This window comes from Nycticebus coucang, chromosome 12, assembly GCF_027406575.1.
Source record: "Nycticebus coucang isolate mNycCou1 chromosome 12, mNycCou1.pri, whole genome shotgun sequence".
Taxonomy (NCBI): domain Eukaryota; kingdom Metazoa; phylum Chordata; class Mammalia; order Primates; family Lorisidae; genus Nycticebus; species Nycticebus coucang.
In genome coordinates, this window is record NC_069791.1 from 34,592,934 (window position 1) to 34,737,112 (window position 144,179).

At 39.7% G+C, this 144,179-nt stretch overlaps 1 protein-coding gene and 1 non-coding gene across 3 annotated transcripts; one reads left to right on the forward strand and one right to left on the reverse strand.

Moving 5' to 3' along the window:
• Positions 1–13,861: 13,861 nt before the first annotated feature.
• On the reverse strand, positions 13,862–13,963 carry LOC128562924 (U6 spliceosomal RNA). Its single transcript, XR_008373619.1, has one exon. It is a non-coding gene; the product is annotated as a U6 spliceosomal RNA (small nuclear RNA).
• An 8,157-nt stretch (positions 13,964–22,120) lies between these two features.
• Positions 22,121–108,635, forward strand: LMNTD1 (lamin tail domain containing 1). Of its 2 annotated transcripts, XM_053554362.1 has the most exons (10): positions 22,121–22,237; positions 73,765–73,883; positions 76,898–77,130; positions 79,891–80,086; positions 84,183–84,369; positions 85,276–85,395; positions 91,014–91,228; positions 91,988–92,160; positions 97,921–97,983; positions 108,386–108,635. In XM_053554362.1, the coding sequence occupies exons 2-10, from the start codon at positions 73,795–73,797 to the stop codon at positions 108,487–108,489; spliced, it is 1,380 nt and encodes a 459-aa protein (XP_053410337.1). In that variant the 5' UTR covers positions 22,121–22,237; positions 73,765–73,794; the 3' UTR covers positions 108,490–108,635. The 2 variants fall into 2 exon arrangements, with proteins under 2 accessions (XP_053410337.1, XP_053410336.1); XM_053554361.1 differs by lacking the exons at positions 22,121–22,237; positions 73,765–73,883; positions 76,898–77,130; positions 108,386–108,635 and adding an exon at positions 102,323–103,887 and having other exon boundaries at positions 79,902–80,086.
• The last annotated feature ends 35,544 nt before the right edge of the window (positions 108,636–144,179 follow it).

The following is a 144,179-nucleotide window of genomic DNA, read 5'->3' on the forward strand; positions in this document are numbered from 1 at the left end:
TAGATTACAGCTTATCATCAAAAAAGTCATTCATCATGATCAAGTAGGCTTCATCCCAGGGATGCAAGGCTGGTTTAACATACGCAAGTCCATAAACGTTATCTACCATATTAACGGAGGCAAAAATAAAGATCACGTGATCCTCTCTTTTCTTTTTGTTTTAAGTGCTTATTAATCTTTAGACTATCAGGGTTATATACCCTTTTGCCCTTGGGCTAATCTACCCCAGTTGGAACTCAACTCTGTTGTGCCAAGCGCCCTCGAGGACCGCATCAAGCTGAGCAGTTGACAAGGCGAGACCTGTAGAGGTTCTGATGAAACATTAGGAAAAAACTATTCGCCCACGGACTTGTCCGGCCCTAGCCGCGTACTCAGATCTCTTTTCCACTCCCCAGGCTCCCCACACCTGCGTTTATTCTTTTTACACCATAGCATTTTTGGACTTTCCCAATTTAAAGAATACCAGTGATGAGTGCACCATGGTGTCAGTATGTGTCCTTGGTGGTTGAATGCCTCGTTTCAGCCATTTCTCCTGGCGGTTCGCCTGTACCAAGGCAGGCAGCAGCAGCCCTTTGGAACTTCCCATTAGTCGGTTAATTAGTGGCAGAGCTCAGAGTGTGCTCAAGGGATTTTCTGATACATCCCCTCTGAAGAGTTTTTTCTATTCACATTCCAAGTGCAGAAAATATTGAAGTCAAAATGTTAATAAGCTAATAAGCCTGTCTATGATGTTTTCAGTTTTTTTTTAAGTTGCAAAATTAACCTATTCTTCCTCTCTGTCCACATTAATTATTTTATTTTAAAACGTATAGACTATTTTTAAAAGTCTATCCAGAGGTCCTCAAACTTTTTAAACAGGGGGCCAGTTCACTGTCCCTCAGGCCATTGGAGGGCTGGACTATAGTGTAAAAAAAAAAAAACAACTATGAACAAATTCCTATGCACACTGCACATATCTTATTTTGAAGTAAAAAAACAAAACAGGAACAAATACAATCACACCACCTCATGTGCCCACAGGCCGTAGTTTGAGGACCCCTGAGGGACAGAGCCTGTGTAAGGTACAGCTCACACCATCTCGGCATTCATTACCCAGCGCTTCCCAGTGGTTTACGGTATGGACCTGCCTCCTTCAAGTCCCTTTGTCTTCCTCCATTTCCAAGCTACCCTAGACATGTGCTCATCTGCCTTTCCTTTTGATTTATTAACCTTCCACAATCCAGACCAGGGCTCAGCTATTTATTCCCTGAGCTGCTATTCAATCCTCAGAAGAGCAAAGTTCTACCTTCATTTTTGAAGTACTTCTGTGTCTCCAAAGCTTTACCCATTTGTGTTACTGTGGTCAGGTCATCTTGACATACTGCAACATTTCTTAAGTTGTTTTCTTTCATCCTTGTGTGAGATTCTCTTTGATTAGATAGAAGCGGCAAAGTCATGTTGGCCTCAGTTTGAACAAAAACCTCTATGTGTGAGTGTGCAGGGGCGGGAGGCGGGTGTTCAAAGCTGGTGTTGGCCGGAGGGGTAGAGGCAAGACCTTGCGGGTGGAAGGCTTCTTGTGCCTGTGGTATCAGCAGCTTCTCTCACTCCATGGAAGGATTCAAAATCCCCCATCAATGCCCTGGCCCTTCCTCCACTGAGGGACTCTGTAGGGGAACTGGGCCATTTCCTCTGGAGATTTTTCCCAGCAAGTAGGAAGATTCCCTGGGAAACTGCTGTATAGGCCAGCCTGGGTTTCTTTCCAAATCCAGAGGGCTATATGGCAAATAAAACCAAAGAGATTTCTAGAAATAGGCACTTGCTTTGGTAAAACCCATCCAGACTTATTTTTTAATTGTCATACTTGTAAACATGGTTAATTACAAAATAAAATCCCCAGGAGCCTATTCTGTGTGGGGAGGTGGTTTGTCATTTCTCAAGTATCATTGACTGAAGATGTATAGAGGCAAGCAAGTCAAGACCTTTCCACAGAACACTGAGGGTGAACGAGCCGCACACAGTTCTGTAATTATGTAGGGACTCAGAACATGTTTAATTAAAAGCATGCTTATCGCTTACCAAAAAATCTCTTGGTGTGGATTAAAAAACATGTATTTTGAAGCAGCCTTTGGAGCTCCATAAGCAATAAACAGAGAGATGGGCTAACCAGTGTTCAGTGAGCCCTAGGAAAGGGTAGGACTGAAGAACGCAGTCAAACACGTTCTTCAGGGGTCACGCCCTGGCCCCCGTGAACTGAGATCTGCAATGTTCCCCTCGGATTTGGTTCTGTGACCCCAGACTTTGCAGGGTCAGTATGAAAAGTGACCTCAGCCCCCAGTGCCTTGGCCACTGACCTGGCGTGACCCTTCCCACACCTGCTTAGGCCTGTCAGCACGCCCAGGCCCCAGGAACTCTGAGTGCCCCAGTCCTGGTCAGGATTTGCCTGCAGGCTGTCGTCCTTGCTGAAGCACAAAGTGGGCAGAAGCTATTTGCCTTCTGTCCACTCCCAGATTCCTTAGCCCCCTCCTTTGTACTCACAGAAGCATTTCCCTCAAGGTTCACTCCAGCGTGTGCCAATCAAGCCAGGACGACCGGAGGCTGCTGAGCTTTCTCCCCTCGTCCTACTTCCACCCCAAGCTCAGCAGATGAAGTTTGGAATTAGGCTTGCAGATCTAGACGAGAGATCCAGAAATCTGAGAACGATCTCTACACTGCCTTGTGCTGTACTGGGCCCTTCTGTATGAGTGTGTTTAGGCCTCGGATTTTTGTTGAACACATCAGTTCCCTGAAGTCGTGGCTCACCCCTAACAAAAATTCATAGTTGAGATCCTCACCCCCACTGTGACTGTATTCAGCATTAGGGCTTACAGAGGTAGTTTAAGGTTAAATGAGATCATTAAGGATGTGGCCCTAATCCTAAAAGAACTGCTGTCACCATGAGGAGAGGAGGACACACCAGGAGTGTGCAGGCACGGAGGAAGACCCTGGGATGACACAGAGAGAGGGCACCATGTGCAAGCCAGGAAGAGAAGCCTCACAAGAAACCCTGCTGGCACGTTGATCTTGGTCTTCCGCCTCTGGAACTGTGAGGAAATACATTTCTATCGTCTAAGCCCCCTGTCTGTGGTGTTGTTATGGCAGCATAGACTAATGGAATTACATCTCAGCTTTCAGTTGGCTACCCAGACCCGGCCACCTTCCCTGACTTTTTTTGCTTAGTCCTATGGCTCTTGCTCAGCCCTGTCACTTTGTCCACCGTCTTTAAATAGACGGATGCTCTGCAGCCAGGCACTGCTGTTCACCTGACCACAGGAGCCCTCCCTGCTCTGGTGTGCCCTCCAGTGTCTATGGAGACTAGATGCAAACTTGATTCAGCCACACCCACTTCTGACTGTGCAATTCATCAGCTACTTTCTTTCTGGGAGGCCAGAGCCAGAGTTCTCATTTCCTCTTCCTGCCTCCTGGCATTTGCTGCTGAGCTCCCAGCACACCTTGGGGACACACACTGCCTCTGTATGTAGGGTAAGAGGACACTTCTTTCTTTTCTGCTTGTTAGTGCTGTTACCTTGACCCAGTGCCCAGAACCTCATGCTGCCTCTTGCTTGCTGGAGTCCTTGGCAGGCAGGCCTCTCCTGCCTAGCTGGCCCCCCACTACTAGCTCTTCCAGCTGAACCTTTCCTGTGACTTGTAATGTACCATTCAGTGTCTGATACACTCCGTCATCTTCACATAACCAGGTGAATCTGGCCGAGCTGCAACAAGGATGTCGGTGTCCGATAAATATTTGTTGCCACTGGTTTAATTTGATTTGCCAAATCGTGGGGTGCCTTGTTATAAGTTGGGCTGTCAATGAAAACTCACTGAAAGTGAACTAAACTAAGGCAAATGAATGGCATGAGAGTTAATGGCTTCCCAACGGAATTACTTATGAAAAAATCTGTGTTCCTTTGTAGAAAAGCTTTCTTGTGCATTTCTTAACCACTGACAGATGGAAGGACAAGAGAAGCAGGAAAGAGAGCATTATTAATTGAAAATTATGCAGACATAAAGGCAAAGCATATTTGAACGAGCAGAGTTTGATTTCTAAAGTTTTATTCAGCCACAAATATTGAGTAAGAGCTAGATTAAAGTAAAATGGATTAGAGAGTAATTTGTGTATTGCAGATGAAAATTTCTACGTTCTCCTTAAACTTTCAGCTCCATATCCTCTCAATGCTGGAAAAAAGCAGACCACTGTCAACCTTGCCCTCCATTTCCTTTTCTATCCCTAGAGCCTCCCTGCACCAACCCTTCGGACTTTTGTCTGGGAGGCCGTAGAGAGAAACGGTATAAAACATGGACTTGGGGCCCCAAAGACTGTATCTGTCACGTAGTAACAGAGTGGCGTATTAATAGATAAATTATTTATCTAGGCATAAAATAAGTAAATTGTTTAAAGGTATCTGTAAAACGAGGAATACCATCTAAGATTTACTTATCTTAGTATAAGTACCACTAGTACTAAGTGATAAAATGTATGTAAATTTCTTTGCCAAGTGTCCAGCTCAGCAGACACCAGTTTCTTACCCTTTCCACATTCTCTCTGGAAGGCAGGGGAGCCCAATTCCAAGGCTGCTGGGACCCTGGTGCTGGCATATTGCCCTCAGCTTTTCCATGACTGGTTTCCTCACATGCTTGCCCTCTCTTGAGCATGAACAATCTCTCTCCCTCCCAGGCTCCTTCTAGCCTGCCGTTAATGGTAATTTATACATCCAATTTGGGAGAATAACTTTTCCTATTGTTTCTTAAGTTGTCATGATCTTCTTTTCAAAACCAATGTGTAAAATGAGTGATGTGTTTTCACCACTGATTTTTTGGCCACGGGTCATCTCCTTAAATCTTTTTTTTAACTTAATTTTTATTAAATCATAACTGTATACATTTATGGGGTACAATGTGATGATTAGATATACAATGTGGAATGCTTAAATCAAACTAATTAACATAACCATCAACTCACTTATTTTTGTCCATAAATCTTAATAGCTTACAAAGACTTTCAAGGCCCTCAGAAGGAAATTCTTAGAGTCTGGAATGCTGTCCTTCTGGCCTTATGGGATTAGCAGTAACTAAAGCATCCTCCATGCTCATCAGATGAGAGGAGTGCTTTCTGCATGTACAAGGAATTAAGTATGTTAGCACAATTGCACAGAAAAGCCTGTCCTACAGGAAAATAAAAGAAAGGCAGGCCAGAAAAATTTAAAATTATATAATCTTGGGTGGCGCCTGTGGCTCAAAGGAGTAGGGCGCTGGCCCCATGTGCTGGAGGTGACGGGTTCAAACCCAGCTGTGGCAAAAAAAAAAAAAAAAAAAAAAAATTATATAATCTTACATTTTCACTGACATAAAATAATTATATGTTTGAGGCAAGATATAATTCCTCAATTTCCCAAAATAACATCCTATAAGAAGGGGAACATCAGATGTAAGCAGAGATAGAGGAATGAGTATTGAACTGTGTTAGTGTCCCTTTCAGAAACATCTGTTATTATTTTGACCTGTTTTGCATAGACTGAAACCCTTCTGGGAGCCTCATACATTATACATTTGGTAAATGGCAGCACTTTTACCTAATTGCTCTTTTAGGCCCCTTTGCTGCTTTGTCTAAGACACCTGATGCAATCAGCATGGAAAGGGTGGGTTCCGTTTCATCCTTGCCTAATAAATTCACATTTAGTTCAAAATTAAGTGCAATTTCAAGGTGTTTATTTTAATTCTAATCAATCTAGTGTGCTGTAAGCATTGCTTAAACTTACACATTTGCTAAAATTCATGAAGGTGACTTTGATGAATGAATTTTTATCTTTAAATAGATTCAGCTTGCTGTATATGCAGAATGACTTGTGCAGAATCAACCATGGAAATTCACTGAATATGCCCTTTGCTCTCATAACATTGAAAATCACAGCATAACTTGAAGGACCTCATTTAGTTTAGAAATCAGCATGTGATTTATAAAGGCACCATGTAGAAATCTCATCAGGGGTCCATGACTGGCATACGTTTCTGTTATTATTATATGTAGGGGAACATTTGTGGATTGGATTTTCTTTTATTTCTGAATACATACTTGATTTTTATTTTGCCAATTACAAATATGTAACCTTCATCTGACTTAAAAAAATAACTTCCTGTAAAAAAATGCATAATGTAGTTTAAATCTACTTCTCTATCCATAGAATAGGAGAATAAAGAGCTGGAAGGCACCGAAAAACTAATATATTCCATTTCCCTTATTAGATAGGGAAGGAAAGAAAGGCCCAAGAGGGGTCAAGTGACTTGCTCAGGTTTGTTTTCCCTGCAAATTGATAACCAAACTAGGACAAGAACCCAGTTTATGAGAAAACATGGAAAAGAGGAGGCACAAATACATTTGCAAAAGTATTTTTTAAAAAATCATTTTATCAGTTCATAGCAATATAATACAGAAGAAGACAGATGTCATGTGGAAAAGCATAATTAATTGATTTTCTGTACATATAAATCCATGGAGCGTTCTTTTGTAACTGAATTTAGCATTTGTTATCATCTTTCTTTTAAATAAAATGAGTAATTCAAGACTTCTTTTCATTTGGAGATTTACAAACTACGGATCTGATTAGTTCCATTGATAGAAAAGAAATTTGTGAAGCAAGTGTGGTATATGAATTTTATAATGGAAAAGTTCACCTACTTACTCTAATCATTTACAAGTGTTCTTCATTTTTGTCTAAATATAGCCATAGCCACAGAAAAGGACATACAGCAGAGCTAAGGAGGATCTTTAGTTTTGCTAATTACAGACTACACTTACCTATTCATTATAAGAGATTTTCTACTATACTTGTTTAACTCAGCTTTTGTGGATACCTATAAATGAAAATGACAAAAGTGGTGGAATTGAATATAGACTAATCTTTCAGTCTAACTTTTCATTCATGTCAGTCCGTAGGATAATATGTGATGTTTTACAGTATAAAAACTTACAAGTAGAGAGCTTATGGTGATTTCTGCCTCTGAAAAACCGTGTTTCCTTGCTATATGTTTTCAGGCTACTTTTCCTTCCTGTTATAATCAAAGTCAGACATGATTGAAAAAACCAAGGACTCTGGGTTAATGGATACCACCCCTCCCCACCAGACCCAGTTTCTATCTAAAGGGCTTTGAGAAAATCGTAAGAGAAAAAACATCCTGAGGCTGGGTCAGGCACTGGTGGTCCTGCCATCAGGAAAGCAGAGGGCTTCTAAAAAAAGAAGATTAGATGCTATAAGCCAAAGTAAATCTGGGAAGACAGAATGATGAAGTGACAAATCAAAGGGCAGGAGAGAGGCCAGGGAGCCTGGACGGGGCAGAGAGAGATCCGAGGGAGCTGAGAGGGAGGTAAAGGCCAAGATGGTTTCAGACCCCAGGTAGGCACCCTGAACCCTGGTCATCATATGCTGTTCTTGCTGGGTAGGAGGTAGGTCTACCACTCCTCAACATCTTGAACAGTGTCATCTCTCCAAGCTTTTGGGTCATCATTTATTTAAGCACATCAATAAACACCTACTATGTATGTACAAGATATTGGGAACCCAAAGAGGAATAAGACAAAACCATGGCTCTGAAGAAGTTTAATCTGGTAGAGAGCAAAGGAAACTCACGGATACTGAAAATCTATCAGGTGCCAGGCATGGTGAAAAGGAATTTTATGCACACTATCTGTTTTTTGTTGAGTTGTGTGTCCCAAAAAAAGATATATTGAGGCCATCGCCCCCAGAACCTGAGAATGTGAACTTATTTGGAAATAAAGCTGTTACAGATATAGTTAGTTAAGATGAGGTCGTACCAAAATGGGATGGGCCTTTAATCCAAGATGACCTGGGTCCTTATAAGACACAGAGGCACAAGAAAAACAGTGTGAAGACAGAGGTAGATTGGAGGGACGCATCTGTAAGCCCCAAACACCAAGGACTGGCAGCTGCTGGTGAGAAACTGGAAGAGAGTGCATGCAGCAGGTGCTCCCCGGAGGCCTCAGAGGGAGCCAGCCCTACTGTCACCTTCTCTTTAGACTTCTTCATTCCTGACTGTGAGACTGTGAGCTGCTTGTGCCTATATTGGGGTTGATCAGTCAACAACCAGCCCTGGTGAATGAATATACCATCTAATTTAGTCCTTGTAAGAATTTATGCGGTAAGTAGTGTTAGCACTTTTTTTTTTTGTGGTTTTTGGCCAGGGCTGGGTTTGAACCCACCACCTCCAGTCTATGGAGCTGGTGCCCTACTCCTTTGAGCCACAGGCACCACCCGCGTTAGCCCATTTTAAAACTCTCTTTGTTTATACTTACTTTATTCTAAAAATTGAGAAAAAAGAAAAATATCTTTGGGATGAGGTAGAATTGAATTCAAATTGTGGTCTGCTGATAACTAGCTAGAAAAACTTGGAAAGATTGTTTAAATCTTTCTAATCTTACATTTGCCCTTTTGTAAAATGGAGACCATTCTATTGGGATTCATACTCCCCAATATATACCGGCTTCTAGGAAGCTAATAACCAAATTTTTAGCCCAAGTATACAGAATCTAAGTCATGTTTTGTTTTTTTTTGTCAATATTGAAAGTCTTTTTGACATTGTATAAGGGTTTGTAAGCTGCTGTCAATTTTTTGGAGAGCAAATCATGTTAAAATAAACATAATTTGGCTCAGCACCTGTAGCTCAGTGGCTAGGGTGCCAGCCACATACACCAAGGCTGGTGGGTTCAAACCCAGCCTGGGCCTGACAAACAACAATAACAACTACAAAAAAAAAAAAAAAAGCCAGGTGTTGTGGAGGGTGCCTGTAGTCCCAGGTACTTGGGAGGCTGAGGCAAGAGAATCACTTAAGCCCAAGAGTTTGAGGTTGCTATGAGCTGGGACGTCATGGCACTCTACTAAAGGCAACATAGTGAGACTCTGTCTCAAATAAATAAGTAAATAAATAAACATAATTTTAGACAAGGCTGATCCCAATAGAATACTATAGCTATACATGACATGATAGGATTGAAACCATTGCACTATAATCTAAATAAGTGGTCTCCAAAGTTTAATAACCATTAATAATCCATTGGGATAAGGGAAAAAGATGTTCGGATCAGTCTTTATATTTTTGTTTCTCAAAAAGAAAGAAAGAAACCTAGATTTCCTAATATTTACTGTGTGTTGACATGAAACCTTCACTTGGGCCATTTTAGGATGGGTAAGGAGGAGGCAGCTGAAAGGAAGAGGAGGAGTTCATAGCCGAGTGCCATGGGCACTCTGGATCCTTGATGAAGGCCTGTTGTTAATTATTGCTCCTGATGTATACTCATGTAATTAGACTTACACATCACATTGTCTAGCATTAACTAAACTTACCCTGTGAAAATGGACACGTGGCATAAAAACAGGCCTGCAAAGAAATGGTGGATAGAAGATAATTTGAAACACAAGAGGAACAACAAAATTGTGGAACAGACACTTCTGCTCTAAGAGAAAAGGCCTTTTTCAGTTATTTTATGGAATTTTTAAAAATGATGATTTCATTGGATATGATATGTAGTTACTACTTAAGACCCCAAATTATCAAGATTATTTGAAATGTGGTTTTATATGTAGTGTCAACTATCATTAGTGAGCTCAAAGTATACACTATGCTTTGAAATATTAGCTGAAAGTAGCACCTATTTATTATTTTTTAAATGCAAATGCCTATATTGGGGTTGATCAGTCGACAAGGTTTCCTATAGTGGCACACAGTCTTGGAAAGTTTGGGGACCTTTGGAAACGTACCTAAACAACGTGGGTATTCTAGTTATCACTTTCTTCCTAAAGCTTCTTTACATAATTTTGTGTATAATTATAAAAGCACCAAAAAGAGAGAGTCATCAAGATGTTTTCAAGGACACATCCAATTTTATAAATTCATAAATATCATTTATTAACAGGTTTGATATTCTCTTGGTGTTTCCTCCAGCACTCTCTAATGCAGTGGTTCTCAACCTGTGGGTTGCAACCCCTTTTTAACAATGAAAATACATTGCGGCATTAGGAAGGTTGAGAACCACCGCTCTAATGGAACTTCATGCTGTTACAGAAGTGTTCCCTATCTGTGTTGTCCAGTATGCTAGCCACTGGTTACATGTGGTTATCAAACAGTTGGAATGTGCCTTGTGTGATTGAGAAAGTAAAGTTTAAATTTTATTTAACTTAAATTAAGTTAGAAAATTTAGTAGTCCCATGTGGCTAATGCCTGTAGTATTGGGCCACTCCATTCTTGAGAAAGATTACTGAACCCCTTTCTAAGACTCCCCAGCACTTAGCACAGTGCCTGATAGGTATTTGTCAAATGAAATAGGAAATCAATAAATGTAGTGGATGAGGCTTGACAATTAAGTTCATGAACTGGCCACCGTGTGCACTCATGTTGGCAGCGCTGTACAAAGAATTAGGTAAGGTTTCATGATCTTGCTATATCACCGTCTCACAGCTGTGTTCATGTCAACATGTGGCAACGTTCATTATTGTTGTGTGTTTTCGTGTGCTGTGGTGAGAATGTTGGAGGTTGGATTAGAACAATGAACAAACATTAAATTTCTTGTCAAATTTGGCAAGAGTGGGAGTGAAATCAGGGACATGTTAGTCAAAGTTTATGAGGATAGTGCCATGAAGAAACCAGCAGTGTATAACGGGACAGAAAGCATCGCTGCTGAAGAGAGGTCAGTGCAGCCAGTCACGAGCAGAACCGACACAAACTTCGCAAAAATTTGTCGAATTGCATGTCAAAATTGTCGACTGACTGTGAGAAGCCTAGCAGACCAAATAAACACCAATAGAGAAACAGGAAAATCTTAACTGGAAGTCTTGGCATGAGAAAGATGTGTGCAAAAATGGTCCTGAAGGAGCTCACCGATGAACAAAAGCAAAGGAGAGTTGAAGTTTGCCAAGACCTTTTGGAGAGGCAAGACAATCTTTTGGGCTGTCAATGAAGCTTGGGTGTATCAATACAACCCTGAAACAAAGTGTCAAAGTGTACAAGGAAAGTCAGCCAATTCTCCCCAACCAAAAATGTTCCATCAGTCCAAATCAAGGGTCAAAGCAGTGTTGCTAATCTTTTTTGATATCAGAGGGATTGTTCATTCTGAATTTGTACCAACTGGACAGTTAACCACGTCGACTATAAGTGTTGAAAAGGCTGCATGACCTGAACTTTTTGCCAACAATTCAAGGCTCTTGCATCCTGACAATGGACCAGCTTATGCAGCACAGTCCGTGAGGGAATTTTTAGCCAGTAAACAAATAACTGTATTGGAACAGCCTTTCTATTCACCTTATCTGGCCCCCAGTGACCTTTTTCTTTACCCAGAGATAACGAAAATATTGAAAGAAGACATTTTGATGACATTCAGGACATCAAGGGTAATACAACCTTAGCTCTAATGGCCATTCCGGAAAAAAGAGTTCCAAAATTGCTCTGAAAGGTGGACTTGGGGCTGGTGGTCTCTGCATAGTTTCCCAAGGGGAGTCCTTCAAAGGTGATGGTAGGGGTATGTAGCAATGAGGTATGTAGCACTTTTTCCAGGATGAGTTTGCAAACTTGACTGTGTGGCCTCTGTATTATAGAAAGACAGCGAATAACCCCCAGAGCACATATTTTTAAGACTACAATGACCACTGACTTCATTAACCTAATAAGGAATGTAAAGAGTTCACTTAGGAAAATAATCACCAAAAGTCTTTTGCTTGCCAGCTAATTCATATGAAGTAAAACTGGGGGCGGGGAGGGGGAATAGATGTTTTTGTATAATTAAAACTGAATTTCCAAGCATCTGTGATTCTTCAGAACCCTTAAAAGCTTGTTAAATCCCCATCAGGCACAAGATCCATCAGCTCATGGACTGACTTCCCTTTAAGGTGACTGCCCCTCTGGGTGAGGAAGGAGCGTGTTCCCACCTCCTGCCGTGGGTTTCAAATGCTCTCCCTGAGTCAGTTTCAGGTACTTAGGGCAGCATGCCATCCTGTCACTAACATGTAGCTAAGGAAACCTGGCGGACTGCACTGTTACTATGGCTCTGCGTGCCAAATCTCTGGGTCTGCTTCTAACAGAAGCTGACTAGGAGACAATAGTCAACAGCCACCAATAGCAGGAAGCAGTGGCATTTCCAGAGTCCAAACCCTCCAGACTGAGTAAGAAATGAATGCTGCATTTTCCCCATCAGTCGGCTCCCCGGCTTACTTTGCTTCCTTTCTAGACTAGCATCTAGCACTTTGGAAAATGGTTGTATTTGTCATCACCACTGATTTAGAAGAACAGTATATTTTCATAAATGTAGAAATGTAGTCTCTATACTGTATAATGTAATGAAAGTGGCATGAAAGGAGACGCTGGTTCTGAGCAAAACATTGCACAGCCTATTGTGAAGCGAAAAAAGAATTGTTTTTTCTTCAAAGTATGTGGCTTGATCCCATGATTATAGAAGCGAACGTGCATGCATAGAATAGACGTGAAAGATACATAAAAATGTAAACACGAGTGGAATTTTCAGTGATTTTTATTGCTTCTTTTGGCTTGTGTTTTCCAAATTTCCTTCACTAGATATGCATTACCCTTATAATGAAAAAGACTTTATATTTTTTAAAACTACACTCTCTGTCTTGAATAACTAAAGAATTATCTGGAAATAATAATGGTAACATAGGAAGATAGCAGGCAAGAAGGAAGAAAAGAAAGAATATAGATTCATTTTAAAATCATAATAAATGCTTTTTTATATATAATTCTGAGAGCAGATGATAAATTAATCGATTCATTCATTCATTCAACTGGCGCCAGAAACTATCTCAAAGCAACATGCTAGAGTTAGAAGAGTGACTAAAACGGACACAATTTTCTGTCACAAATTGAACTATTCATTCTTTTACTTATATTGTAACGACTTCTGAAACTGGTTTGTACCAGACTGTAGAAATTTTGTAAGGAAAATACTTATTTTGGTAGGTAACACAGTATTATGAAATAGTTAAGTGATCTATTAGCTATAAAGGCATCAAAAACATATTTAACTATTTTAGACAATGACACTGGAAAGATTTGGTAAGTTACCAGGAGGAAATCCAAGTTATTCTCACTCCAGAATACTGGAAAAGTCATTTTAAAAATATCCCACTTCAATTCTGATTTTTCTCAGTTGATGGGTCTTAGACAAGGCACATCAAGCACCTCTCGTATTTAATAGAGCCATGTCAGAGGCAATTTTCATATTATTCGACTTACGAAAATTCAAATGCAAATACTGTAAATGCCACATTGCTGGGGAGAAGCTGGTTTGCATTTATGCTTCAGTAAATTTTCACCAACCCTTTCTGGCTTTTCTGAGGCTACTGGGACATTCTATTTGAAAACATTTGCAGCGTGCTATGTTGGAATTTTCTTTTGGCTTCCTATTCAGTTACTGGTGCCCTGTCTCTGAAATATGGTTGGCTGATGCTTCCTCTCTGCATATTTTCAGATGACTTTTTCCTCCTGTAATAATTAAAGGTAGGAAGCATTGAAAAACTTCAATGCTTGGGGTTAACCCCTTCGATGTTTGGGGTTAACACACATGGCATGGCAGACATCCCCCTGCCAACTCAACTGTCCCTCCTAGGAACCAGGAGAGATGAGAAGGAGCTGAGGAGTTAACACTAGAATGGCTTCAGATCCCACTTAGAAACACTGAACTCTAAGCTCCATTGCTCTTACTGGGCAGAGGGTAAGGTCTGCTCCACTACACCACCACAAACACTGCCATTTCTCCTTGTTTTGGGTTCACGTTTAAATTTAAAAAAAAAAAATTAATTCAGGAGTTGTGATTTTATTCTCTTATTTTAATAAAAATATGGAATGCTTCACGAATTTGCGTGTCATCCTTGCATAAGGGCCAGGCTAATCTCTAGATCGTTCCAAATTTAGCGATGTGCTACAGAAGCAAGCACTGTGATTTTATTCTTAACCTCTGAAATGTCATTTGCCTAAAACCAGACCTTTGATCCTATTGTCAAAATTATTAGATATAATGTAATAACCGACCCAAGATTTACCCTCATCCACTAGGGCTCTATAAGGAGAATACTTTTATTGCCCTCTGATTGACAAGTCCCTTCAACACCTCCACTATAAGCTTCCCAAAGTGACTACAAAATTGCCAGGCAGCACAAGGGGCATGGCTCCTTTTTTTTCACAGTGATTAATATTTACTGCAAACCTATTATTTATATACACTTTACATATATTATCTTTCTTAATGGGCATTGTCCTTAATGTGCAATGTCCTCTCTCCTGGGAAAGAGGGACCATATTCTAGTTTAAAAGCTATAATCCAGGATGCAGAGTGGTTGAGAAATAGTCCCAAATACATAGAGTTGCTACGTGTCACAGCCAGGGATTGAAGCAGGTTGCTCTGACTCCAAGCCCAAGCTCTTTTTCTTGTGCTGGGATGTTGTCTCATTATTCTGATCTAAGCTTTGTGGCCCATTTTACTGTGCCATCGTTGAATTAGCACTTTTCTAATTCTCTGATCACATGGCTGCTTCTTAGACACACATAATTGTGCTCTCTATTAGCAATTTGGGCTCAGAAGTTTCTTTGATCTCTTTGAAAAGGCTGCGGTAAACGCAGGATAATAATGTATGAGCAATCTAACCCTCCAAGGTGGAGACTTGCTCTAATTATCACAACCACCTATCCTTGAAGTTCCCTTATTCTAGCCCCGCCATGTAATTACTCCTTAATTTTATTGAAACCTCCAGTCCATTGATGCTGTCACTCTTTCCCAATTGTCACTAGTCTCCTAACTTTGCTTCTCTTTTCACCCAGCTTACAATTGATGACCCATCACTAAAATTATTTAATTGGAAACAAACTCAATTCTCTGGCCCCACTCTCCCTGTGCTTACCTGGCAGAACTCCAGTTCCTTGTGTGTCTAACTAGCCATCGTTTCTATGCCTGCATCTACTGGAGATTAGATCACAACTACTTGCCTGGTTGATCTTGAAATTTGTGATCTCAAGCCTCAAATATGCCCTCTGTACTGCCCAAGGGTCCCATCATCTTTCCCCAGTAAAGTTCCCCTTTGAATCTTTGTTTGAAATGCCTATTTCATCATCTCCTACACTCCCTTCTCCCTCTCTCATTCTTAGCTGATGGCTTAGGCTCACACATCATTGAAAAGAATCTAAATCATCAGACAGGCATGTCTTGATGTTATTACGTCTACTTTGTAGTCTCTGGGCCCATGTTCTCTCTGCCTTCCCTTTTTGAAATGAAATAAATGTGTCTGCTCCTATCAGAGGGGAATCTTTCCAATCACACTCAGATCTTACCCATTTTCACCTTTCCAAAGATTTTTGTTTTCATAGTTAAACCCCCTGTATTCTACAGAATCAGTGGCTTTCTATATAGTGGCTCATTCCAGGCAACATACGAACAAATTTTATAATGTTCCAAGTTATAAAACCCAAAATACTTCCCCTGACCATCATGACCCCCTCCACTGTATTTTTCTGTTTTCTTTCACGGCAAACCTCAAAATACTTCCTCAGCTTTCATTCACCCTTCTGGTTACTCCATTAAGTTTCTGCTTAATGATTTACTGAATCTGCTCTGTCAGGGCCACCATGGTCTCATTACTGCTCCATCCTACATGCACTCCCCTGTTGCCATGGTACTCACCTCCCTCTCAGCGACATCTGACCCAATTGTCCAATACCTTCTTGGAAATCTTTTCTCTCTTGGTTTCAAAATCTTTTCTCTCCTACACCTAGCTCTGGCCAGTCCAGGCAATGTTGGAACCCCTTTTTTTGGCCTGACAATCAGCCCCAGAACCTTCTCATAAAACCCAGCTTACTATTATCAGCCAAAAATTTTGTTATTGCTGTTTGTTTTTTGCAGCCAAACTACTGGTTCCAGTTAGGTTTTATACACCTTTTTTTTTTTTTTTTTTGTAGAGACAGAGTCTTACTGTACCGCCCTCGGTAGAGTGCCGTGGCATCACACGGCTCACAGCAACCTCCAGCTCTTGGGCTTACGCGATTCTCCTGCCTCAGCCTCCCAAGCAGCTGGAACTACAGGTGCCCGCCACAACACCTAGCTATTTTTTTGGTTGCAGTTCGGCTGGGGCTGGGTTTGAACCCGCCACCCTCAGTATATGGGGCCGGCGCCCTACTCACTGAGCCACAGGTTTTATACACTTTAAGGAGATAGGAATTGCAGGTAAAATCACAACTCCGTACATGGGAGGTGTACATTGGTTTGTCCTGAAAAGGTGAGACATCTTGAAGTGGGGAGGAATGATGCACCTTATAGATTATAGGAATCTTAATTTGTAATTGGTTAAAGAAATAAATCTTTATCTAAAGCCTTGAAACCAATAGGAAAAAAGTGGTTTAAGATAAGAAAGTCTGTTGTTACTTATAGAGCAAGCCACAATATATTAAAGCACAACAATGTGTAAGCAAATAGATGGCCTGCTCGAGTAGCTTAACTTTTGCCTCGTGTGACTTTAGATCCCATTTGCAATTCATCTAAACTCCTAAAGGAGGGCATGTCCAATCTCCCTTCCCTTCCTGGACCAAAACTCAGTTTAAAGGTTTTTCTGGGTTCTCTTGACCAAGAAGTTTATTCAGTTGGCAGCCGGTGCTTATCATTTTGTTTTATCTTAAATTGCCCCCCTTTTGCCCAAGATTTGCCAGAAGCATCATCAATGCCCAAACTTTTATTTTGTTCCATTATTGCTGGGCTGGTGTGGCTACCTGCCCCATTCCATCCTGTCCCTCAGTGAGACCCCTATGGCCAAGGAACTAAGAACCAAAAAAATTACAGCCAATTAGATGTTCTCCAAGCCATATAGAAACAGAGGTGGGCAGACACTCACTGGCCAGCAAAACCTTTTAGGGTTGAGCTACTAATCTTGGTTTCAGTGGCAGACTTGGACCAATTTATTATCCTTCACCAATTTATTATACAAAATGTAAGCATTTTGTTAAAGCCATTTAGGATAAGGAGTTTGAAGACTTTAGTTGTAACGCAATGTTTTTTGTATTTTCTTTAGTAATTTGCCCTAAAGTGGTTGAAAGATTTTTATTATCTGTGGTATCTCCATTTCATTATTCTAACTTGTTGTGAGTTTTGAAATCCAGAATTGGAGTCCCCCAACTTTGTGGCTTTTTTTTTTCTACGATTGTTTTAGCTATCTTAGATCTTTTGAGACAAACTTTTCAATTTCTACTTAAAAAAAAGCAGCTGGAATTAAGAATTGCATTGACTCTATAGCTCAATTTGGGGAGTATTGCCATCTTAACCATATTATCTTTGCTAATCCATATATGGAATGCCTTCCATTTATTTGTCTTCTTGAATTCTTTCAACAAAATTTGTAGTTTTCAGAATATGAGGTTTGCATTTCCTTTCTTAAGTTTAGTCCTAAGGGGCGGTGCCTGTGGCTCAAGAGTAGGGCTCCGGTCCCATATGCCGGAGGTGGAGGGTTCAAACCCAGCCCCGGCCAAAAACCACAAAAAAAAAAAAAAAAAGTTTAGTCCTAAGTATTTTCGGTGCCATCAAAATTGGAGTTGTTTTCCTAATTTTGATTTTGGATTGCCTATCGCTAATGGTTAGAAATACAATTGATTTTTGTACATTAATCATTCACCCTATAACCTTACTGAACTAGCTTATTAGTTCTAATAGGTAAATTCTTTAATATTTTCTATATGCAAGCTCATGTCATTTGCAAATAGGGATAGTTTTACTTCTTTCTTTTCATGATGAAAGATTTTCTTTTCTTGCCCAATTTTTCCTGACTAGAACTTCTAGTCTGATAATTAATACAAGTGGTGAGAATGGATTCTTGTCTTGTTGCTGATTTTAGGGGGAGATAATTTTATCCTTCACCATTAAATATGGTGTTCCCTATAAGTCTGTTAGTGGATGCTCTCTGTTAGGTTGAGGAAGGTCCTTCTTATTCCTAGTTTGTTGAGTCTTTTTTTTTTTTTTTAAATCAGGAAAAGGTACATTTTATCAAGTGCTTTTTCTGCATCTATTGAGAGTGAGATAATCATGTGGTTTTTGTTCTTTATTTTATTAATGTGATATGTTAAATTAATTGATTCTTGGTCGTGATGACTCACGCCTGTAACCACAGTACTTTGGGAGGCTGAGGCAAGATGATCACTTCAAGCCAAGAGCTCAAGACCAACCTGGGCGACACGGGACACCCTGTCTGTACAAAAAGTAAAATAATATTAGTCAGACATGGTGGCTTGTGCCTATTGTCCCAGCTATTTGGTGGGCTGGGGGAAAGAATGCATATTCTTGGCCATACACAGGTTAGAGCTTCGATCCCACTGAATTGGAAGGTGGAGAGCAGGTTATGGCTCAAATGCCAGAGTCACTGTCCTTAACAAAACTTAGCAGATTTTCTTAAATAAATATGTCTCCATCTTTGGTATGTTCTTAGGATAATTTCCAGAGACTTTGAAAGGTGGTGGTTTTTATGAATTTGATTATGTATAGTTGTTTCACGGAAAGAAGCTCTACACCATTTCTCATACCATCATTGGAAAGGCTTTTCCTAATACAGTGAATTAATTTCCTGTGGCTGCTATAACAAATTACCACAAATCTGATAGCTTAAAACAATCCATGTTTATTCTCCTGCAGTTCTGGATTCCAGATGTCTGGAATTTGTTTCACTAGAGCTACAGTCAAGGTATTGGCAGGACTGGTTCCTTCTGGAAACTCCAGGGAAAACCTTTCCTTTGTCCCTTTCAGCCTAGAGGCTACTGGCTTACCTTCGTTTGGGGCCAGAGAACTCGAATCTTTGCTCCCATTGTCACATGGTCTTCTTTCGGACTCCCATTTCTCTTGTGTTCCTCTTATAAGGATCGTTGTGATTGCATCAGGCCCACCTAGATAATCCAGGATAATCTCCTCATTTCAAGATGTTTTAACTTGATCACATCTGCAATTTGCCCCATGCCAGGTTTCAGGGATTAGTATGTGAACATCTTTGGGGGAGTAATCATTAGAATCTACAGTTTTAATGTTCAGAAGTCATTTTAGTTTTTGTAGATGAAGAAACTGTAATTTGTGTTGTTTACAAGCATGCTGAAGATCATACAGCTAGTGTGAGAGAAAGTTAGAATCAGGTCTCTGCACTCCTGTTTTGAAATGTAAAATTTGAATGATCAAACAAAGATAAAATCCACATTATTTATAGCTTTGAAGTCATAGATATGGCTTTAAAAAAATGGAGAATTGTAAAAGTATAAAACTGGTCTTTATTAAGGGTTTGAGCACAATAATTAAGAAAATGCCATGAAGGCTATGTTAACCAGTTCGGTGACAATATTTCAGACTGTATCTGGAACCAGCACATTGTACCTCATGATTGCATTATTGTACACAGCTATGATTTAATAAAAAAACAAAAACAAAAACAAAAACCTTGGTCTTTATGAAGACTATGGGAATCTTTATGAAGACTATGTCATCTTAAAGTAATATATGCAACTCAATCATCATATTCAGATTTCACCTTTTGTAACACCCCTTGCCTTTTAAAGAAAAGGACTGACTCCAAGCAAGATGTTTTCCTCAAAGAAAGCTAATTTAATTCATGCTCATGAATATATGCAATAACATATAGTAATTACCATATGCACTGTGGAATATGCACATTTAGATAATTTATGGATAATGTGTCTTTTGGTGACATCAAATGAGAGAAATCACCAACAATTTCAGAAGGAACTTGGAAACTTAGTTGAATGTACTGTGTATGATGTGTGAGGATATCTTTTTACTGATTCACGTTTACGGTTTGATTCTCTCCAGTGATTGTTTTTCCCTAGGGTTGTTTATTCCTCCTCTCCCCCAGCATCTGAATAACAATTAGGACATGTTAACATTTCACTTGTGACATAAAATGACCCATGAAAAGAACTGAGTGATGACTGTACACAGTACTTTGGGGGAAAAAGTCATAATGAGAGTTGGAACTATTACTTTTAACAACATGTGTCCTTTGAGTTTTTCAAAGCCATTTCTCTAAAAGAAAGAAAGAAAGAAAAGAATAACCCTCCCTCCACGGCTGCCTTTCACAGGGGGCATCACCATCACCGAATGAGAAGTTGAACAATAGGCTATTGTCAGCTATAAGCAGCAGTTATAGGGAAAGAATTGGGCCCTTGAACAGGATAGATTGTATCATCAAATAGATTTGATCTGACCTTTTGTTAGCATGTAAAATTCCCTTTAAAGTATCAGTTCAGAGAAAGGAAAACAGGCTACATGGAGATGTTTTCTGGGCACAGAACTGGGTTCTGTGGAATAGAACTTTTTTATTGTAGAATGTTCTTTGCTAGACTTATTGATTTACTACTATTTAAAAAAAAAGAAAGAAAGAAACAGTGCAAGAGCGAAGCCAGAAAAGCAGCCTGCAAGATGGAGTCTGAGAAGTGAAGCTGAAGCAGCACAGCTGACCTATAGCTTTCCCCACATTCCTCTCGCGATCTAGGTAAGGTTTTTCCAGGACTGGGAGGGAGTTGACCTCAGGAGTCTTGAGGAAGCAGTCACACATAGACAACAGATGTTGTGATATTGGTAAAGGGTACTTTGATAATGTGATCTTTTCTTTAATTTCGTTAGAAATTTGATATTAGGGCGGCGCCTGTGGCTCAAGGAGTGGGGCGCTGGTCCCATACACCGGAGGTAGCGGGTTCAAACCTAGCCCCAGCAAAAAAAAAAAAAAAAAGAAATTTGATATTAATTTAATGAATATCTAATTCTATTCGAACATTCTCTATTCTATTAAATATTCTCTTAGATGTTTTGTTAAAGTGAAAATTACCTTTCTGCTGTTTAAACATTGTCAGAATGAAGACTACTTTGATGTTACTTCCTATCCGATAAAGTTAAAATCTCCTAGGTTTGTTTCCTTGTATTCCCATTATAAAAACTATTAGAATGGTAACTGAGGCAGAAGAGAATTGAGAGACTACTCTTGTTGTTCTCCATAGTCTCTGGCCTTCTGTTAATAAAGTTTGGGGGACCTATCCCTGTCTCCGCATCTGGCTGACAGTGAAAGGCAGCTGGACCTTCTTTGTCCATGAACAAGAGTACATCAAACATTTTCTCAAATGACTAAATGTAAAGGCCCCCTTTTAAAGAATCATAAAACATATCTCTTTAATAAAAAAATTGTTTAATGTATTCTCAAATGATGTTTAAGTTCATGTTTTTGAGGTTTCTGGTTCAATGGGAGTGATTTTTTAGGCTTCTTTTCCTAAAAGCTCTATCAGCTGCATAAAATCCCACAGCTCAGAAATAAATACAGAAAAGTAGTGGAGTATAACCCATGCTAGAACAAGGCTTCTAATCTCTATTGTACTCTATCCTTTAAATATTACGGCTATTCAGAAATTCAGCCTGGAGAATCACGAGGTATATCAGTCACATTGTACTTAATACATTTCACAAAGATGTTACAACCATTCTTACTCGTATGGAAATGAAGATTTATACTTATTGTTTACATAAGGAAAAAATATCATTTGATAGACAGCATTTTCAAATCATGGTCTGTTTGCTTAACTTTTAAGAAAATCTTTACTGAAGTATAATATACATAAAAATAGAGATATGAATATTCAGGTCTATTAATTTTTAACCAACTTAAAACACCTTTGTAACCACTGCTCACCTCTAGAGACAGCATCTCAGGACCCCTTTAAGAGATCGCTTGTTTAGAAATTTGAAAGGCTAATTGAATAGCCATTCTTTCTGGCATACTTTTTTTTTCCTGCAGTTTAGAGAGACCCAAAAGTATCTGTCTTGTACTTTCAGATGGCAAAGTCATCTAAAAGAGAAAAAGAGAGCATTATAACCCTACTTTCTTTGCCATTCAGTAAAGCAGGGCGAATTGTTAGAAAATCGTAATAGACAACAACCAATTTGCGAAGAGGCTTGAATCATTCCCTTTAAATTCAAAGCCCCTAATACAAAGGTCTGCACAGCCCAGGCTTCCGGAGGGCACCACTAGAGGGAGGCAGAGGTGCTGCCCGCAGGCTCAGCGGCTGCCTCTCTGGCTGCCCCCTCAACCTGTCTTGGTGGTGATGAGGCTGAGGCTCAGCCGGTCAGGTCGCGGGCAACCCCCAGGGCAGAGGAGGCTTTTGGACGAAGAAAGTCCTCTACTTAGATAAAGACAGAAAGGTAAGGAATAGACGGGAAGCTGGAAAGAACAGGTGTTCAGCAGCAGCTGAAGGGAGTCAAGCTGGAGGCTCAGCTAGATGAGGCACGGAAGGTTCTAGAACCCCCGGAGCCGGCCCGCCGACCGTGAGGGCGGACTGGTTCCAGGGATTGTACGGAGGCTGCCAGGTCTCTGCAGGGGCAGGAGCGGCACGGGGGCGTCCCTGCTGCAGGGCTGTGCGCTTGGCGGCCGCCGGCTCCAGAGCCCCCTCTGTGCCTCATTGTCCCCCAAATCGGTCGTTTGAACGCTTGTTAGCAGCGAGCTGCGGTGGAAAGGTGTTGTAGTTCAGGGCCCTGAAAAATACAAACGGAAACTTGGGACCACTCAGTTCTGAAAGCTGTTGGTTGAGGCAGCTTGCTGGACTGTTGTGAAATCAGAGGCACGTTGTTACTCGGACTGAGCTCACGGTGCCATCTGCATGCTCAGTTGAAAGGAAAAAGTGGGAGTAAGTGTGGACGGAGAGGACGGAGTGGTGTGCCCGTTATCACTCTGCCCTGGCGCTGTGCTTGGTATTTGTGCGGATGTGTGTGTCCAACCCGCTTACATCTGTTGTGATTATTGTAATGCTCTTGTTCACTTTTGTCTATAGGACTCAGTTTTTCCACATAGCAGTTGAAAATAATAGAATTTCCATTGCAGGGGTAACTCGAGGACAACGTGATGTTTGCCACTTTGGATAAAGGATATGGTAATTTGTTTGTAGAAATGATTTTGTGGTCTGGATGTATTTTTGACACCCAGGTCATACTGTTAAATGTAATTAATTTTACAAATAATGGTATCTCAGCACCACTTTACTTTGGACAAAAATTAACTTTAGAAACTTGTAGACAGGGTGCGGTGGCTCCTGCCTCTAATTCTCACGCTCTGGGAGCCTGAGGCAAGTGATCCCAACCTGAGCTCAGGAATTCGAGACCAGCCTGAACAACAGTAAGACCGGTCTCTACTAAAAATAGAAAAACCAGCTGGGTGTTGTGCTGGCGCTTTGTAGTCCTAGCCACTGGGGAGACTGAGGCAAGAGGATTGCTTGAACCCCAGAGTTGGAGGTTGCTGAGAGCTATTGTGCCACAGCATTTTACCAGGGCAGTGGAGTGAGACTTTGTCTCAAAAAAACAAAAACAAAAACAAAACAAAAAAAACACTTCTTACCAAAGCCTATGTGCTATTTAAATATGCCTACTTTATAGTAATGATTCTGCTTACTCGGTAGTAGGAAATGATTCCTAAAAATCCTTCTTCTGAGAAGGGGTGCCATATTTTCTATCAAAGAAGGTGGGTAGGTTCAGACTTAGCTCCATACTGTCAGGTTCTACTGTTGAGCACTTTTTTCTGCTTTAAACAGCTAAGGTCATTGGTTTAATTCTTATATTAACCCTTTAACTATATCACAGCTTTGAACTGTGTACCTCTTCCTGTTTCATAAATAAGTATTTCTGAAAATAAGGGAGGCCCAGGAAAACTGGCAGAATTTGGTAGGTTTGTAGACAGTATTTAGATTGAGATTGATGGCACACTTTAAGAATACTTTAAAGACTAAAATTTGTGATTCTGAGTTGACCACATCTGAAAAGAAAAATACGTAGAAACAACTCGTATTTCATCCCTACTGATGGTGCGATGGTTCTGCGCTTTTCATAGGCGTATGGTGTTTCAGTGCATGCTGAATATCAAGTCCTGAGGAGCTCTGGTGGGTCCAACCCAAGTGCAGGCCAAGTTTGGGCCCAAGCTGAGTTGGGATCTGAGGTGTGCAAGCCCAGGGGGAAAGGGTGGGTACCTGGGATTCTCACATGCAGCACCATTCCAAGGGGCACCAAGTCAGACCCAGGGCAGCTGAATCCTGCAATCAAGGCAACAGGTGAGCTCAGGCAGCAAAGAGTGGGCCCTAGCAGTGGGGTCAGAAGCTGCTAGACCCTGGAATGCCGGTGGGAGGGAGGAAGTGGGTGAGTGATGTGAGAGGGTCTATGGCCATTTCTGCAAGCAGGAAGGTGTGTGGAGAGTGTGTTTTTAGCATCTGTTGAACACAGATGTGGCCCATAGACTAGAGGATTAGAGCAGTTACTCAGTGGTATTGGAGAATGAGGCGTTTCACTTTGATGGATTGTCCAAATACCTGCACAGACTCCTTTTTAAGTGCATACATTGGTTATTTTCAGGGAAATCTTTTGAATGAATCATATATTTTCTCTCTTTTTAAAGCAGTTTATGAGTTTGATGTAAATCTTATGAGGTAACCAGCCCTAACTATATTGTTATTTAAAATGGTGAGGTCTTTAGGTTTATTAGGGCTTCTTGCCCACATAGAAAATCATGAAGTCTCCTCAGATTGCCACATTGGAAGTAATTCTTGTGTTTATTTCAGGGTGTTGTGATTTTCCCCTGTAGCAGGGCGACTGCATGTCTTTGAACATCTAGCCCTTCACAGTGTGCCTGCCTGTAGTAGTTTTCCCCTCCCCTTTCTTTTGCCAACTTATTTTTGATTTTGTTTGGAGTTAGAAAAACAAGTGTTTAGGTTTGTTAAAATTATGTGTAAAATAAGAGAGGGGCTCCTGAAAAAGATGTCCTATGAATTCAGCACATAAACTTTAGGGCATGGACCTCAAATGTCAAACATCTCTTTTAACTTCACAGAATCAGTGTGTTTGTGTTTTGTTTTTATAATTGAGATTCAGAGGGGTCATATATGAATATGTGGGGGACTAATGGAACCTTAAAAGCCATTTGACCCTATCCATTTGCTATGATGTCTTCTTCAGAACTATGACTGGCACAGCATAAAGGCTTAATACATATTTGTCGCACAAATGATAGAATGATGGAGAAGGCAGTTTCTGGCCTACAGAATTCAGCTATAAGCCCCCTTTAGCAGAAGGCACAACTTACTTAGTGTGTAAGTATGAACTAAGGATGATGTGGATGGAAGCCAGTGATTTTGATATTATTTTGCAGGGGCCCCAAACTCAAGGTCAAGGGCAATGCTGGCCAGCACAACTTTTTGCTTTGTTTCAGTGCCTGTGGGTCATGCGTGAACTTTCCAGTTCACAACCCCACCACTGCTTTGTGGTTTTCCACTTGGCTAAGTCATAGGTTAGGTTACCTGCTGTGTGCCCTGAGGGTATTTGGATTTTCAGGCCCCTGAGTTTCTATCTTACAAGATCATTATTATTTTCACCATATAAGATAGTACTAGTTGTTGAGGAGATATTCAAAACCCAACACTTGACCCTTCTCCTTTCTCAAGCCTACTCCTCTACAGCTTTCTCCAGGAAGGACCCCTTCTAATGCCCCAAACCTTAGGGCTCTTTCTTTCTTTCACACCCCATGGTCACTCCATCAGGAAATCATTACCTTTGAAAGATAAACAGATTTTAAGTATTTCTTATCATCCCCACTACTGCTACCTTGGTCTGACCCACCATGGTTTTGGGCCCAGATAGTTGTGATAACCCCGATTGGTCTATTTCCTTCCACGTGTGCCCTCCCCACACCTGTGAGGGGGACCCTCTCACTCTGCACGGAAACTATGTCGTCCTCTGTCCAGAGCCTGTGATAGTTGCCCATCTCACTCAGCATGAAAGCTAAAGTCCTCTCCATGGCCCACTCACTTTCCCTCACTTTACTGACCATATTTTCCAGTCCCTCAATAATGTTATCCTCTTGAGGGGAGGGACTGTGTTTTGTTCATTATTATTATCTCCAAAATGTAGGATAAAGCCTGGTTTTAGGGGCTCAATAAACATTTGTTTAATGTACAAAAATGAGTAAGTGAAAGAAAAAATAGTCAAAGAGGAGTATTCATTCAACAAACATGGAAAGATGTTGGTACAAACTTTTAAATATAAGATGAATAATTTTTGGGAGTCTGAAGTACAGTGTGGGGTGGTGATGGATGTGTTCATTAATGGGTAATAGTCATCACCATTGTGTGTATATATCAAATCACTGTGCACCTTGAATATGTACAATCCTCACTTGTCAAATACTTTAAAGTAAAAAATTAAAAGAAAATTATAATGCCCCCCCAAATGTATTACTGTGTTAATACATGTAGTTATCATATGTTAGGTTTTAGGAGAGAATGGAGATGAGCCAGTGGCTGAAGCTGCAGTGCTGAGTTTAGTACTTTAAGTTCAGTATAAGGGAAGGAAGTCAATTCAGAGAGAAGTAAAACTAAATGCCTTGCTCTGGGAGAAATTAGTGTGTACCAGGAGCACAGACAAAGGGAAGAGTCAAATAATAATATAACAACAGAACTTTTGCTGTGGCAGAAAAAGCTATCAAATTTGCTCCTATCTTATAGAAGAAAGAAAAGCATTTACATTGAAAAGGTACATTTTACCACTTTTTGTATCTTTCAGAGAGAGGACAAAAAAAACAAACTTGTGTAATTTTTAAATTACAAAAATTATAAATTTAAAACAATTGTAATTTTAAAAGCATATTTTATAATTTTATAAATTGCAAAATTTATTTTGCTAACTTTAATATTAGAAGTGAGAACATAGAATTAAATGGAATTAAGCTGAGAAATATTGTTTCATTAACATGTAAAAAAAGGTGCTGCTTTGTTGCAGTGCCCATTGTATGGGGAATCCCTGTAGGAGTTGCTCCATCTGAAGACAATCACCTGTGGGAAAATACAGCCTCCTGTGAAGAGCAGCTGTGGGGTTGTAACTTAAAGAAAGCAATGGCAGTAATTAAACTTTTTTTTTCTCTCTCTAAGCTTTTCTTTTTAAAGCAGAGTTAGAAGAAAGCCTAAATCATAAAATACACATGGTCACGTATGTATATATTGCACATATCCTGAATATAAAGCTAGAGCTTTTGGAGATATAGAGTTCAATTAGAAGAGCTAGCCAGGCGTCCTCAAACTGCGGCCCACGGGCCACATGAAGCGGTGTGAATTGTATTTGTTCCCGTTTTGTTTTTTACTTCAAAATAAGATATGTGCAGTGTGCATGGGAAGTTGTTCATAGTTTTATTTTTTAAACTATAGTCCAGCCCTCCAAAAGTCTGAGGGACAGTGAATTGGCCCCCTGTTTAAAAAGTTTTAGGATGCCTGAGCTAGGCACTTCTATACTATGAGTTATTTGATTAAAGCCAGAATGTATATGTCGGACAAAAATATTACAACCAATGTCTCAAAAAAGGAGGACAAATCTATGATCAGGTTTGGTGAGAATTCTTTTGCATTAGTTATGCTCAGGGCAGCCTGATTGTCCATTTTGCCTAATCTAGTCCTCAGGGATCAGTGGGAAAGCCAGAGGCAGTGGGAGGGGCTTCAGGCTGCCCCGCCCACCACCCCCACCTGCCTTGTGCTGGGAATTGGCTTTGGGAGAATAGCAGAACCAGCACCTGCAGTCTTAGCTCATTCTTTCCTGGATCACAGCCTGCCTGCTACCAGCCAAGCTGCCCTAAGGAACCATCAGGAGATGGGAATATTCTCTTAAACAACTTCACAGGGCAAATGCAGACAAGAAAAGGGAGCCCAGGTCTCTCAGCCATCTTGTGAACTGGATACAAAAGGCAACTTAGAGTTCCTTTATTATATATTTTACATGCCCTGGAAAGAAACTACATGTATTTTAGCTTTGTTTGTTGTATCTTTTGTCCTATAGAAGAATACAGAAGAATTTTTACACATTTAAGTCAAATCAGTAATCTTTTCCTTCAGTTTGCTTTTTGTATTTTTATTTGGAGTATAAAGCTGGCAAGCTGCTTAGCCACGTGTACATATATGATGTGGTTGAAGAGCACACGTCTCTGATGCAGTGATTCTCCTTTGGTGGATATATCCTGGAGAAATTTCTGAACAAGTGCACAGGCAAATACACACAGAGGTGTCCTCTGCAGTGTTGTTTTTAAAAGCAAAGAAATTGGAAACAATCTAAATGTCACTGAAGGGGGAAATGAGTAAATAAATTGAAACAAATTATAGAATGATCTTACAGCGGTATGGCAAGGACCATACTTAACCTGTTTCCTATTCTAGGGCAAATCATTTCACCTTGATGGAGGTTGTTAATGAATTTCACTCAATGACATTCAATGAATGATTACTAGATATTAAATACTATGCTAGTTACTATGGAGACAGCAGATAGAATACCTCCCTTCTTGAACCTTATAGCCTAGCCATCTTTGTTCTTTGCTGGCCAGAATATGCTCTTGAAACTTATTAGGCTTATCATTAGGTCATGTTAGCAGTTGGATTGGTCTTAGAGTTAGTTATTAAATTCCATTGGTAAATATTCAAATTGTTGTCAAATTATTTTACAAGGTGTAGAGCAAATTCTTGGCCTTTTGTTCAATCTTAGCTGCTCTGATTCCTATTTTACCTTTGCTGTCCAGGCCTAGGTGAGCTAATCCTGGCTCCTTCCAAAGGTCTCAACACAAGGAGAAAAGAGAATTGATGAAGTCACTTCTACTAAAATCTTTGTAGAGACTTAACATGTTGCTCCAACCCAAAGCAAAATTAATATTTTAAGGGAGAAAATTCTATTTTTTATTTGTTTAAGGTTAATATGAGGGTACATATGATAGGTTACATAGTTTGCATTTGTGAGGTTAAAGTCCGAGTTGTAGCTGTGTCCTTCACCCAGGCAATGTACCATACACCCCTGAGTTGTGTCTGTTGGGTGGGAGCTTACTGAACTCTTTCCCCTTCTTCCCCCCACTGGAATTTAATTGATTTTTCTCTGAAGTGAGCCTGTAGTTGTTAATTTATTAGTGTCAATTTAGTACTGAGTATATATGATGCTTGTTTTTCCATTATTGCAATACTTTCCTTACGAGAATGTCTCTCTCCCCAGGTTGTTACAGAAGATGCAAAGTCTCCATCTGTTTATGGCTGAATAGTATTCCATGGTCTGCATATACCACAGTTTATTAATCCATGTGTAGGTGGGTACTTGGGCTATTTCCACATCTTTGCATTTGTGAATTGTGCTACTGTAAACATTCAAGTGCAAATGTCCTTGTGGTAAAATGTCTTTTTATCTTTGGGGTAGATTGCAGGATCAAATTAGATCTACTTTTAGTTCTTTGAGGAAGCTCTGTACTTCTTTCCATAGAGGCTGTGCTAGTTTGCAGTCTCACCAACAGTGTATAGTGTCCCCTTCTTTCTGTCCCCATGTCAGCATCTGTTGATTTTGGGACCTTAACATTCTTAACCCAAAGCAATGATATTGCAAGTATTGAATCATTCTTTTATCTGTCCCTGAGAACTCTTCTATTTCACCCCAGTGGTTCTCACCACAGTTGCACAGTGCATTACCTGGGGAATGATCTGAAAAACACTGAAGCCTGGCTCCAATCAAGACCAATTAAATCAGAATCCCTGAGAGTACAGGCTGGGACTTAGAATTTTGTGAAAGCTCCCCTGGTGACTCTAATGCTTGGGCTTGGTTGAGATCAATCAAAATGTTCATCTGAAGTAAAATCCTACAGTTATCTGACATATAATCAACTACAGAAAGACAAATAGGAAGTTGAAGACACTTTTAAATTGTGAAAATAGTCCAAAACAAGTGGAGATTGAGGAAGTAATTGCGAGAGCAGGCTCTGGGAACAGACAGGTAAGTTTGCGTGGGTGCTGCACACCCCCGCTGTGTGAGCTTGTACGTCAATCTCCGTCCTGGACAGTGAGGACACAGTAATACCCACCTCTCATAGGACCGGCTTGAAGATTAAATACATGGAACAGTGCCTGTCCATTACCAACGTGTCTTTCAAAGGCTGCTTCAAATGTTACCTGCTGTGTAAAACCTCCTTCACCTCACTCAGGGAGAAGAAACCTCTCCCTTGCCTGGCCTCACACACCAGCCGTGGAAAATGATACTGTCTGCCTGTTTGTCACTTGGCATTGCCTTTGACGTACTTTCTCGTCAACCTCCTCATGGTGGTTCTCTTCATTAAGCATGATGAAGTTTTATAATAAAGAAGAGTATTGTATCATGTTCAGGAAATGCCCGTCAATTCTTTATTGAAATTTTTTATCGCCTCTTCCCCATTTTCACTGTCTAGTACAGTAGAGCCCATCAGATGAGATCTCCTGCAGGCTCCCTCCGCCTGTATCTGTCATGATACCCACCTTTCCTCTGTTACCATGGATAAGCCATTGATCCTAATAAGGGCCAACCTCTCCACTTGTTCAAGAAATCGCATCCCCCTCCTGTCTGCTCAGTAGACACCTGCCTTGCAGGCTTGACTGATACCAGCGAAGTGTCTGGTTTGGGTGGCACCTCAGTGGTACTCAAGACAGTACGGGGCATGGACGCGCTGTAAAATTCACCTATTACCTATAGGTCATACCCATTAAAAATGAATAAATAAGAATTCTGGGCCCATCAGGGCCTCAATTTTAATATTGACATTAACTATTATAGTTAAATAATTCATTAAATTTAATTTAATAATTTAAATAATTAAATAAATATTAATAGCAGCTAGGGAAAAAGCCAGACTTAGAGCTGTGAGTCTTACTAGCTGTACAAGTTATCGAGGAAATTATTTAATCTCTGAAGTTCAATTTCCTCCTTTGTAAAATAAATTAGTATTTAATTTTAAAACAGCTATATTGAGGTATAATTTACATGTAGTATAATTTATCCTTTTTACTGTACAGTTCTGAGTTCTGATAATCACATATGAGGTCTGACAGTTAAGTTCAAAAACTCATCCAAGAAAAAGTACTACATACCTCGTCGCTGACTGTTGCTACAGTCACCTTTGAAGTACTCACCTTGGCATCTGGTAACTGTAGTAATATTTAGTGATGAAGTATGTAGCGCTTTTTCTGGAAGGAGTTCTCAGACATGATGGTCCAAACCTCATAGTCATGTAACTACCACGATACTCAAAATATAGAACATTTCTGTCACTCCAAAATATTTCCTTGTGCCCCTTTGTAGTCCACTACTGGTCACCCCTCCCCCCAGCTCTTGGCTGCCAGAGATCTGTTTCCTGTGTATAGTTTTTCCTTTTCCAGTATGTTATGTAAGTGAAATCATAACATTATTTTGAAATAATTGTAAGTTCACATTCAGTGGTAAGAAATAATTTAGAGACCCCTTAGGCCCTATACTCAATTTCCACCAATGGTAACATCTTAACAAGACTATCGTACAGTACTGAACCAGGAAATTGACACTGAAACCATCAAGATACAGAATGTTTTCATTAGCACCAGATCCCTCATGTTGCCTTCACATGGCCACATCCATTTCCCTCTACCCCAGCTGGCTCCTTACCTCTGGCAAACGCTAATCTTGTCTCCATTTCTATCATTTTATCGTTTCAGGAATGTTGTGTAAGTGGAATCATCCAGTATGTAACCTTTAGGGACTGGCTTTTTTCACTCCATGTAATTCTCTGGAGATTCACCCACATTGTTGCATGTATCAATAGTTCACTCCTTGTCATGCTGAGTCGTTGTTCAATAAATTATTGTAAAGATAAAGAGCTGAGTGTAATGTGTGGCTAACTAAATCTGGGCTATCATTATTGATTCATGCACGTCTTTGTTTAAATATTTCTTCTTTAGAGATCCTTCCCTGGCTGTCCTGTCTAAACTAGTATCAGTCATTTATTCTCTTACTCTTATCCTGCTTTATTTATTTACTTCATAGACTTTATGGCTATCTGCGTGTGTGTGGCTGCGTGCACGCCTATGTAGTCTGTCTCCCCTAATAGAGGTAAACTTTATGAGCACAGGACCTTTGCTGATTCACTGCTCAGTCTGAAATGGTGCCTGGTACATGGTAGGCACCAATAAATACTTGTCAAATAAACGAATGACTACGTTCTGCATGCTCATAACTTTAGGCTGAGTCACGTTAAATAGCCTGAAATAAACAATTTATCATTATTTTTAAAATCTACCTTAGAACTAAACTCCAGTTTTTAATCATGTACATTGTTAAGAAAGACCTGAAAAAATTTATGACGAATCTGAATTTCTTTTCTTTCACTATCTAATTTATGGATAGGTCATTCTCTTATTAGGCAGCATCTTGTGAGTCAGAAAGCATAGATAAATCCTCAGCCTCCACATTCCTAGGCAGAGAAATCTCAGCATCTTTACTTTCTTCTCCTTTTTTTTGCAGTTTTTGGCTGGGACTGGGTCTGAACCCGCCACCTCCGGCATATGGGGCCAGCGCCCTAGTCCTTTGAGCCACAGGCACCGCCCAGCATATTTACTTTCTAATGTTTCTGTATGGTTCTTCTCCGAACCTTGTCTAAAATCTTCACATCCTTTTTTGGCTCAGTGCTCAGAATTGGATGTGGTGCTTCCAGTTACTATAAAGAAGAACCCCTGAATTACTTCCCTTCCAGATTGTGGGTACGTATTCCACTGCAGTCACTGCTGACTTGGGGTCAGTATGACCTACGGTGACCTCCTCTGCCAACTTGCTTGTGCCCATCTCTCACCTAGTGAGCAAGGAGTTTGTTTTGCTGCCTAAATTTCTCCTTTTTAACTGACCCTTATTCTATCTTTGACTGCTATTACGGGCTCAATTATGTTCCCTCAAATTTATCTGTTGAATTCCTATCCCGCAGTACCTCAGAATGAGACAGCATTGGGAGACAGGATCTTTACAGTAGTGATTAAAATGAAGTCACTGGGGTGGACCCCAATTCAATAGGATGGGTTTTCTGACGAGGAGAGGAGATTAAGACTCAGACACAAAGAGAGGGAAGACAGCTACGTACAAGACTAGGGGAGAGGCCGCAAAGAAAACACACCTGCCACACCCGGGTCTTGGACTTGCAGCCTCCAGAACTGTGAGGAAATAGATGTCTGTTGTTTAAGCCACCCAGTCTGCGGTACTTTGTTTTGGCAGCCCTAGCAAATGAATCCAGCCACTTTTCCTTTTTACCAAGCATACTTTCAAATCTGAGCCTGTCTCCCACGGAGCTAGACTCTGCGATCTGCTCTTCTGCAGTAACCTCTGGCACCCTATTCTCTTCCTAGGTTTCTGAAAATTACCTTTAGAAGGAAGACATCCCAAAGGAAATGGGCACTAAGTTTACTGGACATGATAGTATCATAAAGGCAGATTAAACTCCAGTCTCTGAAATCAAAAGAAATTTTAAAAAACCTCTAGTCTTGGTCCCAGTTCTGGTTGATTGCTCTGCGGGATGTCTGGAAACTGTATCTTTTCCAGATGTGTTGCGCTGGAGGTCAGCATTAAAGGTGTCGCCCAGAGACCTGATAATTGAGGATTTGAAATAAAGTGAGCTTATCAAGGAAATGGGTGTATGCACAGCCCAGGTACTGTCTGTGCTCAGTGCCAAGGACAAAGTGGAGAATTCATGAGGCTGGAAGCAAGAGCAAGAGAAGTAAGAAATGGATCCAGAAAAGGCAGCTGATGGGGCGAGAAGGGTACGTTGTTCTGTCCCCTAACTATGCAGGGACAGAAAAGAGGAGCACAGTTCCCACCCTGTCAGCCCCTCGTCAGTCAACCTTCCTGACCTCACTAAACCCCACGGAGACCTTTCGTAGACACTGCGGTTTGTTCCCAGCCACTGGCAGCACTTGGCGTTGAGAATCATTCCCTCCTACCTTTGGAAACTCTCCTTTGTCCGTGATACTTCTCTCTGCTTTTCCTCCTACCCCTCTGGGTGCTCGCCCTCGGCTTGTTCAGTTGTTCCTCTGATGACGACTCCATTTAGGAATCTACTGTAGTCCCATTTCTCACCCAGTACCCCCCTCCCACATCCTCCACTGGGGTAGCTGCCACCCCCATCACAAGTGGTACACTGTAGCCTTGACTTTTCAAGTACTGTGCCTCTTCCTCAAATTTCTTTTTCCTCTGTTCCATTGCCAACAAGATTCTGTTGGTAATGAATTTATTTTCCAATAAGCTAATCTCATTCATTCATGCTTTCATTCATTTGCTTATTCCCTGAACAAATATACACAAATTTCACGGTCAGGTGCTGTAACTGAACTACAGTGTCAATTATCAGATGGGGTTCATTTACATTATATCAGATGCTTTCCGTTTTCAGGTCCACAGGAGTAAGTAGTCATCATAATACTTTACATTTTGTCACAGTTTACATAATGCTTTTGTTTGTTTTATGCCGTGTGGTTGCTCATCACAACTCCTAGAAGTAGACTGGGCAGGTTTTAACCTCGGGAAAGTCAGGCCCAGTGGTCCTGACTCAAATGTCTAATAAAAAAATGGAAGAGTCAAAACTAATAGAGGTGTTTTGCCTTCTAAGCTAATCTTGATTTTATTTTTACCTCATTCGTAATGTCAGCCAGTTGTAAGAGGACTTATTGGTCTAGAGGGAGAAGCATCGCTGGTGCACTGGCTTCCTGTGCCGCTGTAACAAGTTACCACCAACTTGATGGCTTAAAACAATACTCAGCCGTACACTTGTGGTTCTGGAGGTCAGAAGTCCAGACGAGTCTCACTGGGTTGAAGTCCAGGTGTTTTGCTCTGGAGCCTCCAGGAGAGAATCCAGTTCCCTGCCTCTCAGTTGCTTGTGAAGGCTGCTCTCCTGTCTAGCCTTGCAGCCCCTCACTGCGGGTGCCTTCTCCCCAGCTTCCATCGCCCCATTGCTTTCCTCCTCTTCTGCCAAATCTCCCTCTGCCTCTTCATAAGAACACCTGTGAATCCATCATTAGGCCCACCCAGGTAATACACCTTATCCCAAGATTATGACTTTAATCCATACCTATAAAGTTACATTTGCCATATTAGGTCCCAGAAATTGGAATCTAAATGGCTTTGGGGCCATTTTCAGTCTACCACACACAGTATCCTTTAAATTACACGTGGGAGACTACACTTTTTTTTGAGACAGAGTCTCCCTACATCGCCGTTGTAGAGTGTCTTGGCGTCAGAGCTCACAATAAACTCAAACTCTTGGGCTTAAGTGATTCTCTTGCCTCAGCCTCCCAAGTAGCTGGGACTATAGGTGCCCGCCACAATGCCCAGCTATTTTTGTTGTTGTTGCAGTTGTCATTGTTGTTTAGCTGGCCCAGGCCGGATTCAAACCGCCAACCTCGGTGAACATGACTGGCGCCGTAACCACTGTGCTACGGGCGCCAAGCCAGACTACACTTTTTAAAATATAAAAATTCATTCCTCTTATTTTTTTCTGTACCTAGATAGGTTCATCAGAGCTTCATTCACTCAGCAAAAGAAAAAAAAAAAACAGTTGGAGCAGACACTGGGCTAGGCACTGGGCGTACAAGTAGATATTGATAGTGAAGGAATATATAGGGTACAATTCGTTTATTTTACCTGAGTCACTCAGCAAAGGCTTCCTAGACAGAGAATTGCTTGAGTTAAGTCTTGAGTAGCAGTAGGACTTTTCCAGGCAGATACCAAGTAGAAAGAATGATAGGAAAAGGAACAGACTGTCCAATGCCCAGAAGTGTGAAATCCACCCTTGACTCCAAGCTATGAGTAGTTGTTCAGTTTTGTGGACAATGTGTAGTGTGTTTGTGTGTGCTAGGAACCTCACAGACTCAGATGGAGCTGGTTAATTGTAGGAAACAAAGTACTTTTCTCAGGCTATTCATTCATTGGTTTGAATGAGAAGCATTTGAGTTACTATGAAAAATTCTAATTTTACTATCTTTTTATGGAATGCCACAGTATTTTCCTTATTTCTGTGGTTGTCAGTGGAAAGCAAAGCTCTAAACCTCACTGAACCCACACTAAAACCTTTGAATAGGTATAACTATGTTAATGCCTAAGATGGTAAAACGAGCTTAAGAAGCACTCTCAATCCCTGCATTGTAATTTTGCTGTTTCAGGGAGAAAATACTCCTACAGATAGAACTATTCTCTTAAATTCCACCATACATAATACAGAGAAAGCTGCTGAAGAGGAATTGTTAGGAATTAGAAATGGTGAGCAAAGGAAATCCAAATGTAGAAACAGCTGTTTAAATCAGATTGGCATAAAATAAGGCCCATTCTAATCTAATTTTTGATTGCAAAGCATTTGCTCCCTAAGAAAGTAGGATCAGGCTCACTTTCCAAAACCACTTGCCTGGAAAAAATAGAGTCAAAGAAATATTTTAGCAGTACTTATGGCTCTGCGTGTGCACATGTGTGTGTGAACGAGAGAGCAAGTAAAAGAGGGAGGCCTTTATTTCTCAGTTATATTTTGCGAATTTTCTCATTAAGTTTTTTTCCTTTAAGATAATGTAAAATTCTAAAATGGAACACTGTTCCTCACAGTCTTTGCTCAGGTCTCCCCAACCTAAAGAAAACAAAACACAAACAAACAAACAAAAAAAGAAAACAAAACAACCCCTTCTACAACCATCAAAATATCGAACAATTTCCTTTGAGCCCTGTTAATCCTCTTCCTCGCCTTGATTAGCAAGGATGTTTTAAATTCTTCTGTCTTTGTGGTCTTCCCTTCCTCATCCCCTGTCTCTGATACTCACTAAAACTGCCTTTAGTGCTCGGTCTTAATCACCCAGTGCGATAGCTCTGCCTTGGTGTGCGTTCTCCTTCCCTGGCATTTGAGGATAAAACTTTATCCCTCTCTTGAGTTCCTGCTCTGCTTTACACTGGGTCTCTCCACTCTCCCCCTCTGCTTCTTCTGACTCCTTCAAGACCCTAAAAGCAGGTGCTACCCTGGGGTCTCTTTAGCAAGCAACTTTCCAACTTTCCTTCAGGCTTGTGCCTAGGCCGTCACTTCAAACTTGTGTCCAAACCCAACCCAGCATCTTCCTCTGAAGTCAGTTGTGCGTGGAGACTTTTGTATCTGATCAAACGAGACTACTGTTTTCCCAGTTCAAACTAACACCCCTGGAAGTTTCTATGGCTTTTCTTCCTCCTCCATATAGTGAGATGCCAAGCCCTGTTGTGTCACCTTCCCCTTCCCTCCCATTTGTACTGTTCACTTTAACTGGGCTTCTCACTGCCTTTATCCTGTACCATTACCCTGGTTTCCTAATAACTTCTTCTCCATCGTTCTTCTCTTCTTCAGTCCATCTTTACACTACCAGCAAAAAGTTTTCCTCAAAAACCTTTAATGGCCCTGCATTCCCCACTAAATTAAATCCAAATGAAAGTGGCCTTAAACTTCATCAGTTATACCATGATATTTAGAATCAATGGTTACTCCAATGTGTATTCACGTTGCCAGAATTGTGTCCAATGGGAGCATTTCACCTGAAGGGGGATCTCAGTTCAGTGGAGTCCAGTGATGAGTGTGGGGAAAGATCCACAGCTGTGACATACGTTGAGTGCTTGAAGAGAGAGCGATTGTGGCCGAAGGAATGATTTTCAAAAAAAATTAAAGCCATCTTCTTTATTTGAATAACTGTATGAAAGAGAAATTCTTTTGTTCCGCGAGGACATAAAAGGTAGAATTTAAACAAAGAGGTGAAAGCTATAGGAAAAATATTTTAGACCAGTACAAGGAAAAGAAAGAACTAAAAGTTGAGACAGGGACTCTCAAGAGGCAGCAAATTCTGTTAACTAGAAATGTTATAGGGTTGATTCAGGAACCTAATTCTTTTCAGTAATGCAGACCTTGACTTTAGCTTTGTGTAGCTGTTTCCTAGCTAGACATTAAGGACCTAAGGACCAACCTTGTTTTACAGCTTTGCCTCTCAGTTTTCATATGAGCCAGTGCTATTTCCTGTATCTGTAATTTCTTTGACAGTTTCTCTAGTCAAAATTTTATTCCATTTTTCAATGGCCAAATCATATGTCACTTTTTTTTTTTTATTGTTGGGGATTCATCAAGGGTACAATAACCCAGGTTACACTGATTGCATTTGTTAGGTAGAGTCCCTCTTGCAATCCTGTCTTGCCCCCAAAAGGTGTGGCACACACCAAGGCCCCACCCCCCTCCCTCCTTCCCTCTCTCTGCTCTTCCTTCTCCCCACCCCTCCCTCCTTCCCTCTCTCTGCTCTTCCTTTCCCCACCCCTCCCTCCTTCTTTCTTTCTCTGCTCTCCCCTTCCCCTACCCCCACTGTGACCTTAATTGTCATTAATTGTCCTCATATCAAAATTGAGTACATAGGATTCATGCTTCTCCATTCTTGTGATGCTTTACTAAGAATAATGTCTTCCACTTCCATCCAGGTTAATACGAAGGATGTAAAGTCTCCATTTTTTTTAATGGCTGAATAGTATTCCATGGTATACATATACCACAGCTTGTTAATCCATTCCTGGGTTGGTGGGCATTTAGGCTGTTTCCACATTTTGGCGATTGTAAATTGAGCTGTGATAAACAGTCTAGTACAAGTGTCCTTATGATAAAAGGATTTTTTTCCCTTCTGGGTAGATCCCCAGTAATGGGATTGCAGGATCAAATGGGAGATCTAGCTTGAGTGCTTTGAGGTTTCTCCATACTTCCTTCCAGAAAGGTTGTACTAGTTTGCAGTCCCACCAGCAGTGTAAAAGCGTTCCCTTCTCTCCACATCCATGCCAGCATCTGCAGTTTTGAGATTTTGTGATGTGGGCCATTCTCACTGGGGTTAGATGGTATCTCAGGGTGGTTTTGATTTGCATTTCTCTAATATATAGGGATGATGAACATTTTTTCATATGTTTGTTAGCCATTCGTCTGTCATCTTTAGAGAAGGTTCTATTCATGTCTCTTGCCCATTGATATATGGGATTGTTGGCTTTTTTTCATATGGAGTAATTTGAGTTCTCTGTAGATCCTAGTTATCAAGCTTTTATCTGATTCAAAATGTGCAAATATCCTTTCCCATTGTGTAGGTTGTCTCTTTGCTTTGGTTGTTGTTTCCTTAGCTGTACAGAAGCTTTTCAGTTTAATGAAGTCCCATTTGTTTATTTTTGTTGTTGCAATTGCCATGGCAGTCTTCTTCATGAAGTCTTTCCCCAGGCCAATATCTTCCAGTGTTTTTCCTATGCTTTCTTTGAGGATTTTTATTGTTTCATGCCTTAAATTTAAGTCCTTTATCCATCTTGAATCAATTTTTGTGAGTGGGGAAAGGTGTTGGTCCAGTTTCAGTCTTTTACGTGTGGATATCCAGTTCTCCCAACATCATTTATTGAATAGGGAGTCTTTCCCCCAAGGTATGTTCTTGTTTGGTTTATCGAAGATTAGGTGGTTATAAGATGTTAGTTTCATTTCTTGGTTTTCTATTTGATTCCAAGTGTCTATGTCTCTATTTTTGTGCCAGTACCATGCTGTCTTGACCACTATGGCTTTGTAGTACAGACTGAAATCTGGTATGCTGATGCCCCCAGCTTTATTTTTATTACTAAGAACTACCTTAGCTATACGGGGTTTTTTCCGATTCCATACAAAACGCAGAATCAGTTTTTCCAAATCTTAAAAGTACAATGTTGGTATTTTAATAGGAATGGTATTGAATAGGTAGATTGCTTTAGGAAGTATAGACATTTTAACAATGTTGATTTTTTTCCCCAGCCATGAGCATGGTATGTTCTTCCATTTGTTAATATCCTCTGCTATTTCCTTTCTGAGGATTTCATACTTTTCTTTGTAGAGTTCCTTCACCTCCTTTGTTAGATATATTCCTAGGTATTTCATTTTCTTTGGAACTATGGTGAAGGGAGTTGTGTCCTTAATTAGCTTCTCATCTTGACTGTTATTGGCATATACAAAGGCTACTGACTTGTGGACATTGATTTTATATTCTGAAACATTACTGTATTTTTTGATGACTTCTAGGAGTCCTGTGGTTGAGTCTTTGGGATTCTCTAAGTATAAGATCCTGTCGTCAGCAAAGAGGGACAATTTGACCTCCTCTGCTCCCATTTGGATGCCCTTTATTTCCTTGTCTTGCCTAATTGTATTGGCTAGAACTTCCAGCACTATATTGAATAGTAAAGGTGACAGAGAACAACCTTGTCTGGTTCCAGTTCTAAGAGGAAAAGCTTTCAGTTTTACTCCATTCAGTAAAATATTAGCTGTGGGTTTGTCACAGATGGCTTCAATCAGTTTTAGAAATGTGCCACCTATGCCTATACTCTTCAGTGTTCTAATTAGAAAAGGATGCTGGATTTTATTGAATGCTTTTTCTGCATCTATTGAGAGGATCATATGATCTTTATTTTTGCCTCTGTTAATATGGTGGATAATGTTTATGAACTTGCGTATGTTAAACTAGCCTTGCATCCCTGGGATGAAACCTACTTGATCATGATGTATGTCTTTTTTGATGATAAGCTGTAATGTATTGGCTAGAATTTTGTTGACAATTTTTGCATCTATATTCATGAGTGAAATTGGTCTGAAATTCTCCTTTTTGGTTGGGTCTTTTCCTGGTTTTGGTATCATTCCTGGTTCTATGATGTTGGCTTCATAGAACGTGTGGGGGAAGATTCCTTTCTCCTCAATTTTTTGGAATAATTTCTGCACTACAGTAATAAGCTCTTCCTTGAATGTTTGATAGAATTCAAAGCCATCTGGACCAGGGCATTTTTTTGGTTGGAAGCTTTTTTATTGTTTCTTTAATCTCAGTGCTTGAAATTGGTCTGTTCAGGAGCTCTATGTCTCCCTGGCTAAGTCTAGGGAGAGGGTGTGATTCCAAATATTGATCCATTTCCTTCACATAGTCAAATTTCTGGGCATAGAGTTTCTGGTAGTATTCAGAGATGATCTTTTGTATCTCTGTGGGATCAGTTGTTATTTCCCCTTTATCATTTCTGATTGAGGTTACTAGAGATTTTACTTTTCTATTTCTAGTTAGTCTGGCCAATGGTTTATCTATTTTATTTATTTTTTCAAAAAACCAACTCCTTGTTTCATTAATTTTCTGAATGATTCTTTTGTTTTCAATTTCATTGATCTCTGATTTGATTTTGGATATTTCTTTTCTTCTACTGGGTTTAGGCTTAGATTGCTCTTCTTTTTCCAATTCCATAAGATGGCTTGTGAGTTTGTTGATGTGCTCTCTTTCTGTTTTTTGAATGTAGGCATCTAAAGCGATAAATTTTCCTCTCAAAACTGCTTTTGCAGTATCCCACAGGTTTTGGTAGCTTGTGTCTTCATTGTTGTTATGCTCAAGGAAGTTAATGATTTCCTGTTTTATTTCTTCCTGCACCCATCTGTCATTCAACAGAAGGTTGTTTAATTTCCATGCCTTTGTGTGGGGTTGAACGTTTTTGTTAGAGTTGAGTTCCACCTTTAGTGCCTTATGGTCTGAGAAGATACAAGGTAAAATTTCAATTCTTTTGATTCTGTTGATACCTGTTTTGTGTCCCAGGAGAATTTTGGAGAATGTTCCATGGGGTGATGAGAAGAATGTATATTCTTTATCTTTGGGATGGAGTGTTCTATATGCATCTATCAACCACAGTTATTCTTGGATCTCATTTAAATCTCTTATATCTTTGTTTAATTTCTGTTTAGAGGATCTATCCAGCTCTGTAAGAGGAGTGTTAAAGTCCCCTGTTATTATGGTATTATCAGACATCATATTGCTCAGACTGAGTAAGGTCTGTTTCAAGAATCTGGGAGCATTTAATTGGATGCATAAATATTTAGAATTGAAACATCTTCTTGTTGTATTTTTCCTTTGACCATTCTTGTCTTTTTTGACTTTAGTTGCTTGATATCCACTTGTACCTGAAAATAAGATTGCAACTCCTCTTTTCTTCTGAATTCCATTTGCCTGAAAGATTGTCTTCTAACCCTTGACTCGGAGTTTTAATTTGTCTTTTGAAGCCAGGTGTGTTTCCTGCAGACAGCAAATGGATGGCTTGTGTTTTTTAATCCAGTCAGCCAATCTATGTCTCTTCAGTGGGGAATTCAAGCCATTAACATTTATTGATATAATTTATAAGTGTGATAGTATTCTATTTATCTTATTTTGTGAGAGTCCATTGCTTAGTTTTATCTTTAGCATCAGTGTGGAAGTTAGTTTCTGTCCTTTAATTTCTGAGTTTTTACTTTGCTGCTGATCCATTGTGATGGTCAGTGTGCAGAACAGGTTGAAGTATTTCCTGTAGAGCTGGTCTTGTTGTGGTGAATTTCCTCAATGTTTGTATATCCGTAAATGATTTGATTTCTCCGTCAATTTTAAAGCTTAGCTTAGCAGGTATAGAATTCTGGGTTGGAGATTGTTCTGTTTAAGCAGATTAAAGGTAGGTGACCATTGTCTTCTTGCTTGGAAAGTTTCATTAGAGAAGTCTGCAGTCATTCTGATGGATTTGCCCCTGTAGGTCAAGTGGCACTTACTCCTGGCAGCTTGCAGAATCTTTTCTTTTGTCTTGACTTTGGACAGGTTCATCACAATGTGTCTTGGAGAAGCTCAGTTAGAGTTGAGGCGACTTGGGGTCCGATATCCCTCTGAAAGCAGTGTGTTAGAATCTTTGGTGATATTTGGGAAATTTTCATTTATAATGTTCTCTAGTATGGCTTCCATTCCTCTGGGGCATTCTTCTTCCCCTTCTGGGATTCCTATAACTCGTATGTTGGAGCGCTTCATAAAGTCCCATAATTCTGACAGTGAACATTCTGCTTTCTCTCTCTTCTTTTCTGCCTCTTTAACTATCTGAGTTATCTCAAGAACTTGTCTTCTACCTCTGAAATTCTTTCTTCTGCATGGTCTAACCTGTTGCTGATACTTTCCATTGCATCTTTAAGTTCCCTAATTGACTGCTTCAGTTCCTTCAGCTCCGCTATATCCTTTCTATAGTCTTCATATCATTCATCTCTTATTTGATTCTGTTTTTGGATTTCCTTTTGGTTATTTTCCACTTTATTAGCTGTTTCCTTCATTGTTTCCATCATTTCCTTCATTGTTTTTATCATGTGTATTCTAAATTCCCTTTCTGTCATTCCTAACATTTCTTTATAGGTGGAATCCTCTGCAGTAGCTACCTCATGGTCCCTTGGAGGGGTTGCTTTGGACTGGTTCTTCATGTTGCCAGGATTTTTCTGCTGATTCTTCCTCATGAGTGATTTCTTTTATCTGTTTCCTTGCCCTAATTTTCCTTTCACTTCCTCTTGCTCTTGAAGTTCCCTTGCCTGTGGACTAAGGTTTCGGAGTCCTTTTGGTACAGGACCAGAAGGATGAGAAGGTTGAAGAGCAAGGAGGGATAAATGAAAGAAAAAGAAAGAAATAAATAAAAGAAAATAGAGAAAAGAGAGGGGCTGGGTAAGAGGGAATATTGACAGTAAGAAGCGAGGCCCAGAAAGAGGGAGACAGAGCAATATAGGTGTACAGTAGGGTACTTTGACACAACCTTAAAAAAAACCCAACCACTGGGAGTGCCCGGTTGGGTGGTTCACTTGAGGTCAGCAGCTCTTTGCTAACCCGATCGGACTCAGTACCCCACCTCCACCGAATAGAGAACAAAGACCAAAATGCTATATATCAAACCAAAACAAGCAAACAGAAAACTTTATGGGATAAAATTGGGTGAAAAACTAAATAATAGGGGTAGAAACACTAGCAAAATTAAGTTCTAATTATTTATTTATTTTTTTTTTTTGTAGAGACAAGAGTCTCACTGTACCGCCCTTGGGTAGAGCGCCGTGGCGTCACACGGCTCACAGCAACCTCTAACTCTTGGGCTTACGCGATTCTCTTGCCTCAGCCTCCCGAGCAGCTGGGACTACAGGCGCCCGCCACAACGCCCGGCTATTTTTTTGTTGCAGTTTGGCCGGGGCTGGGTTTGAACCCGCCACCCTCGGCATATGGGGCCGGCACCCTACTCACTGAGCCACAGGCGCTGCCCCAGTTCTAATTATTGAAAAGGCAGCAATGGGAAATTGTATTTAAACTAGAAAAATGGAGAAAGAAAAGAAAGAATGAAAAAGAAAAGAAAAAATCTGTATGGAAAAGAGTGAAATTAAAAAATGAAACAACAACAACAAAATAAAAAACAAGCAACCAAAAACAAAGCAGTATATATATCTTGTTGAATGTTGTCTGGGCAACAGATGGTCTTCTGGGGTATGAGAGTTAATCACAATGCTGATATGACTGGCAGCCTCCACTGATTTCTCAAACCCCGTAGGGTGGAGACCCTAAATCTCTCTTCAGCCCTCTTAAAAGGCACTTTAAACTTCCAAACTTGGCTAAGCAGAAGCTTTCCTAGGAAAGTGCTTATCACTGGGATCACTGGGATCACTGCTGAAGTGGCTATCCACTTACCCAGTGTGTCAAAACCGGTCTCACTCTGCCCCTGAGGGTTAAGGCTATAAGGCAGCTCAGTCCATGCCTTTAGGCTGCTCAGTCACTAGGTTACTAGCTCCCACCTGATTCTTGCTCTGGGACCCTGAGGGCGGAGCTCGCAGGGGCAGTTCTCTCATAATGGCTCCCTGAGGCCCACAGCTGAACACTATCAGCTCCATCCAGCTTAGCGGCTCAGTCTGGGGCCCTAGAGAACACCCAAAGTTCTCTGCACTCTCAAGCTCTCCCCAAGGCAGTTCAACTGAGTGCCAAGTCCAAAAACACCAAAATAGTTCATAGGTAAGGCTTTTCTGGTTTGCAGTCTCACTGCTGCTGTACTTAACAGCTGCCGGCAGGATTAGACTGATGGAACACACGCAATCACTTGCCAGTTTTCCACTGTTTTTGTCCTCCCCTTAGGGTCCAGAAGTCTCTCGCTGACTCCCTGTATCCTCAAAAGGATGATTATAGGCAGATCCCACCAGCCATACATGCCTGGAGTCTTTTTTTTTTTTGGCCAGGGCTGGGTTTGAACCCGCCACCTCCAGCATATGGGACTGGCGCCCCACTCCTTGAGCCACAGGCGCCGCCCATGCCTGGAGTCTTATCTCCCCAGATTCACGGTGCCCAGTGCAGGGAAGCTGTTACTCAGCCGCCATCTTGCTCCGACTCCCCCATATGTCACTTTTTGAGGAAAATTTCCCTCCTCCTCATCACAGACACTACCGCAAATAGATGGGTTGTTCTTACAATCCAAAACTTCAGGACCTCATTTATCTAGTTTAAGTCACTTAGCATTCTGCCTTATGATATTTATGTATATTTTTTCTTTCACCTACTGGAACATCAGCTTCAGAAAGGCAGGAAATACCTTTACATAGTTAGGTCCTCTATTGGACCTCCTGTTACCAATTCAAACTAGGGTCTGTTCACCTGATACAGCAAAGCCAAGAGTTGCACTGGGAAACAGAGACGTTTGATTGCAGGGCACCCTACGAGGAGAATGGGCAGCTCAAGATCCAAACTCCCCGACAGTTTACATGGTAGGGTTTGAAAGGCAGGGGTATGTTTCTCAGGCAGTCAAAATTGTAAAGCAATTCATGGAGATTATACACTGGCCTGGCCAAAAAGGCAAGATATCCTGAAAGGGAGTGGGGAGTGGCTGTGGGTCATAGGTGGATTCAGAGCTTCTTAGATTAGCAGAAAGGAATGTTAAGATAGGTGTTATTCTCTCCAGGCCCCGGGGAAATTCAGAATATAGAATAGCAGTCAGAGTTCAATTCCTTAATTCTCCCATATCTACATTTTGTTGTCCACAGGGTTTTTTTTAAAAAACAACTCAAGAACACATGTTAAGATACCATCTTTTAGCTTCTATAGGGAAGGGAAGCACCTTCTGACTCTGGCTTGCTGGTAGGCCATTGTTCTCATAAGGTTGCCCATTTACTTTTTAAGGCTAGCCAAGTTCTGGGATCTTCCCCTGAAGGGATTCAAGGTTATCCTTTATTGACAGGCTTGGGGGGCTGGCAGGCCCCTGCTCTGTTTCACTGGTAGAAGGGAATTCCTTTATTCATTCAACAAATATTTTTTTCTTTAGAATGAAAAGACTATACTGAGTTACCTCTAAGGAGCCTTCCAATTTAAAAAAGATTTCTTAATTTGGTCCTAGGATGTATTTAATAATTAATATGCAGTAGACCTCCTCTTCCCCATATAGGCCATGAGTACAAGGAGTAAGATACACCAATGTCAAACTGATTTTATAAGAAAGTATTTAAATTTTGATATTAAAAGTAGATAAATTCATTTTTCAAACACTTTTCCAACATTTCTATTGAAATATTCAACACACATGTTCCTGATAGAATTTTGAATATTAAAAGAATTGTACATCTAGTTATATTTTTATGAAATTAACTGACACTAAATCAGCACTCCACAAAGTTAAAGTCTGATAATTAAGAACATGAGAAAGGTTAACAAGGAAGTCTGGCAAGACTTAGAGGGGGAACATCTTACTGGAATGTATCAGAAATTTTTACCACTCACTGGCTCACCTCTACCATTTCTTTCTGCTCTTTGTGGTACTACAGAACGTTTCCATTGGTGTGGGTTTCTGTTTGGCAGATTGCTGCCAACAGCCCAGATGTTCCTCTGTGTGAATTTATAGAAACTTGTGTTGTCCAGAATTCAGAGGAAGGGCTGTTAGAATAGGTCAAACAAAATAGGAATAAAACCAGAGCAACTAACCTTGAAAAATAAGCCCGTATTCTTTGTTTCAACTGATTTTCTCTTCTCTTCTTCCCCTGTACATTTAGTTCTTGAGTGACTGTAATCAGCAGGGACTAAGAGCCATATTATGAATTAAAATACATGACCGTATCCTCCAGAAGACCCTGAGTGTACACATGTCTAACGGTAGAAGTAAGAGTCTTTTCCTCTTGGTACTTCTTAGAAAATAATCTTACGGATTTTTTGACTGTCAGCAATTGAAAACTCTTTAGAGCAGCCTAAGAGAAACCTCTTTTGTGAGCTTCTGTGGCAACTGCAGAGTTGCCAAGAAGAGCAAGTGCTGTGATTCCCTGACCATGTAGGCACCTTGGAAATGAAATGCATTCTCTCGACACATGTTGGGCTTTCTGCTCTCTTGCCCTTCTTTCCTAAAATGTCCTCTACCTTCCCTACCTAACCGGAAAAAAATCAGTAGATTGGGCCAACAACAGTCTGCACGACTGAGCAGAGCATTTTTTTCTTTTCTAGTTGGACACATGCCCTAAAGAAAGAAAAATTTAGGATTAGAAAATTACAACCAGAATCGTGCTGCCCAGTGGCAGGTCTGATTTCATGCTTTTCTGCAGATTGATGAAGAAGCTAACCGATAATAAATAATGGCTCAGTCAGTACCCCCTTTTCTGGTGTCATTTATATGTATAACTACCCTGTTTCCCTGAAAATAAGACATTGTATTGACATTGTCTTATTTTAAGGTGTGCTTCCAAAGATGCACTAGGTCTTATTTTCAGGGGACGTCTTATCTGTCCTGTAAGTAGGGCTTATTTTCGGAGGATGTCTTATTTTCGGGGAAACAGGGTATTATCTATCAATAAAAAGTAAGTACATAAAATAAAAAAAGAGATTTAACCTAGTTTTCAGCAAGCATGGAGAATAAGGACTGATGATTAAGTATTGATTTTCTTTTTTTTTTTTATAAACTCATATCTTGTGTTCCTAAGGCATTAACTTTTACAGAATTGAATCTTCGCTGGGATTTTAATCCCTTGAAATATACTGACTCTTTGTAGTAATGTGGGTGAATTTTGTGTTTATTGGTTCCTTGTCTTTGCAGTTTTATCACTTCAGTATGTATCTTTAATATGTGTGCAAATAGATGTGCATATAATTTCTGAAGACAACGTACATTTTTTTTCCAATGACTTGTCTTCCTTAACATGTTTATGATGTTAGGTGTGTGTAGTTCTGGTGAATTTATTTCAGACTGTTGTGTACATGGAAATTTTATTCTTTCTCCTGTTGATGAACGTTCAGGTTGTTCCAGAACTTTGCCATAATGAATTATGGTGCTGTGAACATCATAGCACATGTACATTGGGTAGTATTTGCTCAGTATATGGTGCACGTCTTCGGCTCTGCTAGGTATTCTTGGTTGTTTTTCTTTTTTATTTCAGAATAATATGAGGGTCTGGTTGTTTTCTAATTTGGTTTCCACCAGCATAAAAAGAGGTTTTGTTCCTCCACAGCCTAAGACTAGAAATCGTTATATTTTTTAAAGCACATTTGATGGCTTTTAAATAGTACCTTATTGTGGTTTTGATTTGTGTCTTTCTTACTGCTAATAATGTTAAGCATATTTTTTTTATTTACTCACCATTCAGTTATGATATTTTTTTTCCCATTTTCTTATTGGGGTGTTTGACTTTTACTTACTAATATGTAGACTCTTCTCCCTTTTTAATTGTGAGTAATAATATACAAACAATATATGTATTTTTAAAATGTATGTATAATGTAAATAATAATTTAAAGTAAATATGTGTGTATTTATAGCCTAAGTCAAGAAATAAATTTTTCCAGGACCCCAGAAACCCTATGTTTCTCTAATTCATCCCCAGCTTTTGCTCCAGAGGGAACCATTACTTTTACCTTCTGGCATTTTTTTGCCTTGCTTTCTTTGATAGTTTTGTCATCCATGAACACATGTCTAAGTAATATAGTTTAGTGTGGTCTATTTTGAGCTTTAGACTATATGTATACTTTTTGTTTTTACTACTTTAGGTAGACTTCCCATGATCTTATATCTCATCTTGAAGTGACCCAAATTTGTGGTCCATCTTACTTTAGCCTTACAGCTTGGCTATAACTCAAATTTACATTGGATTATCTGATATAAAAATTACGCTTATGTTTCCTAGTTAACCCCAATTTACAAATCTCTCTATGTTAATTCTAGATGACTCAGCCTTGATTATATTGCTAGTCAGTTGCTATAGTAGCAGATTTATTTTCATTTTTTTGCTGCCTTATTCCTGAGCATTTTATGTGTAGTATAGTCTTTTATATACCCACACATCACATCTGCTACCTCTGAGGCATGGCCAGTTCTTTTATTTTCTCCTTAGTACCAGTAGCCTAAATATGTACATAGAAGAACTTCTGGTCTTCTCGGTTCATGGAAATAAAGTATGAAATAGCCAGGCAAATTTTAAATATTCAAATATGCTGCCCAAGATCATAGTGCTTAATAAACACCAATGTTCAGAACTCAAAGATATTGCCAATTATATATAGATAAACTGATTTAAAAATATATATATATATTTTGAGACAGTGTCACTGGTCACCCTCTACAAAGAGCCGTGTCATCATAGCTTACAGCAGCCTCCAACTCTTGGGCTCAAGTGATTCTCTTGCCTCAGCCTCCCAAGTAGCTAGGACTACAGGTGCCCACAATGCCTGGCTATTTTTAAAGACAGGGCTCCACTCTTGCTCAGACTGGTCTTGAACCTGTGAGTTCAGGGCAATCCACCCACCTCAGCCTCCCAGAGTGCTAGGATTACAGGCGTGAGCCACTGCACCCAGAGTATAATTTAAAAAAATTTACCTACTTTTTCTTATTCTCTGACCCTCTTTGCTTAAACACTCTCTGAGTTCACTTCAGTTCAATTCAATAAACAATTACTGAGGGCCGAGGCAATATTTCTTCCCCCAACAATGAAAAAGGAAGGATGAAGAAAAAAATAAATGATTTCTTCTTCAATGGATTCACAGTCTAGGAAAGAAAACATACATAATAAACAATCAACATGGAGTGTAAGGACAATAATAAAAGCAAAAACAAAGTAAAAGTCACATGAAGACAGAGTAATTAACTCTCTTAGAGTTCAATGTGTTAAGGGAGGATACTACAAAAGGAGGCATCCAAGATCGTTTTCAAATAATGAATTGAATTGATGCAGCCATGTGAGACAGTATGGGCAAAAGCACAGTGAACTACACGGGGTTGGGTAGGGCTAGAGCTTTAAGCACAGGGCAAGCACGAGGAGAAGTGAGGCCACTGAGAAAGTTTTGATTTAGGAAGACAACCTTCAATATGTTGTGGAATTTAGGTAGTATTAGATTTGGCTACATTGATTGGAATCCAAAGTAACACTACCTTACAGAGCTGGTCCAGAGCATTGACTTCTTGGTATCACTCAGTTTCTTCCTACGTTGTTGCTCTTATGTCTGGCCCCAATCTAATGTCTAGGATGGCAGTATCCATGTTCCAGACAGCAAGGTTAAGTAGGGACAAAGTAAAAGAGAACAAAATGTACTCACCAACTGTCTCTTTAAGAAGAGTCCCAGAAACTGCCACATGACTCTTCTACCTGCTTCCCATTGGCCAGCACTTAATCACATGGACACACCCAACAGCAAGGTAAGCTGGGAAGTGAAAAGAAATGAAAATGGAGGACAACTGGCAGCTTTTGCTACTGAGAAATAAGATCCTGGAAGCAAGGGAGGTCAATAAAAAGACTTCTGCAGTATCGTAGTACATTATGGCAGTATTGGTGAGGATGGAGAGTCCAGGCAAGATGTGAGACCTCTGTGAGAAGAGGAGTAGTTAGGAGTTGGTGGTCTAGTAGCTGCGGTGATGATTTTTGGTTTGGGTGTGAGTGGCTAAGTAGATAGAGGTATCACCTTAGGGAATTTTCACCACCATAAAACAGATGGAAGGATAAAAATTACAAGAAAAAAATCAAAATAGTACTCTTACTGTATAAAATTTGCTTGCCTCTGACACTGAACTTCCCCTGGCACTCCTGCCAAATGTTTGGATTTTACCTAGAAGCAGAATGGGAGATACAAATATCCCAATGATGTGGCATGCTGGGTCTTTTTCTTCTATGCAAGATAATGAGATGGAAAAATTTAATTCTAGACCTGTTACCAACTGGACAAATGACGAAGGGCAAGTAAGTATATTCTCTGATATTTTGTTTATTCATCTGGAAAATAAGAAAGTGGAACTAGCTAATGTTTAATGTCTCTTCCAGCTATAGAATTATTTGATTTTCTAATCAGACTGATCACTCATGCTAATCAACAGCATAAAAATGAATAACCATGTGTCACCCAGCCAGACATACCTTGCCTGTGAAAAAAATAATTGATGTAACATCTTAAAATTCAAGAACACATAATATCCTAATTGTTTCATATCTCTTGGCTGTTGGAAACCCAATTTAAAGTGTTGTCTGGTGCTGTTAAACTTTGGCGAATTTATAAAGTATCGTGTTAAGTGAAGATTAACTTAACACGATAAGTGAAATTAATTAATGCCAATTGCATTTCAGAATAACTTTTAAAGGCTTTGCCTGGGAGGAAAAGGCTTATGTACATAAGACTGCATGTGGTAACTGAAAATGTCTCCCTTGCATTAAGAGGTATTTCCCCATTTGGTCGGTCAGATGCATGCCATTCCACCCACTACAAAAGATTAAAATGACCTGTTTCATCACAAGGTAATGGTAGCAGCACGTGATTCTTGGCAGAAATAACACTTTGTAATTGCTAATTTCCTATATCCAAATTCAACTGGGGTTGAAGCCCAAGTCCATAGTATTTTGCAAGTTCAAACAAGCAGGACTCAAGGATGCTGCCAGGTTTTATAAAATGCCAATAAATCTAGGGTAGCAAGGAGCTTGCCGAGGGTTAGCCTTTGGAAGGAATGTTTGAATCCAAGACCCGGAATGTCTTACAGAGATTTGAAAGAGTCCACAGGACACAATTGTGAGACTCAGGTGTTTGTTTTGGCCCAAGTTCCCTTCTTATTGCCTTTGTGCTGTGTGCCAGCTGGCAGTTGTCCTCAAGGTCAGATTCATTTTAAGAAATCAGCAACTTAAATGAGAACTAGTAGTGTTTTTAGCAGGTATAATCCATTGTACTTGGAAAGTGCTCCAACTAGTAATTCTTTTGATACAAAAAACTTTGGAACTTTAATATAAATATTTAGCACCAAATTTACATTTTTCAGCCAAAGAAAAACATTCTTACTGAATAAGTATTAGATCCCATTCTACCATGAAAATATACATTTTCCAGATGGCAAAAAAGGCCCAAAGCAAATACAAATGTACTATTATTATATTATGATGACAATCAACCTTGAAGCCACAATTTTTAATCTCCAAATAATCTTTAACACTTTCAGTTGTATGTTTTGATTAATCATTATTCACAGATGAAAAACTAGATGTTAAAATCCAAGTATCTTTACTTTTTGTTGAGAGTATTAGATTTAGTCATGTTTCCAAGATGTGGGACCTGAGTTTGAGACTAAAACTGACACCCTGAATGCTGAATACCTGATTAATATCCTCGAGTGTGGAAAATCCATGAATTAGAAGTAAATTCTCCAAAGTCAAAACATCATTTAGGACTTGTACTGACAAAAAACTCGAGATGTTTGTGGGAGCCAGTGTGCTATAGCTTAAATAGGACAGGTTCAGTGATTACACTGATCAAGTCTCAAGGCCAAGTTTGTCCCCTCCTAGCAAGGTAACCTTGGGTAACCGATTAGTCTCTCTCCATGAACACCTGATGGTTTCATTTGCACTCTAAGAGGGAAAAATAATGACTGCGTTGCATCTATTATATGTATCCATATGTATTATTCATACACATTATATATATTTAAATATATAAAATGTTCAGTAAGAAAACACACACACATATATGTAAATTGGCAGCTCAGTTCTTCCAGTTGCTCAGGCTTTAATCCCTGGAGTCATCTTGTGTCCTCTTACACCTCATATCTAACCTACCAGCAAATTCTTCACCTTTGCCTCCAGATTGAGCTTTCACTTTGAGTATTCCCCCTTTTTTGATCTAAGTATTTTGTTTGCATCTATAGATTTCTGAGCAAGATTATTATTCATTGCGGTGTATGACACACCTTTTGGGGGTGGGACACAATTATAAAAGGGACTTTACCTAACAAATGCAATCAGTGTAACCTGGTTCTTTGTACCTTCAATGAATACCCAACAATTAAAAAAAATTATTATTCAGAGGTGGACTTGTTGAAGGTGAGTTGTATTTTTGTAGCAAATTTACTAATAAACAGGTATGAAAATAAAAGCTTATTTAAGGGCGGTGCCTGTGGCTCAAGGAGTAGGGCACCAGCCCCATATACCAGAGGTGGCGGGTTCAAACCTGGCCCTGGCCAAAAAAAAACAAAAACTGCAGGAAAAAAAAGCTTATTTAATTTCATTGTTAAATCACAGAAGGATAAACACATATCATCTTAACCCTACCCTATAGACACAGATATACAGACTGAGTTTTTCAGGGATGCAGAAAATGTGAAGAAGATAGTACTTGGAAGTGAAGAGAAGAAATCACACCAAGACTTTTCTGGACTTCTCCATTTAGCCAGTCTGGCATCCTACTTAGATCCTGAAAATCTGCACGAAGTTACCATATAACCTTCCTCAGTAAAGAAACATTTTAAACTTTTCAATTGTGGGGCCCATGATGGCAGGTTTTTATCCCTTCATATGAATAAGGATGAGGTAAAAATAGAGAAATAAAAGAATTCAAGTATAAATAAAACGACAGTCAAACACCACATAATGATGTTTCCATCAACGATGGACAACATGTACTACAGTGATTGCGTAAGATTACAATATTGTATTTTCTGCTGTACCTTGTCTATGTTTAGATACACATTTAGATACATATTTACCATTGTGTTAACAACTGCCTGCAGTATTCAGTACAGTAACATGCTGTACAGATTTGTAGCCTATGAACAGTAGGCTAGGCCATATATCCTAGGTTTGTGGTAAACTGTACCATCTAGAGCTTTGTAAGCACACTCTGTCATGTTTGCCTGACAACAAAATCACCTAACAATACATTCTCAGAATATAAACCCATTGTTAAGTGACACATGACTATATCTTTTTAAACCTAGAATTTAACCCTTTATAAAATCAGTTATCCCTGTGTCCATTTTTACATTAGAATTAGAGACCTGGGATAATAGATTTTAATCAAATGAGTGATGTATTTGGAACATTTTCTATTTTCTTGGCTTCATTGGTAAGTTTAGCAATTTAAAGGTCCTCAACTTCTTCTTGTCTCAAAATCACTTTTTCTGTTTCTAATAGGTTCAGAGGGTCAGAGAAATAACATAACTATAATCATATTATCAATCTTGTCAGTTGAGCTACCAACTACATTACTTAATTGCTCCTTATATGTCATCAGCAAAAGAGATGTCTCTGTTGAAAATGGGCCCAGGCGTTTTAAAACCAGGTGACTTAGAGATAAAAGAATAGTAGGTTCTGTTTTGACAGACAAAGCACTGCATAGGGCCTTTAATTTATCCCTCTTGTGCAAAACTGGCTGTGTGACAGTTTCTCAGCGACACAGCCAGAGCTCGCTCATATTAATAGATGTGTAGTTCGTCGTGGTGGCTTAGGTACAGCTCTTACAAGATGCTGCCAGGGCACATGAGGTCTTCAAAAGGATCATGGAAAGTTTGAGGTGGGAGAAACTACACATGGATTTCAAATTTTTGGTGACAAAATAAACTCATACTAACTTGTTATAACGTGTCTGAACAGGATTTGGTTTGAGGCACTCATTTCATCAGTTTGAAATGAGCCCCTAGCAGATCAACATGAATTCTGCTAAAATTGGAGTGAGAACACATATCAAATTTATAGTGAAACTTGGGTGGAAAATGATGAAATCACTGATGCTTTATGAAAGTTTGTGGGGACAGTGTCCTCCCCAAATCAGCAGTTTACAAATGCACAACTTGTTTTAGGAAGGGATGAAATCATGTGGATGATTAAGCCCTCAGCAACAAACCACACACATAAATTTTCAAGAAAAAAAAATTTATTTATGCCCTAACGGAGGAGCACCAGTAATTAACAGCACAAACAATAGCCAACACCGCAAAAAAGGCCCAAAGCAAATACAAATGTACTATTATTATATTATGATGACAATCAACCTTGAAGCCACAATTTTTAATCTCCAAATAATCTTTAACACTTTCAGTTGTATGTTTTGATTAATCATTATTCACAGATGAAAAACTAGATGTTAAAATCCAAGTATCTTTACTTTTTGTTGAGAGTATTAGATTTAGTCATGTTTCCAAGATGTGGGACCTGAGTTTGAGACTAAAACTGACACCCTGAATGCTGAATACCTGATTAATATCCTCGAGTGTGGAAAATCCATGAATTAGAAGTAAATTCTCCAAAGTCAAAACATCATTTAGGACTTGTACTGACAAAAAACTCGAGATGTTTGTGGGAGCCAGTGTGCTATAGCTTAAATAGGACAGGTTCAGTGATTACGCTGATCAAGTCTCAAGGCCAAGTTTGTCCCCTCCTAGCAAGGTAACCTTGGGTAACCGATTAGTCTCTCTCCATGAACACCTGATGGTTTCATTTGCACTCTAAGAGGGAAAAATAATGACTCATCTCATTGAGTCAGGCATCTCAGTTGGTTCAGCTTACACGATTCTGACTGAAAATTTAAGCTGAGTAAGCTTTTCCACTTGATGAGTGCCGAAACTGCTGTCCCTCAGTAAACTGAACACAAACGCAGAGCTTTCAATGGAAATTTTAAACAAGTGGGATCAAGATCCTGAAGCATTTCTTCAAAGAACTGTCAGAAGAGATGAAACTTGCTTTACCAGTCTCCCAAGTATAAAACACGATCAAAGCGATGGCTACCAAGAGGTAGAAGTGATCAGTCAAAGCGAAACATGGACTAGTCAGGAAGAAAGGTCATGCAACAGGTTTAGGGGATGCTCAGGCATTGGCTTGTTGACCGTCTTAAGGGCCAAAGAATGATAACATCTGTTTATTATGACAGTGTTCTAAGAAAGTTAACCAAAGCCTTAGGAAAAAAACACCTGGAAAAGCTTCATCAGAAAGTTCTCCACCGAGACAATGCTTCTGCACATTCCTCTCACCAAACAAGGGCAATACTGCAAAAGCTTTGAGGGGAAATCGTTAGGCATCTACCTTACAGTCGGATTTCGTTCCTCCGGCTTCTTTTCCTTTCCTAATCTTAAAGGAACTTTAAAGGACACCGATTTTTCTTCAGTTAACAATATAAGAAAGACTGGATTGGCATGGGACCTAGGACCTTCGGTTCTATAGGAATGGACTAAATGGCTGGGGTCACTGCTTACAAAAGTGTTTTGAAGCTGTGTTGAGAAATAAAGTTTGTTTTTTTATTTTTATCTTTTAATTCCTATTGTATGTACCTCATCTGTCTTTTCCTATTCTTTTTCTGATTGGAGAGGTTGCTGTTCTGAATGGAAAACTTATCTAGTATAACTAAAATTAGTTCCAAGGCTAAATCTTACTGTTTAAGGAGCATAATAAGCTGTATCCTTAATACATGATCTCACTTCGTTTTCTTGACAGCCCTGTAAAGGAGGTAGATGTACATTTTCCCTTTTTGAAGAAGAGGAACTACTCTCAGGTTAATTACCTTACCAAAGGCACATAGTTTTAAGAGATCGCTCTCAATTCAATTTCAGGCTTGTCCCTGAAATTGTCACCCATCCCCCACAAGAAAGTCATGCTATAGGCAGGTCCCCCAGGGAGAATGTCCAAGCTTTTCTCATCCAGATTAAAAGATGGAAAACTCATGAAATAACCCAAACCACCTGCTATATCTGGCCCCTGAACTTAACAAATCCATAGTGTGGCTTTGGTCATCAAATAGGTTGATGATAATTTTGGTGTAGATAAGGAAAACTTAAGAATTATTTATGTAAAATGTTTTTGTAAGAATTACTGTAAAGGCTGATTGTCTATATTTTCTTCATTTTATTAAATATATAAGGAGCCCACCTATATGCAGTCATTATCCACCTATATGCAGTCATTATATCAGTCCCTAGAAATATGAGGATGAATAAAACACACAGCCCTTGTCCTTAATCTCACAGCATGATTGCAGAAAAAGATCTGAAATAATACCTACAATCAGGAGTGCTATTGGAAAATTTAGTAACTATCCGGAACAAGCACCCATGGATCAGAATAGATACTTGCTGTATACAGTTAGTATAGCCGAAGTGCCACCTGATTGCATATCAGTTTTGCCTTTAATGTTATCAATAACAAAATAGAGATAGATGAAAACATAGATGGGGAGGTGGGTGGGAAGAAGGTGTTAAAAAAACTGAAGACGGGGCGGCGCCTGTGGCTCAGTGAGTAGGGCGCCGGCCCCGTATGCCGAGGGTGGCGGGTTCAATCCCGGCCCCAGCCAAACTGCAACCAAAAAATAGCCAGGCGTTGTGGTGGGCGCCTGTAGTCCCAGCTGCTCGGGAGGCTGAGGCAAGAGAATCGCGTAAGCCCAAGAGTTAAGAGGTTGCTGTGAGCTGTGTGACGCCACAGCACTCTACCCGAGGTCGGTACAGTGAGACTCTGTCTCTACAAAAAAAAAAAAAACTGAAGACAGTGTATAACTGAACCTTATAAGATAAGTGGGAATTTCCATTGGAAAACTCTCCTGCATGGTAGAAGAGAGGAAGATGGCTGACTAGAGACATCATTTGCTGGAATGTCCTGGAGGGAAGAAGGAATTCCAGATAAAGGAGAGGGGGTAGTGGGCACAGCTCAGCTATAGTTCAGTGGAAGAAGTGCCAGGTCCTGCTGGGGATCTCACAGGGAAATTGGCAAGCAGAACAGGAAAAGGAAAAAGAAGAAAAGATACTGGCAAGGATTTGACCCAGAGAGGTTCAGATCACAGTGAGGGGGTAAGGGAGGAATCCTGTTTCTCTTTCCCACACACCTGTGGTAGTCAGTCAGCTACTTTTTCATCCTTATAAACCCAAGTGCTGCTGCAACCACTGAATTGTGTGGAGAGCTAGTGTGGTCCCAGAGGTTGGACCTTGTGTACAGGCTTCCTTCCTGAGAGACCAGAGGAGCTGGGATCCTAGCTATCTTCCATTCACACTCTTTTTGTCCCCCAACCCTCTCCCACCCACTAAAGACTGCGCCCTTTAGGAGTGGCTGCCTCTCATCAGCTGCAGTGTCCTCCAGTCTGAGGTTTCTAAAGAGTGGGGCCCACACCTTCCCCCTTGAGAACCTGCAGAGGCATCAGGGGTTCCTGGTCTGGGAGTACCCTGCCTGCCAGCACTCCCCAGAAATGCATGGAAGCAGGTCAGACACACTAGCAGGACCCTCTGATCCCAGGATGTGAGCAGGTTGCCAGGGGTCACAAGAGAGATTTGAGAGCTTAACTCAAGGGGTGAGGGAGCCGTCATAGGCAGAACTGACAAGAGAGTGCGCTGGGAGTTCAAGCCACAGCAATCTGGTGGAGAACCCATCCTCCACAAGAAAATCATGCTGTAGGCAGGTCCCCCAGGGAGAATTTTGCACCCTTGCTCCCTTGGGAGCCATTGCAGCTGAGTGCAATGCATTTGGGCATTTGTCTGCAAACAGTCTCTGAAGGGAGATTCTCAGAGCAGGAGTAGGGAGATAGAGGCAGACCTCCTTTCCTCTGAAAGCTAGTGAGTTACAACCCCATAAGCATCTTTCCAATTTCCAAAGTCTGCTTGGGCTTCTCTCCCTGTGGCTTTTCCCAGGGTTCTGGGGTACGAACTTTTAACCCTGCCAAGACTTCATAGAGCCTTCCAGGCTCACCCAACCTAACCCTACCCAGCCTTGCACCTCCACGTACCTCTGCTGTAGTGGAGAACAACCAATCCCCTGGGAGCTACAGGGCCCATCCCACTGTCTGTGGATTGAAGTGGTTCTACGAGTCTAGAGCCTATTACTGGTGCAAAAAATCATCTGTGCAGTTAGCTCTTTCCTGCAAGCATCAGCCATTGACAGGGAGAACAACTGCATAGCTCAAGGCAGCATCTACTAACTCAGTCAAATAGGGTGTGGCCAGTTGATACTTGAAAGCACAACCCACCAACTCAGAGATTAAGCCGTAGATCCCAGTACATGTCACACTACTGGGAAGAGGGAAAAATAGTAGGATAGAAACAATTTGGGGGAGCTTTTTAGGAGAGGAATAAAAGTTACAGATAGCTTGAGCTATGAGGGGTCTCCCTGAATGTAACAGCACCCACCCCCACAAAACGATAAATCTGACATGGATGCAGAAAGAAAGGAATGCTTATGCAATATTGGTGGGACTGCAAATTAGTACTTCTATGGAAAACAGTATGGCGATTTCTCAAAGAACTAAAAGTAGACTTAGCATTGAACCCAGCAATCACACTACTGGCTATCTACTTAAAGAAATAAAAGTCTTTCTATCAAAAAGACACGTGCACTTGAGTGTTTATTTCAGCACAATTGACAATTTCAAAGATGTGAAATCAACCCAAGTGACCATTAATTAATGAGTATATTATTAATATGTCATATATGTATACCATGGAGTATTAGCCATAAAAGAGGATGAACTAATGCCTTTTCCAACAATTTGGATGTAATCGGAGACCATTGTCTTAAGTGAAGTATATCTCAGTAATGAAAAAGCAAACACTACGTGTTTTCATTATTAAATTGGTACTAACTGAATGAGCACGCGTGTGCAGAGGGAAGTAAAACTCAGGGAAAATCAAGCGGGGAGTGAGGAGAAGGAAAGGGGAAAAACCTACCTAAAGAATACTGAACAATATTTGGATATTGGGTACACCCATAGCCATGACTATTACAAAAGTGATCCCTGTAACCAAAAACATTTGTTCCCCCTTAATATTTTGAATTTTTTTTTAAAAGAGGTCATGACATTTTAGGCAGAGAAAACAATTATATTAAAGAAAGACTTGGTGGCATTGAGAAATGTCTAGTAGCCTGCTGTGATTAGGTTATAGGGTTCATTAAGAGAAATGACTAGATAATGATGAAAGTCATCTGAGGCTATATCACGAAGGCCCTTAGCTAAGGAAAAGAGTTTTTAGTCCTCTGGTCATTAGAGAATCCATACACTTACATCTGTGGTTGATATAATTTTGGTGGTAAGGTGGAGAATGCATTGGTGGGGAGAGACCATTCAAAGGCTCTTTGGATAGTTCAGTAATACTCAAGAGAGTTCAGTATAGGATGAGAGGCTATCCTAGTTTTGTTGTAAAGAGAAGCGATAGTTGCAAGAGGCACTTTGACTATATGCAATGGCTGGTTGAATATGTTGAGGGAGGGAGAAGGAAGAATTAAGAATCAGTCCAAAGCTCTTGACTCTTGGCTTGAGCAATTTGGTTTATACTGAGATGGTATAAGCAGCCGGAGAGAAAATCTCCAGTGTGTTTGCAAAGTGATCAAAATAATGAGGTTAGTTTAGGGCATGGTGTGTCATGTACAACACCCAGATGGAGAAGTTAAACGGGAAATTGGAAATACTATAGATGACAAACAGTATCTGTTCTGTTTAACTAGATTATAGATGCCATATAGTTGTCCGTCAGTATCTATGGGAAATTGGTTCCAGGACCACTTATAAATACCAAAATGAACGGATGTTCAAGTTCTGCATATGAAATGGTATAGTTTTGCACATAACCTATGCACATCTGCTGGTTTATTTTAAATCATGTCTAGGTTACTTATAATACCTAATGCAATGTAAGTATTGTGTAAACAGTTGTATTATTGGGCGGCGCCTGTGGCTCAGTGAGCAGGGCGCCGGCCCCATATACCGAGGGTGGCGGGTTCAAACCCGGCCCCGGCCAAACTGCAACAAAAAAATATCCGGGCGTTGTGGCAGGCGCCTGTGGTCCCAGCTACTCGGGAGGCTGAGGCAAGAGAATCGCTTAAGCCCAGGAGTTGGAGGTTGCTGTGAGCTGTATGATGCCACGGCACTCTACCGAGGGCCATAAAGTGAAACTCTGTCTCTACAAAAAAAAAACAACAAAAAAAACACAGTTGTATTGTTTAGGGAAGAATAACAAGAAAAACAAGTCTGTACATATTCCGTACAGATGCAATCGCCCATTTTTTTCCTGAATATTTTTTTTTTTTTTTTGTAAAAAATGCCACAACGCCCAGCTATTTTTTGTTGCAGTTTGGCCGGGGCTGGGTTTGAACCCGCCACCCTTGGTATATGGGGCCAGTGCCCTGCTCACTGAGCCACAGGCGCCGCCCTATTTTTGGTTTTTAAAATTTTTTTTCTTTATTAAATCATAACCGTGTACATTGATGCATTTATGGGGTACAATGTACTGATTTGATATACAATATGAAATGCTTACATCAAACTGATTAACACATCCATCATCTCACTTATTTGTTGTGGTAAGACAATTACGTTCTTTTCTTAATAATTTTGAAATGTACCATTGCATTATGCACATTAGCTGAGGTCCACCCCCACCTACTTCCAGCCTTCCCCCTCCCCTCCCCTCTGCCTTCTCTTCCCTCCTATTTTCTGGACTATAGTTATGTTTTACTATTCCTATGAATATGTAGGTGATTATGTATTGATTTCATAGTAGTATTGAGTACATTGCATACTTTTTTTTCTATTCTTGAGATACTTTACTAAGAAGAATATGTTCCAGCTCCAACCAGGTAAACATAAAAGATGTGAAGTCTCCATCTTTCTTATGGCTGCATAGTATTGCATGGTGTAAAGATACCACAATTTGTTAATCCATTCGTGGGTCGATGGGCATTTGGGCTGTTTCCATGTCTTGGCAATTATGAATTGGACTGCAATATTGCAACATTCTGGTGCAAACGTCTTTGTTCTAAAATGATTTTTGATCATTTGGGTATATACCTAGTAGATGAATTACAGGATTGAACAGTAGGTCTACTTTTAGTTCCTTGAGTATTCTCCAAACTTTTTTCCAAAAAGGCTATATTAGCTTGCATTCCCACCTGCAAGGTAGAAGTGTTCCCTTCTCTCTCTGCATCCACACCAACATCTGTAGTTTTGGGATTTTGTTAGGTGGGCTAATCTCGCTGGAGTTAGATGGTAACTCAAAGTGGGTTTGATTTGCATTTTTCTGATGATTAAAGATGATGAGCATTTTTTCATGTGTTTATAGGCCATGCACCTGTCTTCTTCAGTGAAGTTTCTGTTTAAGTCTCTTGCCCTCTTAGAAATGGGATTATTTGTTCTTTCTTATTGCCTGAATGTTTTTGATCAGCTGTTAGTCAAATCTATGGGTGCAAAACTCATGAATATGGAGGCCTGTGTGTATAGTATGTGTGTGTGTGTGTGTGTGTGTATACACAGACTTCTGCTTGACAGACAACTCACAATCTAAGAAGAAAACACTCTGATACTCAGAAGTTAGGTTAAAAATAACTTAGGTTAGTGCTTTCAGCATGATGCTATCTTTTTCCACCACGTTGTCATTTGCCCAAGAACAGAATGGGGATGCCAATAGATCTTCCTGAATTAGATCAGTTTAATTTAGTCTTACTGTTTGAGTTGATTTATAGACTGCATATCATATTTTATAAATATCAAAATGTATTCAAAAATTGAATTTGGCTTATTTGTACTGATATGACCAAGGTTAGATTTTGATTGCATTACCAGTGATTTTGATTTGCAAATATCCCTGATATAGGTCTTTGAAGACTATTTTCTTTATTTTGCTTTAGTGAATTCTAAGATTATATGCTGTTATAGAGTAACAGACTACACATAAAACTCCAGCGCTGACTTGGCAAATGGCAGCTGGGGGAATTGCCAAGTGTTGGTTTATAGTCTGAATCTGTGCTAGTCTACACTGGTGATAATGAATCTTCACGTGAATGAGCAGTGTAGTATTAAACGGCTCCCTCGTTTACATGGTTTTGCATTAAACTGATCCACATACATGTGTAGTATAGTGTGTGGTCAATATTTTAACTCACATTGAAAGAATATTTGATCTTTATTTGGTTACCTACCCCCACCAGGATCCTTAGGGGAAAAGCTACAATGTTGAGTGATTGATTTTTGTACATTCCCACCTCCTAGTGCCACTGTTTTCCCAGCCTTCAGGAACCTGCAGCCCTTACACTAGCTCTGCTTATTCAAAGACCACCGCTGCAGATTTCATTCAAACCTGCCCTTTCCCTCTGCCTAGATCACATTTCTTCCTCCTCTCTGGTGTCACTTAAACTCTTTATTTACAGCAACACTATATTTTAGGGACTTGGGTTTATTCACAATAATGTAAAAATGATTGGCCAGTCTTCCCAGAGAGTGTGTGTATGCGTGCATGTGTGCATACATGCATGTGTGTGCCCCATAATGTAGACTGTCTGATTACATGAATGAGCTGCTTCCTGTTGTGCTCCATGAGATGGGAGAAAGGAGGGCCACTAAGCACATGGACAACCAGGCAGGCGAACACTGCAAGAAACCTCTCTGTGGGGTGAAGTCAAGTTGCTGGGAGGTAGAAGGAGTCAGTCCAATAGGATTAGAGAGCTTGGTTCCCGCCAGCCCTCCCAAGCCCACATCCTCTCCCTCCACGGGATTTCTTGGAGAGGGCAATGGGACCAGCACAGACCCTGAATACCCCACCCACTCACAATCTCTTTTCAGAATTCAAAAAATAAGGTTAGGGTTACTGCCTAGCAAGTTCCTGGAGGAGAGGCAGTTGGCCTAGTCAAAATGTCAAAGAGAGAGAGGTTTATTTTTATTTTATATCTTACCCATTGAGTTATTTGCAGACCTTCACTGTTTAATGGAAAGAATATATTTCATGAATTCTAAAATACTTTTCAACAATGTAATGCCTCTGAAATTGGGATGCATTGTATAATCAGTGATACGTTGTATAATCACGGCGTTGCTATCATCCTGGAGTGAATTTCGTATAAAAGCATTTCTTTCTAACAGTTAACAAGGGCCACTACCAACCCAAGACCACTTCAAATGAAATTCTCTTCCTGAAGTTTTGGAGCACACTGGTAGTATGTATTCAGACATCATGCCTATGTGAGTAATGAATGGCTTGGGGTTCAACTTCTCAGGGGAGATTTCTCTGTTCTCCCTCTTCCCAGGGCAAAGGTTGACCATTGTGTGTGTGGGGGGGAGGTCCCAGGTTTATGCCAGAGCCCCCATTAAACTCCTTATTTTCTTGGTATTTGGTAAAATAGTAATGCTGCTTATAGCCACATACACACACACACACAAAAAAAAAAAAGGAAGAAATTGAATACTAGACTTGAAAAGTTTCCCCAGGGACAAAAGTCTTCCTGATTTCTTCTGAAGCAGTTCCACTTCCTGAGGTCTTGGTCTGTCATTTAGAGCCTGCCAGCACCTCTCTAAGAGCCAAGTAATCACTCTCCAGACAAATGATTCACTGTGTAATTTGCAGGGATAATGGGATTTGTTAATTTGTAATTTCATCAAGGTACACTTTGTGAGTAAAGTTATAATAAAGCCATAATTACTGCTGTGGTGATTTTGTTCCTTCCTATTGCAAATACCTACAAGGTGTCTATTCTGGAGAAGGAAAAAAGATGCTCAAGAAATGATCCCTGACTTTGGGAAGCTTAGGCTTTAGTATAATTAGATAAGGCATTTGCAAGAGTAACTGTCATTTAGGAATGGAAAGTGTCCCCCATGGATATTTAGAGAGAAATGAATCATTTCTAGTTTGGGGAGAATCAGAAAACACCTTATGAAAAAGGTGAGTGCTAATGATATTAATGTTAATAATAAAAAGAATAACTATAATACCATTTAAGTGTCTTACATTTATTTAATCTCTATGAAATAGGTATTCCATTTTTGCAGATGAGAAAACTGGCTTTGAGAAAGGAACAGATCTTTAGAGTCAGAAGCGGTGTGGGGCAGAGTGTTGCTCCTTAGTGGGGATAGTCGAAACAAAGGCCAGGATGTGTGAAAGCAGGGGGCACATTCAGAGACACCGCCTAGATTAAGGGGGCTAGAGCGTTGCATGAGTCAAGACAGGTAACAAGAGAAATAAAACTGGCTGCTCTGTGTGAGCTGGGTAGTGGAGGAACAGAAGGGAGTTATCATGGAGATAAAATAACCCCGAAAATGGTTTATTTTAGAGTAAAGGAGAAAGATCTTTGTCAAAAACAATGAAGTGATTTAGGTATTGGGTGTCTGAGAAAAAGTGATGGTAGGAGAAGAAAAATTAAACACAAAGGAATATGGAACATCAAGTTTCATCCCACGTTCCAACCCAAAGAGCTAATTATAAATGCCCTTCTCATGTGCTAGTTGAGAAGGGCCATGCGGGGTCTCAGCTGTAATCAGTAGTCATAGGTTTATAAAAGTTCTGAACATCAAGGGTAGAGTCTCCCTAGAGAGATAAATAGTCTTACACCAGGTCTGGACCAGGCTAGGGCAGGCCCAGTCAGGCAGGTCCCATGATGTACCAACGGTGGTCCTCACAGCGTGGAACACAGAGACGTATGTGGAAGGTGAAAACTAATTGTCATCAGGGAAGACCTTCAGGACCCAATGATAGAAATCAAAAGCAAAATCAAGCCACAATGAAAAGAATTGATTTAGGCTAAGAGGCCAGTTCTGCCCCATGACGAGTGGCAAATTGCCTAGGGAACAAGATGACCTTTAACAAGGTATTTTCCATTCCACCCCAATGAACTGGCAAGAAAAAATGGGCATCACAGTCCTAGACAGGATCAGCCAAACAGCTTTCTGGGTGGGACTTTGCAATTTTTTCAGTCTTTCACTGGCATGTTTACCCTCAGCCAGTTTAGGGCTCTGTTCGTGTCAAAGGACCAAGACTTCAGGCCTGGCGACATTGAAAGATTATGTTATTTCTAGACCTTCTTTGTTCATAAGGAAAGTAGCTGATATTGCCTGACAGCCTGAATTCTCATTAATTCTAGGACTGGGCTGACCTTGATTTCCTTTAGGAATTAGAGACAGCCAAGAAGTGTTATAAACACTGGGGACATACAGTATGCAGTTGGCATTGCTAGACTAGACTTTAGGCCGAAAATGTAAGGTAGCGATTTTAGACACAAAGCGATGTAATGGTTTAAGATGTGAAAAGAGTGAAATGGCTGAAGGTAATATAGGAAAAGCAAAAACCAACACACACAAGAAAGGGGCAAGGACTTTCCTGATTTTCAGATCTTTGTTGTAAGTTTGCAGCCTCATTTCCTGCTGTCTTCCTGCTTCTGTTTCATGCCACATGGCAGTTCTGTTAGTACTCTCAACTCTTTCTCTTTTCTATTTCTTCTCCCTCATGTAACACTACAGGATTCAATGCTGCAAGTTTGGGTTGTTTGCTGATTGGGATCATCTGTAATCTGCATGTACTTCATTAGACTTAGATCACGTCTAAGCCCCTGAGCAGCATTATTATTTATATTTATACTCTGGAAAGAATATAAAAATCATTCTTGTATTCCAGCAAATCATTAAACAGTCTCATAAATAAATGCCACTCTGCCATTTGCACTAAACTGACTATAAGAGAAGGGAAAAACATTTTTAGCATTAAGGTCAATACAGTAGATGATCTGGATAATACATGCAGGTTTTTGAGTACCTGGTTATATAGTTTATATCAAATTCTTATAATAGGGCTCCTGTTATCCCCATTATACTGAAGGGGAGTTATTTTATATACGCCCCATAGCAGATCAAGGGAAGAGCCCTGATTTGTGCCCAAAAGTGTACGGCTTGTGCCACCACCACCTGTGTATTTATACACAATCCTTTGGTAAATCCACCTAAAAACTTTCTCAAATCTTTCAAATATTTTTTTTAAGAATGTCGCTTACCTTAATTTCCTAAATAACTATTTTTCATTTCCTTTTGCCCAGATAATTTGTCTCCTATCCTCAGGGGCCACTTTTAAAACTTGACCATTCACATTGTACCCCATGATTGCATTAATGTATACAGCTATGATTTAACATATATTAAAAAAACTGTCCATTCAGAACTAGGTATATAATTTGTGGAGCACCTTGTAAAAAATGATTAAGAATTTTAAGACAGCCACAGCATGGAGACCTACTGAGGTTGGGGCCCCGTGTGGCTGCACAGGTCACAGGCCCATAGAGTTGGCCCTAGGCATACTTTTAAGCACGATTTGTTAATGTTGCTCAGCATTTAATTCATTCTGTCTATTTAGGATAACAACAGTAAAATGGATTTTACTGTAACTGAACTAATAAAGAGGACCTCCCTCATAAGTGTGCAAGTTACTGCTTATAATGTTAATGAGAATCTTTTAAAGAGGTTACTTCTAGAGCCGCACACCCAAGAATGGACTAGGATAGTGTCTATAATTTGTGTAAATTATTGATCCATTAGGAATAAGTAAATGGTTACATCATGCATACACTGAGAATAAATTCAGTTCCTGGGCCTGTGTTCAGGGCTCTCCAGAGTCTGTCTGGTCTTACCTTTCACTCTGGCTCTGCTTCACACTGCCACCCACGCCATCTTGCTGCCACAGCCAACTATTTACTATTAAGCCTATGCCGTCTCTACTTGGACTTCTGCCGCCTGCATTTTGATGCATGCCAGAAAAGTACGTACCTGGATACTGCACACGCTTAATACGTGTATTTTCTGAGTGAATGCATGCATAAAAGAATAAGTTAATAGAGGCCTCCCCTCCTGTTCTCTGCCTTTTGTAATCCTATCGATCTAATCTTTGAGGTCTACCCTTGTGTTCCTCTTTCCGTGAAGTCTTTCCTAACCACACAGCTAAAGTAATTGTTTCCCTGAGTTGTTCCAGCTCTTGCTGAATTATTCCTTTGATTCTTATTACCTTCTATCATACACTATATTTATTTAGTAATTATATTCACAGATACTATCATTTCTTCTAGAAGATAAATTCTAGAAGAGCAAGGAACGTGTCTGACATCTATTTATGTGTTATAGAGCAGCTGTCCATTGCCTTGTAAATGGGGGTGCACCTTGTTTTGCAGGGGATGGTAGAATGTAATGGTTGGGAACGCAGCCTCTGACGTCAAACAGACGTGAGCTCCAGGCCTGTATCTGCCCCTTCATGGCTGTGTGACTCTGAGCAATTACCTAACTGCTATAGGCATCAAATTCCTCATTTGCAAAAGGTGAATAATAAAGCATCATTATAAGGATGAAGTGAGATAATGCGTGTGGAGTATTTAACACAAATAGGAGACAAGATAAATGATAGTCATCACAATATTTATTCACTATCAAGCACGGCTGATTTTGAATTATAAAAGCATTTATTTAGAAAAGCAAACACCGAACAATAATAACCAAACTAAGAGTAATGGGCCAGCTAAAGAAAATTTCCAGCAAATAAAAATGTCTAGCTTATTTTTCTTTTATAGCAGACTGATCTTCATGCAGCCAGAGGTCTTTCAGAGAGTAGAGTTTCCTAACACTGCATGAATTTTCTCATTTTATCTCAGATGCCTGGTTTTTCCTCTTTCTTATAGATAAGGTTTCAAACCAACAACACAGTATCATTTTACATACTTTATTATCCACCCCAGTGGTCTCTTTCCTATTCCTTTGTGAAGGTTAGAGATGTACTTCTCTTAGAAAAGGCAGAACACAAATTTCAGAGTCCTTAGTATCCTTAGAATCCTTCCCAGATTTTTCTATTCTCTCATTTGTACATGGAATGAAAAATTTGTTTTCCAACTTTAATTTGTTTATACTTCAGATTGTCAGGAGAATAAAGAGCTTTATTCAGCAGACAGTATCATGAAATTTCTCAAGAATAATCCACATTTGTCACCTGTTGCTGTCATCAATACTGAATAATACTAACAGTGACTACTACTGATCAAATTTGTATATGCGCAGTAACAAGGCGGGGAAGGGAAGGCAGGCTTGAGGCCCCTGCCCTCACCGAGGTCTGTTTGCACACTGGGCTTGGTTGGGCTTCATACTGTCTTGTTTTGGTACCTGAAGCATTGGCAGCACTCATGCTCAGGCTTCTTATAACACCTTCTCACTCCTTTAGTCCAGTTCTTCTCACACAGATTAAAATTTGTATATATTTTAACCAGTGTTTCTATGGAGCACTAGTGTTCCTTTAACTATAGAGAGCCTACATTTGGCTGTAGCATTGAATAATGCCTGCATTTTTTCCTGATTGCAGAGGTGAAAAAAAGTTAATGGATAGAATTTTCTCAATTCAAGTTGTTCTCCAATAATTTTTTTACAAGTCCTTGGCTCCAGACAGCTTTTCTGCTGGAGGTTGCCAGTGGATAACAGAGGAAAATGAAATTGCCAATTCATATCAATAGGAAAACTCAAAATCAACCACATGCTCTTAGTTCAGTTGTTTTTTAGGTACTTTATTTTATTTTAAGACATGTGGACTGGTGGTTATGAATTCATAGGGCATACAAATATAAGGTAGATTTCATTTTGCTAATTAAAATATATATAAACAGCATATAAGAGAAATAAAAATATATTGATTTGCATGTTTTTAAATATCCTACAGAGAACATGGTGTTCTGGAAAGTAAAATCTAAGGTTATGAATCTCTGTTCCCCGAACAAGTCTGAGGCACCCTGACTTAGCAAAATAAGTATTATGGGCAGCGCCTGTGGCTCAGTGGGTAGGGCGCCGGCCCCATATACCGAGGGTGGCAGGTTCAAGCCTGGCCCCTGCCAAACTGCAACAACAACAACAAAATAGCTGGGTGTTGTGGCTGCTGGGGAGGCTGAGGGAAGAGAATCGCCCAAGGCCAAGAGCTGGAGGTTGCTGTAAGCTATGATGCCACAGCACTCTACCAACAGCAACAAAGTGAGACTCTGTCTCAAAATAAGAAAGAAAGAAAGAAAGAAAGGGAAGGGAAGGGAAGGGAAGGGAAGGGAAGGGAAGGGAAGGGAAGGGAAGGGAAGGGAAGGGAAGGGAAAAATAAGTATTATATTCCTCTAAAGAGTATATGACTAGGAAAGACTCACGGATAAAGGCTAAGCTAAGTGTCATGTAACTATGCAATTAATTATGAACTATTGCTGAAATTGACATGAACATCTGAGGATTCAAACCAGTGTTTGACACTTAGCATCACAAATGCAAATCTAAGGTCTTAGTGTTGTTTTGCTACCGAAGTGTGTTATTTGGAAGGCTGTGAAGATTACTTTGGACAAACTATCTGAAACTGGCATCTCCCAATATACGGTCCTTTGGCCTCTCTTTGAACACCTGTACTAGGACCTTAATGTGATCCTAACGTAAGGGTAAATAATAGCATCTGGGTTTGAAGCTGTGTTGTTTACATGTGGATCTGTGTGAAGGAAATGAATTGCCCTGGTACATTTTTAGCCTGGGAAGATGTTTTGTAATAAGAATTTATACTATTTTTATGTGGGTACAAATCTGAAATTATAGGCTACAATTGTACCCAAACTCTATGAATCTTAAATAATAGAAATAGAACATGTCATAAGGTTTCAAATTGTAATCCTGAAGTGAATATCACTTAACTGCTTATTACCCTTGGCCTGAGAGAGGAGGAAAATTCTCTTTATACACAGCTTTTATTCACATACTTTATTTGTATTACCAATTTAATAAAATCCTTTGCTGTGCACATGTTCTCCATGTGTAGAGACAGAGGACTAGAATGTCTAAAACCAGTTCTTTGTATTCTTCAGATTTTAAAAAATTGTGTATATGTAATATTTTGCCTGTTTTTTGAATTGCAGAATATGGGACTTTGTCATTTTTACTTTTTTCTTAATCAAAATAGAAAGCTCACACCATGAAAATCAGGTTTCACCACCCCATTTTGACATATCAACTTTTATGGGGCTTCAATTCCCCATGCAAGATTCCGATGTTTTCCCCACAGGGGGTAAAACCAAAGAGAAATGACAGAGGCCAGGAAGCCAGGGAGAGATGATTTGAGACTAGAGCAGAGAGGAAGAACAGGACAAAGCTGGTTCAGAAGGGGATGAGTGTTTGGCAAGGACCACAGAAGGAGTTAGGAAGATAATGGGCAGAAATGAAAACAGGAACCCTGAGTCTACTGAGATGTCTTTACATATATAACAGACGGGGGAGACTAAATCCTGCTTTGCCATTCATTGGCCATATAACCTAGAAATAGGTGTTTTATTTCTCTGAACTTTCACTTCCTCATTTGGAAAATGGGGAAGTTCCCATCTTCCCTAGATCTGTGGTCAAAGAACCTTGTAAAGATTATGGCACCTCCCAAGCCGGGTCTGCTGCTCACTTTCAACTCCTCCCTGACGCCATCCTTCCTGAGCTGGAGATCGTCATGATGATCACGGAGTCAGTGCTCAAAGTCTGTGCAACCCAAACTGATCCTTTTTCAGTCTTTTATTATGGTAAATTTCAAACATTTACTGCCAAATGTAATTATAAAATGTATACCACCGACTCTCCGTATATTTATTATACAGCTTCGACTGTTACAAGTCATGGCCCATCTTCTTCGTCTATATCCTCATCGTCTTCCTACCTTTTGCATTAATTTGAAGCAAAGCCAGATGACATACTATTTTATCAGTAAATGTTTTGGTATTTATCTCTAAAAGATAAGGACTTTTAAAAATACATTCATAATACCATATCACACCTAACACATGTATGTTATTATTTAATATTAAATATCCAGTGTGCTTACATTTCTAGTATTTTATAAATTTTTACCATTTTCTTGAATTAGGACATAAGTAATACCCACAAATTACAAAAAGTGTCTCTTAATCTATTAGCTGATGTGCTCTTTGGTCCTCTGTATTACACGTGAGGAAGAGAATTGCTCAGATTCAGGTTGACTTGGCTGCTATAGTCAACCACATGAATACTGTTACCAAGGAGTATTGCTACTGATGATGCAATTTCTCCCCCAAACTGATAAATAATTCTTAGGGTCTGAATAAGTCAATACATAGTCTTCCCCCAATTTAAATAATTTTCTCCTGAAAAATTTGGTATTAAAACTGCAAAAATATTTTGTAGTCATATGAAACATGGAGCTAGGCTTTAGGGTCAGATAATTAGAATCTTATCTTCCACCTGCAGGAATGTCTGAAAAGTTACGTGGTATGTGGGAAAATTCTTTATCATATAGGATTATCTGCCACATTTCAGAAAGTCTAGTGTCTCTGGCTCCTGTCTGCTAAATGCCACTAGCACCCCACCCAAATCTGTGTGACTATTATCAGCATCCTCTCACACTTACAGAATGCCCCCTATGGTTCACTTTGGCCCCTGTTGAAAACCACTAAATTAGTTTGAGCAGCAGCAAAAGTGGAAATTGATTTTCATTGAATGTATGCAGTACTTTTTGGAAAGGAAATAAGAAAAATATCCTGTATGGGGAACGAATATCAAAACATTCACAAATTTAAATCTTTCAAAAAGTTTTCTCTGGCAGAATTTTATTTCTCTAACCTATGTTGGAAAATATGAATAGACTTTCTGATAAAACAAATGACGTCATAATGACTTCATGCTAATATATGCAGTTCAAGTTGAAAAATTTTTAACAGGAACCAGACTGGTACAGGTAGGGACACTAGGATAATGGCATAGAATGATAAATTCATTTTTTATTTTTTTAAACATAGTATATATTTCTAAATCTCCTAATGGTGTGTTTACATAATTGGCCCATAATGCTGATAAGGAATTGTGCTTCACTCTGAAATGGAGAAAATGTTTACTTTTCTGTAACTCACTCACCTTATTAGGTGATATACTTCTTGTCTTTTTCTTTGGGCCTATTAAAAGTTACTTTATTGTCTTTTGTATTTAAATATTGTTCATCATCCCAAGATGGAAACAATTTTCATATCTAGAAGATATTTTATTATTATTCTTTAAAGCACTAATTGTTTAGTCATAGTCCCTAGTCAGTTCCCGGTACATAGTAGATGCTCCTTAAATATTTGTTGAATGAACTCATTCAGTAATCACTAATATATCATCATCATTAATATATCTTATTACTCATCACCATTAATATATCTTATTACTATGTATAATTATGTGCTCTCATATTGGATAATTTTATTCTCATACCATCATCAATATGAAACATTAAGAGTGGGTCTTCTATGAAAGAAGAAACGTGAAACATTAAGTGTGAGTAGCAGTTGAATTAAGTGATTTTTTTATAAATCATATTGATGCCATAATTGGAGAAGAATTTAAGCTTTCTGACTTTGATTTTATTCTACCAATAGGATCCTTTTTTGCATTACAGTTTTATGCTTTGTATGCTTGCTGCCTAGTTGTTTCCATGTGTTCAAAGCATTTGTCAAAAGAAAGAGAGGAAGGGAAGGAAGGAAGGAAAGGAAAGGAAGGGAGGAAGGGAAGGGGAGGGGAGGGAAGGGAGGGAGGGAGGATTTGTGATTAATTCCCCCAATATTTACATACTGGCTTGAACTTTCAGAAATCCAGAATAAGATATCAAGTGTTTCGGTGGCACAGTCTGTCTGGTAGGAGATTTGGCTTTCCTAAAAGAAATCACATTATTTAATGCCTGAACACTGCAAAGCAGGTACAGCATCAACATGATAGTTTGTTCAGAGACCAGAACTGTGTAACTATGGAGACATTACCTCACAGTTCTAAGAGGCAGTGGTGGCCAGATGTGAAGGTTATAGTCACAGAAGTCTCTTTGCTGGTTATTGTCCTGTCTCTTGAACTGCTTACAGTAACTGCTACGCACCTCCACGGTGCTTTGTCTAATATCCTTAGTGAATATCAATATTGGCTATGCTGGTACTTACGTATTTACAAGAGAATCCTGGTTCTGGCAGCAGCTTGGTAAAGAAATCATTAGATCTGGCAGGTGCTTGAAGGTAGTTGGGTTAACAGGTTAGGTTACTTTTTAAAGAAAATCTGCCTTGAATGTCAGCTGTATTCTCTGCTTGAGATCATGATCTGTTTTCCTAGGGGAAGAAAGAGACTTCTCTTGAAGCCAAGATGAAAGAAACACAAGACGTCCGGGAAGCTTCCGAGGCCCCGGAAAGTGTAGTCCACAAGCAGAAAGATGAAGTGGAGCAGCAAGAGAGGTGAGAATGTGCAGCTGGGAGGAGATGAGGATGTGGGTCTGAGTTTCAGGGGGACACTGATGGAGTGCTTGGCCTCTTCTGTTTCAAACCATCTTATGAAGTAGTTAGAACTGGTCTAGATCCCACAAACTTAATCCAAATAATGGGCTATGGCATACAACAAGTTCCACAGGTTCTAGTCCTTGCATAATATGAAAGTTCATCTCGATTGTGGTTCTCAACCTTCCTAATGCCACGGCCCTTTAATACAGTTCCTGTGGGTCGCAACCCACAGGTTGAGAACCGCTGATCTAGACAGATCCCCACCACATAAGATCTCATTGAGAGTCCAAAATTCCTACTTACATATTAAGGCAATTTGAAGACAACTTCTTTACAACTACTTTGCTGATCTGGGAACAAAATATTACCAGAATTTTGGCAATGTCTGTGAGGATATTCTCTCTTTTTGCTACTAATATAAATAATCCTATCAACTAAAGCGTTAGTTCTCCAGGTTTGCTTTGAAAATAGATACAATATTGAGTATACATAATTTAAAGCTGTTGTGACTTTGGGTGTAGATGTCCCATGTTTACTTTTCATGCCAAATCTGTCTTTTTAGTCTTTGTTCTTAAAGGTCCTCTGAGAAATGATTGTCATGGGAGTTACCAAGCAAGATCTCCCAAAGCTACACTGAAATGCTGGAAGAGAGTTTTGGCAACTGCTCTTGGTTTAGTACTAATTAATTAGAGAGGGAGGAAAATACCAGAAAGCAGTTTGGGAAATTCCTTATGCTAACGGGAAAGCTAACTAAGCACCAAGAAGAGTCTCTCCTCTGCTAAAAGGAGTTGAATAGCCAGGCCAGTGGAGAGTGCAGATGATGGGCTGTATCACATGACTGTTTCTGAAATGTTTCAGCCCTCCTAAAGACCTGTGCAGCCACCAGAAATTCCCTACTCCACTACAAAAATAAGAACATCCTGTGGTCCTGGGCCAGATTTCTCCAACTGCAACATTTGTAAAGTCTTATCAGCAATCTTTGGTGGAATTAAATTTAGTTGGAAATGCTATTGTTTTACTGAAGGAAAAAATCGGAAGCTAATAAAATGGACATACTGAAAAAATATGGCCGGTCTATATTGAAATCCAGATGTAAGGAATGTTAAAAGAGAAAAGCACTTTCCTTGCTTGCTGCAGTCAGTGTGAGGGAGGCATTGTGTAATAATAATCCTGTCTCAAGTTGAACAGAGATGAAATGTTTATAATTTGATGATTTACCTCTCCAGTCTCCTCCCCACTAACCCCCAAGGTTATACTCAAGGGTGTATCTTCATGGCTTAGAGCTTCTCTGACAAATGTGAGTGCTTGGGGTGTCAGCAGAATGGCAAGTCCTCAAGTTCACTAAGCATTGGGCCAGTGATAATGACATCTTCAAAGCCAATGCCACTTAATTATTTAAAAAATTTGCCTGAGATGTTCGTGCCTTGTGTGAGGTACATTTAGGGCAGAGTGGTTTGGATGACAAATCTCTCTAGACATAAGATTGCTAATGAGGAAACTTTCAAACTGTAGAACAAAGTGATTGTTAATGACTTTTGGTAAACAAAGATATTGAGGGTCACATCAAGAATACGGTGGACTAGGAAACTCCAGGTTCTCATTCTCCCAAGAACAATTAAAAAAAAAAACTAGATACAGGCTAAAACAACTTTATGAGACCTCTGGAAATAGATAAAAATGGAGATAATCCATAGGAGCAAAATGTTTACCTCCTGAGTTACAGTGAGTAGATATGTAGCTCCCAGAAAGAGGATAGTTTGTCCATTTGTCCAGTTTTTCAGAGAGATAAAGGGTTTTGGCCTCCAGTACTTTGTTTACAATTTAAGATTAAACACACACACACAGAGACATGTACACAGACACGGGATTTGCTCTGAGGTCATTCAGAAGAGTCTCGATGTGACTGAGGAGATGGAGTGTCATAAGCCTTTCGTGACCCCTATCATGAGAGTATGGTTTAACTTACAAAATAATTGTTGTTTGTTATAGGAACTTGTTCAAGTTATTGTGCATAAAATGCTTTTATATTTATAAGAAAGAAAAATCTTTGCTTACTGTAAGAATCACTTACAAAAGTAGTAACTGAAAGTTGTCCTTCTTCTCTTTTCTGCTATTCCCTCCAAAACACACACACGCACGCACACACACACACTTGCAGAGTTTATTTAAAGGCAAATACTAACTATAGAGTCTTTATTAATACAGAAAAATTGCAGCAATAAGAATTAAAGGAAAAAAGTACAGGAAACATTGACTTATTAAACAGGAATTATAATTCCTTTATGGTCATATAAAGTGGAAATATGATAAGTGATAAAAATGAGGTATAAATTGTATATGAAGTCTCAATTTTCAGTGAAAAATACATTTAAAAGCCTGGAAAGAGACCTAAAGTCTCTGGTTGGTGACATTATAATGATTATTATTTTCCTTTTTCTACTTAAACACATTTCAAAATCATCTACAATGAAAATTATTAGTTTTATTTTGATGTTTATTTTTTTTTTTTTTGGAGACAGAGTCTCATTTAGTCACCCTCAGTAGAGTGCTGTAGCATCATAACTCACAGCAACCTCCAGCTCTTGGGCTTAGGCGATTCTTTTGCCTCAGCCTCCCAAGTAGCTGGGACTACAGGTGCCTGCCACAATGCCCGGCTATTTTGTTGTTGTTGTTGTTGTTGCAGTTTGGCTGGGGCCGAGTTCGAACTTGCCACCCCCGGTATATGGGGCTGGTGCCCTACTCACTGAGCCACAGGTGCAACCCATTTATTAGTTTTTAAATAGAAAAAAGAGCAAAACATGTAATAAGTTGACACTAAGGTGTTTTATTTGTATTATTAAAACTAGAAATATTATTGTGCTTGTGTTAGAGGCACAGTACCTATGAAAAGCAGAAGTCTTTTTGTAGACAGAGTAATAATGATTGCCTATGCTTTTTGTACTCATAGCTATTTTGACTATTTTTGTGCACAGAGGAGGAGACAGAGTTGGAGTTCCCCTAGTGATACAGCGGTCTTCAGTACGTTTTTTCCCATCGACAATAAATTTAGACTCTACATCACTACCTCTTTCACAGTCATTATCTTCTGAGAGGTCGCTCAATGACTATCTGCCTAGTTCTCAGATTAGTGGAGTAAAGGTTTCAACCACTGGACCAGTTACCTCAAAAGGTACCATGAGCTACTTGCAGACACAAAGCAGCGTGGGTAAGCAAAATATGTACCAAGTATTTTCAGATTATTTTTAAAGCATGTTTTTCAATAGATTCCTTATATGCCTCTTAGGGCCAGAATTATTTGTACATAATAATGCTAATTTCTTTTTTTTTTTTTATTGTTGGGGATTCATTGAGGGTACAATAAGCTAATGCTAATTTCTTAATGTCATATGCAGAGTAACTTCTTGTAGTCATCATTAATTTTGGAACTGAAATCAAATTCAGGTGACATAAATGCATATGCCCAAATATATCCCCCCCCCTCAATATTAAGATGTCTTGAGTTATCGTGATGATTGGTAGGTTGACTACTAACATGCTGTAGAATTTCTAGACAATTAAAAATTCCACTGTACAGCTTTAACTGACCCCCCTCTGCATGCTATCAGCATTAAGCAACTTCTTGTGTATTTTGTGCCTTTAGGAGACTTAGGCTCAAGTAAAGAATAGACGGATAAGAGAAAGAGGAACTATAAAACAGGTAATACAAGGATAGAGAGAAAAGGGAAAAACAATAGAGAAAATTCAAAGGAGAGGAAAATGAAAACAGTACCATGGTAGGAAAAAGTAAAGTTTTGACTTTTGTCAACAATGTACTCAGTAATACCCACGCTGTTGGCTGTTGTTTCTTACCATGATGCTTGAGGGGATGTTTTCATGGTTTGCTGAAAACATTACTGTCTTTGTAAACACAGGACCTACTGTTTTTCTGTCCTTCTACAATGTGAGGTATCGGGTAAAGTATTCATCATGTCTAGATCTCATTTTCCACTACTGCAAAGTGGGGATTAAATGATCGACTTCATAGGGCTATCCTATGGATTAAATGAGATATTTATGAAATCACCTAATGCATGCTAAGTACTCAGTGAAAATTATTTGTGAGTCTGAACATGCTGGTAATCACCTTCTTTTAGAATAGGCTAGATTTGGGGGATCTTTATGTCAATTACCAGTCTACTAACAAGTTTCTAAACTGGTAGCACAGACACTGCCTTGACTACCTGACATCTCCACTCTCCTCTGTCACTCTGTGGATATTTATAGCCTGGCTGCCCTCTCATTTCTATTTGATTTTGTTTCTGTTCCTTTCCTAAGGCTTTGACGTAGTGTTATATAGGGTTTTGTTCCTCTGCCATGATACTTGTATTTCCTATGTTTCTTGTTTGTATGGCTAAGATAAAATTTCCAAAGAAACCTCCAAAACACAAACCTTTCCAATCACCCAAATCCATATGCTTAAAAATGCAAATACAAATGTTAGATCTAGCAAGGGAAGATTTTCTATCATTTGGCATTAAATCATCATGACATATGTTTTGTATTTGGGTTAAACTGTGAAAGATCTTAGTAATGGGGGAAAACCAAATATAGTGACTTCCCTTTGCAAGATAAGATCTGAATTGGGACAAAGTCCTGCAGTTACTGTAGGTTGACGTGTAGATACATGGAAACTTGTGGCATTGCCGTCTGCTGTTCTAGATGAAACAACAATTGGGACCAAAATTAATGGGTCTTCTCTCCTTTTGGAATACAAAGGGTTTTATCCTTCAAGATGAACTGTTAAGGAGAACACTGTTTATTATTCTTTCCCAAAGGAATTTAAAAATTAAGTAAATATTCACTTGACTGGCAATGAACTAGCTGAATTCCATATGTTTCTTTTCAATAAATACTTTAAGGAATCTTCCTGAAGAACTATGATTTTATCCCTTTAAATCTTTTACTTTGTTATGGTTTTGTTGAAGATATATAAAAATGAAGCAAACTCCAAAGTGTCTAAATTCTTTGAAGATTTTGGAACCAGCGTCATATTAATCCAAACTCTTATACTGTAATAGTAGCTATCATTTATTGAATAAATGCTGAACATTATGCTAGATACCCACATTAATTTTCAATCCTCTTATCTTCTTATACAAAGTAGTAGTATTGTTCTTATTTTATGATCAGGAAAATTGAAGCTTGAAATGTTTAAATCACTTGTCTAGTAAATGGCAGAGCTGGAATACAATACAATTGCAGGTCTGTCTAAATCCAAGACACATTGCTCTTTCCACTTTTCCATATTGCCTCTTTATAGTGTAACTCTTCTGCAGCAGACACATTATTATAATCACCCAGAAGGGCTCTTTCTGTAAAAAGTCATGAAAACTATGTTGTATTGAATCTTAGTAGTGAGAATTTTAAAAGGGCAAACTTCTAAGATATTAGAATCTGATTAAGCATTATTTTATCTTTCTAATAACATATTTTAGTTGATTAGAGGAAGTTTAAGTCTTTACCTGGCAAAAGTAATAACTACTAGTAAGAAATCATTTAAGACATTAATTTATGGATCATAATTTGGGGAGTAAAGAAAATATGAAATAGAATAAGGCTATTGTTATGTATAACATTCAAATTTGACAGACTCAAATGTTTTATCTACTTAAAAACTGATGATGCTTCTAGTACAACTAAACAATCATTCAAATAGTCCTTATGCTAATGATATAACTGATAGTTTAAGATAATTGAAATAATCTCAGAAATTGAGGATGGCATTAAAAATATCCATTTAGTGGTTATTTTGTAGACCTTTGTCTAAAGTTTCTAACTTTTCTCATAGTATGTGGCAGTAAAATGTACAAAGGATATAGTTTTGTAAAAGCAGGGATTAAAGATGATAGCTTTAGGTTTTTTTAATGTCCCTTTATTTACTTCTCTCTTGGTTGCTTTCCTCATTTTATTTTATTTTTTTTGAAAGACAGCAGCTTATTAGGTATGAAAAAACAGTCTCTGTTAAGCCTTGGTTCTGAGCCACCTGTGATCGGGGAAGGAGAAGATTATTTCCTTTCTTTGTTTGGTGATTCAAAGAAACTTACTGCATACCCAGGCCCCTCCAGAACATCTTACAAACACTTTTCAATGATTCTTGAAGAAGTTGGCCAATCTACATCCAGGTACCCAGTCTATTACAACTATTTAATATCTTTTGGGGGGTCAGACCCCCCCCAAATAAAGTTCTAGTCAGTTGTTATATGTATGGTTTTATCTAAAACCCTAAGCAATTCATTGAAATAAAACTATTTCATCTTCTAAGTAATTAAAACCAATTGATATAACTTTCAAGGGAACCAAACACAGCATGTGAGTTTTTCAAAGGTGCCAGTGGCAACAGTGCTCCCTAAGCCCCACAAACAGGGTCACTGCAGATACTCAGGGACCTTTTTATTATGGGTGAATTATTCAGATGGATTTAGTATATTTTGTTCTTTTTGTAGGCTCTTTAGTTCAAGATGGAAGGAAAGAGATTAATTTTTACCTCACTGATCCATTTTTATGGCTGTCAGTATCTGTGGTAAAATGAATTGATCAGAAAGAGACTTAATATTAAGACTGAAATAAAAGAGCTAACTCATCTTTCCCCTGCTTTACTTATTACGTGAATAATACATGAATTGTGAAATGTTAGTAATAAGCACATGTAGATAGAGGGTGTTAGAAAGCTGAAAGAAGTTTTTAATGAGATTTAAGGGTCAGATATGAAGGAAACATTTTTTACCTTTATATCATGTTTCCTAAATATCAATCACTTGTTCCTATTATCATTTAACTGTGGAGAAAACCTAAGTATTTGCTCAACTATATAAAAAACACCTCATCAAATCATTAATTGAGAACCTACCATGTTAAAATGATGAGCTATTTGGGGAAAAAATTTACAAAAAGCTTCTGTTTAAATGCAGTCAGAAAAAATGGTGGCATAGAAGCAAGCTGGCTTTACTTGCCCTATTTAAAAAAAAAAAAAAAGCAGATCTACAGTGGCAAAATTATCTCCACAAATATGCCAGAAATCAAATATGAGGATGAGACAGTCCTAGGGCTACAGAAAAGTAAACTACTCATATAATAATCACATTCTCAAAAATCAAGGGCATAAAGTGTCTCCTAAAAGTACTAAGAGAAAAATAAACAAATAACGTATAAAGGAACTTCATCTGGCATCAAACTTCTTAGTGGAAACCATGTAAGCCAGAAGGGAGTGGAGCAACATTTTCAAAGTACTGAAAGAAAAAAATTATCATCCAAGAATACTATAGCCAGCAAAGCTATCTTTCAACTATGATGGTAAGATAGTCTTTCCTAGACTACCAGAAATGCTAAAAAGAAAAAAAAAAACTAATGGGCAAAAAGAAAACATCTGAAGGTACAGTACCCACTGGTAAGGTTAAAATAGTCTAATACTGTAATTGTGCAGTGCAATCCATTGATAACTCCAGCATGAAGCCCAAAAGACAACTCTGTCAAAAGCAATAATAGCTATCACAATCTGTAAAGAGGTAGGCAATATAAAATATGTATGCACATTGAGAAAACCCACCATTAAAATGTTGAAGGGATGAAGTTAACGTGTAAAGGTATTTTCATTTTCCCTTTGTTTCTATTCTCTTTGTGATCTAAGATAAGTTGTCATCTCTTTAAAATAACTTGTTATATTTATAAAATGTTTTTCATAAGCTTCTTGGTAACTACAGTGCAAAAAAAGAAAAAACAAATTAAAACATACTTCTGGAGAAAAATCACTTAATCACAAAGGAAGACAGTAAGAACAAAGAAAAAGAGATAAGTTATAAGGTAACAAATAGAATAGCAGGAGAGAGTCCTTACTTGTTAATAATAACAGTGAGTATAAATGGACTCAGTTCTCCAATTAAGAGGCATAGAATGGCTAAAAGGATAAAGAAGCAAGATCCGACTATGTTTCCTCTAAGAAGTCTACTTCTGTAAAGACACACATAGACTGAAAGCGAAGAGTGGAGAAACAGTCTATGCAACTGGAAACCAAAAAAGAGCATAAGTAATTACATTTATATCAGATAAACTAGAGTGTGAATCAAATGCTATAAAAAGAGATAAAGAAGGTCACTATATAATACTAAAGGAGTCGGTTCAGCAAGAGGATATAGCAATTATAGGTATCTATGCACTCAACATTGAAGCTCCTGAGTATATAAGGCAGACACAGTGAACATCCTAGAAGTTTAAATTTTACCATAAGAGGCAGAAGCGTTTTTTATCTTAACAAAAGCCTCTTCTTGTAGAAAATATATGCATATATATTTACTATACTATAAATACCCAAAACTAACTATTAGTATAAAAATGAAAAACAAGCCTATAGAAAAGTGAACAAATTGATATGAACAGGCAATTCATCAAAGAAGAAAACAGCAGCCAGTAAGTAGCTTGTTCAACTGCACTAGAATCAGGGACAAACAGAATTAAAATGAGATTCCATTTTGTACCCATGGTAGTGAAAAAACATTAAGAAGTCTGAAAATGTGATGCGTTAATGGGAATACTGGGAAGGAGAAGAGAGAATAAAAGGTGTGCAGGCAGTCATGAGTGGACAACAGCATGAATTATGCTCTTACAGGGAATTCTTTATGGTGGTAGTTTAGGGATAACAGAGGAAATGGGGAAAAAGAGATCAAAGAGGCTGGCAGATTGCATAGAGCCTGGTGATGCTTGTGTTTTCTCTGGAAGGGAATGGTAAGACACTGACGGCTTTCCAGCATCCGGTTTTGCTCATACAGAGATTGCTCTAGAAGCCAAGCAGAGGAGGGGATAAGACTGGAGAAACAGCGTGCCCTTACATGTCACTCAGAGATGATGAGAGATGTGGGAATTAATCTCTCTAAACTTCAGTTTCCCTATCTGCAAATGAGACTTAAAATAGTACCTATCTCCCTGGGTTATTGTGAGAATTAAGTGACATAACTCAAATATTCTTCCTCATATTTTTTTTGACCATAATCTTCAATAAGAAATACATCAAAATGTTTTAATGAAAACTATGTATGTTATTGTGAGAATTGGATGAGTTACTACAAGTTGCCTTCACCAAAATATTTGGTGATTAATATACACTGTATTTCCAAATTCAAAATTTGGTGCATTTTCGGAAAATAATAAGCCCAGAACACATACTATGTAACACCCCGTAATGACATAGAGAAGCATCAAAAATCAAACATTAATTTCTCTGTAGAAAGACATACAAATGTTCACACAGATGACTAATGTAGATTATAAATAGTTTCACCTCAGTTGGGAGCCAAGTTTTGCTTCAAATATGTTTTTAAAAAACAGTTTTTTGTTTGTTTGTTTTGGTTTTCCAGAGCTTTTTAGATTTTGGAACTGTGGATAAGAAATTGTAGAGAGATTTATAAAGATAGATATAAAGATAAAGATAAAAATATATGCTATTTCTTATATAAGTTCCTGGCACATAAGTAGTATTGGTTATTATTATTGGTAGAGATGTATTTTATTTTTTAAATGCTGGTCCTAACCCACCAAAGTGATTTCTTTTTTTTTTTTTTTTTTTTTTAATTTGGCCGGGGCTGGGTTTGAACCCGCCACCTCCGGCATATGGGACCGGCGCCCTACCCGCTGAGCCACAGGCGCCGCCCCCACCAAAGTGATTTCATGATCTACTAATAGGTTGTGACCTATGCTCTGAAAAATGCTGATATGTAAATGATTATCTTGATTCCTACAACACACTAGCCTCTCAACACAACTTAAAAAGTAAAATAATACCATCTTGTGTTTATGTAATAACGTTCCCTTTCCAAAATCCCTTTAATCCCATAGTTGTTGTTCATCTTCTCAGCCATATTCTTCAGAAATAAACCACTTGACCTACTTTTAAGAGTTTCGTGTCTCAATGATTTTATGTTGAACAGTAGGAAATTTAAATAATTATAATCACACCTTCCTGTGGCATTTATCCTATACCTTGACACCTAAAGTCCTTTTTAGGTTTTATTGAATTATTTTATGTGAAATAATTTTACTGCACCAATAAAGAAACAGAACTAAGAAATCATTCATCTTAGGTTACACAATACACTCTTTCTGTATAAAATTGTTCAATAGAGCATACAGTTTAGGAACACTTCGGAAGCATGTTCATTATTCCATTCTTAGAGTGAGCCAATGGCGTTCCTATGTGAAGACACCTTATAACCTTTGTGTTTTATTTTCTAGTTCTCTTGGAGATGTTAAAATAGCCGAAGTGAATATCAAGGGTTTGTTTGTAAAGCTCATTAACTCTTCCCTTGACAAAGAAGTTGGAATTGGAGATTACATTCTCCAGCAAAATGTGAACGGACAGAGAGTTTCTTTGTACCAATTCCTTCCAAATATTACAATGCAGGCCAATTCCACAGTAACAGTGAGTATAAGATTTAAATGCCATAAAATAGAATTATGGAGGAAAAACTCATTTACACTGTCAGCCTGTAGCTCAGCAACTGCCTTACCAACACTCAAATTGTACAGAAAATGTGATTTTTTTTTTTTTTTTGTCATTTTTGGTTGCTTGTGCTACCTTGTTCATTATCTGGATGTAAATTAATACCCATAGCTGGCCAGGCATGGTGGCTCATACTTGTAATCCTAGCACTCTGAGAAACCAAGGCAGGACGATGGCTTGAGCTCAGGAGTTCCAGACCAGTGTGAGCAAGAGACCCCTTCTCTACTAATGATAGAAAAATGAGCCTGATGTGGTGGTGCATGTCTTTAGTCCCAGCTGCTCAGGAGGCTGAGGCAAGAAGATCGCTTGAGCCCGGGAGTTGGATGTTGCTCTGAACTATGATGATGCCACTACTCTAGCCCAGAAAACAGAGTGTCCAAAAAATAAATAAATCGATAGATAGGTTTTTATCTTTATTTTCTAAAATAAATAAATAGATAAAAAATAAATAGATAGATAGGTTTTTATCTTTATTTTCTTTCGGTTAAATGTCAACAGCTTTCCCATCCACAGCTTTTTCTTTTTTGGTGTGTAGTCTCAGTGTTTTAAATTTGACTATTAAAATGAAATTTCTAAATTCCTAAAACTAAGCAAATATAATCCTTGAAAGATTGAGGCTGGCAGACTCCCACTCTTTCTCCTGCTTTCCTTTAAACCTGTACAGTAGCTGTTTGGTGTTACGTAGCTCAGAATTATATAGTATACAGTCATGAAGCTGTAAAACCTCATCTGTTCAGAAAGATTACGTTGCAATAACCCTCTGACAGTTACAAAACAGCGCTGAATTCCAATGGCATTTGTCATGAGCAAACTATTTTCTTTCAGGTGTGGGCTGCAGTATCTGAAGCAAAGCACGAGCCACCATCACATTTTCTCTGGAAGGAACAAAGCAAGTTTATAACAAGTCCAGATTGTACGACAATCCTGTGCAAACCTAATGGTCAAGTTAGTGTCTGGTTCTAAGTCGTTTTCAAGGGAATGAAGAGCCCTCATCCTCTTAGCTCACTCAATTATTTTCCATCCGTCAAAGCGTGGATGGAATCATCACTAAATGCTGTAGCACAGCAGGCACAAATCAGTAACACCCTCTTCCCAGTTTCAAAGTACCCAAGAGTTACTTACAATTTGGCAAAAATAATTTTGATATCCCATATTTCTAAGAGACTACTTCAAATTTCAGAGTCAAGGGTGAATTTTACTTGTGATATTTTGCCTGAGCTTTGGATAGGAAGATGCTATATACAGACCTTTTCTGTTTACTTATTTCTCAAATATTTATTGAGATTCTTCTCTAATCTTACAGATTAAGACATCACATCTGCTCTTAAGGGACTAATATTTTATTGGAAAAACTTACAAGTCTTAATTTGAAATGACTATACTTCATTCACTATAAAATTAAATGAATTAGTAATAGCTGTGTAGAATTCATTCATAATATTTGACAATTTTATGTTTTCATTCTACCTCTTCCTTGGTATAATAGTAGCATAAATATATATGCCCATGGACTTACCAGTTAGTTTTAAAAGGATCTCTTTTTATAATAAAAAGTTATTCCTTTTTAAAAACTATTATTTAGATCTTTATAAAAGATCTGTCTTTTTTTAACCTCAGTCTAATTTACTATGTCATGTAACTACTAACCCACAAAATAGGTCGATCAGAATCTGTATCTGAGTTTCTTTGTTACATTATACCTGACACTTAGACTGACTTTCCCTTCAGAATTCTGTGAGAACAGTTGTTGTTAGATGGAGTGAATACTCCTTACACGTAATTAGCAGCCTTCACTGGCTCAGCTTTAGATCTCTTTGTGGGCTCAAATTATCATACTACTTCTGATAATTTTCACTGATGGGGAAAATACAGCTATGCAATCTAAGTTATTTACTCATAAGAAAATCATTAGTAAAATCTAGATTCGGGTTAAGGCATTTTTATCTCAGAAATTTCATTACATATATTCATTCTGTAAATAGCTTTACATTTGTTCATTCTGTAAATAGCTTTGTGATTCTCACTTTGTACACTACTCCACGCACAGAGTGTTGAACCAGACATGACAGGTCTCTGAACTCCTGGAATATACATTTCAGCAAATTGTCATCCCCTGTATCTGAATTAGACTTTGTATTTAGACTGTTTCTTTTACCCGGTGGTTAGAACTACTTTGCATATATAGAATCAGATCATTTCTGTGGGGTGCTTTAAGCACAAACAATTGTTTGCTAATGAAAGACCAAACCTGATGGATCAATTGATTCATATGGAAAACATTTCCATATATTTAGTATCTGTCAGGCATGCTACTAGAAGGAAAGAACATAAATATTGCATAGTACCTGTCCTCAGAAAACTCAGAGTCTACTAGTAGACAATGATATGAAATAATAAATAATTGCAATCCACGGAAGCAGTGATAGAAATATATGCACAAAGATGGCCATCTAGGTCAGAAATATCAACTCTGTGAAAGAGAGCATCAGGAAAAGCTTCAAGCAGAAGAGATACTTGCTCTGAGTCTGGAGGTGAGAGGGGGTTGGCCCACCTGACCTGAACCATGGTGATCACGCCCCTTTCCTAACTCAGCGTTCCCCATCTTTCCTCCTCCCTAGCTCAGGTTCCCCATCTTTCTCTGTGCTCTCTGCTGTAACCACCCTGGCTGGCTTTTCCTACTTTGGCTTTCCTGTACCTGACTGCTACTTCAAGCTATAGGGCTTTTGCACGTGCTCTTGCCTTTCCATAGAAACTTCTTCCTCCCTTTTTACCTATTAAATTTTGTCTGCCCTTCAGACCTCAGCTGAAGTTTTCTTTTTCTAGGCGCATCCCATTGGAATGGAGATATTACACTCCAGGGTAAAGCATAAGCATTAATCAATTCAGTTAGAAAATATTTCCATTAAATAAGCTGAAATATGACTTTAAGTCAACTTGAAACTCTGATGTAGCACAAAGTTCTTTTTTTAACAAATTAATTTCCATTCTCCCTTCAATGATACTGAACTTCACTATCTGCAATTTCTAGGTGGATTTTCCTTAAAAGTACAAGGTTTTAAATTCCTACAGACATGCTGAACCACAGACAGACACAGGGTTTCATCATGCTCCTGGAATTGCTTTCTATTTGTATAGTTTATATTCAGAAAACAAATACCTTGTGGAAAAAGTCACAGAGTCTGCAACTTTCTGCCTAAAACACCAACCAGTTATACAGAGCAGAGTAGATCCTGTTTCTAGACTTGAATAATATATATATTTTTTACAACAGAACAAAGAGAAGTTATATTACAGGTCATCTTTAAAAAGAAAGCTGAGCTAAAGTATGACTTAGACTACTTTTTGAGTCATCTTGTCACTAACATGGTTAATACTTAGTACAGCTGCAAATCTTATGGTGTAATACAAAGGTGGATCTTAGTTTTGCTTTACCACAAATTAACATGTAATTGTTATTCTACTTTTTCATCTGTAAAGTAAGAGACTGTCCAGTATAATCACTGAGAATCTCTGACTCCACAAATTGCTAGAACAGGACCAAGCATATTATTGTCCTGTAGGACTTGCAGCCTCTACATTACCTGTCAAGAAACTCACAAACATCCTGTATTTATTCAGTGCCTGGCACTTTCCCAGTACATTATTTTGCATGAGAGATCCAGGCATGGGATCCAACAGTCCTATGTGGTAGGAGCTGGCTCATTGAAGGACTGTTTATATATGTGTTATCTCATTGGATTCTTGGTAATGTTTACTTATCTTACAAAGGAGGAAAATGGGGCTTGTAAAGTTAAATGACTTAGTCAAAGTCACATGATTAGTAAAAATGACAGAACTAAAATAAAACCATACCTTCCAACTCTAAATTTTTTTCTAATCTACTAAAAATAGTTTACAAAGTTCCTCTGGCCAACATTCTAGAATTGAGATTAAATTTTGTCCCATTATCAGCAGCAGCAGCAAATATTTTTAAGTTCCTATGATGCAGGGAAAAATAAAATATTGCTCTTATCTAGGAAAGACGTATTATCTCATTAAAAACAATCACACTAAGAAAAATATATCATACACATATTTATCATTCACGTATATATATCATACACGTATATATCATTCAATTTATGTTGAATTGATTGAATTGATTCAATTTATATTGTATGATATATATACGTGAATGATACATGTATGATATATTTTTATATTTTATAAAATATTTTACAAAAATATATCATACACGTATATATCATTCAATACAAATTTCTATGCCTTAACTACTGGAGAAAAAGATCCCTAACCCTAATGGTCTGCAGCAAAAGTGGGACTTTCTTGTTGTCAACCATGAAAACAAACTTTAAAAAAAATCTCGTCTTTCTCTTTCCCAGCTGTGGGGTTAGCCTAGCTGAACTCGCCTTGTGTTGTCGTTCCTGTCTATTTAATTTGTCAAGCCAAGCAAAAGGTTTTTGATGGTTACAGAATAAAGCCCCAAACTCTAATTTTTATAAACTAAGAAAAGATCACAAGAAGAAGCAGAATGTTAGGTGCTTAGTTTAGTGTTGAATAAAAATATAACTGTTAGGTTCAGCACCCATAGCTCAGTGGTTAGGGCGCCGGCCACATACACTGGGGCTGGTGGGTTTGAACTCAGCCCGCGCCTGCTAAACAACAATGACAACAACAACAAAATGCCAAGCATTGCAGGGGACACCTGTAGTCCCAGCTACTTGGGAAGTTGAGGCAAGAGAATCGCTTAAGCCCAAGAGTTTGGGGTTGCTGTGAGCTGTGATGCTATGGCACTCTACAAAGGGCAACATAGTGGGACTCCGTCTCAAAAAAAAAAAAAAAATATATATATATATATATATACCCGTTAGTCCCTATGCAGAATTTTCCTAAATCATTTTTGTACACACGTATCGTGTACTTGCCATGTTTCAGGCAAGCTTTAGTGCTCACGAGTCTCTTTACTACTCCACCTGGAATTCCAGCTGGAGAGCATGTGTCCTTCTCCATGTCTCTAGTTCTACTGCCCATGTTCCCCTCCCCAGTAAGGTACTGATGTATATGAATGGACGTATAGTGCCTTAAATGTTTAAAATTTTAACTTAATAATACACATATCTTTTGCACAGTTCTTTATAGTTATGAAATCCAGTAGGTTAATTGAATTTTACAACATCCTCGTAGAGTGATTTTTCACTACCAGCGTCCCCATTTTACGTATGAGAACACAGTCCAAGATAGTAAGTGACTAACTTGTCTGAAGTTATGCAGCTTGTAATATTTAGAACTAGAAGCCAGGGCTAGGATATCTTACTACACCCTTACCATGTGGTTCACTAATCCACAGACAGTAAATAAGTGATATTATACAGTTTTATTTTTAAATTCTTTTGTACCTTATCTTACACCAGATGCAAAAATCAACTCAAATTGGATAAAAGTGTACATACAACTCCTAGGAGAGAACATAGGAGAACAGGGAGAAAAGGGCTTTGACAATAACTATGACAATAATATTTTTGGCTGTGACACCAAAAGCAAAAATACACAAATGGGATACATCCAATTTAAAAGTTTCTGCACAGCAAAGGAAATAATCAACAAAATGAAACAGGAAACTGCAGACTGGGAAAAAAAATATTTGCAAACCACTTATCTGATAAAGGGTTAATATCTAAAATTATAAAGAACCTTACAACTCAATAACAGAAAAACAACCTGGTTTAAAAAGGGGGTTGGGGGGCGCAAAGGACTTAAACAGACATTTCTCCAAAGAGTGGATAAAAATGGCCAATAGGTATTTGAAAAGGTGTTCAACATTAGTAAGTATCAGGAAAATGCAAATTAAAATCATTGAAATGTCACCTCATACCCAGTAGAATGGCTATTTATCAAAAAGACAAGAAATTACAAATTTTGGTAAGGGGATGGAGAAGAGGGTCCCTACTACACTGTTAGTGGGAATTTTGGTCCCCTCTTTTGGGTACATTCCCAAAGCAGATAAAATCATCACTTTGAAAAGATCATGGACTCCCATGTTCTCTGCAACATTATTCACACTAGCCAAGCCATGGAAATAATCTAATTTTCCATCAAAAGATGAATGGACAAAAATGTGATATATATATATATCCAGACTTAGAAAAGGAGATGTGGCCATTTACCACATCGTGAATGGGCTGGAAGACAATTATGCTAAGTGAAATAAGTAAGATACAGAAAGAAAATATTACATGATCTCACTTCTATGTGGAGTCTAAAAGATAAAGTTCAAATTTACAGAGATAGAGGGGGTGGTGGAGGAAGTAGGGAGATACAGGTTAAAAGATACAAAATAGCAGATATGTAGGATGGAAGAATCTAGAGATATAATGTACAACATGAGGACTAATAAAATTGTATTGCATTTGGAATTTTTGTTAAGTAGATTTTAGCTGCTCTTGTCCCAAAAAAAGTAATTATGTGAGATGGTAGGTATCTTAATTTGCTGCACTTTTATCTCATAACGTTATGTTGTAAACCTCCAATATACACAATTCATATTAACGAATCATTTTCATTAGGCTGTTGCCTGGTATATTCCTATTCACTGGAAGCAAGCCTGGGAAAAATTAGAGACTGACATTGAATTTGACAGATGCTCAGTGGTCTCTCCAACATTCCGAGGGCACATGTTTCACTGGATAAGATCTACAAGTGTAGCTCCAGAAAAACAAGATCAAGCCAAGAAAGATATCTTGACATGTCACCTGAAACAAGATAACGATTTTATTAAGAGGTAACAGTTGTTTTGTTGGTTGGTTTTTCACTGAGTCCTTCTCACAATTAGTAACTCAGCATGTGGGAGTGACTAGATGACAACTAGATGTGTGATGAATAAATAAAGATTTTTAAAAACTACTTGGACTAGAACACATAAAAACATAGAGTGAGCAGGAACACACTCAGGGGACAGCGAAGGGTGCTGGTCTCTACTAGGTCATATTGAGACCTGTGTGGCCAGTTCATGTTTCTCTGGCACTGCTATTGGAGGCAAGGCTTCAGCAGAAAGGGGAAGGAGTGAATTTATCCCCAAGTCTTTAGCAGTGCTAAGGTGGAAGGAGAGGCGCATCATCTAGATCAACGGTTCTCAACCTGTGAGTCGCGACCCCTTTGTAACAATGAAAATACATCCTGCATTATCAGATATTTACATTATGATTCATAACAGTAGCAAAATTACAGTTATGAAGTGGCAACGAAAATAATTTTATGGTTGGGGGTCACCACAACGTGAGGAACTGTGTTAAAGGGTCGTGGCATTAGGAAGGTTGAGAACCACTGCTCTAGATGTTTGATCAAGAGCTGGCTGCGGACAAGGATGTGACTCATTTGTAGGCAAATGCTCCTGTTATAGTAAAAGTTCTGCCCACAAGGTCTACAAAACCAATATTCTCTTGTTCTTGAAACATCCTTTCAGTTTAATTGTATCATAGCACTAATCCCACTGCAGAAAATGTCTTTTAAGTTAAATTAGAGCCTTTTTTTTTTTTTACAGAGAAAAGGAAATTCCACCGAGCCTTTTTCCCATCCGCAGCCCTTGGTGCCAAAGTCCCTACACCCCTGCCCATCCCCACAGTCCTCAGATTGAACTGTGCAACACGGGCCCTGCTGGAAGCAAGGTGGGCAGACAGCCCACGTCTCAGTCAACCAGGCCTGATACAGCCCCAGGTAAGTCAAAAGGATATTTATTCTGGTGGAATGTATATGTGCTTGTACGCTCATATTAACAATTAGTGACAGGGGTTGGTTAACTGATAAAATTTACTAAGTATGCTTTTTTTTTTTTGGAGACAGAGTCTCTCTCTGTCTTCTTCGTTAGAGTGCTATGGCATCACAGCTCACAGAAACCTCAAACTCTCGGGCTTAAGCGATTCTCTTGCCTCAGCCTCCCAAGTAGCTGGGACTACAGGTGCCGCCCCGATGCCCAGCTATTCTTTTGTTGCAGTTGTTGTTTAGCTGGCCCAGACTGGGTTCGAACTCACCAACTTTGGTACGTGTGGCTAGCGCCCTAACCACTGTGGTGGAGGTGCTGAGCCTAAGTAGGCTCTTTAAGCAAGTATCAGAAACCATTCACTTACATTTGCTCTAGCATATCCTCCACAGTTATTGATAAATATTAGTTGAATGAATCAAAAGAACAGTGTGGCCAGCAAACGTATGTGGGGTTCTTAAAGTTCATTACATCTTATTTTTTTCACCAGACAGGAAAAGCCGATCTTACTAGTCATGCTATGCTAAAAAAAAAATCCATCTTTTCCAAACACACTCTACTATTTATCCCAAATGCTTATTTTCATTCTTTCCCTCCTCGCCTGAGGTCTTTCAGACATGCCTGCAGAATCACAGGCTTCTACATAAGATAGCAGGGGACCACTGTGTCAGTACGCTGGCTTGTCCTTGGGAATTAGTACTCTAAAAATAGTACCTTTTAGAAGTAGAATGATGGACATTTTGTAAATTACAGAATATATTACATTTTCATAAAATCACGTACCATATAAATTGCACACAAACTTTATGTCCACCGTGTATATCTATGCCTGAGTTTCCACATCTGTGGGTGTGCTAATGATAGTAAATAGTCCAGGAGGATGCACATTAAAAAGATAACTCGATAATTAATAACCAGGAACATCAATCATCAACCAGTCCAAGTGCTGGACACTGGAGACACAAAAATGACTAAGGCTCTTTTTTTCTAGGGTAAGAGACAAACAGTTAAGCAAGCAAAAGTAGTAGGAATAGCGGCTTTCAAATTTTTTTTTATTATTAAATCATAGCTGTGTACATTAATGCGATCATGGCGCAAGCTTTCAAATATTTTTGACCAAAAGCCACAGGAATAAGTATGTTTTGTACATTACTCAATATAGGTCTATGCATGTGTACAGAACTGAAGCACATGTTTCAAGAAACAGTATTATTTTTCTAAGTACAATACACTCTGATATTTCTTACTATCTTCTAGTTCATTTTTAATCAATAAATACTTTTCTTTATAGTGTGTGACACACCTCTTGGGGGCGGAACACAATTATAAGAGAGACTTTACCTAACAGATGCAAGCAGTGTAACCTGGTTCTTTGTACCCTCAATGAATCCCCAACAAAAATAAATAAATAAATACCTTTCTTGACCTTCTAAATGAGACAGGACCTGCTGTTTGGGAAGCATTGTTTTACAGTAGAAATAAAAGAATGCCAAAAACTGTATACACATTTTAAGAAAGGAAAAAACTGGATTAAAATTGTAATACTCAGTATATACCAAGAGATGTATACAAGTTGCGTTTGACTTCTGCAATTGCAAGAGGTGCCCAAAGTGGTTAGCAGACACTTCTGATGGTGGTGAACTACTGCTTGAGCACAAGTAATACGTCTCTTAAAATGCATATACATCTTTTGGCTCCTCTGGTATTTATAAGGTGACAGGAGAATAATAGAAATGCATCTCAGAGGAGCTAGCACTTGAACTAAGGTCTTAAAAGAAGAGTAGGAAGTTATTCAGGCTGAAAAGAAGATGTAGGAGTTATTCAGGTTGAAAAGAAGATAGGAAAAACATTCTAAGTAGAAGAAACAGCATGTTTTAAAAGCACAAAGAGACAAGAATAAACTTTGTATTCAGTGAACATTGAGAAATTACATCCAACTGAAGTATAAGTGATGTTGAAGTGTTAGCTGGACAGTTTTGTGGGGACTAGGTTTTAGAGTCTTTGCCCACCATCCTGTTAGAGTTTCCATTGTATCATGTAGGCAGTAAGGAGACAACAGTAGCTTTTCAACAGGTGTCTCATACAGTTTTGTCTACATTGGAAAGAGAACCTTGAAAGCAATGTCAAAAATGAAACAGTAGGAAAGATTCCAAAATCTTTATCTCCAGCCCAACCTTGTATTTTGAACCCTGGATTTATAATCCTTACTTGGATGCCCTGTGACCGTCTCATTCTCAGAATGTTCAAACCTGAACTCATCGTCATCTTTCCCTCAAAATCTGCCGTTCCACTCTTTATCTCAATGAATGCCATCCAGGAACTCCAGGCAACTGGACAGTCCTTCTCCACTCCTTCCCCTTCCTCCACTCCCACATATAATCAATTACAAAATCTTGCTTATTAATGTTTCTTCCCTTACTTTAAAATCTTCATTTTCTTCCCATTGACTTCATGATGAAGTCCAAACCCATAAAATTGTTGGAGTCTTTTTGCAGCCTGACCTGCCCCATCTCATCACACATTTACCTTCTTGCATTCTGTGTTTTAGCCATCTTGAAGTTCTTTCAGTTCCTCAGACGCATCCTGACTCCCCGCAGGCCTTCACACATCCTCTCACCCTCCTCCTTCACGTGGATAATTCTTATTCTTCCTTGAAGTTTGCGCTTACATGTCACTTCCTCCAAAGAATCCATCTCTGGTCCCCATCAAATGAGTTTTGTGCTCCTAGTATGTGTGTGTTTGTGTTTTTAGTGGTATCTTATACTTCTATCAAGCAAGGCATTTGTTCTACTGTATTGTAAACTATTTTTATCACCAGACTATACGTTCTAAAGGATAGAAATCATTTTCATTTTGCTCATGCTTTGGTCACCTGCACCGAGCTCAGTGCGTGACATGTAGTAGTTGTTTGGTATATGTTTGCTGAAGGACATACACACAAGGAGACACTGAAGGTTTTTAAACAGGCATTTCAGAGAGCCAGATCAGGATTTTAATGAGAATTTTGGAGCAATGTGGAAAATAGAGTGAAGTACAAAATCTATGAAGAAAAGCAGGAAGAAGGAAAGGATAAGGAAAAGGAGAGAAAATAAAGGAAAGTGGAAAGAAAGATTGGGAACAAGTGGGTCGAATAGTGTTGTAATTTGAGTCCCAAAAGGAGAGGATGGAGAATTGAAATGGAAGCAATATTTAAAGAAAAAACAGCAAACATTCTCAAAAGCTAGTGAAAGCCACAGAATAAAGAATAACAATAAATCTCAAGTAGCATACAAAGCAAGCCACACCAATGTAAATCATAATAAAACATCAGAAAACAAAATAACGGAAGGGAGACTATAATGGAATGGCGTCCTCAGTATGCTAAAAGCATTCTACTAACCTAGAGTTCTATATCTAGCAAAAATATACTCCAAAAAATAAAGGTACATTTAGCCACACTTTCCCGTTTTCCCTGTGAATGGTAATGGTGGGGAGCCTTTGGGACCCCCTGTAGAATACTAACAGCGTTCCACTTCTCCATCTGAGTGGTGCTTACAAGCATGTGTTACTGTTTCTATCATGCTGGGCAACCATGATTTGTGAGCTTTTATACATGCATGTTGTACTTAAACAAAAGCTTATTTTTAAAAAGCTTGTTGACAAAAAGAAAAATCAGAGCAGAAAGCATGGTTGCAGTAATGAACACTGATAGTTTATACCCTGCCAAGGAAGGAGAAAGAAATCTTAAAAAATGCAAAATGAATATTAACACCACGAAGCTTGTTTAGTAGAAAAAACAAGTCTTACCATAAATAAGCCTATCATTATATTACAATGTGTTAGGAATTAATTTTAATATAGTTTATCATAGCCCAGTCAGTCATTTTTAGCAACAACTCATGGCAGAGATGGCTAATTGCAGCCCCTAAGCCATTATTATTTTAGACACAAGCTTCCCTGGTCTGGGGAAAGCTAGACACATGGCCACCAAGAATAAAGCCTGGTTTTTGTTTTTGTATTTTTTTCAATTTTGTTTTAATTAAATCATAGCTGTGTACATTAATACGATCATGGGGCACCCTATACTAGTTTTATAGACCGTTTGACACATTTTTCATCACACTGGTTAACATAGCCTTCCTGGCATTTTCTTAGTTAAGGTGTTAAGACATTTATACTCTACATTTACTAAGTTTCACCCGTACCCTTGTAAGATGCACCGCAGGTGTAATCCATTATGCAGCCTTAAAGCCTGGTTTTTTCAGCCGCTGCTGCAGCTAGTGGAATTATGTGTCAACATTCTGTACAATGGAATGGGAACAGAAATTGTTTATTCAACATCTGGATCATGCCCTTGCAGTATGAGCTCCCTGTGTCTTCTCTGGGGCATGATAGCAGGGGCTGGAGCTGCCGTATTTCAACTCACAGACAAAGCCATGTGTTGAGGACGGAATAGCCACCCTCAGTGTTCTGTATTGGCCCATCTCTGGCCTGTTAAGTGAGAGAGAGAGAATCTTGTTTAAGCAATTGTTAAGTTGGAGCATGGCGTCTGAGCAGATGGCTCCCACAGCGTTAAGATTTAGTGTCACTTAATAGGCTACTGGTTAAAGGAAAACAAAAGTTACAGCTAGAACACACATTTTTAAGACAGGCAAACTTGAATGCAGAATGAATATTAGACCTGGAGTCGTTATTCTTTTCTCAGGTGTATTACTTATGTTGTGGTTATACTGGTTGCTCTTAGGAGATTCATTTCGAGATTTTTACGTACTTTCTAGTGCTTGGTTTGGTGACGTTAGCATATATAACACAAGGTAGATAACACAAATATGGTAAAATGATGATTGAATCTAGGTGATAGGTATGCAGGTTTGGTTGTAGTATTCATTAATATTTTCTGTTTGAAATTTTTCACGGTAAAAATTTGAAAAAAATAAACCAATAGACTTTTAGTTAGAATGTAATATGCATCAGGTGCTAACTGTTGCAGGCTTAAATAACCTAAAAACTTGCTATCACCCACTGAAACCGAAACAGATAAACACCACTAGTGCAAATTCCAAGAACTCGTAGATGGAAATTTTCGATAAATGTTTTTAGCTCTAAAATACAGTATTTTGTTTCAATTCAGCACCATTTCAGTTTTATATACTAGTTTCATATGTGGAAATTCTATTGTATTTAAACAAAGTATATGTGAGAGGGAGGAAGACCACCGTGTGTGTCACCTCACTCATCACTAACGTGGAAGGCAGTGCAGCACCCCTTCCTTCCATACACCCCCCGGGCACCCCTCCTGATCAGCCCCATTCCGATACTTCACCTCAGTTACTTCGTGTTATGGCAATCGTTAAGTATAGAAAGCATTTGAAGAATTATATGGACTGGTAGAAATTATTCTGCAGACCACTATTTCTTTAAATATATCTTCCAGATGGATTTTTCCTCCAAATTTTGATTAATTAGTATTGAAGTATGTGCTTCCTTTTAACTCATTGAAAACTTGAATTAAATGATAATTAAATAATACTTTCCAGGTGGTTTATAAACCACTTGTTTCAAATCTCCATTAAATACTGCCCTTAAACCATAGATTTATTCTTCAAACAAAAGAAAATCCTTTTGTTGCTAGATTATTCCAGAATCTCTTTTAACATGAAAAATCAGTGCTTAGAATATTGGACTAAACTCTTGCCCTTCCTTACCCACTCACCCCTCCCCCACTTTTTTTTTGTCAGGGACCAAGAAAAAGAAGACATTTATGTTACAAAAACAATATGCAATTAACTCAATCTTTAAAGGTAAGTAATCGTTATTGCAAATTCGCTTTCTCTGCAGAAAAATGAGTAACATAATTTATAGATGTGTCTTTAGGAGCCACCAGAACATGGATTATTAGTAGTCATTAATTTTTCATTAAACATTTATGTTGGTTAAGCCATCCATTTTTCTTTCTATTGAATGATGAACTTTCTTTTTTTTTTTTTTTTGTAGAGACAGAATCTCACTTTATGGCCCTCGGTAGAGTGCCGTGGCCTCACACAGCTCACAGTAACCTCCAACTCATGGGCTTAAGCGATTCTCTTGCCTCAGCCTCCCAAGTAGCTGGGACTACAGGCACCCACCACAACGCCCGGCTATTTTCTGGTTGTTTTGCATTTTGGCCGGGGCCGGGTTTGAACCCGCCACCCTCGGTATATGGGGCCGGCGCCTTACCGACTGAGCCACAGGCGCCGCCCTGAATGATGAACTTTCTAAGGGTGGGAAATTAGGAAATGTCATACCTTTACTTATGCACCATATCCTCATCCTATTCTTATTGTTGGATAGATCATGATTCACTGAACTCCAGGGTCCCTTCAAATACTCATGAGCAGCTCTGCAACTACACCAGTACATTTCTGTTTCTATGAACAACAGATTATTAATAAGAGAAGTTATTCTGGCTGAAGAGGCTACAGAGGTTCTGTAGTTGTGTATCTTTTGAATGGTGCTGAAAGGAAGATGAGGAACTCTGCTCTACTGTTCATTTGCTAAATGACCTTGTATCATTTAACCAGTTACTTCGTACGTTGCCTCATCTTTTTCTTGATGATATCAACATCTAAGTAATTGAGGGATATCTCAACAAGGGCTGTTTCCTGTTTTTTCAGTGGTTGGGTTTAAACTCTTCCCTAAAAAGCTGATGATGGGTGATTGTTCAGTCAAGGATTCCTTAATCAGGGTCCTTCTCTGGTTCACATCCTTTGCTGCCCTACTCCATGACAATCTATTTACATTTTCTTGCTCTTTTTTCTGCCTAGGCTTTCTGTTCATTCCTTAATTTAAGATTAAAATTACAGCCACCCAACTAACTTGATATTCTAGACTGTGTGGTCAGAAATGACTTAATTTGACTACTCAGTAGCTGCTGGCCCCTCAGGGTCCCTCCAGCTGCCCCCTTTCAGCTTTTCACTTGTTGCTCAGCTGTCTAATTTCTTTCAGCTCATCTCTCCATAGCTTTCCCGAATGACCATCTTCTATTTTTCTGCATGTCATCTACTCTTTGACAAGCCCACTCTTCCCCCTTCCTATAGCTTCATACCCTGTACCTCCAACTTCCTAAAAATCTGATAGCCACAATCTCCAGATTCAAAGCTTTCTTCTCGGATACTTCTTAAAAGACATTGGTACTATAAAGGGACTTGTTCCCAACTGTTTCACTGGGGAGCAAAAGAAATTGAGGTCTGAAGAGGTGAGTTACCAAAATTAACTAGTAATTAACCATAAAGCCAGAACTAAGCCCAAGATGCTTTAACTGCAAGGAGCTGGAGAGTCCAGCCTTGACCCCGCTGATAGAATCCAAGCTCCAGAAATCTTGAGGATCCATGGGGATCCATTCCCTCCAATTGCCAAAACCTCTCGTAGGTGCAGTTGAAGTGCAAAGAGTGAGATTTGTAATCTGCACAGCCACTAGCATCCGGCACGTCACTAAGTCAGCTGCCTCTCATTCTCTGTAATCAGAGGAGCACTGTACTAATCTGCATGAGTTGGAAAGGGAACATTTTATTAAATTAAAAAAAAATAAGAATTTTTTTGTCTGGTTTGGTTGGGGAAAATGTTCTGAATCATCTCATTGAATAATGAGTAACATAATTTTGGCAGAAGCTTTTAGGTTTCATTGGACGTCCTTCATTATTACTTTGCTTAACTACAATGACAAAGATCTGCTCATTGGTCCTCTCAATAGCATATTCTTTGGTAGCTTTGTTTTTTTTTTGTACTCAACCCTGTTTTGAAAAGTTCTAGGCCTCCTAAGATGCCTTGTTTCTGTCTTCCCAGAGCCTCCACCACCATCTGGTGGTATCTTTAGGATTGACCGCTGACGTGACTTCAGGATATTTCTGAACCCTTCACTGGGAGCAAAATTTTACTTATTCATTTTAACTAACTCTCAGTGAACGACTTACCTGTGGCTCCTGAGTCTGGCTTGTCAGTTCCTGGAAAATTGTTCAGAGACGAAGCCATTGTTTGTTCGTTCTTATCGGTATTCATTAGCAGTCTTCAGTGACTTGTAATGCTATACACTTGTATAGCATTTCACAGCTTTCACATTATCTCACTGGAACCTATGAGGTTGGCAGAGCTGATATTGTCTCCAGTTTATGGCTGAGAAACTTTAGCTCTGAGAGATGAAATGACTTACTCAAACTCACTTAAGTAGTAAATAGCTAAGACTAAAATCTCAGCCCAATGCCAATGCTGTCTTCCAACCACTCTGCCAAATAAGCTTTAAGATTGTCTTTGTCTTCTTATTACCCCACCTCCAACTTGTCTGAAAGGAGAAAACACCACACTTTTGGAAGTAGGACTGGAAGGAACATTTTAATTCAAGCAGGCTACCCTGAGAATCTAAAGCTGTTCCATATGGCAAAGCAAGATGCAGGTTCTATTTCCAAATAGAACCTTGCTAATTTAACAGAATGCCACTTATTAAGACAAACACAAGCAAATCAAAGTTCAATCTCAGGGGATTTTGCTAATCCATTTCTATGCAACAGTATGCAGTGTACTCAGAGTCAAGCTCTCAAATGCTCTTTTTAATACTTCCCAAAGAACGCGTGGGAGTTCCGTTGTGTGACTAACAGTGCCACAGAAGGCCGCAGAAACAGAACTTCCCGCAAGTTAGAGAACTCTGGAAAGGCCAGGTAATTTTCCTAATGTGACTGCCGCCTGCCATATAAACTCTCAGACTAGCTGGGCGACTCTAAGGATTCTAGGACAGAGAATCAAAAGGCAAGAAGGTGCAGGGAAGAATCAGCCTGTTGCATGTCACCAGTGCTGTCCTGAAGAGTGTGCAGTTACTTAGGACTTGTAGAAAGCACCAAAATTGCAGATATAGGATATAAAATTCATGACCAGTAAAAGTGTCCCCTAGGTATAGGAGACACTTCATGTGTGGAATTAGGCACTCCTAATAAAGTACAGGTGACAGAATCTTCCCATGAACTGAGCTATGTGTACATGTCTTGTACTGTTCTGAATGGTCCAAACTGGACAGTCCAAACGGGGGATGTCCTTCCAGCCCTCCGCGGATCCTTCCGTAGGACTCTGCCATGAAGTTTCCATAACAATTTCTCCTGAGGCCAGTTCTTGTAAGTGAGGAGTTAGTATTTAACAACTCAGAAAGAAGGACTACTTTTTATACATTTTAGTCTTGCTTGAAGGAGTTTTGAAAGTCTAGTGGTTACAATTTCCAATACCAGTGTTTTCCATCTGTACCTCGTGGTATAACCCCTTCCATCTCAGCCTAATAATACCTTTCTCCTCTCAGGCTTCAAATTTTTCAATCAGTTGAAATTCCAGTTGAATTCCATTTACAGTGTCATGGTTCCGTTGCATGAAGAATAAGAACACCTGCAGTCTGGGCTCCTGACCATGCTGGTCAGAGACATTCTAAAGCTAAAAAAAGAAAAAAAAATCAAACGCCTGAACTAATGTGGCCAGTTCCACTTCCATAGAGAAGACTAGAACCCAAACGTCTCAGGCTGTGAGGCCTCCTGCTAAGACTTCCACAGAAGACTCAAACCAGTTGCACAGAGGACACGAAGCTTTCCTTTTTTCTATTACATTTTAAGTATGTTGCTTTTAAGCCTAGGGTGCTTCCTAGGTATGTAAAGGAAAAGATAAATAGGTACTACTCTAGTACCACCAAGAAGGAAATAAAAGGTGTGAACATTTAGAAATGGGTCAGTAAACTAGTAGCCTGAGAACCGTTTGGATCCTCTTGTTCAAAGCCAGAATACCCATGACTAGCTAATAAATAGCTGAGTTGCTTAGGAGTCACAGAACCCCGAATATCATAAATCACCATTAGAACTGTAACCTAAACAAATAAAGTGGGCCTGTTGCAGAGTCGAGTTAGCAGGAAAGAAATGAATAATCCTTTCACTTTGGCAAAAGTTGAGGCATGACAGAAATAACTCCTCCCTGCTGTTACCGTCCTGCTTCCGTGAGTATGATTAAGACCTGATTCCAGGTTTGGTTTAAGATTAACAGGAGTGGAAAGACTCTGAACATCTCTATATGCTGTAGGAATTATAGCGTATTTCCAGTTGCAATTCTATTTCACCATGCATTGCCGTTTATCTTTTTGTTCAGGACAATAACGTCTGAGTCTAGAGAACACAGGATGCCTGGCATGGCACAGCCAGCCTTCGTCACGCAGGAGCGGAAGCCGGCAGCAAACAAGGAAATGGTTTCTTTTAGAAAAGATGATATTCTTTGGGACTTTAACCACTTCTTGAAGAAGGATTTAGTAGACAAGTTTAAAGTACTTGTTTTCTAAGCAGTTAAGAAGAAAATTATTGGTCAAAAGCAAAACCAGCATTGTCTTTATTTTGGTCACACGAGATGCCACGTGATTTCCGTTTTGTATTCTGCCCAGCTGTGAGGTCTCTAGCTTCTGCTATTTCTGCAGGTGTTTGGGGTCTGTCTTGTTCTCCAGAGTTAGAATCTGTCACTTTGAACTGTGAATTAATTTGGTTTCCTAAGGAAATGTTGGGTGAAATTTCTACAGAGTTACTAGTGGGGAATTTAAAAACCAGCCTACACTTACCTCAAATTCAGCCAAAATAGTTTCACCTTCTAACTCGTGATACTATGTACAAAATTCCATGGACAAAAATGCCAAAGGAACAAAATGTTTTCATTAAATAATTTGATAGAGCTACCTTTTTTAACCATTCTCCCTCTTTATTGCCTAGCTATTTATCCACACCCATCAACAGCATAGAAGTTGAAAAAATCGAATATTTTAATAATGTTGACTCTATTGTAGTGAGATGGTATGATTGCTTCAGATTCTGAGACGATATCCTGCCTATACCTTGTAGCTCTATTTAATTTATATATATAATATATATATTAAACATGTGTATAAATCACATACAGGAAAATGGAGTGCATGGTGTCCTGGAACATGAGGAGAAGGACAGAAAGAAGAATGTCTCCCCAATATCTGCTTTAGAAATACAAGGGGTAAAATAATCCAAAAATCTGTTCATGATAACCATGAATAGAATTCATTAAATTTTGTTGGTTTATTCTATCCAAACACCAGGAGCTAAAAATACATCATTTTAAAAATATATGCCCCAGGATTCAAACCTATGCTTGTACACCAGTGCTCACAGAGCATTAGTCACAAGAGCCAAACGGTGGCAACAGCCCAAGTGTCCATCAACATAGGAATCAATCTTTTAAATGTGGTATACAATACAATGGAACATTATTCAGCCAAAAAAAAAGAAAGAGGTTCAGATATGTGCTACAAGATAGAAAACCTGGAAAACATTTTGCTAAATGAAATAAGACAGATAAAAAAAGGACAAATATTATATGATGTCACTTATCTCAATAGGAAAAATCACAGAAATGGAAAGTATAATAGAGTTTACCGGGGGCTGGGCTTGGGAAAGGGGAATAGGAAATTGTTTTATGCATACAGGGTCTCTATGTAGGAAGATGAAAATAGTGCTGGAAATGGATGATGGTGGTGGTTGCACAACATTGTGAATGTAATTGATGCCACTTAATTGTACACTTTAAAATTATTTAAATGGTTTTAAAAATACCTCTACTAAATTGTGACTGATATTTCCAAGGTGGGAAAAGATCATATTCCAGTTTTAATTATCTCAGAAGACATCCATTGCTTGACAAAATAATTTCTCACATTTTCTACTTATGATGCAACATACGTATTTTCTAGCCACCACACAGATAACATTATTTGCTCATTCTTTGGACACTCAGGAGTAGACTTGTACATTTTCAGAAAACCGTCAATAACACTTCATGCCACTATGCACTGTTAAGTATTATCTTTGAATCGCGTATTGGCTAGATGGTGTAGGCCGCTCTCTGTCGCAGTTACTGAAGACACTGTGTAGTCATGGTGTTTTGAGAAGACTGATAGGGAATCTATGTCTGATGAAAGGTCACTTACTCCATGGTTTAACATTTCTTCCAGCTGTTGCCATTTGTGATGATTATCATATTCACATTAGGAGTATAAACATACAACCGAGGGCTCTGGTGACTATGGCCAACAAGCAATCTCACCCCAACAGACTTCCCTCCCCATCTCTTCTCCTCAAGGATTTGTAATAGAGACACATGAAACAGCGGTATGTGAGGTTCAGGTGTTTTCAATTATTTCTATCATGAAAGCAAAGATTTCCTAGCTCCAAAACATGTTTTAGCTCAAAGGGTGTTCCTTACATTTCAAGAGAGTGTAGTTTCAGGAACATTTCATCTGCATATCTAAGTCCATTGATTCTTCATCAGTTAAATATCTTCTCAGCTCTTCTATATAATTATTTCTTCCCTGGGTGGTTGAAATACGGTAAGTACACTGAAGTAGTGCTTAACTTGATGAAGCTTGCTTACTTCAACCATCTCTGCTGGTACAAGTCATTAACTGACAAATGGTAATGGTTGGGCAAGACTATTCAGGGATTATCAAGAAAGATCGTGTGTTTGCAGCATTTTATTTTCCTAAGTTTCTATGGATGGAAGTTAGAAGAATGATTTTGAGGTTTCAGCAGCCTTACATAGCAGTGGGCATTATCTTAATGGTGCCAGAAATTTACCACTTCTCTATTGCCCCCGAAATTATCAGCAGCACCATTTATAAAGACCTCACAGGAATTGTGAGGCTTGTTTCAGTCACAATTGAATGAGCATTGTTAAATAATATTCACTTTAGGGATGAAGTAAAATGAAAAAGGAATCAAAATTTTATCTACTTAATGTTCCCCAAATAGGAAACTTTTTTTTTTTCAAATAGGAAACTTTTTAACAACCCCCAACACATGCCCACACATACTTTATGATTTTGGTGGGAAATAGTAAAAGAAATTATGAAAGGATAAACATTGTTCTGATGATAATAGTTTTGATTAATTGTCTATGAGCTTTGAAGAGACATCTAAACTTTCAGGTCACTATTAGGACTTAGAATTCTTGCAGGGAGTAAGCTCCTGTTGTTCTTAGCCCTTTCTCCAAGTCTAAGTAGCCGTTAACCATCTGAGTAAATTTTAAATTTGTAGTAACAATGCAATTTTACAAGAGATGGTAAAAGTGTACAAAGTTTCAGTTAACCAGGATGAATAAGTTCTGGAGATCTATTGTACAGCATGGTAACTGTTAATAATAAACTATTGTAGAATTGAAAATTGCTAATAAATAAGATCTTATATGTTCTCACCTCAAAAAATGATAAATATGTGAGGTGATGAAAATATTAACTAGCTGAGTTCATCATTTCACAATGTATGCATATCCCAAAATATGTTGTACACTATAAATACATATAATTTTTATTTTTCAATTCTACCTTAATAAAGCTGGGGTGGGGGAGCCAAAATGACTTTGTGTTTAGATAATATAAATGGTAACTACTCAATTAAATGTGCTTTTGAAAATATTGACTTGAAATATATCTATATAGGTATGTTCATAATCAAATTCTTTGGAATACATTTAAATACAAACTAGATACAAATAGAAATTTAGTTTTATTTCTGAAGTGTTACTTTCCTAATATGTTACTTTTCTCAGGCTAAAGATAGTTTCTCTGTGTTGCATGTCATGAGATTACCAGCCTGTTGTTTAAATTTTATGACTACACAACAACCTGAAAAAAATCTAAGAATTTTGGAATTGTTTGAGAACAGTATTAACTGTTCTAGATAGGTTATGCATTGTGGTCATGAAAAAGAGGGGGGAAAGATTTTCTAAAGAAGAGGTCCATATGGTTACCATGATATGATATTTGTCTTAGTACTGACTGATCGCAAAGATCAGCCCTAAAACTCTCTGCTCTGTATCTGGATAGCACATTGTATTTTATAGCCATTGATGAATAATTTGAGTTCAGATAGAAGGAGAAATATAACTGTGGGCATAACTGTCCACAGGAGATGTTCTGCAGCCTCCTGTCCGATGCTCCCCACTATGCTGAAAACAGTCCTGGGGATAACAAGGCAGGCAGGGATAGTTTGGGGTGGGGAAGGAACCCACCTCCATGATGGCCGATCCACACAGCAGGCAAATTGGTCCTGATAGCATGTCCACATCCACGTTGTCCTCTCCACAAGGCAGCTGGGCTTCCACACATGGTGCTGAGGTTCCAAGGGTGAGTGTCCTGAGGAACAAGAAATGGAAGATGCTAATTTCTTAGGGTCTGGATGCAGAAACTGACAGGGTCCCTCTGCCGTGTTCTATTAGTCGAGCAGTTGCTGAGCCTCGATTCTAGGAGATGGAACACAGGCCTCACCCCTCAACACAAAGCTTGTCAAAAATTTTTGAACCATTTTAAAACAACCGTTATGTACAAATCACCAAGCAGATACACGCTATTTTTGACCTTGATCTTGTCTTTTTAAATTCATCTGAGAATGTCTTTTCCAATCTTGAAAAAATAAAATATATCCCCAAGTTTACTTGATGAACCCATTGAGTCCTGATGTTTCAAGAATCACAACAAAACAGGCAAGAAACCATGGCCTCTTTACCTGGGTTATATTGGGTTACATTGTAAGTTGAATTGAACAGCCCTGTGTGGCAGCTCACACCTGTAATCCTAGCACTCTGGGAGGCCAAGGCAGATGGATCACTTGAGTTCAGGAGATGGAGACTAGCATGAGCAAGGGTGAGACCCCATCACTACTAAAAATAGTTAAGCATTGTGGTGCACGCCTGTAGTCTCAGGTACTAAGGAGGCTGAGGCAAGAGGCTCACTTGAGCCCAAGAGTTTGAGGTTTCTGTGAGCTTATGACACCAGGGAACTCTATCTAGGGTGACAGAGTAAGACTGTCTAAAAACAAGTAACAACGACAACAACAACAAAAAAGGAAAATATGTTCAAAATATTTATTGGTAGCAACATTTGGCTCTTAACAAGTAGAAATCAACTCTTAATTTCTTGTGCCACCTGTCCAGGACCTCCCAACATCTCTTCTTCCTTGAATCCCAAAGTTCATCTGGATTAGTGTAGATATACTGTGAAGGGGTCGTAGTTGTCTGTTCGGTTTTTATTTTGCAAGCTTATTTTTCCAGGTTATGCATTTTAATCACTAGAGATTTTGAACATCTATTATATGCTAAGCACTGGAATGAAAAACATACTTCATACCTTTATACATGTTTTATACCAATAGGAAACATACTTGGATCCAAATATTTAAAGAATCATAGGAGTATTACAAAATCCTGTGGGCTCTTGGGAGAGTAAGAATTGCAGATAGGTGCCAAGGAGCTGATTTTAATAGAGAGGTAAGATGCCTCAGGCCAATGGAGAAGAGGAAGACTGATCCTGACCTACAGCAAATACGTGGAATGCAGTGGGCATTTTTGAGAAATCATTTATATTGGTACACTGAGAATATGGGAAAAAAGAAGAAACAAGGAGCTGAGACTAAAAAAAGGTGTATCAAGCCAAATCATGAGCTTTGTGTTCTGGAGCCAAGGGTTTGAACTTGCTCCTGTAAGTTATGGAAGAGAAGTAGCCATTCCAGACTCTCCTTAGGAATCTGACAACGTAAGACAGTGAGAGGTGAAGATAGAATTTGTCCCACTATAGCTTGGCAGGTGTTTTCCTAAGAAACATCAACTTTTCCAAATTGGCTTCTTATGATTTGCTTTAAAAAGAAACCAACCATTTTTAAGTAAGAAAATATGGAGTAGGGCATCTGCATATGTATAGTTATAAAGCCTAAAAATCGTTAATCAAATACGGTGTTTGATTCCATCTAGCCTTGGCTTCAGGTAAACGTCTGTGGTTGCTATCAGCATAAGCCTCTTAAAATTCTTATCACCTTTATCATTTACTATTAGAATGGACAAAACATAGGACCTCCTGTATCCCTGTTTCTCACGCTGTCCTTGTTCTCTTTTCTCCTTCCTCTTCCCTGCGTTTTTCCCTGTCTCTGGCTTTTCTTTCTCATCCTCTTTTTTGTTCCTTCTCACTATTCTGTCCTGTTTGTTTTCACTGTCTCTCCATCTGCCTTTTTCAGTCTCAAAATCTCTTCTTTTCTCACTCCCTGTATTTCTCCAGAACTCTTTTGTTCTCTGTCTCCCCACACCTAGTTCTTCTGTTTTTCTTTTGGGACCCTCCTCCTCTCCTCTCCTCATGCCTCCATCCCCCTCTTCCTCCAGCCATTACCAGCTCTGGCTGGGTCGCCACAACTTGTTTGAAGATGAAGACACAGCCCAGTTCATCCAAGTCAGTAAGAGCTTCCCACACCCCAAATTCAACATGAACCTTCTGAAGAACCACACCGTCACCAAAGATGATGACTACAGCAATGACATCATGCTGCTCCGCTTGAAGGACCCCGCCCAGATCACAGAGGCTGTGCAGATCCTGCCCCTCCCCCTGCCTGAGCAGAAACCTGAAGAGGGGAGCACCTGTTTGGCGTCTGGCTGGGGCAGCATCGAACCAGAAAAGTTTGTATTCCCAGATGATCTCCAATGTGTGGACCTCAAAATCCTGCCTAATGCTGACTGTGCCAAATCCCACATTGCAAAGGTGACAGATAACATGCTGTGTGCCGGGCACTTGGAATGTGGCAAAGATACCTGCCAGGGTGACTCAGGGGGCCCATTAATCTGCAATGGCGTGTTCCAAGGTATCACGTCATGGGGATTAGTCCCATGTGGCAGACCAAAAACACCCGGGATCTTCACCAAAGTGCTGAATTATCTTGACTGGATTAAGGAAATCATGGCGGACAACCCCTGAATGCCCAGCCAGTCCCCCAGCCCTAGTAAAATCGAATGTGCATCAAAAAAAAAAAAAGAAGAATGGACAAAACATAAAATAGTCAAGCCATTGTTTGTATGACAGGTTCTTTTTTCCTTTGAAATTCAGTGTTAAGTCAAGATCAGTCTGTACGATGTAACTCATGTCTCTGGAAGTAAGGAAGGTATCCTATTGAGGGAAAAGATTAGCAGTATGAACCTAAGTTGAAAAATTGGCTTGATTACTATTAAGTCTATGCTATGAAGTTTCCAGGTAAAAAAAAACTTGATGGAAGATGGGAAGATATTCTAATCTTAAAAGTTTTTGGAAAATGTGTTAATAAGATTGACTGATACGCTTTTCTAAGCTTGTCCTATTAGCTTTGCCAAAATGCAAATCTTCCCCAATTAGCTTACATTCCTGTTCAAGATCCCACAATAACTCTTCCTCCCTTATAGTTTGAAATCTAAAGTAAACTCTCAAGCATGTAAAGTCTTTTGTTTGGTTTCTGGCCACATTTCTCGTTATATTTATTTCCATAATCACTACTTCAATTAGCACCTTATTTTTATTATATAGACATTACCAATTGCTTAAATGTTTCTAAGGACTCCAGCTTGCTAGAGTTACTTTAATCTTTTGCAAATGCTAACAAACAAATGGCCTGTAACCTCCCCCAACCCAGCACCCCACTTCCTGTAGTGAGCAGCTTGTAGTCTCTGCCAGTAGCTTTCGAGATTGTTGCTTGTTCAGAGGTTAAGTTTCCCTGCCTGGTCACTAATGACCTCCTGCTGAATTCCCCACGGTCTATTCCTGTCTTGCCTTCTGGACATGCTGTTCTGTACACAGCACATCCCCGTCAGGCTGGCACCACCCTTCAACATCTCTGTTGGGAGTCGTTTGGCCATCACAATCTCTGGAAATTTCTCAAAGACTTTCTCCTCCTAGAGGCATGTTGTTCCATCAGCCTTCCTTCCTAGTCTTACTTCATTGTCCTGCCCTAGCTCCACTCTTTCCACACCACCACTGGAGACTTGCCTGTTTTCTCTTACACAAAGTTTCTCTTTCTAGCTTTTTTGGTTAAAGGAACAGAAATTTCAGATAGAATGTCTTCTGCACACTGCATTATATCCATTGCCCATTCTCTAAAATAGCATTTGATTTTATCCATGTAAAATATTTGAATGTTATTTGAACATGTTCCTTAATAGTTTCATTTTTATTGTATAGAAAGAAAAGGAAAAACAGTGATTGAGCATGTAGTGAATCCCTGAGTGGATACTGTAACCAGTTTTCATCGTATCCTCAGGCAGCCTTGGGCCCCCTCTGCAGCTGCTCCATTGACATCTGGGAAGTGGCCAGAGGTTCACCTCCGTCTCCTCTAGTTCACTTTCACAAAGGCAGGCCACTTTGCCTTTGGGTACCCTGGAATAACGTCAGGCAAAGAGCAGTCCCTACAGCAGTTGCACTACATTATCTGGGAGCTTGTTAGAAGTCCATCATCGTAGAAAACTCCCAGAAGACCTACCGAGTTAGAGCCCCCATTTTAATTCTGTCCCTGGGTTAGTGTGCACATCAGATGTAGAGAAGCACTCATCTGGAATCACGAGGCTTGCAGAACCTATGCAAATGCTTGTCAATTAAGGACTGCGGGTTCAACATTTCTTTTTCCATACCTTAAATGTGTTTCACATCTAACTTTTTTGAACTGACCCATTCCACCTAAAAGATTTGTTACTTTTGGTATTTGGCAACTAAAGAATTTGTATCTTGTTTAGATTTGTAATTGCCAAGTGTTTTAGAAGTGATGTCCTTGAAAGAGGTAGTATACACCTCACTTAATTAGGGTAGTTTTCTTAAGGGAAGTTAACCCTCTTTGTATTTGCCAAGTGGCATTTTTGCTAGTTCTTTTGCAACTAGCAAATGATAGATACCCGTCATTATCCAAGGCTTCTTTGCCAGCTGTAAGTTTGTTTGCTTACTTATTTCTTGTTAACTTTAAAAAAAGTAGAGATTACAAGTAAGGGATAGCGTTACAGAAGAATACGTTACACATTATAAGTTTACCTAAAATTGTCAAATGCAGAACAAATTGGGGGTGAGGGAGCAGGAAGCTGAAAAGGATGTTTGCTGAATGGGTTTTTATTGAAACAAACACATTCAAAAGAAACTAAACTTTCTGGTTTCCTTTTATGATTTTATCAGTTACATTTTCACAGTCTGTCTTTGGTATCAAAATAAATCTTTCTATAAATTATTTCAATGAAACCAACAAATTTATAGCCACATCATAAAGATGTTGGAAGCTGTACAAAGAAACAGAGTTGAAGTCAGTACTTAAAATCCTTATATCCTGACGACGACTCCTCCTTTTCGTTTTTCAGTAATATCATTGGGGGGGGGGGTTGTGAGTTCTTCATAAGCGTAGAATACATTGCTTCATAACTACCTTGGGTAAAATGGTCGTTGGGGAGAATCTCTAGTAATCTCTTTATTTACCCATTCATCTAATTGGGATATTTAAGTTATTTTCCAAATGTTTCTTATTGTAAACAGTGCTTTAAGAAACATACTCATGTAAATTAATTTTCTGTATGAACATTTCTATTTTAAAAGTAAAAGAGAAGAAGAACTGTGATTGTTATAGCATCTCAATAAAGCTCAATTAATGTGTTGAAAAAAATAAATAAAAATAAAATAAAATAAGTAAAAGAGAAGGCTGGGCACGGTGGCTCATGCCTGTAATCCCAGCTCTCTGGGAGGCCGAGTTGGATAGATTGCCTGAGCTCACAGGTTCGAGACCAGACTAAGTAAGAGTGAGACCCCGTCTCTAAAAATAGCCGGGCATTGTGGCAGCACCTGTAGTCCCAGCTACTCGAGAGGCTGAGGCAAGAGAATCGCTTGAGCCCAAGAGTTTGAGGTTGCTGTGAGCTGTGATGCCACAGCACTCTATCGAGGGTGGCAAAGTGAGACTCTGTCTCAAAAAATAATAAATAAATAAATAAGAATTTAGAAAATTTTAACTTTAATTGAAAACTCTGAACAAAATATGGATATTTTCTTAATATGTCTCTTCTATTCTCACCTCCAATCTTTCTTTTTATTTTCCAGAAGAGAAGCCCCAAAGTAACCATCCAGTTATTTAAGCACACTTGCTCTTTTTCTCATTTATCTGGCAAGTTTGAGGTTAACAGCTTTTGGATTGAACGTGGCATATATAGACACAACCATAGGTTTAGTCATCAAGTTTTAAAAGCTCCGGGTCCTCTCAGTCATATGTAGCCCTGCAGACTATTTATTTTAGCAAAGAAGTGCTTTAACCCAGGAGCGAAATGGTTAGAATTCTCATTCAGGATTTCTGCGGATTTACTGTCCAAGGAACTTTATTCAGCTTTAGTCATTAAGTATTCATTTGTAAAGGCCTGTGTCTGATGCTTCTCATCCCCATTATCCCATTATATTCTCTGCTGTTTGTCCTTCAGTGTTAAGTGGTCAGACAAATGAGTAAATAAACACCCTAGAATTAGGGGGAGAAGATGAGTGAATTGTGTGGCGGTAGCTTTACAGAGATCTTGTCACTGCTCTGAAAACCTTAACCTAAGATACTTTCCCAGACTAGATGGGTGATGTGGGGAACACCCTCTGAAGTGTGCTATGGCCGGCCAGCATTCTTTTCTTTGAACACAGAATTTCTGAGCCTAAGAATTCTGTTGGCAAATGATAATTAATTTCATGGTGAACAGCTATTTCCTAAGCCTGTGACTCGTGGGGAGAGGGGCAGGACACAAGCACAGCCAGCCATCTGGGCACCAGGAAGAAGAGAGCAGTTCTGGGGACGTTCCGTGCCTGCTCTGGAGACACAAGAGAGGCTGCTCGGGAAACATTCCCAATGTGATAGACACCGCTGCACTTCCTCTTTTCCCATTTTAGGGGTAGCTACTTGTTTCTAACCCTTGAATTGTATTACTTGGGAACATCAGCAAAGGATCCATCCAAACTTTAACTGATTTTTTTCAAAAGGAAAAGAGATACTTCCCAATCATTGCCAAAAATGGGTCAACAGATAGGTACGGATACTCCGTTCTTGTGGCAATTAGATTTGTGTTCAATCCCAGGCTTTAATTTTTTTTTTTTTCTCCTGAAAGTAGATTGACTACTTTACGATTAACTATTTCTGACAATTCTAAAAATACAGTTACTGGGAAACATCAAGTTAAAGCAGATGGAGACTGCAAAAGCTAAGGTGGTCCTGGGATCAACAGGCAGTGTTACATTAGTTAGTCTTAGTGTGTTCATCTTTCATTGATTCTACTCTAACTCAGCCAGTTAATCACTTTGCCTCATAACTGTCAAATGTGTACAAGGACAACAGTTTATAGCCTGAAGTTTAAACTGGAGTACGAGGAAGCACTTCTTCATTTGTTGCCTCCATTTTATTCTCATATTTATTCTGAACTGTCTTCCAAATTATGTCTCTTCTATCTAATCGTACACAATAGCTATTTTCCATTACCACAAGGGAAAATACTGAAAAGACTTAGGTTTTAAAACAACACTATTGCTTTGCTGAGAGTTTTTAAGTATTACAGAAACCCAGAAAATTTTATTTTTAATTATCCTTTTTTTTATTTATTGTCACACACGGTGACCCTTCACCCCCTCACTCCTTCCCTCTCTCCACTCTCCCATTCTTCCAATCCCCACCATGTACTAGCGTCCCAATTATCTTTTATATATACATTATATATGTGTGTGTGTATACATACATACATACATACATACATATATGAATGAAGAGACAACATATTACTATGTGTTGGATCCTAAATATGTGCCCCTGGCTTACCTAAGTAAACTGGGCAGTTCAATTTTGATTTGAAAGAAGTCTTGAAAAATGCAACCACTCAAGAATCTCCTTTTCCTGTTGCAGCTGCCACAGGAGCTGCCCCCTTTTAGGGACTTAAAGGGTTTCTATTAGAATTTGGCTTATTGCCTCTCCAGGCACAATTTAGTAGTGATCAGTTTGAGATTTTATAGAGCCTCCTCGATTTCAAATCCCTGTTCTTTTATCTTCAAATCATCAAATATTCTTCAAGTAATTGCAGCATGAGTACCCAAACTCTTAGGCCCAGACTGCACAGAAATCTGGAAGTGACTTAAAAAAGTCAGACCACATGTATCAAATTTTGGTTAAATGTGGTCATTGAACACAGGATCTAGAAAAGTAATATGTGAAGCTATTTGCAAGCAATAGATGCAATACAGAGTGACTCACCTGCTATGTCACAGGGACTGTCCTCAGTACTGGGGAGATCTTTAATCCAAGCCAGGGGCAGGAAACAAACTAAACCCCTACCTTCCCAGGGCTTATGTTTTAGCAAGGGGAGGCTGACAAAGACAAAATAAGCACTCCAGTGCGGCACGCTAAAGGGTGGTGACATGCTGGGAAGTGAAACAGCAGGGTGACCAGGGATACTGGAGGGGTTTACTGACATTTAAGTGGGATGGACAGGGAGGTGTCTCTGAGAAGGTGATGTGTCAGATGCTGAAGAAGGTGAGGGAACTCGCGCCGGAGACCTGCAGAGAAGAGGCCAGCGGTGGGAATGGCGAGCGCAGAGATTGGGTGGCGGGAGCAGGAGCAGAAGGGAGGAATGACGGAACCCTGGAGCCTGGGAGGAGAAGAGAGGAACACTTATCAGGGAGGCCAGCTGTATAGAGCAGGGTTTGTGGAGTAAATTACCTTGATGCCTGAGGATTCTTAAATACCAAAAGCGTCAGATCTCCAGGCAGCCGGGTAGATAGCCCTACCTGGGAAAGGGGTTTTTAGCCTCTGGTTGACCCCAGTAGCTCCTCTGTCGGCTCGACTCACTCTGCTGTTACCTGTGGATTTCACATCGCGTAGGGACTACAGAGACACATGCGTCGGAAAATCATGCATCGGAAAATAATGCGAGTTAGTGCCTAGCGAGATGCAGACAAGGTGCTCCCAGGCAGACTGCAGCAGAGAAAACCAAATCGGGCACTGAATTCAGGAGAGTATTTGAGGATGAAGGAGAAGAGGGCTAGGTTTTCCAAGATCCTTGGTGTTTGGAAAGGGCAGCACAAAGTGGAACAGTTCCGCATTAGCTAAGGCAGGAAAGATCAGGTCGGTTCTGCACACAGAGGACTGAACTTTTTGACAGCAGCCCAGGATCAGAAAGCCTCTCCACATCCTACCCTGGCCGCATTACATGTGCTCCTGGCACCCCTCTGCACCAGGGGCTGCTGCTAGACCATGCAACACCTTTCTTGCAAAGTCAAGGAAGGCTCCCCTCTCTTCCAGACACTTGACTTTCATCTGTTGGGAAGTTGTAGAATGCTGCCTTTGTGAGGACAGGATGCTTTACTGCCATCCACCAGAAAGCCATGATAAAATACAAGTGTGCTGTGGCTACAAGGGGAGTGAGCACGCACCCTCAGGTTGAGCACTGCACAAATCATAGAGCCAAGTACAGTCGCCATGCGCCATACGTGTAGGATGAGATGTAAGTCTAGACAGGAGCTATTTTTTTCTAATCTGAGGCTGCTCAGAATGACCAGGAAAGACCTCATAACTGTTATCACTTGTTTCATGACAAAGCTGCGTTCTTCCGTCCCAGCTGGGCATCTATGCTGGTCACATCCCCCAAGACAGCTTTCCTGAACCTCATCTCCTTTTCTCCTGGCTCTAATCTCATCCCATCTCATCAGTTAACTCTGACTTAACTCTCAACATTTCTTCCTTCTTATTCCCTGTCTTCACCACCCTCCCCTCTTCTCTCGAGAGAGTCACACGTGCTGCTTCCTACCGCCAATTTTATCCCTACTGATCTCCACTAAATAATGCCCTGCTGATTCTTTTCCTCTTATTTCTTCACTTTTTCCCTTTGTTGCCTTCCTCCTTTGAGGTCAGAGATGCCCTCAGCTCCTTCCTATGTTAAAATAAACTCTGTCCCAGCCTCACTTTCCCTTTAGAATATCTTTACCATCTCACTTTCTTTTCACTGACAAACTTCTAGAAAGAAAAATAATTTAATGTTTCTTCACATGAAAGCTGTGGGTTTCCCTTCAGAAAAACAATTCATATCACCTACCGTCAAGTTCTTCATCTGATTTCAGGGGTTCATGGAGCCCCTGAAGCCCAGGCATCGGCTCTCCCGGGGGTCTGGGGAGAGGGATGGAGAGAACTGGTATGGTGTGGGTGGCCCTGGGTGTGTCTGGCCGCAGAAGTAGCCGTGCCTCAATTGCTTCGTAGGTTAGCCTGGAAATCCTGGAAGATTAAAAAAAATCATTTCTCTGAACCAATCCAACAACTTAAATGCTGAGGACTATATTCTATTACTCATGGCTTTAACACCTATATAAATATAGAATCCAAGAAAGTCAGAACTGGGAAAAACCTTAGAAATCATTTCACCTAGAGACCCAGTTCCCCCCATTTAACCCAAGCATCTGTGCAAACTTGGGTCAGTTTCAACCTCTTTGTTCTTTGCTTTCCTTATCTGTAAAACGGAGAGAGTAACACACCTACCTCATCGAGCTATGGAAGGGATTAAATGAACTGGAACAGGAATGTAAGGAACTTGGCCTGCTGTCTGACACACCCAGCTCAGTACGACACAGCTCTCGCTTTGTTATCATCATTCCTAATTGAGTCCACTGCAAACACTGACTAGAATAGCAAGAAGAGAACTCAAGTCCTGGAGGCTTGTTCCAGAAAGGGTCCAAAAACTTGTATTTGCTGTATAAAAGTCATGCATGAGAGCTGCTTGATAAAATAAGGATTTCTTCCAAACCCCTCCAAAAAACAAGTGGATGGTTAGTATTAAGTGGGTACGATTATCGTATGCCTTTGATTTCTCTTTTCAGTAAACAAAGTTATTTTGGGTACAAACATCACAAAAGAAGAACATGTGCAATTATTTAACCATTTTACATTAACTGGTAAATCTCTTTCCTCATAACTGTGCTTTACGTTAAATATTCAGTGAAGATGTTGGGATTCCGTAGTGGGATCCATGGTTAACCACAAAGCTTAAGTGAGTAACATTATTCCCTGATTGTTCAAATTGTTGTTGGCCTACACACCCGTATTACTCCAATGATAATGCTAAACTAAAATAATTTTACCATGGTTCATTATTTTTGTTGTTTCTCTATTATTAATGCACCAAATTATTTAAGGAATGAATAGTTATAGACTCCCCTAATCATTTTAGAGAGAATATTCAGAAATTGTTTTCTGCATATATATACAGTGAGATCTGTATTTCAAATAAATTCAAATTTTGAAATTCCTTTGAAATGTTTTGAAAATGTTAGAACACTGTATAATGCTAATAAAGAATTTTTTTAATCTAGTAAGAGCTATTTAGATTTATTTTCTGCTACTAGTTTTAAAAACCCACTAGATTAAATGTAATCTAACTTATTCTCTTCTCTTCTGTTCAAGAAGGATCACAATCAACACCAATTTAGATACTTTTTTTTTTTTGAGACAGAGTCTCATTATGTTGCCCTCAATAGAGTCTTGTGGTATCACAGCTCACAGCAACCTTCAACCTCCAAATCTTGGGCTTAAGTGATTTTCTTGCCTCAGCCTCCCAAGTAGCTGGGACTGCAGACGCCTGCCCCAATGCCTGGATATTTTTGTTGTTGTTGTTGCAGTTGTTTAGCTGGCCCCGGCTGGGTTCAAACCCCCTACCTTCAGTGTATGTGGCTGGCGCCATAACCACTGAGCTACAGGCGCCGAGCCTGGATACTTTTTTGTATTAGTGAACATCTTCAGAGGAGGTTTTATTGCCTTTCTTTGCCTCACTGGCAAAACAAAATCAACTTACAAACAGAAACATGTATCCTCACGCTGTTGATAAAAGTAAGAGATTTATTCCCTTCTTTTCTTATATTTTGGAAAAGCATGCCACTGAGTACGGTGCTCCTCTGGGAGTAATCTGGAGTTCCTGCAGCCGAGTCAGGCCTGTCTAACACCTGGAAATTCTCAGAAATGATTTTATCTCTGCAGTCCTCTGTGCTTTTCTCTGCTGTCTATCCCATTGCTACATAGTGCTAGGTATGCCCTGAGCAAAATCATCTGAGATCTTAAAAACTGTTGGGCCCCTCTCAACCTCATGTTGAAATTTGATCACTGTTGTTGGGGGTGAGGCCTAATGGGAGACGTTTGAGTCATGGCTGGGAGGATCCCTCATAACCAGATTCACGCCCTCCGTAGTGGGTAGCGGTGAGTGAGTTCTGCCTCTGTCAGTTCCAGAGAGTTCTGGCTGCTTAAAAAGAGCCTGGCAACTTCCCCAGCCTTGATCTCTGCCCACAACAGCTCTCCTTCACTTTGTGCCATGAATGGAAGCCGCCTGAGGCCCTCCCCAGAGGCAGAGGCTGCTGCCCTGCCTCTTAATACAGCCTGCAGAACCACGAGCTAAGCAAGCCTCTTTTCTTTATAAATTATCCAGCCTCACTGATTCCTTTATAGCAAAACAAACAGACTGGACACTACCTCTACCCTAACATCTTTTAACCCCCTCCTCCTTAACACAGCCCCGATTTATAAGGGTGGCCATATTTCCCAATGAAATTCTGGCCAGGGAGATATAAACAGAAGCACACCTTTCTAGACAGAGGTGGCGTGCCCTTCTTCCTCCCCTCCTGCTCCCAGCTTGTGACATAGACACACTATCAGTTGGATCACGAGCAACTATATGGATCACAGAGTGAGTGTGGAAGTGAAAGCTATAAGCTTAGGATGACAGATAAAGATAAAGGCTTCTATCTGTGCTAGAATAGGTAGAATATCCCTAGAATGCATACAAGAAATAGACTTCTCTCATGTTTAAACCACTATTATTTTGTTTTATTTCATATTAGCATTTGTAATGTGGAGCTTAACTTGATCCTAACTGATACGTAGGGATAACCAGCAAGTTAGACTGTAGAGTGAGAGCAGCAGTGAGTTAACAGTCATTCATGCTAGCATGTTACAGTGTCAAGTTGCACTAACCCGTGTCAGTACAAGGGTGAGACCAGAATTAGAACACATTCTTGAGGAAACAACAGTTTTGAATAGATCTTAAGAATACAGTTACAATGTATGATGAAGTGGCTCAAAGAGTTCCTATCATGAAAAAATGACTCAGATGTAAAAAACTACATTATAAAATTGTCATCTCAACTAAAGGAGACCCATCTATACGTGTAATTTTTTGATTCTTATTCTCAATCTTCGAATCATGTTTGTGGATTTCTCCAACTATTAAAAACGTAAAAGAAGGGCGGCGCCTGTGGCTCAGTCGGTAAGGCGCTGGCCCCATATACCGAGGGTGGCGGGTTCAAACCCGGCCCCGGCTGAACTGCAACCAAAAAAAAATAGCTGGGCGTTGTGGCAGGCGCCTGTAGTCCCAGCTACTCAGGAGGCTGAGGCAAAAGAATCGCTTAAGCCCAGGAGTTGGAGGTTGCTGTGAGCTGTGTGACACCATGGCACTCTACCAAGGGCCATAAAGTGAGACTCTGTCTCTACAAAAAAAAAAAAAAAAAAAACGTAAAAGAGAAGACTATGGTGAGGACAGCTAATAATAGATGCACTAATAATATTTTATTGTTATAGAAAATATAACCATAACGTTCAGCTTGAGGCAATTATTTTACCATTTTCTTCAATAAATATAGCTGGATTCTTTTTATCGTAATATAAAAGATTAAAAGTATTATAAAAGTGTACAGACAAGTTCTTAGCAGCACTATTTGTAATAGAAAAGAAATAAAAATACCCTAACCGGTCAGACAACAGACTAGAGAATCAGTGGTGTGTTCACATGATGGAATACTACAGAGTAATAAAATGAATAGCTACACACAAATACGGATGACTAAACAAAGGCAGGAAAGCACAAAGCAAGCCATAGATTTTTAGAAAGTGCACATGGTTCAAGTCCATTTGTTGTGTAAATTTCAAAAGCAGCAAAACTAATTTCTGGTGTTAGTATTTAGAGCAACAGACACCTTCCTGGGAAGAAGCGATTGGGAGAAGGCAAGATTGGGCTTCCAGGGAACTGGTGATGCTCTGTTTCCTCATCCACGCTCACTTTGTAAAAAATCACCTAGCTGTTCACTGATGAGTCTGTGCATGTAAGATGTACTTCAACAGGAAGTTTATTTTAATAAAGTCAAATCTAAAAAATAAAAACATCATTTGATTCTGATTTCCCCATCCTCGCTTCCTGAATCCAGTGGAGAGGTTAGAACATTCCCCATCTGCTCTGGTCTAAATGTGTCCCCCAGAACTCACGTGTTGGAAACTCCATCCTCAGTGCTGGGAAGTGGGACCTAACAAGAAATGTTCAGGTCATGAGGCTCTGCTCTTAGGAATAGATTAACACCAGCGCTAAAGGGCTTTGGGAGCAGGTTTACTCTTTTGCATCTGTGCAATCTCGCACTTTCGTTGTCCACCAGGTGACGATACCGCAAGACGACCCTGGCCGGATGCCAGAACCTTGATATTGCACCTTCCTCCTCCAGAACTGTGAGACAGTAGATTTCTGTTCAATATAAATTACCCCATCTCGGGTATTCTGCAATAGCAGCACAATATGGCCTAAGACACAATCTTAGCCTGCAGCCAGTACAAGGACTTCGAGTGACAAAATGATAACCTCTTCTCTATCTTTGTTTTTCTTGAAGAGTCCCATGTTTTGAGTGACAGTCACCTGGTCCCTACAAGTTTCTTTTGTATCCCTCTTAACTTCACCTTCAGTATCAAATATAGACATTGGTTTTTGTTTGTTTGTTTGGGGTGTCCTCAAATTCTGGGTTTTGGTCCATCCTATTTCTCCATTTCCTATTTTTTCCCATTTGCTCCCATCAGCACACGTGGAGGCTTGACTATTCTTTCATTCTAGCCCAGAAGCGAGAAGACATGCCCACACACTGGGGGAGGCAGGTGCTGGGTCTAGCAGTGCATATCCTCAATGGGACGGATCAATGGCTTATGCATTATCCTAATGGGCTATTACACTTGGAGCTCTCACTTTAGATTAACTCCTCTAGAAGGATAAAAAAATTAGTCTATTATAACTGTGACTTTTAAAGGCCTTTTTATTGTAAATATTCTCTGCACCCTCGCCATTCTTTTAATAATTGAAAACAAAGCTCTAAAAGCCTCCCTAGCCAAGCTCAGGGGAACTTCTAATATAAAGGGCGTAATCAATTCCATGACGGCATCTCTCGGGAGCCTGGAGAGGCCTGCAGATGGTGCTAGAAAGAACAGACCAGCAGTATAACAGCTGCACCATTCCTCTCTTCAGGAAACAGAGAACTTTGGCCTACTTTTCTCCAGGGAACGCTGAAATCACATAAATTTCTCTGCTGATAAAATAAATGACAAGGCAAAGGGTATAGGTGATAGTGGTTGATACTATGATGTAGAGAGTGGTTCACAAACATTTTTGACCTTGGACTCCTTTATGCAATTAGGTAGAAGGGACTGGTCTGGTTAATTGAGAGGCAGGCAAGGAGCCTTACTATCTGAGCTTCTCCCCTCCCTGTCAGCAGCTTCCAAATGGGTTCTGCTGGGTCACTGGACAGCACTGCGCTGAATCTGTGTCATCATAGAATGAGATAGGTCCCAGGCCGCAGAAAGAGCAATTCCCAAATCTAACTTTGTGATGGACGTCAGACTGGATGCATAATAATCCCTTGGGGAGTTGGTTGTCATTGGGATTGCCAGGCTTGACGGAATCCAGTAGTGGATCCTAGGAATCTGGATATTTAGTAAGACTTTCAGGAAACTTAATTGTAAGGTACAAGCAACTGTGAGAACCATGGCCATGGCATGGACCAAACCTATACCCATGTTTCTCAAAGTGAGGATCAAGGACCACCTGCATGTCTGGGATGTGCACGTTTGGACTTGAAAAGCTGCCCTGAGACGTGGAGCCTGCAGGCTACTCTGGCTGGTTTGGACAAGGGTTCAGGCCTTCACTGTTGAAAGCAAGCTGCAAGCTATTGAATCTGGAAATATTTCCATGTGGATCAAAATTCATATCCACAGTTTCTCCTGCAGAGTTTCTGAACTTAGGGCAGTACCAATACCCCTCCTAGGAGACTCCCCAGTGACTAAGTTCCATTTGCTTACTTTCTGCTCTCCTCCTCCCCCGTCCAAGACTCTTTTATTGAGGCTTAGATTTAGAAAAATTGGCTCATGCTGATTCATGTTCTTCCAAATCTCTTGTCTTATTCTTGGATCTCTGTCAAAAAGTGAAGCTCTTGTTTCTTTACATCTGCTGCGACCTCCTTTTTCCAAGGCACGAAGGGGGAAAATCTTAGACCAGCGTGTTTCAACCTTTTTTATCTCACAGTACACTTGAACCTATTGTTAAACTTCTGCAGCACACTTAAATTATGTTGATCAAAAAAAAATTTTTTTTAAAGAATACACTGACTGCGCTTTGAACTTCTTTTATAAATAATTTAATTAATGATGTTTAAATTTTTTCATGGCACTTCCAAGATCCTCTCACGGCACACGCACAGGTGAAAAATTACTGTCTCAAATGCTGGCAGTGAGAAGAGGGACTGGAGGTACAAAAAGTAAATTCGGAACAGATCCACACTGGGGCTGATAATGTTTATTTCTTGAGCTGGGTGTTGCTCACACTGGTGTGTTCAGTTTATAAAAACGCACTTAGTATACTTGTGTGTGTGATTTTTCGGTCTCTATATACTATACTTCCATAAAATTTACAATAAAAATTGGTTAGTATCCCAAAATATTACTGTGGCCATAATCAATCAGTTGATAAGAGAAACAAAAACAAAGAAAAGGTTTGAATAAAAATTATTAATGGAAATTTTCTCAGTGTTGTAATTGCAAGTGACCTTTATGTTCATTTATCCATTTTAAAATCAAGACATACATCTCTTAAAGTTTCTATTCCAAATGAGCACAATAATTTACAGCAAGAGGAATTCCCCCAGCTTCTTATCTGATGGTGAACCTCCAGGGGGCTGCTGCAGTAGTGAATTTTGAGCATTATCTTTCATTCTAACTTTGTGTTTGTTGAGGCTAAATTACATAGGAACAATTTTCATCTCTGGATATATCTGTACACAGTTGATGGAGCTAAAAGAAAACTTCAAAGCACTTATAAGGACTAGAATGGTTTTCAGAGACCCTTGCAAAGTCAGAATTCTGTAAGTATCTATGGAAGTCAGTTAATGTCGGCTTGACTCATGCACACTTAAATTGCAATAAGGCAGATGCCAAGTGGAAAGTAAAGTGTTTTACCCTTGTCCGCTCTCTCCTAAGGGTCAGCGTCAGACCATGTGCATGCCAAAGGATCTTGTGAGGGCATTTCCAAGGCCTGCTGGACAGCAATTGGAAGCAGGCAGGATTGTCCCTCTCAGACCCCCCACTCACCCCCATCGCCACCTTTTCTCTCATTCACTCCACCCTACAGCCAACCACATACACCATTTGATGTCTGTTCTCTTTCCCTTTCTTGCCCTTGCTGAATGGCATTCAATTTGAACTTTTCAACAAACACACACAAAGCAGCTACTCTGTGGGGTTAGCGGGATCCCTGAAGACAGTTTAACAGGGTTTCTGTAACATGGTTTCTGTATCCTGGGATTAGCGGGATCCCTGAAGACAGTTTGACATGGTTTCTGTGTCCTTTTTTTTAACCAGGAATTTTGAAAATGGACGGGTTTCCAGACAGGTGGTAGCACAGGTACTTCTGGGCAGAAACGAGCCGCCTCTGACTCATCTCTGGTTGCACTGAGAAGCATGTTACTTCAGAAAGCTTTCTCCATCCCTCTCTCCTTTGCTGTTATCAGTTCCCCCTGATGCCAGGGAGCCAAGGTTTGGGGACATCTTCTGGAGTCTCCTTTGCTGGCATGCTCAGTAAGGTGGCCTCTGGGACAGTGGCTTCACAGTGAGGTGAGGGAGTAAGGATTGTGCCCTGCAGAATCTCCCCACCACCACATATCCAGACCCCCGTAATAACAAGTGAGTGCATTTTCAAAGGCTCTGGGTGCCCTCACCTGCCGCGTCCTGAGCTGCAGCCCAGTGCAAGCACGTGGCACCATGGTTGGACACGCTCCTACCGTAAGCCACATTCACATGGCCCTTCAGTGTAGTGAGTCCTGTCTGCTGCTGGCAGCACCTCAGTGTCCTCACCCATAAAATGGGTAGAACAACAGTTCCTATCATACAGCATTATTATTAAGATTAAATAAGTTAAAACAGGTAAAGCACTCAGCACAGGGCCTTGCAAATAGTACTCAATGCATGTTAGCTGTGTAAGTGCTCAGAACTCCCCATCTCACACTTTATTAGTATTTGTATTTGAGTGGTCAAAGGCTATTCACCAAGTGGCATGCTACCATTCATAAGTGCTCACTGATGCACTGGCATCCTCATGGCCATCAACTGAGGGAGGTGCTCCTGCTCTCCCCATTTTACAGGTGAGGAAACTGAGGCACAGGGAGGTTCTCTAAATGCCCAAGGTTACACAGTTACTAGTGACCAGACTGGGATTCCAATATAGTCTACTCCACACTCCGCGTCTAGCTACTGGGCCGTCCCGGTACTACATGCCTACTGTGTGTCTTGGGCCGGGAGACACAGCATGACTGTGTGGCCTGAGACATAGTCCAGCCGTGACAGGTGCTGAGCCAAGTGTGCCCTCCAACCAATGGCCTAGAGATGGAATGTTTAAGGTTTAGGGCGATTTTAAAATTTCAAATATTTTTAACATTTATACTCTGTAAACACTTCCTGTGAGTAGTCAGAAATAGAATAACTCAGCTTTTTAGTAGCTAACATTTCTAACGATTAATATGCACTAGGAATTGGGCTAAGTGGCTTAATCCATTCTGTCACTTCGTTCTCACAAGAACGCCAATGAGCTAGGTTCTGTAACTCTCCCCATTTTACAGATGGGGCTCAGAGAGGTTAAGTAGCTTGCCAGAAGTCACACCACCAGTGATAGCACCCACCTCGTAGGGCTTTATGGGGATCAAATAAGATAATGCATAAGGAGGTGCTCAGCATGGAGCCTGGTGGATTATGTGTTGTTCCTGAACTGTTGAATGGACTATTAGTAGAATTCTCTGCCTCACTTTCTTAGGAAAGACCATTCTACTCAATGTAACAAGATCTTTACCTGATAAAACAACTACACCTGTTGTGAACTACCAGGAAGATTTTAAATTCAGCTGCCTATGAAAAAATCCCAAATTCATCTAAAATTCACCTTTTAAAAGGTGAAATTTACTTATTTAATAAATGTGTCTCAAACTAGGAATTTTCTGATGGAATAAGCTATAGACAGAAACCACATCATATATTTATTTTTTAATTTATATTGTTATTTAAATGTCTGGTAGAAATTATATTTTACATTCCTAAATATATCAGTTCTAACAAGACAGATGCTTTCCTGATTATTCTTTCTTTTCTCTCTCACTTTTCACCCACGGACTCTGTCTCCATGGTCTCCATCCGCTACCTCTGCAAGCCGCCCTGACCGCGGCTCCCAGGTCTGCTTTGGGATGTGACAGTGGATTCCAACATTCTCGGTAGGACCCTTGATCAAAGAGGTTATTAAAGACAGGGAAACTTTCCTCCTGACCTCTGACAGCATAACATGGATGAATAATGGGGTTTGAAGACTCCTTCCCTGTGAGGGGTGAGGATGAAGGGAAGGAGAGAATGACGAGCGTGAACATCACGTCATCCTCCCCAGGATGTGGACAGCCAGAGCGGGAGGAGCTGGGCTTCGCTCTTCCCCCTCCTGGTTTCTGATGGGAACCTGCCTTTAAACTCCCAGACTTTTCAAAGGATTAGCAAGCACACTTTCAAGTGCCTTCTTTTCCCCTATCCTTTCCTCCCCTTCAACCTAAACTTTTCATGCATTGGGGTGAATCTGGGGGCAAACTGTGACACTTCCCTGCTAGAACTGAGGGAGGGAGAGGGAGTGCAAGTGGGAGACGCAGGTGGGCTCTCCCTGACCCTACACAACCTATGGGTGAGGGAGAGTCCCCACTAGGGTTAGGAAGATGGCCAAGTTTGGACAAGTGAGATCAGCAGAAGTTGATCAGTCACATAGACCCACAGCCTAGGGAGGAGGAGGACACAGCACCATCCAGGGCCACGCAGGGGTTACACTTGGGAATGGGGTGAGTGATCAGGACTATGAAAGGCAAGCTTTCTAGTGTCAGGAGGGTAGGGGTGCCCATGTTCCCACAGAAGGATGCACTGCCTTGTTGGGATAATTTCTGGGCCTGGCAGGAAACTGAAATCTGCTACTCAGGGACAAGCAGGAACTGCACCTGGTCCTTGGGGTCAGGCCACTCAGGGCCCTCCCACTTTCACCAGATGGTAAGGCAGCACTTAATATTAATTTTAGGCCTCACACCACAAAAGGAGCGTACAAAGGGGAGTGTGTGAGCATCAAGTCTTGGCAAACACAGCTAGATGAGAAGAACACGTAAAAAAAAACTTGAGAGACGAGTCTGTTCTGCAACCCCAGATGTTTCTCTTCAAAGCCAGAAATAGAGTGTGGTGTTCAAGAGCCCTCAGAGAGCAAAGCTCTGCTCTCATGTCTCCAAATACTCAAATATTAGCCTGGGGTTTTTTCTTCCAGAATAACCTATGGACTTTGGTTTGCTTTATGATATGCCTGGATAATTATTTGAGGGAAAAAGTATTGCTAGGATTAGGTAAGAAAGTACATGAATTATAAAAACCCCATATCAACCCAGGGGTCAACTGTTTCACACACTAGGAACTATAGCAAGAGCCCCCATTTTCACTGAGAATTTACTGTGTGTTTTGCCTACACCTTCTCCCATTTCATTGTCATGCCTGCCTCGAAAGGCATATATTATCCTTGGAAGGAAAAAGGTGATAGGGTCAGACATTTCCTAAGTGACAGGACAAGTATTTTGATCCAGGCCCTTAGAGGCTAAATACTATACATATATATGTATGTATTTTTTTTTTTTTGGCTTGGGCTAGGTTTGAACCAGCCACCTGCCGTATATGGGACTGGCACCCTACTCCTTTGAGCCACAGGCGCCGCCCTAAATACAATATTTTTAAGCGTTAATAAGAATAAGTGTCTGTTCTGGCAAAGGAAAAATTATACTGTATCTTTAACGTTATAGTAAAGTGACAGAGACCAGTGACTAATTTATTTAGTTATTCAGCAATGCTTGTTGACAATAGACTATCTGGTATGTGCTAGGCCAGTGGTTTTCAACCAGTGAGCCGTGGCACACTGGTGTGCCGTGAGAGGATCTTAGGTGTGCCTTGAAAATTTCTAAACATCATCAATTAAATTATTTTTGAAAAAAGTTCAAAAAACAGTAAGTATATTCTTTTTTTATCAACATAATTTTTTTTTTTGAGACAGAGTCTTACTTTGTCACCCTCAGTAGAGTGCCGTGATGTCTCAGTTCACAGCAACCTCAAACTCTTGGGCTCAAGCAATTCTCTTGCCTCAGCCTCCCAAGTAGCTGAGACTACAGGTATCCACCACACTCCTGGCTATATATTTTTTTTGGTTGTAGTTGTCATTGTTGTTTGGCAGGTCTGGGCTGGGTTCGAACCTGCCAGCCCCGGTGTATGTGGCCAGCACCCTACCTGCTGAGCTACAGGCGCCAAGCCTTTTTTATCAACATAATTTAAGTGTGCCAGTGAAGTTTGACTATAGATTCAAGTGTGCCATGAGATTAAAAAGGTTGAAAAGCACTGTGTTAGACATTGATCCCAGTGACAAGAAATCAAGGCCTTCATGATTCAGAAGTATGGACATCCGCTTGTAACCATGGTGAAGTAACAGGACTGGGTTTACTCTCCCACCTTAGACAACTAAGAAGACAGGAGCAAAATGCATAAAACAGGGGTTGACACTGGGCAACAGACAGTGGAGCACAGGAAATGAGCACTTCCTTCAGAGCAAGGAGGCAGAGGAGGTCAGCCCTGTGGGTGTCCCTGCTCCCTGCCTCATTTCCAGGTCTCTGTTTGGAAAACACAAACAAAGCCTGGCAGTCTCCCTGATTTGAGGAGATAGAGCTGAGGATTTGGGAAGTTCAACGCAGCCTGAAGTCACAGGGCAGGGCACCAGAAAGCAGAGAGCTGCGTGGAGACAAAGGGGCTGCACAGAAAGAAGTTTCTGGAGGTTTCCTGCGTTCCTTTCAAGTCTTCATACCCAAGGCCAAAGAAAGGATCACCTGAGAGAAACAGAGAGGATAAACCCTGGGACTCACATAGGACTGGGAGTGGTCTGTGTTCCCATCAGAGTGGAAAAACCTTGTAATACACAGGGCATCAGGTAGAGAATGCAGGAGAGGACTGCCTCCATACTGGGCCCAAAGGCTGCTCTGGTGGAGCCTACCAGGGCTTAAAAGCAAGTCTCAAGAGGATCAAACTACTTCCAAAAAACTTAATCAAAAATCAGGAGAAAAAGCTCAATATTTAAAGGAATAATAAAATCTCCAGTACACAAAGTAAAATTCACCATGCCTGGCACTGAATCAAAAATTACCAAGTATGCCAAAAGCAAGGAAATACAACTTCTAATGAGGAGTAAAATGAATTATTCCAGAGAAAAAGTCCCATAAATAACACGCAGAATAGAATTAGTAGACATAGGCACTAAAACAATTATAGTAAATATATTCCATATGCTCAAGAAAGGGAAAAGATTATGCTTAGATGATATTTAAAAAGATCCAAAATAAATCCCTTGATATATGATGGGGAATGTTTTTGTGTCTCATGACCACCCACTTATTCAGAACTCACTAGAAAGGCACACAGGGCTAAAATGCAGGGTAATCACAGCTATGTTTTATCAAAGCATAGGATACACAATCAGCCCAACAAGGGAAAAAGACACTTCAGGTGAAATCTGGAAGAATTTAAGCACAAGCTTGCACAGTTCTTCCTCTGGGGCTGGAGATGGGGGGTGGGGGGGCAGACACAGAGGACACCCTCCTTCCTTCAAAAAAAAAAAAGCAATGTTTCTGTCCAGAGAAGTCTGCTTAAGACTCAAAGTCCAGGGTTTTCACTGGGGGCAGGTCATTTTGCTACTCTCTGCCTGTGTGACAAGCCACAACTACCAAAATCCCAGACTCCCAAGAGCAAAGAAAGTATTCACTGTAAATTATATCATTTGCGCATATAATCTAGGTTCAAGTGTCTCTGGTGGACAAATCATCCTTCTCAATGTAGGGAACATTCCAAATCAAAGTTTACAGATGGCAGCCCAGGGCCAGCCCTCACACGCAGGTCTTTCTAAAGGTAGTAACATCAAGCCTGCTATCTTAACTCTTTCCTTACATGTAGGAAATTAAAAGCAAATTAGATACTGCCAAAGAAAAGATTAGTGAAAAGGAAGACATGGCAATAGAAGTTATCTAAAATGAAAGTAAATTTGCATAATGACCCCTAAGTTTTCACCTGAAAATGGTGCTGTTATGAATGTAATGGAGAGCATTACTTTCTGCTAAAAAAAAAAAAAAAAAAAAAAAAAAATTGACTTAAATTAAAAAAAGAATTATTCTTCTCATTTTACTAATGAGAAAAACAGGCTAAGAATGTCAAGCAGCTTTTCCACAAGAACACAGAGTTGATTTGATAGAGCCAAAGATGCAAGCACATGTGTCCATGTCTCCAAATCCTTATGTCTTACATTGTTCTCTGCCTTTAGATCCATGAGGGACAGGATGAAACAATATATTTTATTTAACAACTATGAAAATAGAGGTTCTGAAATGCATATGGAGTCATTTGCACTGACAGAGTAGCACAGTAGTTGGTAGGAAGGTGGCAGACCAAAAGTGTGTTTTCAAAGGCTGGAATAGCCTGAACTTCTGCCCTCTCATTTCCCTCCTGCAAAAAAAGAATAAATAAGTAAACCCTATTCTACCTACATTTTCCTTTCATTTTTTTCAACTGAAATCTAGGATAACTAAGACAAAGGTAGCAAATATGTAGTTTTCTCTTTCAAACAAGAAAACTATCATTCCTATATCATGGCCCTTTTCCCAGGTAGGCTCGGACATAGTCTCAGAATCCTCTGAACACATTATTCCAGGCAGACATTCCCAGTGACTGAAATTAGAACTCAAAATGAAACCTTTATGCCATCATTTTTTTTTTTTTTTAGGATATAAAAGTAAAAATTTATTTTACATTAGAGAGGTGAGAGAGTTAGGTGAAGAGATAGAGAGAGAGAGAAGTGAGCAGAAACCAGGGAGCGAGTGAAGGGAAGATGGGGGAGGAAGGGAAGACCCTGGCGGGGTGTGCAGCATGCCAAAGAAAGGAAGGAAGAATGCCGGCTTACCATCTTCATTATTGACATTCAACCACGTCTCAGCATAGTGCCTACTAACTGTGTGAATTTGAACAACTAACTTTCTGTGCCTTAATTTGAGGATATAAGGGTATTGACTTCAGAAGGTTTCCTAAGAATTAAATGAGTTAAAATGTATGGAATATTTAGACTCTAACCTGGCACATGGTAAGGACTGTTTGCCTTGGCTAGCATTACTATTATTATTGCTATTAGTAAAGCTATATTGATGAAGTTTTGATCATCATTTTTGGCAAGAAGTAGAGAGAGAAGGGGGTGAAGTGCTGGGCAGCTGAGCAAGAAGAGGAACAAAGGGAACTGGAATGAGTAAGTCCTTTGTACGCTTTTATTTGTATTGGTCCTCTGAGGGGGGAGGGATGATGAAAGGTTAGAATACAGAGGAATAAACTGGACCATCTCTCAAAAGATTATTTCATCCTCTAACTCCTACAACATTTTTGAGAGGAAAAATGGAAATTTATACAAAAACATCCCAAATGTCCAATAACATAGGATTTGGTTAAGTATAATCTCTGACTCTCCCACACAATGAAATACTGAATGTCCCCATTAAGATGCATGTTTTTGAACACTTGATAGTTTAGGAAATATCTCGTAATATGTTAAGTTAAACAATGAAAGTTTACATATATAATATGTTAAGGTTTTATAACATACAAACATTAATACTACATGTAAAAAATATTCTACATGTATATGTAGAATAATACATGTTACCAATATATATACACTAATACAAAATGTGTAAAACTATATGTGTGAAATATATTCTATCCATAGAAACATAGATAAACATATACTAAAATTTAACATAATTATATTTGAATGATAATTCATATAATTTAATTTTTATACATGCCTTTGTTTATCAAATTTCCAAAGAAGCATATATTACTTTTATTTGAATTTTTTTAAAGTACACATTTAGTCTTGGTCAAAATACCAAATATGTGTTGCATAAAGCCAGTTTTTATTTTTTTGAGACAGAGTCTCACTGTTGTCACCTCAGTAGTGTGCAGTGGCGTCACAGCTCACAGCAACCTCAAACTCTTGGGCTTAAGCAATATTCTTGCCTCAGTCTCCCAAGTGGGTGGGGCTACAGGCTCCTGCCACAACACCTGGCTATTTTTCGTTGCAGTTATTTAGCTGGCTTGGACTGGGTTCGAACCCGCCAGCCTCGGTGTATGTGGCTGGCGCTGTAACTACTGTGCTAACGGGCACCAAGCCAAAGCCAGTATTTTTTATTTTGTCATAATTGAATGTTAATTGAAAAGGTATAACCCCCTTAGTGGTAATACAATAAAATACAAGAATCGAGGTATTTAAACAAATTGTCATTCATGTAATTCTGTTTCATAAAAGTCATGCCAATTCTTTCTGATATAATTTAGAGAAAACTTGTTTTCCTAATAATTATGTCTAGCCTACATTTTCTTATAGCAAACAAAAAAACAATTTATGCTTCTCAATTTTCAGTGTAAAGGACTACTTATAACATCAGATATCCACATTTCTACTTGAGAGGACCAGGCATGAGGATTGTTTGAGCCTAAGGGTTCAAAACTGCAGTGAACTGTGATTAGGCCACTGTACTCCAGCCTGGGCAACAGGGCGAGGCCCCATCTCTCTCTCTTTTTTTTTTTTTTTTTTTTTTTTGTAGAGACAGAGTCTCACTGTACCGCCCTCGGGTAGAGTGCCGTGGCGTCACACGGCTCACAGCAACCTCCAACTCCTGGGCTTCCGCGATTCTCTTGCCTCAGCCTCCCGAGCAGCTGGGACTACAGGCGCCCGCCACAACGCCCGGCTATTTTTTGTTGCAGTTTGGCCGGGGCTGGGTTTGAACCCGCCACCCTCGGCATATGGGGCCGGCGCCCTACTCACTGAGCCACAGGCGCCTTTGCCAGCCTGCCTTGGCATTCCTTACAGTTGATAACATTACATAAGCTTTTAATGAATTAAGGGCAACCATTTGCCTTAAGTGGCCAACCAAGCCCAGGGGTGACTCCAGGTATTAACATTTCTAGAACCTGGAAAGTGCATCCTGTATTTACTCTGGTACGGTAGAAAACCAAGCCTACAGTAAAGTTTACCTGCTGCCACTCAAGCTCCCAGGACAGGAACACTGGTAGCACACCGTGAGGGGAGCAGGGCAGGAGCAAGGCAAGGGCAGGGCGGACCACTTCCCAGCAGCCACTTCCGTGAGAAGACCTCGTCTGGGGCTTGGTCACACAGACCTGAGAAGGCCCTGAGGAACCGGAGAGCCTCTGAAGAGCTGGGGAGGTGAGGGAGGGTGACGCTCTTTTCTATTTCCTGTCCAAGCGCAGCACAGAGCATTGCCTTCCTTGGACATCCAGTCTGTGCCTGTGTGACCAGCTGCTGGGGAAGCCAGTCCCCTGGCCCTCAGCATGAACTTCCTCTGAATGCAGAAATGGAGACAGCAGCCAGAGCCTTGGTGCGTTAAATGACCAGGTATGGGCGCCTGAGGACAGGCTGAGATGGCAGGTGGTGGCAGTGGTCAGGACTCCTCCTTGAGCAGGTAACCAGGGCCTGAGAGGCAAGCGGAGTGAAGTGAGTGGGGGCCAATGCATTATCAGCACAGGGCACACCCCTGGGCCTGGCCCACCAGCCTCAGGCTGCAGTTTTCGCCTTCCCGCCAGTTCTCTAGCTTAGGAAGGAACCTACCACTTCTGGTGGAGGGTCTCTGGAGACCGCTTTGAATTAAGTCGGCTTTGCCTACTTGCTCCAGGTGTGACCTGGCACGTTGCCTTCTTCTGGGATCTCTCCAATTTCAGTTTATTAATCTTCAATAAATTTTTATTATATGCCTCTTCAGATAGTCAAAGAGTGATATCTTGCCACTGAAACCAAAGAAATGATGCTAAAAATGGAAAATAATGGCTTCTGTTTTAGTCTCCGTCTGCCCATAACCAATACTTACGTCTTAGCCTACGGGTATGTTTTGTAAGCAAGGAGAGAGATGTGAAAGGAAGCGGGCCAGGCTGTATAAGCCTTCTGTAAGTTTCTTCTTATTCACACACACAACAAAATTCACACTGCACGATTACTGTACAATTTAGTTTTCTTTTTTTAAAATTATTTTTTATTAAATCATAACTTTGTACATTGATGCATTTATGGGGATCAGGGTACTGTTCAATATGCAATGTGAAACGCTTACATTGGACTAAGTAACACATATATCACAATTATACTCATTTCTTAATAGTTTTGCGATGTACCATTGCATCATATACATTAGATGAGGTCCCCCCGCACACCCTCCCTCCTCCCATATCCCTCTCCCCTCCCCTCTCTTTCCTTTTCCCTTCTACTTTCTGGACTATAAGTATGTTTTGCCATGCATATGAGTGTGTAGGTGGTTATATATTGATTTCATAGTAGTATTGAGTATATTGGATACTTTTTTCCCATTATTGAGATACTTTAGATACTTCTTCTACTAAGAAGAATATGTTCCAGCTCCATCCAGGTAAACATAAAAGATGTGAAGTCTCCATCCTTTTTATGGCTGCATAGTATTCCATGGTGTCCATATACCACTATTCGTTAATCCATTCATGGGTCAATGGGTACTTAGGCTGTTTCCATGTGTTGGCTATTATGAATTGGGCTGCAATTAACATTTTCTTAACCACACATCATGAACTTCTCTCCAAGCACATAGGTATAGTTCTAATATTCAGGTATAGCTTTCGAGTTAATCCTGAGACACTTATTTTTAGCAACTTCAATTTTTATTTTCCTATGTAAAATGATTTATCCATTCTCCTTAAAATTGTCTTTATATTTTCTTCCTAAGGGGAAAAAAAAAAAGGCCATTTAGCCCAGCATTGAAACATGAAGGCTCTGATGTTAGGCTGAGCACAATTTCTAACTCCATGGCTGTGTAACTTAGGACAAGTTTCTTACCCTCTCTGTGCTTCAGTTTCCTCATCCATGAAAAACGTTACAGTACTTCCCACCTGGATGGTGTTGGGAGGATTAAATGAGTTAATGTACTTGAGGCACTTCAAGCAATGCCTAGTACAAAAGGAGTATTCGGTAAGTGTTAACTCTTACCATTGCCATAATTATTACCATCTCACAGTGCCCACAGAAATATACACACATCTGTGTAACAAAGAAACTAAAGAGAATTGAGCCCTACGGTCTTTCATATGCTAAGTACACAGGACAACAAAGCAGGGTCTCTACCCAGAGAGCAGAGGAGAAACAGGAACAGATAAGTTCAATATCACATGATAGATTTTTTTTGTTTGTTTTTTTCTTTGTTGCAGTTTTGGCCGGGGCTGGGTTTGAACCCACCACCCTCGGCATATGGGGCCAGCACCCTACTCACCGAGCCACAGGCGCCACCTGATAGATGTTTTAATAACAGGAGAAACCAGGTGCTGAGGGGCTCAGGGATGGGAGTGCCTGAGCAATTGTGCCTCAGGAAATGCTTCAGGGCTGAGCTGGGTCTTGAGTAATAAGAATCTGCCAATCAGCGGTGGTGGCATTAGAGTGGGTGTTCTGAGTCTAGGGAGCAGCATGTGCAAAAATGAACATAACCCTCTAGGCAGCTGACAAACATCTGCCAGGAGGAGATAGGAGGATATGACAATTCTCTTCCCATTTTCCGAAATGTCAGATCTCGCTAGTTCCAACCAGAGTATTTGGTCATCTGCCAAGCACTTGGCAAAATGTTTTCATTCCTGTGACTCATCAGCACCATAAATAATCAACTGTTATGACTTATTTCCATACCTATTGGAATTGTATCTCTGCAACAGCTTATCTTTCTGCATGAAATGTCATCAAAGGAGCCTCTGACTACTCTTGTTAAGGGCTACCCAAACCGTCACTAAGGATAATTGTCACACTTGCTGGATACTGTGCCCCAACACGGATTCCTGTTCAGCCAGGGACTGTTGGGGAACAGTAAGTTAACATTGAGCCTAAGCAAAAAAGCCTAGATAAACAAAACCCAAACTAAGCCGAGAGTTTTGCGCTGCAACTTAGTTACCCTAAAAGCAAATGTGCAGTCATATAATTTAAAAGCCAAAGACGCGCAAACAATTAACACTGATGATTCCTTTCTGGCTCCATGGCGTCATAGCGACAAAGGGAATGGAGAATTTGAGAGAAGTCTGTTCCTCTAAACTACCTCTTTTGTTGGCTCATTTAAAAGATATTTCTCTGTTTTTAAAGTCTATGACCATGTTATCATTGTTAAGCATATATATCTTATAAGAAAAAACAAGAATGAGAAGATATTCTTAAAAATATATGTGTTATCTTGGTTTCCCTAAAATTCAAGACTCAAGCAGCATAAAACAACAGGAGCTCATTCTATTGTTTTAATGATAGCATAAAGATTAGGGAAAAATCTAACTGCCCACTGCTAGGCAAACACATTAATTCAATGTGGACTAATCGTCAAGATGCAGTTGAAACAAAACTAGATCTATGTGTATCAGATCAAAACTACAATGTTGAAGAGAAAAATACAAGATTGCAAATATTTGCATGTGATACTGTTTTTAAGACACAACATATATTACATATATTCATATGTAAAATATGGATTGGAAGACTATGTATATATACTCCGTAGTGGTTACTCTGGGAAAGGAGTGGGAATAACAGATGGGGTAGGGACTAAGAAAGAGTAAAGTAGGCCTGGCTTCATCTGTAACATTAGAAAAATGTTGACAGTCATGACTTTGCTGTACTTTCTCATTTTTAAGTAAAAATGCAATTCTTTTTTTCTTTCTTTTTTTTTTTTTGTAGAGACAGAGTCTCACTTTATGGCCCTCGGTAGAGTGCCGTGGCGTCACACAGCTCGCAGCAACCTCCAACTCCTGGGCTTAAGCGATTCTCCTGCCTCAGCCTCCCGAGTAGCTGGGACCACAGGCGCCCGCCACAACGCCCGGCTATTTTTTTGTTGCAGTTTGGCCGGGGCTGGGTTTGAACCCGCCACCCTCAGTATATGGGGCCGGCGCCCTGCTCACTAAACTCAGTTGGCAATTCTTTTTTTCTATTTTATAACTTTGTATCTTCCTATTTTCTTTTTCTTTTTTTGCAGTTTTTGGCCGGGGCTGGGCTTGAACCCACCACCTCTGACTTATGGGGCCGGTGCCCTACTCCTTGGAGCCACAGGCGCCACCCTTCCTATTTTCTTTACCATCAGAGATAGAAACTGGTCCTCCCATGTCAACTTAAGACATAGGCACTCTGTTTACAACAGTTTTAATCAGCCAGAGTTCAATCGGAAAAGTCAAAATTGCTCAATGTATTTCAAACAGAAAAGAATTACTACGTAGAATTACAGGCTTTCATAACCAGGGGGGCGTTGGGAGCAAACGTTAAGGGTGGTGGAGGACCGCTGGCTTTCAGTTTTCGGTTGTAGATTTGGTCCAAAGAATCAGGAAGTTCCTGCTGCCGCCCAGCAGTGGGGAACCCTGGTGCTGGCGCAGAAAGGGGTGGAATTAGTGCAGAGTGCTAAGAAAATACCTCCAGCACCCTTGCTTTGTAAAAGTCAGACATGGGGGTCTTTTTCTTCAGTCAACCTTTCCTCTTAGCTAGCTTTAAAAAGCGAAGTAGGTGCTCCGCTGGCTTTTCATCCTGTACATCTGAATCCAGCAAGGAATGATCCACGAACTCCCCCGCCCACCCACACACACCAGAAGAGAAACCCCTGGGGGGACCAGAACAGGTGGTACAGACCTGCTCTGCACAAGTTACCAGAGGCTGAATAAATAAGCTTCCCTCTCTTTCCTCCCTCTTTAATTTAAGGAATTAAATACTAGTTCCTTTGGTACTTGTTAACAGAAGACTGTCTTCTTCTATACTGAACCTTCCACACTGCATTGAACTATACATGTAATCAAAGTTCCTCTGTTTTCTGGAATTTCTGATCCTAGCTCGTTTCATCTTGTGAGAGTTCAAGGAATAATAGGAAACAGGTTTTAGGCAGGGATAGCCCCTTCCTCTATGAAGATATCTTGATCTTTCTAACTTGCAAAGATTTTTCTGAACTCATTTCCTTTCTGGTTTAAAAAACAAAACAAAACTAGAGTGTTTGTTGTCTTTCACTGAACCTTTACTCATTTCCCCACTCTGGTCTATGAAAACATTTGTCACGACATCCGCATCTTCTTGCATGGATTGATTTAGTTGAGTATGCCCATCTCTAGCCCCATCCTCTCTTCCTCTGTCTGGGAAACACTCACAGAGCAACGTCACAGTTTACTCATGTCTTTCCTCCCCTGCCTAGACCAGTCCCTAGCATTCAGGAAGAATTTGTGAAGGTTTACTGAATGAATTGAATGAATAATGACCAAAGTATTTCTCTTGGGCTGATGCTTTCTTTTCAACGGTTACTGTTACCATCTCTCAGTGTAATTTTGCACCTGCTTTGGGCCCGGAGGCCTATTTCAGAGAATGCAGACTATTTCTATGACTTCTCTGAGAGAATCAGGAGACATGACTCTGTCACTCTCTCCATGGTCTTTTTAGTCATGGTGTCTCACACACACACAAAAAAGATAAGCAGTCACTATTTGCTTCTCGATACAATGTCACAGGCGCACAATACTGCCTGTGAAATATCACTTCCCTCCCTCTCTCTTATCAAATCTGCTCAGGCTTCCAAATCTAAACAAAAGATTGTAAGAAATACAGATGATAGAAATACCAGATGTAGGAAATGCAGAAGATAAAGATCTTTTTTTTTTTTTTTTGAGACAGAGCCTCAAGCTGTCACCCTGGGTAGAGTGCTGTGGCATCACAGCTCACAGAAACCTCCAACTCCTGGGCTCAAGTGATTCTCCTGCCTCTGCCTCATGCCAAATTTTATAGACAATAGAAAAAGAAGAAATACTTCAAAATCATTCTACCTCATCTGGATACACCTGATATTAAAATCGGAAAAATTATATTATTATAAAGGGAAATTGCAAACATATTTCACTTATAAATAAGGATGCAATATCTTAAACAACATATTAACAAGTTGAATTAACAGAATACATATTTTATAGGTTTTATTTTAACCTCGGCAGTGAAATACAGGTAAAAAACAACACTGCAAGGTAGTGCTATGTGATCCCAATGTTTCCACCTTATGAAAAATATACTTCTGTGTTTGTGACTCATGTATGAACAGTTCTAAGATTTCCAGTTGGTAAACTTCCTTGTTATTTTGACATACCATATTTTTCTGTTTATAATGCACACTTTTTTGCCCAAATTTTTAAGGGAAAAATAAGGATGTGCATTGTTCATGGGTAGTACTAATTCCATGTCTGTATTAATGTTTTAATTCTTTCATGTATACTTATGCGTTAACAGTGTAACTCTAGAAAGCAGTAACGATATCCGTATGTAAAAGAACACCCTGGAATATGGTAATCGCACCCCTCGGGGCTCCCCCCACACTGGGCAGGCACCGAGCTGCAAGAGCCTCCAGCCCCCCCCCCCGCCGAGGGGCCAGTTGCACTGGGCACGGCCTCCGCAGCCTTCTTGGAAACGGGCAGGCTGCCAACAACAGTGTGACAGCTTCAGGACCTCCATGAAAGGAGGGGAAGTGGCTGTACAGTGACGCCTCCTTCTCCAGCAAGAGGTATAAGGCGCCAGGCAGAGACGGCCGCTGCAGAGAAACCAGGAGCGAGCCTACATCCCAAAACCCAAGCAGGTGAGAGGGAGCCGGCCCATCTGAGTACCCAAACGTCCCCAACTGTCCCCTTCCAGCCCACCCTGTCTCCAGACATTCCCACCCATGTCCATCCGTGGGAATGTGGCCACAGCTGCTCTGCTGAGAACCCCCATGGGTTTGTTTCACTGAAGCTGTTGTGAGGGGCCAGAGCTGGCCCTACCTGCCCTGGGCTCCTGATAGTAGATCCCTGCCCTGTCCAGGCTGCCTCCTCTCTTGTGCAGCTGGCCCCAGGCTGAGGCTGCCAGGACACTGCGCTGGGAAGGAAAGTCCCTGAGCTGGGGTCTGAGAAACCCGCATTCTGAGACCCATTTCCACTAGTTGCCCACCATGGGCCTCAATCCCCATGAAGCTTGTGTCTGAGAGGGTACCTGGCGACAAAGCACAAAAGCTTGGGGTACCTGAGCCCACAGATTGTAATTTTGAGTTTCTGATTTGTCTAACCCCCCCAGATGTTGAGTGTATATAATTTCCCAAACTTGCCCTTAGGAAGAACCATCTAGGATGCTTGTTAACAATACCCAGGTCTTTCTCCTGGAGAGCTGATTTGGTGTATTGGAGTGTGGTTCGGGAGGCTCATTTTAACCAGTCCTCCACTGATTTGTAGGATTTGGGAGTTAGGGAAAGGCTGATACCATTCAGTCTGATGTTACTGAGCGCCCACGGTCTAGACGGCTCAACGAGGTCACCGTCTAGTCACTAAACAAAAACGAAAACGCAGAGTCCTTCACTGGGGTATCATCAGGGCAGGCCTCCCTCCTCAGCACGATGTCCGAGGGGCCTCAACATCGGGCCAGCTGTGCAAGAGATGAGGCAGCCCAGAAAGGGCAAGGATCTCCTGTCAGGTGTCCAGGGCAGCAGGGCGGCCCCTGGCCCCTCACACCAGCTTCCCAGGAAATAAGCCTGCTGAGGTTCCCAGTGGAGCAGCCATGGCCATGTTCCCACCAATGGACGTTGGCTAGAATGGGAAATGAGAGGATGTGGAGACTCGAGTGGGCCGGGAGGGGACAGTTGGTCTGGTGCTCAGGTTGTCCAGACCACTGTCACCTGCCACCTGGGCTTGCTCCTGCTTTTCTGGAATAATCTGCTCCAGGCCTCCTACCTCTCACCTCTCAGGAGAGAAGGAGGCGCCACAGCACAGCCACTTCCTCCTCCATTTAAAACATTAAGACAAAAGAGGGATGGAGGGAGGGGGGTGGGGCTTTGGTGTGTGTCACACTTTATGGGGGCAAGACATGATTGCAAGAGAGACTTTGCCTAACAATTGCAATCAGTGTAACCTGGCTTATTGTACCCTCAATGAATCCCCAACAATAAAAAAAAAAACATTAAGACAAAAGTTTTTTTTTTTTCCTGAAAATTTGGCAAAAACATGGGTGTACATTATACACAGCAAAATACAGTAAAACTCTTCTAAAATAGTATTTTATATGCTCCAAAATGATTCCTTACTGATATGAATAGAACAACTCATTTCATAATTTAGATAAGAGAATATATTTGAAATAAAAATGTATTTTTCATGCTAATTGTTTAGTCTTTCCTGTATTTACCATTTTCTTTTTTTAAAGAAGCACATAGGTTAAAGTAGATTTATATTAAATATTTAAGCGAATGTGTGTTTCCTCTATAGTAAATAATGAAATTAATATTTAGCTCTGTAGATCTGTCAACTAATTTTGTTGAATTATTATTAAATAATGCAGAAATGACCTTTTAGAATGATGTAACGCACAGACTATGGGAGACAGAATAACGTAGTGCTGTTTGCACAAAATATACTCCATATAACTCTAGTTCTGTGGACTGTTAATAGACTTTATTTGCTGAGGTGGAGGAAAGTCCTGAGGTCAAATAAGTTTAGAAAACATTCTATTAAATAAGTTATTTACTGTAAAACTTTTAACATCCTGGAGGATATTATGAATCTTAAAGAGGGGGAAATAGCCTACAGGATTTCTTAGATTGATTTGACCACGGAACATTTTGTTTTTTAGAATCACTTTGCAGCACCACATTTATAATGGCAGAAGTTGAGGCAGCAGGCTGGGAAAGGGAAGCGGGTGCACATTTCTGGAGCCTGTGTGGATATTCTGATTCTGTTGCTTACAAGTAGGATGGTGTGTGCAAGTGGTCCTCCCGAAGATGTTTCTTAATCTGTAAAATAAAAATGATAACACCTAATTGGAATAGTTTTCACAAGGATTACAAATAATTGAGAGTTCTGTTTTAGGTTATGATATAAAAGATTGTGGTGGACCATCCTCTCATGGTAACAAGAAGGGGAAAATGAATAAATTAAAAGAATGTAATGAATGCAAAGAAGCCCAAAGGAGTTAAACTCCAGACAGGGAAGAACCTTTTCCTACCCCATGGCATTTTTTGAGTTTGGGATGATTGAGTTGATCATAAAGAGAGGCGTTCTTTTCCTTCTGAGGGAAAGGAGAATCCGACAGAGTTTAATAATAGCCACATGAACATGAATGAAATTTCAGGATCCAGAGGATCCCCACAGAGCATAACCAGCCCTCTTTACAAGTCAGTCTTCTCCAGAAGACTTTTCATAAAGGCTGGGCTATAGGTAAAGCCAGGGCAACAGGCTGGAAGGATAGGAGACCTTCATGGTCTCATAGGAATTAGAGAGAACAGCCATAACAAACACAAAAGAGAGCTCATTCTCAGGATGTTAGAAACCAGACAGAAACTGAAGTAACCTCAAAATGTAATCTGTCCCCATCCCAACTAAATTCCTAATGGGACTACCTTGATTAGCCACTCAACCTTATTGCCTGGAAGAGGGAAATGTGTGCCCTACCTAGAAAGAAATATACCTGTTTTGTACCCATAGGTCTTTTCACACAATATTCCACATAAAATTTTTAAAAAGTAAAGTAACCTATGCAACGAAGCAGGTAAATGTGACTTCAAATCAAGAAAATAATAAAAACAGATCTATACTCACCCCAGAGGCTGGAATTCATAGACATGTTAAAGCAGCTATTATAAATATGTTAAATAAAATAGAGGAAAATATGGTTGAAATTAATGACAATATGAAGAATTTAAACAGCAAAACAAAATCTCTAAAAAGAACCAAATGAATTTTCTAGAACTATACAGTATGTGAAATTAAGATATATAGAATTAGTCCATGAATTCAAAGACAGGTCAAAATAAATTATTCAAACCCGAAGCACAGATTTTTTTAAAGCACAGGATTTTTTTAAAGAGAAAAAGACAAACACTGTTGAATGTTCTAATATATCTGTACTTAAAGTCCTAGAAAAAGAAGAGAGAAAGAATATTTGAAAAGATAATTTGTGTGTACTTTTTTCAAAATGGATGTAAGACAGTCCTCATGTATTCAAGAAACTCAGTGAACTCCAAACAGGACAAATACATAGAAGAAAATTCCTAAGAATATCATAGTTAAGTGCTTAAGACTAAAAATAAAATCTGTAAAGTAGTAGAAAAAAGACATTCAAGTAAATGATTGTAAGACTGATAAAAACCAAAAAATAATTAAATAATATGTTTAAAGCTCAGGGGAAAAAAGATACAAGAAAACTCCCAACCTAGAATTATTTAGCTAGCAAAAATATTTTTCAGCAAAGGTGAAATAAAGACATTTTCAAACATACAAAAACTGAAGGAATTTATCGCTAGCAGATCTCCACAACAAAAAATTCTAAAAGAAATTCTGTGGGCTAAAGGGAAATGATCCCAAATGGAAATGTGGAATTTTGCAAAAGAATGATAAGCTCCAGGAACAGTAAATATGTGGACAAATCTAAAAGACTAATTCTTAAAAAAAAAAATTTTGTAACACTGTTATTGAAAACAAAAATAAAAATAACATGGAATTTTTATGTAGAAATAAACTATGACAATAGCAAAGATAGCAGTCATAAATAAGGAAAGTATAAGTTTTTACAATGTTCATGACATGATAAAATACTACTTAAAGACTATAATAAGTTAGGGTGTGTGTTATAAGTGTAGAGTAGTGGTTTTCAAAGTATAGTCACCAGATCAAAGTATAGCATCACCTGAAACCTTAATAAATTGCAAAGTCTTGGGCCAAGCATGGTGGCTTATGCCTGTAATCTTAGCACTTTGGGAGGCCAAAGTTGGAGGATCACTTGAGGCCAGGAGTTCAAGACCAGCCTGGCCAACATAGTGAGACCCCATCTCTACAGAAAATATTTAAAAATTAGCTGGGCATTGGGCGGCGCCTGTGGCTCAGTCGGTAAGGCGCCGGCCCCATATACCAAGGGTGGCGGGTTCAAACCCAGCCCCGGCCAAACTGCAACCAAAAAATAGCTGGGCGTTGTGGGTGCTCGAGAGGCTGAGGCAGGAGAATCGCTTAAGCCCAGGAGTTGGAGGTTGCTGTGAGCTGTGTGAGGCCACGGCACTCTACCGAGGGCCATAAAGTGAGACTCTGTCTCTACAAAAAAAAAAAAAAAATTAGCTGGGCATGGTGGCATGTGTCTGTAGTCCTGGCTAGTCAGGAAGCTGAGGCAGGAGGATTGGTTAAGCCCAGGAGTTCAAGGTTGCTGTGAGCTATGATTGTGCCACTTTACAGCCTAGGTGACAGAGCAAGATTGTCTCTAATAAATAAACAAACAAACAAAAGAAATGCAAAGTCTTTGTTTCTATCACAGACCTGCCAAATCAGAAATTCTGGGAGTGGAGCTCAACAGTTTGTGTTCTTTAAAAGTCCTTCAAGTGATAATAATGCAACCTGAAGTTCATGCACTTCTGTGCTAGACTAACCACAAAACAAATAGAAAAAAAAAAATACAAAGTAATAAAAAAAAAAAAATACTTGGTCCATCCCAAAAAAGACAGGAAAGAAGAAACAAACCAAATAAAAATGTATGGAAATGTTTACAAATACTAAGTTTGTAGAAACCCTCACAGCAAAGCATCCAACCAGGAGATCCACTTCACTGTGCAGTACAGGAATGGGCCCATGACCTTGGGAGCCAATGGCCATACCCTAGACTGCACCACCCAGAGGGTGACAGTAACAGAATGCTGAACAGTCCCCTCTAGCTAGATATCTAAAACCTTTGATCA

Bases quoted from the DNA above. Each gene is read 5' to 3' on its own strand.
- LMNTD1 (XM_053554362.1), top strand. From the start codon at position 73,795: ATGAAAGAAACACAAGACGTCCGGGAAGCTTCCGAGGCCCCGGAAAGT. The intron at 84,370-85,275 runs GTGAGTATAAGA...ATTTTCTTTCAG, and splicing joins AGGCCAATTCCACAGTAACA to GTGTGGGCTGCAGTATCTGA. The intron at 85,396-91,013 runs GTTAGTGTCTGG...CATTTTCATTAG, and splicing joins TGTGCAAACCTAATGGTCAA to GCTGTTGCCTGGTATATTCC.